The following is a 133,029-nucleotide window of genomic DNA, read 5'->3' as shown; positions in this document are numbered from 1 at the left end:
GTCGACCCGAAAACACATTTTACCTGCTAAGGCCTACTTGACAAACATATTTGGTTTTGTTAGTCTAAAGTGGCACCTTAACATTTGATCTGTTTGGTGTCGAACACGTGCCTTCCTGTCGAGTACACTAGATATATAAGTTGGGAGTATATCGGTTAGTTTGTCTTCGGTTGATACAACATGGCGGCCATTACTCAATTGTGTCTTCTTGTCGCAGTTTTACCAACAGGTACTAGTTTTATGCTTTAGTGTTCTAATTTGTATATTTTCTTTCTTACTTACTTATTTATCTGACTACCTACCTTCTTTCTACCTAACTATATACCTATTTACGTACGTACTTGCCTACCTACCTAACTACATACCTACTTACGTATGTACCTATCTACCTACCTGCTTACTTGTTTACTTCAATTTCTCGCTCTGGCCATTGCACCACGACTGGTGTTTCAAAAGCCTTAGTATGTGCTGTCCTGTCTGTCGGATGGTGCATATAAAAGATCTAATGGATAGATGTAGCGGGATACACTCTAAGACTATATGTCAAAATTACAACAACTTTGACATCCATAGCCGATGATTAATAAATCAATGTGCTCTAGTGGTGTCGTTGAACAAAAACAAACTTTACGTTTTAACTGTCCGGTGTTGGGGTGCATTTAGCTCAGTCAGTGGAGCACTGGTCTGATGTGCGTGCGATGGGCACTTTGATCAGGGCTTATGGGAGACTTTTACGATATATAGTTTCAGGTAATGCGGCAGCGCTGTGCTGACGCCATATAACCGTAACTGAAATGTCTTGAGTGTTTTTACTTCCTTACTTATCTTCTTGCGTGTTTATTTATCTCTTTATAGTTCTGCTTAAAAGAACAGTCCTGAGTTTTCTGCTATTGTAACATGTTTATGACTAACAGAGATTTTTTAATAATTTAATTACACATTAAAGATATTTTTTTGAATATCAGTGTCTGTATAAACAAGGTATTTTTGTCGTCCTAATGTTTGTAGTAGCTACTAATGTTTGTAGTAGCTACTAATGTTTGTAGTAGCTCAAATTAGATTTTTCTTTCCAACAAACATTCAGCCAGTGCACCACGACTGGTATATCAAAGGCCGTGGTATGTGCTATCCTGTCTATGGGATGGTGCATATAAAAGATTTCTTGCTACTAATGGAAAAATGTAGCGGGTTTCCTTTCTAAGACTGTATGTCAGAAGTTTGACATGCACTTGCCGATGATTAATAAATTTATCAATGTGCTCTAGTGGTGTCGTTAAAACAAACTTTAACTTTATCCAAAATTTGAATGATCTCCCATACGTACTTTTCCCGCTGTTCAGCTTCAAAAAGTGGTATGGGATAGTTGGCGGGTTTTTTGTTTGTTTTTTGTTGTTGTTGTTGTTTGGGGTGTGTGTTTTTGGGTGTGTTTTTTTTTTTTTGGGGGGGGGGGTATTTGGGGGGAGGGGTACGGGAGTGTGCGTTTTTTTCTAATCACCCGATATATAAAAAATAAAAATCAGAAACATTGTATTTACCTCCCAGTAATTTCGAACATACGAAAATAATATGAGCGCTAGAAAATAAAACATTGTTGCGCTACTACAAACATTATACCAGAAACACTTTTAACATACAGATATTAATCTATTTTCAGTCGTTAAAGATGTTCTGGTAAAGCCACTCTGTACTGTCAGAGTTACATTCTTTCTTTTTCTTCTTCTTCCTTTTTATTTTTTTATTTTTTTTCGTATGAAATGTATTTTCAGCTACTACAAACACCAGTGGCGTGTTCAGGAGGCCGAAAGCTCGCAAACACTTTGACTGGTAACATCGTACATCACATTTTTCTATCGTTGGGCGCAAAAATAGTCTAGCAAGCGACTACGATTTGCCAAAATCGATAATTTTATGAAAAAGATATGTGTAGCTACGGTAAATAATAATAAATAAATAAATAAATAAAGGCTCATATAGACTGGATGCGGCGCGTGCGTGCTGTCCGGCTAAAAGTTGAGGGTTTTAAAAATACATAATTAGTTTCAATGAGAGCATCTGGACTGGATGCAGGCGATGCGTGCGTCTGCAAAACGTATACGGACAGCCGCAGTGAAATAATCGTATATTTATATGGTGTATAATTATGTCCAAAACGCAGCGGCATACGCATCAGACACAACAGTCTATATATATATATATATATATATATATATATATATATATATATATATATATATATATATATATATATATATATATATATATATATATATATATATATACATATACATATATATACATGTATATATATATGAGCCTTTAGCAGTTTAGCCAAAACTATGTTATACTGTCTAAATCCAAGTACTGCGGTGGTATGTTCTGTCCTCTTTGTTGAAAAAGTGCGTACAATGATGTTGTTAACTTAAACAAACCAAACGTTCATGGTGTAAGCATAATTTTATTTTGAATGCATTTTTATTTCTGATTAATAACAATTATTTAAAAAATTCACCAAAACGTGGTAACTGTATAAATGTTTCGTTTTAACACGTTCAAGCCGTGTTCCTGTTGACTTGGTCTGTTTAGGATTTTTATACCTCTTGCGATGTCATTGAATCTGAAATGGAAAAAAAAAAAAATGTTGTTATTGTTGTAAGTATCATCACACTATATAGGGTCTTTTCCTTGTGCGAGGTGGAGGTTTGTTGGGGTTTTTTGCGAGGTTTTATAAGAAACCACACCCTCTATTTGGAAACACCATTGTCACAAGGATCTCGTGATATCCCCCCACCCCCCGACCGTTTAAGTGCCCCTTTTTAATGACGTTTTCTTAAAAGTTCATAACTCGCAATTAAAGTGTGTTTTGTTTAACGACACCACTAGAGTACATTCATTAAGTAGCCCACAATTAATATACAGCACTAAATACCCTGAAAACATGTCTTTGGGCATCTTTCTTACAAAATTCTCCGAAGCGCATGCCCTGAACCCATTTACAGATCTAACTCGCGTTTGAGAGGTCTTCTCTTTTGCCTTTGCAGAGTTAGGCTCTGACCTTAAAACACATAACGTGTCTAAATCAGGTAACAACATAAACTGATAAAGTTTTCACAACATAACTCGGCATGTTAGAACACATTAAAACAATGTAAAGGTTTCACAACATAACTGAGCATGTTGGAACACATCAGAACAACGTAAAGGTTTCACAACATAACTCTGCATGTTGGAAAAAAAAAATGTTTTATTTAACGACGCACTCAACACATTTTATTTACGGTTATATGGCGTCAGACATATGGTTAAGGACCACACAGATTTTGAGAGGAAACCCGCTGTCGCCACTACATGGGCTACTCTTCCGATTAGCAGCAAGGGATCTTTTATTTGCGCTTCCCACAGGCAGGATAGCACAAACCATGGCCTTTGTTGAGCCAGTTATGGATTACTGGTCGGTGCAAGTGGTTTACACCTACCCATTGAGCCTTGCGGAGCACTCACTCAGGGTTTGAGTCAGTATCTGGATTAAAAATCCCATGCCTCGCCTGGGATCCGAACCCAGTACCTACCAGCCTGTAGACCGATGGCCTACCACGACGCCACCGAGGCCGGTCAGCATGTTGGAACACATTTGAACAATGTAAACGTTTCACAACATAACTGAACATGTTGGAACACATTAAAACAACGTAAAGGTTTTACAACATAACTGAGCATGTTGGAACAAAGTAAAACGAAGATCCTTTAACAACGGGCAGTTTATAAAAAACATGAATTCCATCATTAACAGACTGATCATTACATCTAGGACAGAATCGTTGATCCGCCATCAGATTCTCATATCGGCCTGTCTCTACCCGAATAGGAGCAACATCACATCGAAATTTCGCTAAGGCACTCCTATATCTTGTTCTGTATGCTATCTTGTTATGAACAAAAAAAGAAACTTCCGATTTGTATATATAGTATATGTTGTGTTAAAGAATTCATTGTGTAATGAAATTATATAGGTAGTATTAGCCTTGAGCTGTATTATCAGGATTCATGAATTTTATCGTTTATTTTTGCACTGTTAATCGTCGACAACGTGAAATTCAATTTGCACGTGCATGCATGGTTCGACATGTCCCGTGTAGTATTCGGTCAATTTGTTTTCCTGTCTTACTGACATTGTTGTCAAGTGAACGAAAACGCTTAAAAATGTGCAAAAACAATTAACGTTTTTTTACATTGTAGCATTTTTAGTATGCCAATAATTTACGCGAACGGGCGATTGGCATGCTTGATGCTGGCATGTCGACAGAAGACGTTGCAAGGCATTTTGGGAGTTCTAGTCGAGCGATACGAAATCTTCGCGTAAGATTTCGAACGACAGGAAGCACCAACGACTTGCCACGTCGTGGACGTCCGTGTGTTACAACACGTGGTCAAGACCGCTATATCATGAACACGCATTTGCGCAATCGATTCTAAACTGCCACTGCTACTGCTGCTAACACACCTGGGCTTCATAATAACCGAATCAGTGGGCAAACTGTTCGTAATCGTCTGCGGGAGAACGGTTTACATGCACGACGTCCTTATGTCGGATGCGTTTTAACGGAACGTCATCGTCTAAATCGTCTTAATTGGGCACGTGTACACACTCGTTGGATACGGCGACGCTGGAATACCGTTCTTTTTTCGGATGAATCCAGATTTTCTTTACAACGTGGTGATAGCAGGGTGCGCGTCTACCGTAGGAGAAATGAACGCTATGCTGACTGTTGTGTTCTTGAACGAGATCGTTTCGGGGGTGGGGGTTGTGTCATGGTCTGGGCAGCCATTGCCCATGGTTATCGTTCACCACTAGTCGTCATTGATGGCAATTTAAATGCTCAACGTTACCGCGATGACATTCTCGCTCATCACGTCATTCCTCTGTTCCATAACAACGCCAACATCTCGATTTTTCAGCATGATAACGCCACCTCTCATACAGCTAGAGACACTGTAAATTTTCTTAGGACAAATAACATTGATTTCATTGATGACTGGCCCGCTAAAAGTCCTGATCTCAACCCCATCGAGCATGTCTGGGATAGTCTGGACAGACGATTGAGGCGTCGTCCCAACCCACCCGCTAACGTCAACGAACTTCGTCAAGCGCTCATTCAGGAATGGGACAATATTCCACAGGCAGAAATCAGCACTTTAGTCAATTCTATGCGCCTGCGATGCACTGCAGTGGTCAATTCAAGAGGTGGTCATACCCGTTATTAAGTGGGTGGGTTTTTTTTTAACCCCTACCACACTTGGTCAAAATTTCTCCCAGTTTCTGTTAACCTATGGCCATGATTTTTACACCAAACGATGCATCATGGAACACTCTTTAAACGCATATATAACAATTATTCCCCCGGTTTGTTTTCATCAAGTTATGTTCAAGCAAAGTTAGCGGAAGTTTCTTATTTTGTTCAGTATATGTATTTAAATTGTCCTATTGTAAACACATTGTATTGTGTCTGAATGGTGTTTAATAAATCTATATCGGCCTGTCAACACAAAAACTATTCTTTAACAAATTATATGTTCTTAGTTTTCCTGTATTCTCTAAAATCGCTTCTGCCCGATGCATTGCAAGCTGATCGCCATATTGTTCTAAAACTCTATTAATAATACATTTGGGTAAAATTACATTAACATAAAAAACGTTCTGAATATTCTGTGCAAAAAACAACAACCCTGGAACACATTAAAATTCCAATTATTGATGTGAATCGGTAGATGTTTCTACAATAACTTGCCTTTGGGGCTGGTAACACTTTGTAAAATGTACAATGTAAAATGTCGTTACATATTGAAGATGGTGAATTAAATATACTTTTTTAAAATCCAATTCTTAAATCGTACGTTTTTAAAACGTTCTGACCAGATAAAAATACGTTGATTGTTCATATTGACAAGTCTGCTCCATCGTCCAGGTACAGCCTTCCAGGAAGACACTTTCATTGGAATCCATCCCATATCACCATTTACAGCTGTATTGGGGTTTTGCATTCCAACACCAAGAAAACCTACTTCTTGGTACCCCATATACCAGCTCCGTATATAATAATGGGTAATAAGAAGGTTCTGTAGTAAATGTTCCCATAGACAAGACATCACAAACCATGTTTTTATAACTAGTTAGACCGCACCGGAGGTTGGACGGTAGGTAGTATTGGGATTTGGGTGCTTACGAAACATTTGAGATCGAATCAAAGTCTGCACGTACCCAGTGGCGGATCCAGAAAATCCATGGGGGGGGGGGGGGGGGGGCAATGACATGAGGCGGAATGCCAAGGGAACTTTGAGGGAGGTCTGGAGTATAATGGAAATTATTTTTTTAAATTAATCTATAATAACATTATAACTCACAAAATTTAGGTTTTTATTTCAGGCACAAATTTTAATGAATTGTATGAAACAAGCCAGAAAAAAACCCATCAACAAACAACCAAACACGGTTGGAAATTGTCATTTTAGATATATATGAACTTACTGTTATATTTATTTTGATTCGTAGTTCTGACCATAACGTGCACAAACAAGCCAAATGGGATATATGAGCACGGATGTCGTGCATGGACCACGTGTATAAACGGGATTGCCAACACCACAGAGTGTAAGGAGGAGCACGTGTTCGATTCACAGACACAGGAGTGCCGAGAGTAAGTTCTTAGCAATCATATAAAATATTCATTGCTACAAATGGAAAAATTTAGAAGGTCTTCTCCATGTTTTATATAAAAATTACCAAGTGTTTTACTTTGTTACTGTCCGGTGTTGGGGCGGCATTTAACTGGAGTACTGGTCTGTTATGCGATGGGGCACAGGATGGATTGCCCACAGTGGACTCGGGTTTGTCTGTTCCGTCTTAACCACTGATCCACGAATGAATGAATGAATGAATGTTTAACGACACCTCAACATAAAAAACATCGGCTAATGGGTGCCATACTATCGTATATTCAAATATGAAGTGATTATCCACGACGGATGCATCAAATGCCGTGGTATGTACTGTCCTGTCTATAGGGAATAGCATATAAATGATCCCGTACTGCTTTATCAGAATGATTGGCCAGGGGATTTCTGTCTTTCTCTCAAACTATCAATTAAATGTTTTGTTTTGTTGTTTTGTTTTTGTTTTGTTTTTTGTTTGCTTTTTTTTTTGCTTTCCTTTCTTTTTTCTTTTCTTTTTCTTTCTTTTTTTTCTTTGGTCTAAATTTGCCAACGTGTTTGATTTCAGTCCAAGTCAGGTTCCACCTCCCTGTGGGATGCTGAAGGATTGCACTAACCTCAAGGATGGGAAGTACGCCGATACTGGTCAGAAATGCCAAACCTACTACACATGTTCCGGGGGAACCTTCTTTGGACACAATTTTTGTCCTAAAGGTAACTAATGTTTCAGGGTGGTTTTCTTTTCTTTTCATTTTATTGTATCGTTTTGTTTAGGGCTATAGCTACAAGTTAGACAAACTTTTCTCAACCACAAACATGCCCGCTAGAGAAGTCTGAACTGGTGGATTCATAAATGAATGGACCATGGGTTACTCTTTTAGTTTAGCAGCAATTGATCTTTTATACACAACACACAGATAGGATTATGGATAGTACATCCACAGCCTTTGTTATACTAGTTGTGGAGCATTGGCTGAAACGAGAAATAGGAAGCCAACCGAATGGGCTCCGACAGCCACGTAACCCTGATAACCAATAACCTGATGCAAAAAATGAATGAATGAATGAATGTTTAACGACACCCCAGCACGAAAAATACATTGGCTGTTGGGTGTCAAACTATGGTAAATGCCGACCTAAAATGATGAACAACATCAATATAAAAAGTCAAGAGTTAACCTGATGCGTGGTCATGGGGCCGAGCTCTTACAAATAATTCAACTGGTACTATTGTCTTCTATCATGACACATTCATTTAGTGGTAGACATAACAAAAACACCCTTCCGGTAAAAATCCCATTAGTTAAAACCTTTGTAGGTCAAAACTCATTTCTAGAGGATTACCACTCAGTGTGTCACTCTATGTGCAATATATCAATTTAGAAAGAGAAAAAAAACCGCTTAAATTTGCATTGTGTAGGTAATTTATTCTCGGTTTAGCCTTCTTTAGTTTTGTTTCCTTATCTTTTTTTTTTCTTTTTTTTTTTTTCTTTTCCTTTTTCTTTTATTCTTTCGAGGGTGTTTAAAGTGAGACAGTTTTAACAAAGAAAGTTTTGACTACGGGAATGACCGGAGGGAAGTTTGACCTGGATTATATTGTATTTCATCGCTGGAAATGTTTTTCCTTGCTTCCTTATGTGTTACTCCTTGACCATCCCCAACGTACACGTTAGCTACCTCAGGCATTAAATTTACACCATTCCACCAATGCAACGGATATCCATATTATCCGGGGGCGAAATTTTACATCATTTTACATGAATGAGGATGTCATGAGTATCCGAAGGCAAAACCTATCACCATTAGGAAGAAGGATGTCACTAGTAGCTGGGGGAAATTAAATAAACGTAGTAAAATAAAAAAACATAAAAAAAACACTAGTGTATATTCCCAAGCTCGAAATACATTTTTGTGAAATGGGAAGCAATTAATCTCTGTTTTAAATGTGTTTATTTTAGTATGTCTCATTAAGTGTTTTTACACTGTGGTTATATTACACATAATTATATACATTTTATTCGTAATATATTTCCATATATTTACCTTTTCTGACACCCAATAGTCAATGTGTATTTTTTGTGCTGGGGTGTCGTTAAACATTAATTCATTCATTAAGTATTTGTTTTATTTTGCAGGTACCGTCTTTAATGAAGTTCTCCAATCATGTGACTGGCCCCAGGACACGCCCCCGCCATGTGGAACTCTCCATATAACAACGCCTTGAGCGATCGTTCATAAATAAACATGTTAAAAAAATTACTTTAATAAGTTGTTCGCTGCATTTAGTGCAATATGCTGGTACATACATCATCTATATGTAAAGTACTGACAGTTGGGGAAACGAAAAGGAACGAAATGCTTGTTGACGCCTCAGGCACTCATCTGAAGCACATTTCCGTGTGGGGTTTTTTAATATATTTTCCGGGGGAGCATTACTGGACCCCTCCCATCAAGTTCGCTTGCCAGTCTAGACTCCTCTCCACCCCACGTATAAATTCCTGCACAGACACCTGTACACTGATAATGGTTCTTCAGGTGTACAGCTTAGTAAAGTTAAAGTTTGTTTTGTTTAAGAACACCACTAGAGCACATAGATTTATTAATCGTCGGCTATTGGATGTCGAACATTTGTTAATTTGAACATATGTCTTAGAGAGAAGAGCAGCTACATTTTTTCATTAGTAGCAAAGAATATTTTTATGCACCATCCCATAAACAGGATAGCACATACCACGGCCTTTGATATACCAGTCGTGGTGGCTGGAACGAGAAATAGCCTAATGGGTCACCGACGGAGATCGATCCCAGATCGACCGCGCATCAGGTAGTTTAAGGGGTTTGTTTTGTTTAACGCCACCACTAGAGCACAAGCATATGGTAAATCTGAAATATAGTTTTGGAGAGGAAACCCGCTATTTTTTGTTCAGTAGTAGCAAGGGATCTTTTATATGATTCGTCCCAAAGACTGGATAGCACATTGATATAGCCACGGCCATTGATATACCACTGACTGGAACGAGAAAGAGCCCAGTGGGTCCACCTAGCGCTTTATCACTGGGCTCGGGGTCGGGATTTAGCTCAGTCGGCTGAGTACTCGCTTGAGGTGCTTGCGTCGCAGGATCGAACCACCTCTGTTCAGCCGTTCAACTGATTGGTTTTTCTCGTTCCAACCAGTGCACCACAACTGGTAAAATGCCATAGTATGTGCTTTCCTGTCTGTGGGAAAGGGCATATAAAAGATCCCATGCTGTATTACGAAACATCTAGCGCCAGTATATTAATTAACTTCATCGTTAATATTATTTCGTTTTAAATTCAAGTCCAGTTTTTGCATGTTTTCGTTTTTCATTACAATCCTGGTTTTTGAGTATCCTCTAGCTCTCTGATATAAAAATTCGTTTGAAAAACATTGATGTCCTTATTGGCGTGGTGGCAGCGTTTGTAATTTACGCCTTTGAAGATTCCAACACAAAGAAATCGATGTCATCAGCATCTTTGACCTTTTCACATTACACGAAGAATTCAACAGAACATTGTCTAAATTTTAAGCACATGTATTAACAGTAGCATTCAAGGGCCGGTACTTATAAAGATTCTTAGCATTTAAGAATCTTTATAAATACCGACCTCTTTTTTTAGGTAGGTACCGGTCTCGGTGGCGTCGTGGTAGGCCATCGGTCTACAGGCTGGTAGGTACTGGGTTCGGATCCCAGTCGAGGCATGGGATTTTTAATCCAGATACCGACTCCAAACCCTGAGTGAGTGCTCCGCAAGGCTCAATGGGTAGGTGTAAACCACTTGCACCGACCAGTGATCCATAACTGGTTCAACAAAGGCCATGGTTTGTGCTATCTTGCCTGTGGGAAGCGCAAATAAAAGATCCCTTGCTGCTAATCGGAAGAGTAGACCATGTAGTGGCGACAGCAGGTTTCCTCTCAAAATCTGTGTGGGGTCTTAACCATATGTCTGACGCTATATAACCGTAAATAAAATGTGTTGAGTGCGTCGTTAAATAAAACATTTCTTTCTCTTCTTGTTTTTTGAGGTAAACACGACATCGTAACATCCGCTACGGTTATTTGTGACAAACTGTTAAATCTAACCAACTTACTGACATTTCATATTAATCATGGCTAATAGTAGAGCCCCAAAACAATGGCAGCTCACTAAAAATGACACCATTAATTCATTTGAAAACTGGAAACAAAACGTAATGTATATTTTGTCGCTCGACAATAACTTCGCACCGTTCATAACACACGGGACCACATGGCAAAAAAGGAAGGATATGTTTTATTTAACGACGCACTTAACACATTTTATTTACGGTTATATGGCGTCAGACATATGGTTAAGGACCACAAAAATAAATAGAGAGAGGAAACCCGCTGTCGCCACTTCATGGGCTACTCTTTTCGATTAGCAGCAAGGGATCTTTTATATGCACTATCCCACAGACAGGATAGTACATACCACGGCCTTTGTTACACCAGTCCTGGTGCACTGGCTGGAACGAGAAATAGCCAAGTGGGGCCACCGACGAGGATCGATCCTAAACCGACCGCGCGTGAAGCGAGCACTTTACCACTGAGCTACGTCCCGCCCCACATGGCAAAAAAAAACCCAGACCGCTGCTAATCCTGAAAGGGGATTTCGGAACGATGACGTATCTGTACCCGGGGCTCAACGAAAAACAGCTGCTCAAAAACAATGCTCAACTCGACCTCATGCTAATTATTGTTCAGTGGTATCACGCAACTCGATAATAAAAAGTTCCACATCTCTTGATATCTGGCAAAAGATTCGTCAGCACTATGGGTTCCAGTCTACGGGGGCACATTTCCTTGACCTTTGTGACATTAAACAGTAACCTGATGAGCGACCTGAAGACTTATATTAGCGTTTAATGGCGTTTATTGAGGATAATTTGTTGACTGTGGATGGTCGAATTACACACCATGGACAAACCATGGATAGACGTTTGATGTATGGTCGTTCTCGTTTTATTGTCACTGATGATGATGAGTGCCTACCAGATGAGGATGAGTTTCAGTGTAAAAATTACAACGATCTCCTCATTGATCAGCCAACTGTTCGTCGGGTGGATGTCGTACAATTTCCATTCTTGAACACGGTTTATACACATCATCCCGTGCGTTTGTCTTTGGACACCGGTGCTACTACTAATATGGTACGCGCTTCTTTTGCTCAAAGCAAAAAACTGCCAATATGCCTTAGTAGTCGGACAACTTGATGTAGATGTCAAAATGTTATTGCTGGTAATCCCTTTCATGTAACTAATGATATCGCCACTCGTCCTGCCAAAAGACCTATTGTTATTAAGGGTTCGATGGTCGTATTCTATGGACGCCAGACACAGAATCAGGCTTCAGTACGACGTACACAGGCATTCCTACTTCGTGGACCACCACGACAAATGGCCATTTTACCAGGAGAATTCATTGAACTTACCACACCTTTGACTTCGGACACTGATTCCAAGTGGGATTTAGAGCCCCGGTTTGACAGTCTCAGTAATGTTAACAGCAAGTTAGAGAGAGCATGGCCACCAGTTCAAGATGTACATTCTGTTGGGTATTCCACAAGAGTGCTCAACACCAAAAATGCATTAAAATGTAACAACCTCAGACTAACAGCATCCAAAACTGTTATCTGCCCTAAGACTACTAACATTCTCGGATGGATTTGGTCCAAAGGCACCTTGAATGCAAGCCTACACACGATTGCTGCATTGTCAGCAGTATCACCTCCGCCAACAGTACAGGGACTACGCTCCTTCATCGTTGCATACACAGCCCTCAGCTGTGTTCTCCCAGGCTACGCAGACGTACTGCATCCATTAGACAAAGCAACAGCTGGTAAACAATCTAAAGATAAAATACTTTGAACAGATGACTCAACAGAATCATTCTTAAAGGTCCAGTCTAGCCTGTCTGACAACAAGACCATAACAATTCTGAGACCAAATGATTGTTTATGGATAGTCACAGATGCATCTGTGAAAACCAGTGGATTGGCAGCCACATTGTATGCCTACAGAGACGGAAAACCCTTACTGGCTGACTTCTTCAATGCAAAACTCAAGAAGCACCAGGTAACTGCTATGCGAGGTTGAAGCCTTTGCTATAGCAGCTGCAGTGAAACATTTCTTTCCATTTATCACAGCCTCATCCAACCAAACTCGGACCCTGACCGACAGCCGTCCTTGTGTTCAAGCATATAACAAACTGCCGTGGTGTATTTTCTGCGAATTTTCGGGTTACTACATTCCTGTCTATTGTCAGCCGTTACCATGTTGCTGTGACACACATCTGGTGCAGCCAATATCCCATCTGATACCACAATTGTCAGGTGTGTAAGTTCATTCAAGAAACAGTCGACTCTGGTATTCTCAGCCTGTCTGGGTTTTTTTGTTTTTGTTTTTTCTCTTTCACAATTTAGACCAATAGTCCAGTCTGTAAGATAAAATGAGCTGTTTTTTCCAGTTCGCCTCTCTTTCCATAGAGTTTGGTGTGTATGGCAGTTTCGATTGGCCACTCAGCTTGTCTCAGGTCTTGATGAATTGGACACGCCTGTAAGATGTGTTCTGCTGTTTGGTCTTCCAGGCCACAACTGCAGGTTGGTGTTGCTGCAAGTTTAAACTTTCTGAACATGTGAGCATTCAGTCGGTTGTGGCCTGTCCGGAGTCTCAACAGAGTTACTTGTTCCAAGCGACTGAGAAGGTGGTAATCATCTTGTTCTGTCCTGGGTCTGTTGGCTGCCTTTATCAAGGTTTTCTTCTCTGAGAAGCTAATGTTGTTGCTGGGCTGTACATGGTTAGCTCCTAGCTTGGCTAGCCTGTCTGCTTCCTCATTTCCTGGAATCCCACAATGTGCTGGGATCCACTGTAGAGCTACTCGTCTTTCCTTTGCTACCTCTTGCATGGCTTCATTCAGGTGAGGAAGTTTTTCCCCTTGCAAGGCTTGTAGGACTGAGAGAGCATCTGTGAGGAAGACAACTGTCTGTCAGTGATGACATTAAAGGGTGTATACTACCAAATCAAATCCCATAGACGACAATAGTAACATATGCGGCTAAAACTCCTACCTGCAACGTATCAACCGACATAAACGCCACGGATATAAATACTACCACCCCTTACACTTAAAGTGAATCAGAAAAAAATGGGTGTCAAGCTGCTCGTTTCTGAGATAACGGGTAGCGTCTATGACTACCCTAGTTTCGCACAAAATTTGAGTACTTTTTTTTACAGGTACCCCATACATGTTTCAAGCACAAGGCTACTTGACACATTGGTACTAGATGAAATAAAATTGCGCATTTATTTTACCCAGATGAAACTATTATTTTTTACAACCAACACACTCACATTTATAACCAATCACAGGACTTGTGGTGTTCACTTCTCTATCAAAAGTTCGGTGCACCTCGAACTTTGACCCAGCCGGAAGTTATTTGGTATAGTACTACCTAAAGGTGCTACAAGAATGCCTTTCACTAGCCGTTCTGCATGGCAAGCCACTCAACAAGAATGTCCAAAGTTACTAATATACCAGATGTAAAGAGATACCTGAAGGATGTAAACATGGTTTTATGGAATGATGGTTTACTTGTAGTTTTTGCAGAACAACCCTTCCAGCCAACCCGGGGGCGTATCGTGGTTCCACGATCTGTGTTGGATGGATTGTTAACTTCAATGCATATTCGATTTGACCATCCCTCACTGTATCAAATGAAGCAAGTCTTGACACGGTATTTCTTTGCCTTAGACTTGGACAAAGCTCTTCATTCATTCTCATCATGTCACCACTGTGCTTCGCTGAAATATATACCATCCCAGTTTTACCCACAGTCAACAACAGCTCCACCAGCAACTATTGGTGTCTCTTTTTCCACAGACGTAATGAAGACAGCTGTGCTTCGAGAGACTGTGTCATCATTCACCCTCACATGCTTCATTGAGAGTGAGAAGCATGACCACCTCCGAGAAGCCATCCTCACATTATGTGTAGACTTTCGCCACTAGTCTTAGTTGATGGTGGTAAAACTATCAGAGTTGACCCACTTCCAGGCTCTGTCTCCCTTGCCAAGGACCCAGTTTTAAGCCAGTATGGTATAACCTTGGAATTTGGATCACCAAAGAATCCAACAAGAACCCTGTAGCATAACGAGCCATAGAAGAACTTGGCTTAGAGTGTTTACATTTATCCCCTGATGGCGGACAGCTGTCCACAGTTACACTGGCTCTAGTAACAGCCAACATGAACTCCAGGATTCGGAAATGTGGACTTTCAGCACGGGAGGTATTTACCCAGCGTGATCAATTAACAGGTGAACAATTATTAATTTCAGACAGACGGGTCATTCTGCAACAACACCTGTTAAGACTAACAAATCATCCATACAGTAGCAAATCGAAAGCACATGGAAACCCTAAAATAACCCACAGTCCGCTCCAGATAGGCGACTTGGTCTTTCTTAAAGGAGACCGGGACAAGACTCGAGCTAAAGACAAATATATTATCACAGCTGTCTCAGATGACCACTGCCAGGTTCACCAAGTCACAATTCCGTTCTAAGACTTATGACGTACACCGGTCCAATTGCTACCCAGTTGTACCAACTACCCTAGCTACCTCACCCATAGGACCAATCAGGGGTATTAGTAGGCGAGACAACGTCATCTTGGCTTCATGGAATGTCCTGATCTACTTGGTGAGTTTGCGGATGAACCATACCTTTACAACAATCATTAGATATACATTTATCTTTTTAGGAGAAAGAAGAAAGAACAATTACGCTAGTTCGCTAATATATTTCGTTTTAAATTCAAGTCAAGTTTTGCACGTTTTCGTTTTGCATTACAATCCTGGTTCTCTCTGATATAAAACTTCGTTTGAAAAACATTGATGTTGTCCTTATTGGCGTAGCGGGTTTCCACTGATGACTACGTATCAGAATTACCAAAGGTTTCACATCCAATAGCTTATGTTTAATTAATCAATGTTCTCCAGTGGTCTCGTTAAACAAAACAAACTCTGTCACTGGGTTACGTCCTATCCTTTACATAGTAAATATGCTATTGTGTTGCAAACCAGTTTAAGCAGTTTGTTTTGAAGAAAGGAAGGAATGTTTCTATTTAACGACGAAACACATTTTAGTTACGGTTATATGGCGTCGGACATATAGTTAAGCAGCCAAAGATAATGAGATAGAAAACCCGCACCCATCTCACAATGGACTACTCCTTCCAATTACGGATAGGACGTAGCTCAGTGGTATTTTAGCGCTCGTCTTATACGCGGTCGGTCTGGGATCCACGACTGGAATATCAACGACCGTGGTATGTGCTATCCTGTCTGTAGGATGATGCATATAAAACATACTTGGCTACTAACGAAAAAAATTATGGATTTCCTCTCTAAGATTATTATGTCAAAATTACCCGAATTTAATGTTTGACATCCAATAGTTAATGTGCTATGGGCTATTATGTCTGTTGGATGGTGAATATAAAAGATCCTTTGCTACTAATAGAAAAATGTAGCGGGTTTCCTCTCTAAGACTATATGTCAAAGTTACCAAATGTTTGACATCCAATGTACTCTTGTGGTGTCGTTAAAAAAACCTAACCTTTTTCATCTGAATGCAAAATAAAATATCCGCTTAGTACGGTTCAGTTTTGCTCCATTATCTGAGAAATGACGAATTCCACAACTGATCGCGCTTGTAGCGAGTGATCTTCATTAAGCCATACATATCACATCCACAGGACAGACACGTTTGTTTTGTTTAACGACATAACTAGAGCATATTGATTTTTATTAATTATCTGCTATTGGATATCAAAAATTGTTTTTAATTTTGATATGGTATTAGAGAGGATACCCGCTGTACATTTGTCCATCAGTAGCTTTCATATGTACCATCCCACAGACAGTACAGCACATACCACGGCCTTTGATTTACCAGTTGTGGTGCACTGGCTGGAACGAGAAATAGTCCAATGAGCCCAACGAAGGGGATCGATCCTAAACGCACTGCGCATCAGACAACGCTTTACCACTGTGCTACGTTCCGCCCCTGCCCCAACACGACAAAGGTCAATGGTTAGTAAATGTTTTGCGTCATATTTGCTTGCTTGTAAAGGTAATACGTTTGTTTTGTTTAACGACACCATTAGAGCACATCGATTAATTAATGATCGGCTATTGGATGTCAAACATCTGGTAATTACGACTCACAGTTATCAGAGGAAACTCGCTACATTTGTCCATTATCAGTAAAGGATCTTTTACATGCAATTTCCTACAGACAGAAAAGCTTTTGACTATTTGTTGTACACTGGTAGGAAGGAGACAAAAACAGCAGTTGAATGGATTAAAAGCTTATAAAGCCATGACCCCTGTTGGTTGGGTCCACTGGCCTTTCCAGCCAGTACTTCACATCTGGTGTAACAAAGGCCGTCTATGTCAGGTCAGGTTAGGTCAGAGGGTTTTACGTGCACATTCAGAGCAAGCTGTTGTAGCGCACGCCTGTCCAGGACAGAAAAGGGTTGGGGTGGGTAGGAGAGGGGACCGCCCGCACTGGCAGGTGCAAGAGAGCACCGGCAGCCCGACCGGGGTCGGTAGCGGGCGGGGAGTCATGTATGTACAATCAGGTCTGCATATGAATATTCCTTGCTGTTAATCGGAAAGTTAAAAGTAAATAGCCCAGTGGGTCCACCGACGGGGCTCGATCCTACACCGTCCGCGCATCAAGCGAGCGCTTTACCACTGGGCTACGACCCCACACCCCACCCCCACCCCACCACCACCCCGCATTTGGATGAATACTGAAACTTGAATCATTATTAAGATAGATAAAGTCGCATGCATTATTGTACTTATGTTTAACAATTACCAAAGACAAAACATGATTTTGTCGGGAATATGGATTCTGACTCCAACCAAAAGCAATAGAATTCGTTTTTAAAAACAAAAAAGAACAGAACAGACCCCAAACGTATTAAGCATTGTTGTATTATGATGCGAAGGAATCGAATGCTCTTTCTAGTCCTGATCCGATCCAAAGAGCAAAACAAATCCAGATCTCCCCACCCCCCACCCCACCCCACCCACCATTATACCTTATGCCAACATTTAGGAAAACCCCTGCAAACGGACATAGTGTTAGACTTTGTGTTAAATGGTATGAACAAACTCATTGTTATGTATTGCACATTAGTTTAATTTCAAGTATATGAACATTGGATGACAATGGATATATAACCATACAAAAATAATCAATATACATACCAAAACACTCACGCATATATATACAAAGATGAACGTATTAAAAAAATAAACTGGACTCGAACACATGGACAGGCAAATTGAGATTGAGAATATGTAAGTATGCATGTATGTATAGATGTATCAATATCTATATATTGTATGTATGTTAGGTTTGATAGGCACATACATATATATTAACGTAGTGGCACAGGGAATAAAATCCTTTTTGACTTCACAAATTGTCTCTGATGTCAGGGACTCGGACCTATGACACCGAATTTCCAGCATTTCCCAGACCACTACAATAACCTCTCAGCCACCGAAACATTTTTTTTTTTGAAGTGTGTTCAGTTAATTACGCCATCACCCCTTAACGTACATGGTATGTAAGGACGAATGCATGCATGTATGCGTCTGCAGTTTATTAGACATCGAGGTAAAGAATTGTTGGATGTATTGTGCATTAATGTCAACGAAATCGTCCAGATAAACCTGGAACACGAACAAGGTGTGGATTTCTCAATCTTCGTTCACTTTTCTCTTGAATCTATCACTTGCTTCCTGCCTGCACCGCCCCACGCAGGGGTCCACTGACCTTGTTCCCGCCCCAGAACCACGTGTCTGATTGTCGCGTGAACACCAGGGGATCGGATGGATTGTTCGTGGCAGGACCCACAGCTGGTCCCTGGCTCAAACCCAGGGCAACGGGTTCTGAGCCATCCTGCGGTTTACCAAATCCTGGATTAATTAATGGTCCACCGTTGATGGGAATAACTGGTCCTGTTGGCTGAATGATAGGGTTGCTGGGACCCACAGGGGTGTTTATGAAGCCAGGATTGACTGGTATTATTGGTCTGTTTATCGGTGGGTCAATGGGACCATTATTTATCGGCTTGGGTCCGTTAGTAATAGGGTTGAGTCCATTTAATCGTGGGTCTATCGGACCGCCATTTATAGGGTTGAGTCCATTAATTCGTGGGTCCCTGGGCCCGTTGAACTGTGGGTTGATACCGTTTATTCTAGGGTCCATGGGGCCGTTGATGATTATCCTGGGTCCGTTGATACCTGGATTTACTCGATTGATGAAACGTGGGTCCGGAATCGGAAAACCAGTGTTTGGGTTGAACACTGGACGCATGCCACCAGTTCCTGTAAACGTCGGGTTTCCTGCTGCCATATTTTGGTTGTACTTGGTGTTGATTCCTCCTGTTCCAGTTACGCGATGATTATGGACCACTGGTCGGTTACTGTACACGTAACTGAAGGCGTACGAGTTCCCATTTCGAACTACATTCCACTTCACATTGCCGGGGCCTGACCCTGAAGTTTGTTGGTAAGGCTTTGAAGAGATTTGTTGGTTTTTGACTGAAACAAATAATATAATCATGCAGTGGGTACGATAGGAAGAACAAAGGTTTAAAAAGAAACATCATCTGCAGTGGAACCTGCTGTAAAGGACACTTCAGATCCACGTCAGTTGACCTATAAAAGGCAGAGATGCCCGGATTACGTGATTTGTAATATGATTATGGGGCCACTTGATATTGAGAATAGAAACCCACAGATGTCACAATGGCTATATCTACCTAATAACAGCAAAGTTAAAGTGTATCTTGTTAACGACACCACTAGAGCACATTAAGTAATCATCAACTATTGGATGTCAAACATCTGGTAATTTGGGGAAAAAACACGCTATATTTTTTTATTAACAGTAAGGTATCTTGTATATGCACTTTCTCACAGACAGGATAAAACACAATCACGCTACGGTCATTGATATACCAGTCGTGGAGCACTGGTTGGGACGGGGGAAACCCAGTTAGAGAATGGGTCCACCTAGAGGATTCGATCTTCCGACCCAAGCACATTTAGGCTAGCATTCTACTGAGCTAAATCTCGACCATTAACGGATATGTTATACACCTTTCCACAGACAAGACAGCATATACCACAGCCTTTGATACACTAGTTGGCGTGAAAAACCAACGAGTCCTCTTTTTGTCTCTCTCTCTCTCTCTCTCTCTCTCTCTCTCTCTCTCTCTCTCTCTCTCTCTCTCTCTCTGTGTGTGTGTGTGTGTGTGTGTGTGTGTGTGTGTGTGTGTGTGTGTGTGTGTGTGTGTGTGTGTGTGTGTGTGTGTGTGTGTGTGTGTGTGTGTGTGTGTGTGTAAAACGAGCTCTCCACCAGTAAGGCAGACAGGTCATGTGCTGACGTCTCGCTTTACGTACATGGTGGCATAAACATATACTAGAAATAAGTACTAAAAGAGAAAAGGTTATAGGCTTTTGCTCGGGGCTAAATTTGCTCGTTTGTTAATGATGAATGGCTGTGTTTGGACAAATGGACAACTTCTCAAACATGGCATGTATGACACATGGTCTACATAATGGGTCGACAGCCCCCCCCCCCCCCCCCCCCCCCCAGCAACGAAGCTGGCCTGGGCTATTCGTTTTCAATAATGAATAGAGTAATGGGTTTTTTAAAATGATGAAGAAAAAAATGTTTTTAAAAAACTAAATATTTAAGAAATTTAGTATATCCTCCTTCAGTGTCGGCTTTCACCGGATGTAAGTGACTCATCTATCGAACTACTACCATTCCTTCCTCTATCGTTTACATGATATTAAATCCAGTACCTTATTAACTTTTATAAATTATTTAATTTTAAATATACTTAATAATTAATGTCTTTATATAGGAGGAAAATAATGATTTGAACTTGAAATGTACCTGGTTTATATGTTTATTATCCTGAGACAGTGACAGATTTTTCGTCGCATTCAAATTCTAACCAGTTTGCGTGTGTACTTGCCCATTTCTCGACAGTAGCTTTTTTGGCCACCGCGGCCATGATTGTAATAAGTTCTAAAGTAGCTTGGTCGATGGTAGTCTCTAAAATTGTAGTCGTTTTTGAAAGTCGCGACACTCGGAACTTCTCGGCTGATTCCATCGATAAATAACCGTATGTTCAACCAGTAGTTGTTTCCTAACGTTGGCTAGACTAGTTTTTACGCTACATGTTAAACCGAATGACCAGTCCGAGAGCCAGTCCAAATAGCTCAGGACGTTTGCATTGCTCGCTGTCGCTGAACTCGGATTTGAAAAACCGTAATCGGCCGATGTGATGGCCTCAGACCACAATTAATTTCGCTATATGTTTCTATATAGCCTTAGTGGCTATAACATTTTTATTAATATCAGCAGGCCCGTGAAGTTTTGTATGTACCTTTGCCTGCATGGGGGACACATACCCTGAAAAGGACAACCCCTGTTGTCCAGCTCTTTCTCCCAGCATATTGGTTTAAACAGACACACCCTCTAAAACAGGCCGGAGTACACCCATTTTACACAAAAAGCACTACTTTTGCATGGGCCGGAATTACCACAAACAAGTCTTCAATGTCAACAAGTTACACATGTTTACAAACTACATGCTATCCCCTGTCACTTCAGTCAAACAGTTGCCACTTCATAGCTGTCTGCCATGAAATAATCACAGTCAAACAGCAGACTACTTGCGCGGTGAAACTTCCGGATGGGAAGATAACTGTAATCTGAGGCCTGGTCCGAATGAGTTTCGAGAATGTTGTTGGTAGATAATTCTGCCATTATTGGTGTGCGCACCAATGTAACTTGGCCGCGTCTACGATGTCGATACAAATATAGCAATGTTTTAAATATTTTAAATTCTTCATTTGAAATGCGGAAAACGCGCGACAAACGCGAATTCTGGGATATACCGGAAACAAATTTTAGAAACCAGATGGAAAGCAAAACCTGCTTGTGAAACGGTTTTTTGGAAAGCATTTTGTGCGCTTTGAGCGGCAATTGCCGCCTTGCCGCCTGCCAAATTCGAGCCTTGAAAATTATATTAAATAGTTAATAAAGGTACAGTTAGCCATTTGCATGGTGAACACGACAATAGATACATGGTCCTTATAATGCAAATCTTCTTATGGTCATGGAATTCTAACCGATTGTGTAGTCGAAAGTTGATCGGATGGTGCCAACCGATTATAAGCAATGATCGATGATGAAATCTCAACCGATTCCCATCACTATCGGCTCCCACTCACAGCGAGTTTTAACGACTTACTGGGTAGGTGTAAGGCCACTACACTCTCTTCTCTTCCACTAACCACTAGCAAGTAGCCCACTGTCCTGGACAGACAGCACAGATAGCTGAGGTATGTGTGCCCAGGACAGTCTGCTTGAACCTTAATTGGATATAAGCACGAAAATAACTTGAAATAAAAATTACTACGTCATACCTTGATTGATAAACTGGTTCTGGGGAACTTGGTTTTCATACTGATCGGCCCTCTGTTCGTAGAACGATCCGTACGTCAGAGGTTCGTTGCTCTCTGAGATGCCAGGAACTGGCGCTTGAAATTTCCTAGAGTCATAGATGGTCTGTCCTTGTCTTAGAGCGTTATTATACATCGTCCTCATGTTGAAAGATCGTTTGTTTCCTGTCAACAACAAAACACGTCATACAGAGACAGAAGGCAACAAATGTTTGTGGAATTTCAATTGAGATATATGAATAATGAATAAAAAGCTTTGGCGTCTTAAATGTTCGTCTTTGTTTTCAAAATAATAGTTTATAGGTCGCCATGAATAATGGTAATTTGAATCATATTTATAGACATGACTCGTTAAGTTATTTTGAGATATTATGGTAATGTAATTGTTCACAAAATCTAATTTTTAATGATAAAATATTGTTTTAAAATATTTCTTTGGCTGCTATTAGGTTTCAGAATGTATTTTATAATTCTAATAATTAAGCTTGCATTTTGGAATACGTATTTGTACAATAGTAACAAGTAAAATATATGTATAAGCCCCTATCCTTCTCCACATACATATGCATACAAATGTTTTGAATTACTATTTAAAATACTGTTATTAATTCGTGTACTATAATATAGCAGCCTTGTACTGGAATAACATATATATTTTTCTGTACAAAATTTTACTTTTTAAATCATTTTAATTGTTTATAATAATCCACATAACTTTTACAACCATGTTCCAATTTCCTGAAAGTGACATTACTTCCAGATACACACATGTAGTCAAATAAATATCAGACAATTCAGTCACACTTTAAACATGTATAGCCATTTAAACTGAACAAACAGCGTCTTAATTCAAATGTATTTTAAAAGGTAAAATTGTACAGTAATAATATTGAATTATATCTATTTACGTAAAGAAAAGCATATTGTATTACATGTACTAGTATATCAATAAAACCATACTCACTTGATTTGAGAGAAGAAAGAAAATCCAATCCCATGGCAACGGAAACGAATGCTAGAATCCATAATAAGCTTAAGTGTCGCATCTTTCCGGTTTTTGTTTTTTTAAACTTGATATTTCAGTAACTCTGTTGCTATCCTCTGTGTGTGTTTACTCTCAGGAAGAGCAGCCTTTCATTTTATACACTATCAACTCTTTTTTCCCTGTCAGGTATTTGATTAATGGCCTCAAGATATGCGTGCTTCGTTGTGCCTGTGACGTAAAATAACCTACCTCCTTTCTTTTGGTTTTTCTCTCATCTCTGTTGATATAAAACAAAGACTCCGGAAACAGATCCGTACTAAAATGATTGATTAGTCGTCGTGTAATCGTTGACTGGCAGCTGGGACCTCCCCCTACGTCACACTTCACGGAATAGAAGCGTATTTTGTGGTCTCCATAACCAAAGTAACTGCCCGTACCAATACACTTTACTAAGGGGAATTATATTACCGGTAATGAAGATACATAATGACCAAAATCGTAATGGTAACTGCACCTGTATTTCACTGGTACGGCGGCGTAGTTCTAAAGAGTAATATAATAAGAAAACAATACTTAATTGCCTAAAAGTTGCATGTGTTTTTTTGTTTTTTATTAACTGCGTAAGACATAAGACTTACATTGCTGATAGCAATATACTAATATTTTTCTCAAATTTTGTAGACCTTTTTGTGATCGTAAATGTAATATTTGGCGTATAATATTTAAATAATTATTTGTTTTTCTTCTGTTTTATAATCTATAGACTACTGTGAAATATTTGGTTTTGCCAGTGCACCACGATTGGTATATTGAAGGCCGTGGTATGCAGGCACGGTGGAAGGAAATAGACATTGCAGAGGTGGGGGGGGGGGGGGGGGGGGGCTGACTGAGATCGAGGGCGCAAAGCAAAGTTTTTAGGGAGGTTTGGAGATATGCTCCCCCATAAAATTTTAAAACTAGATGTCCTCAAATTAAATTTCCTGCAATCTATAAGTAAAATTCATCTCTGCCTTTACTACCATTAATATATTTTATTCAGAATTATTAGCTTCGCCGTGCTTGGTATGTGCTGTCCTGTCTGTGGGATGGTGCATATAAAAGACCTCTTGCTAATAATCGACAAATGTAGCGGGTTATTTCTTCTCTAAGACTACATGTCAAAATTTCCAAATGTTTGACATCCAATAGTCGATAATTAATAAATGTGCTCTAGTGGAGTCGTCAAACAAAACAACCTTTAACTTTTGCCACAGGAAGGGAATCACATTTATTTAGTATGGCCTTGATATACCTGACGGGAAGCAATGCACTAGCTTCGCCGAAGGGTATTGAACCTACGACACATTATACGCAGGTATACGTCTTTGACAAAGCGTGCATATCATAATGTTTTCATCAAAACGTACCTGGAATTGAGGTCCAGCTAGCCTTGGGTGAGTGGCAGTCATCTTCTCCTCCAAGAGGTAGGGATTTACCAATGTCTGCCATCACCACTTAATTTTAAAATTATTTCTTGAACTTCGTCTAGTTATAGTTAAATCACCGGTACGAATTTGATTAATAACACTGGATAAACAAAAATCGCCTGCTCCTAAGGGTAATGCAAATGTTCTTGACTAAATTTGGGCCGCTGATTTAACGTACGCTAATGATATTGTCATTGATATATATTTTATTTTATAAGAAAATTATTTCTAAACTATATAAGGCTACTTATCTATTTCTTCTTCCTTTTCTTCTTATTTTTGGGGTGGGTGGGGGTGAGGGGTGGGGGTTGCAAAGGGGTCTATTTTTTTCAGTGACCATTGCATACTGAACATAAAATTCATGTTCACATGGTAAAGTGTCGTAATATAGTTAGTGGTTGATAGTTCACATATTAACTACTAATACACACACTATTCAGGAAGAAACCTGACAGCACCCCCTTTCAACAGTGTTAATTCCGGTTAAGTACGTAGGTGCTGACGAGTTCTTCGTGTAGTGTGTATATTAATTATTAAAATGTCTAATTCATATAAAAACAGCTTTATTCCTAATACTTTGGAGTTATGGAATGATCTAACAGTTCAACTCAAAATTAACCATGTCTGCATACCTATAAAAAAAACAATTAATAAAAAAGGGAAATCCCAATCCTTCTTCTGCTCTCTATCTTTATGGAAATCATAAATGTAACATTATCCATTGTCCGCTTCGTAACTTTGCTAGCAACCTAAACTATCGTTTATTTTTAAGCCATCTTTCTGATAATCCAAGCTGTACATCCAAGCTGTACATGTAAAAATAACTGTGAAGATAATTTTCATTATTTTTTTTATGTCTGCCCTCTGTTCATCAGACAAAGATATGATTTAGTTGCATTCTTAAGGAATTACCTTGATATCTTAGACATTGATCTATTATTATCCGGCTCAATAAACCTACCAATTGAAGAAAACTATTTCATTTTTAAAGCAGTACATAAATATAAAGCTGAAAGAAAGAAATTCGAGTTGAACCAACTTATTATTCTGATTTTTACTGCCCCGTATAAGGTTTAGCTCCAACAATAGGATCATCACTATCGTAATTTTTCTCGACTATCCCATTTCTATTCTATCTACTCTCTACCTTTTATTACTATATATTAATAAATATTAATTATGTTAAATACTTTATGCCATTGGACATTATGTTATTATGTTTTATATATGATTATGAATATTGATTATTGTCAATCTGATTAACATCAGCTCCACTGGCCTATACTATATTGAAGACCCAGTGGAGCTGATTTTAATCAGATTGGATTATTGTCTGATGTCCATCTTGTTTAGGAGAGCACTTATATAGGCTCTGCCTGTTGTGCAATCCTTTTGACTTTTTTCTGATCAATGAAATATCTCAAAAACAAGATTAAAATATCTTCTTTTTTTATCAGCGAACTCCATAATGATCAATGTAATGGTATTTGCCATTAAACATAGTGTTATTTTTGTATTAGAGTGGGAATTTTCGTGTTTTCGCTATAGAGTTATCTCTGACTGAGAGAGCGATAATACTTGTCCAAATGTCCATCTGGCTCTCAAAAGGCGGAGTACTCGGGATAACCTTATGTTAGATACGTCCCCATGCGAAGCACGGGTTGCATCTAATGATAATTATAATGATAATAGCTACAAACGATAGGAGTGGAAATAATATATGATGTCGATTAGAAATATATTGTATGCTATGAGACCATTGTAATTCCAAGAAAGGATAACTCTAAATAATTATTTCGAAACAAAAATGGCTGCGAACATCCTGAAACGGTTTTTAACGCAAACGTCGATTAATTACAGACCTTTTTTGAATACCTGTGTTAGACACAATTCTACAAGGTTTGCACTCTTTAGCTCAAAATATATTTGCAATTTTTTCTTTTTTATTATTTCCTCAGTTTAAGGTTTTATTTTAAAAGTTTTTATTGTCATTAATCAGTTAAACTTAATCGTTAATGATTATGAATATGAAAATATTATGATTAAATTAACATTTATTAATAAATAGTATGATTATGGTTGACGACAGGCAATTCTGGCACCATCATTTTGTCTTCAGACAATGAATTTAACTAAACTAATGGTGTTTATAATATGTCATAAAGTGATGTCATTAAGAATAGAAGTAACATCATAAACATGTAAATTAATTATTATTATTGCATCATCAATTATTGTGGGCATATGTTCGACCCGTACCCCCTTTCAATCATGGTTAGGGGTAGTTTTTAGGTTAGGCTTAGGGTTAGTCTTAGAGACTGATATAGAGGGGTACGGGTCGAACTCTTTCCTTATTGTGGGGTATGCAGGCATCGAAATAAGCATTGTGTCTGGTAACCCATTTACAGGTTACCACAAAATATAGTCTGGTAACCTATAGGTTTCCACAACTATATGAAAGTTAGAATTGAATTCCTGTTACTACTACGCAGTCGTTCTGAAATTGTAACGGTGCGCGCGAACATCGGTACGAGAAACGAAATCTGGAAGTAAATTTATCTAGCGGGCGCTGCTTAAACGCGGATTGCCAAAATTGCTTTGCAATTTCACAAGTGCGCACAAACATCGGTGCAATTTTGTACGAGAAAACAAAACGCGGACATAAATTCATCTAGTGGACGCTGCTTAAACGCGGAGTGACTTGCGCACGAACATCGATGCAATTCCTGACGAGATAATGAAACGCAGAAGTCCTGAATGCATTGCCTGGTTTACGTTCGGAAACAAAACTACCGTTCGTTGAAATTTTTGTCGAGAACGAAAAAACATTCTCGACTTTTCTAACATGTGGTAACCTCCCGGTAACCTGAACGACCGTTCTCGACTTATTTCGATGCCTGGGTATGCTCGCACTCTGTTGAGTTGTAGTCTCTATTAAATTGGACAAGACTTTCGACCATTCCAGCATTCAGTTCATTCAGGTGGTATAATTAATATTTGTTAGAATTAATGTAAGTTTAGGGTTAGTTATATACAATACCTTTTTAAACATTGAATGTTTATATATATATATATATATATATATACATTGAAAAATTACTATTCTGTGTAAACTTTTCTCCACAAAGGTGCTTCTTTTTTGGGGTGCTTTTGGTAGAAGTATAGCACAGAAGACACAATGAGGCATTATGGGACTAAAGGTTCATTTTATTCTGTAGATGCTCGGTTCATTCCGTTAAAATACACCCTATGAGATTTATAAGTATTAAAATACAGTCTCACTTGTTGATCCACTGCGTGGCCGAGTGGATACAGTGTTTGGCTACAGTCCCGATGGTCTGAAGTTCAAATCCCAGACCCTAGCACTACGTCATTTGTAGTGTTTGATGCAATGTCCACTCATTGTGCCATATGGAATTACCCCATTTTTAAATGAAATATTCCACCTACCGTTTGTTTTTGTTTCCATTCTCACAGTTAGAAATGCAGACAGTCAAGCAGCAAAGATATTTTAAGTTTTATCTTAAAAAAAAAAAAAAAAAGTTTTTACTACCAAAATTAAAGTTTCTACACATTAATCAAAATAGGGCAAGAACACATGACCCTTCTTAGTTTTAAAACAGGATTTCATATTTCATGGGAAACACTTTTTTGATTTCATGCCTTAATTGTGATCATGGGAACACATCAGAAACCGTTTTTAAAAAATAATTATATATATATATTATTTTTGTTGAATAGTTGTACCCTATATAATAATGATGGCAAAGCAAATTTTGGTTCAGTGATTTTACTGACACAGTACTGGAAACGATTGTCTCTGTGAAATCTGAAGGTCTCTACCTGTAGTTTTTTTAATGGTGTTCAAGCCTAAAATATATGGCAGAGCAGGGCTAGCTCTGCCACTCGCCAAATTCACCAATTGCAAATTTTAGGAACAATTCGCAAATTTTATTTTAATCTGGCGAAAAAAAAATCATGCAGTAATTGATATTTGCTTGAAAATAAATGAGTTGCATTCTTGGACATAATTTGGCGAAATGTTTTGGACACCCAGCGCTAGCTCTGCAGAGTCACTGTTTAAAGTGTCGTCGGCATGTACACACATGTTTATATTTACATACTAGTGAGTGAGTGTCTGTGACATCATTAAAAGTATCAGGTCACACATCAATAGTTTAAAGTGTCGTCGGCATGTACACACATGTTTATATTTACATACTAGTGAGTGAGTGTCTGTGACATCATTAAAAGTATCAGGTCACACATCAATAGTTTAAAGTGTCGTCGGCATGTACACACATGTTTATATTTACATACTAGTGAGTGAGTGTCTGTGACATCATTAAAAGTATCAGGTCACACATCAATAGTTTAAAGTGTCGTCGGCATGTACACACATGTTTATATTTACATACTAGTGAGTGAGTGTCTGTGACATCATTAAAAGTATCAGGTCACACATCAATAGTTTAAAGTGTCGTCGGCATGTACACACATGTTTATATTTACATACTAGTGAGTGAGTGTCTGTGACATCATTAAAAGTATCAGGTCACACATCAATAGTTTAAAGTGTCGTCGGCATGTACACACATGTTTATATTTACATACTAGTGAGTGAGTGTCTGTGACATCATTAAAAGTATCAGGTCACACATCAATAGTTTAAAGTGTCGTCGGCATGTACATACATGTTTATATTTACATACTAGTGAGTGAGTGTCTGTGACATCATTAAAAGTATCAGGTCACACATCAATAGTTTAAAGTGTCGTCGGCATGTACATACATGTTTATATTTACATACTAGTGAGTGAGTGTCTGTGACATCATTAAAAGTATCAGGTCACACATCAATAGTTTAAAGTGTCGTCGGCATGTACATACATGTTTATATTTACATACTAGTGAGTGAGTGTCTGTGACATCATTAAAAGTATCAAGTCACACATCAATAGTTTAAAGTGTCGTCGGCATGTACATACATGTTTATATTTACATACTAGTGAGTGAGTGTCTGTGACATCATTAAAAGTATCAGGTCACACATCAATAGTTTAAAGTGTCGTCGGCATGTACATACATGTTTATATTTACATACTAGTGAGTGAGTGTCTGTGACATCATTAAAAGTATCAGGTCACACATCAATAGTTTAAAGTGTCGTCGGCATGTACATACATGTTTATATTTACATACTAGTGAGTGAGTGTCTGTGACATCATTAAAAGTATCAGGTCACACATCAATAGTTTCTCTGTGGAAGCAAATAAGGATTCTAAAAATTAAAAACGTAAAAATACAAATTTATGTAGGATCTTAATCAGTATTGAGTTTTACATTAAAAAATACAACTATTACTACAATATTTGTAGTCAGTATAAATATAAAACTTCCATTTGAAAAAAAAATACAACTTTACAAGTATTAAATGAATATTTAAATAAAAAATTGTAATCAAAATCATCAAAGCTATTTTAAAAAAAAAACAATACTAAATAATGTGACTCAACAGAATTACTAGCTGGTGTAGGCCGATGTAAGCCCATAACTGCACTTTTGATTACATATACAGTAGAATCTCGGGATGGTAGAATACACCGCAATGTTCGAACCAAAAACAAAGTCCCGAGTTATACTTACACGTTGTTGACCGAATGGTTAGGTCAAACTACCCGATGGGTTGAACACTTCCTCGAGCACCGACAGGGTTTGAGCCAACAGGATTCAACTGTGTGTACATTGTGTAAGTGCTACAGTTCTATGGGAGTGCCACAAAATACTTGTCTTTCCTGGCAAAGACTGCACCAGTAGTAGTCTTCACCCCACTTAATTTGTATTAATACTGTTCAAACAATTTAAGTTTGTTTTTGTTTTTCAATGTTTTCGTATAGGTTGGCAGAAGTTGGTGTTCTGGAAACTCCAAAAGATCATGGAAACTCTTATGAAACTGGACAGGTCTGCTTTTTTAATATTTTTTTTTAATATTTTTTAAGCATACAGGGGGATATAGATCAGTGATAAATCAGTCATCTGAGATAAGATGAGTCATTGATCATTCTCCCTTTTGCGGGAACCCATTGTCTTACAGTATCAGGCCTCAAACTTAAGAGTTTGTCACCTACAGTAGAGTTTTGTTTAATTGTCATGGGTGAAACAGCCCATTGACAGCAATTTTGAGCAATTTTTTTAAACGGTCACTTTTGCAGTAACTAAATATGACTGAAAGGTTATTTTGTTGCATGTAGACATATTTTAAATGTACAAATGTTAAATACTGGCAGATAATGTACACCAGATATTATAATTTTGCTGTCATTGAGGAGTTTTACTGATGGCAGCAACTTTTTATCCAGCAGCACAAAATTTCCACCAGTGACGCTCCCAACCCACGGCAAATTATATCTTAATGACAGTAATGGCTGTCGGCACCATTGTTAAGTTCGAGTCATGCAGTACCTCATGGGTGATTAGGTGCATGTACTTGTATTTATCATCCATTAAAGGCTTTTGTAGGAGATATCGCTTTGCACTATAATTTGCGATATCTCCTGGGATATTCTCCAAGGAGATATTGCTTCTTATAATCTTTATTGGTAAATTTTTAATCACACAACATTATTTTGTTAGGCCAAACAAAAAAATAGGTGTGTTTTCGGTCGACCGATCGTCCCTAGTTTTACCCCCCCCCCCCCCGACCCTAAATATTTTTCTCTTGAACTGAAAAAAAAAAAGAAAGAAAGAAAAAGAAATAAAAAAAAGAAGTAAAAATAAAAGAGGACAACATCACCAAACAAGAGTATTTCCTTCCTTGCACATTGTTTACGTACTATTATACGATACATTTTGCACATGTAATTCCCTTCCGAAAAACATCGAGAAATTATGGAAAAGCTTTTGTAATAGAGTTCCTTCCCCTGATTAGCTACCACCAAACAGCTTAGTCGGTCATGGAAGTAACCGAATGTACGAACATAGCCTTGGTACAGGTTATTTCGATTAAATATAATCGTATCAATTCAACTTAATTCTCGTCTTCACTTAAATCAACAGTTCTTATTATTAATGCATCTCAAATGTTTGCATAAAGTATTTAAATTAAGAACAACGAAATTAATACAAATGTCCCATTAATTTAAGGAAATACACAAACAGTGCATACCAATACTACTACTACTACTACAACAACAATAATGATAATGATGATAAATAATAATTATTATTATTATTATTATGATAGTATTCAATTAAAAAAAAAAAAAAATAAATAATATAAAAAAAAACCCTACCTACCTACCCTAATTTTTGGTGGGATGCAATCGGAAACACACCTATTTTTTTGTTTGGCCTTATTTCACTGTGTGTATTTCAGCCTATTATTAGTGATGTCACGTCACTGTCATTTTGCTAGTTAACAAGTCTACCGCTGCCAAATATAGTGACATTCAACCCACATTACTGACATATTGTTTACAATTGTTGCAAATGAAAACAATGATAATGGATGATAAAAAGAATACCCCTCTCGTGTCTTGTGATATCATAATTTATCAGCACTCATTGATAAAAGTATAAAAATTCTTGGCAAGCCTCGGATTTTATACTTTTATCAACTCGTGCTTGGTGAGTATCCTCTATGTATTTGTATATCAGAAGCTGTATTATGTCCCATTCAGTTTGTCGAAGAGTGTATAATATATATTAAAGTTCTTTTGATCAGAGAAGTCTGTATGATATCATCAGATTTCTTCTTTCACCCTTAAGACCATGTGCTAGACATCTACTTGTAACATGTATACATTATTACTGCAGTCTTGTTAAATTACTGACAAAAAAAACATAAATATTGACTGGTAGTACAGGGTGTAATAACCGTGGTTTAAAATATGCTGGCCATGTATCAGTATGATGAAAAACAAATGTCAGACCGCATCGTAGCTTTGCTCTATATTTATTTTAGTTACATATACAGGTATGTACTATGTTTGAAGTCCACAAATCAAGATTAAGTAGATCAGTTACAGCTATGTCTATACCAATTAAAATCCCATAAGCGACCATGTTAACATCTGTGTTTAAAAACACTATATGCAATATATCAACCAAACTATGACCCATAAATATCAGTACTACAACCCCTACCTTAAAGTATTAACTGAAAAAAATGGTACCTTTCATGGCTTATTTTCAGGTATAACCAGATGTTTTTACAACACTCCTAGTTTCACACAAAATTTGAGTACTTTTTTTTACAGGTACACCATAAATGTTCCATGCACACGGCTACTTGACACAGTGGTACTAGATGAAATAAAATTGCATACATTTTTAGCCCAGATGAAACTAATATTTTTTACAACCAACACACTCACATTTATAACCAATCACAGGACTTGTGGTGTTAACTTCTCTATCAAAAGTTCGGACTTTGACCCAGCCGGAAAGTATTTGGTTTAGTGCTACCTATACTACATTTACATGCACATGTACATGTATGTTATGTTTGAAAGATCCTAAAATGGTGCTAGGTGAGCAGTCATATAAAATTTTAAGTTAAATTTTGTATTGCAAGGGGATCAGTTTGCTTCTCTATTAAAACTTTCCAGTGCAAATGTAGAGAGAAGAGTGTGTGATCATGCATGAGCCTTTTCTGGTAAAGATTGAGTGCGTACACTGTTGTGACGACATCAGAGTAATATATGTATGATTGTTGTAATAAACTACATGTATATTGTATTACATAGCTTGAAATAGGAAGTAACATATGGCCTGCTGTTAGTTTGTTTTAAATATCATGCCAAACGAATTGTAGCATGCTAACAAAAAATATGGTCTAAGACAGCACAGGGTGAGTGAAGGTTTCGAATAACCCTGAGTTATTTTATTTGTATAATTCTGAGGTACTGTTTGTACCACAGTATTTACAAATATGGTTAGTTATAGTTAGCCAACTAATTCTTCAGCAAATTAATTTTATGGTGTACATTTTCATCATCTTAGTGAGGTTTGTTTTCAGCTGTTCTTGCACAAGATATTTGGTTACCGAGGAATAGCACTGTTTCCGTGGCTGGCTCGAGTGTATGATCGTGATACGGCAACCAAGACCGAGGACAGGTGAGATGCACTTACATGTAGGACGTGCTTATTTGCATGTATGTAGTATAAGACTTTATAGTGTCATGTGGATTTTTAGCTACAATGTTGCATTTTGTTTTATGAAATTAATTTAAGATATACATGCAGGGCTCGTGCTGTCGGTAGCCAAATTAGCCATTGGCTAATTTTAAAAAAAAATGGCTAATAAAATTTGCAAGTGGCTAAAATTTTGGCTAAGCCATTTTCTGTCTTCTAATGTGAACAAACTGTTACATAATCAATCCGACACTCAAACATAATAATACCAAATATTCAATTAGCGTAATAGCGATCTCGCGACCAGTAACGAGAAACGATGTCATCCAGAATACAGCGTGGGCCTAATGAAGTTTGCTTATTTTAATAATCACGGTTATTAATTTTAATGGCATGCATTCAACATGTATAAAATCAAAGTCTGTAACTTGTTATTTTAACTTTGTAAAGTCTTTGAAACAAAGTAATAAAAACAGACCGACAATGCGTGTCAATTTGAATACACATGCCAGTTCAGGGCCGAAAGACATGTAGGCTATCCAAAGGGCTGAGTTCAGCCAGACCGAGCGAAAAGAAAACGTTCGCTAGACTGGTTTGTGCGCTTCACGTTAAACCAAAGGACACGACGGACACCAATCAAATAGTTCACGAACGTTAGGAAGAACGTTCGTTGGCTGAACAGAGGACAGCTCTCGGCACAAATACGTCACGCTTCAGAGTCAGCTGACACCCACGTGTCAAGAGACATTGTTGCGGACATTAAACAATACGATTACACAGGAGTAAATATTGATGTTAATTTGTAGAAAAACAATAGTTGTTCGCATCAATGAATACCTAACTGCAGTTTTGGTTATTTCTTTGTCTTTGTTAATTTTGTACCCATGGTCAAGAGCATGCATTCAGATAGTGATCGCGGGAAATGAACATGCAGTATTTATACAAATTGCAGTTAAACGTACAGTGAATAAAATTAGTTTACAATAATCATATTTGTTAGATATAGATTTGTAAGACTGTGAGGTGAAATTTAATAAGTTAGCTGGATTTTAAAAAGACCGTAAATTATAATAAAAAAAATAAATATTATTATTATTATTTTTAATAAATGGAATATACTGTGAAGTTGGCATTCTTAGCCTAGGTATTTTACAAACAGAAATCACAAGCATTTAACACGACGCTGACATCAACAGCAACAACATGGCTCAAATTATGAAATTGTTGGGGGTGGGGAATTGATGGGTCACTTAAAAAAAAAAAAAAAGCAATTTAAACATAAAGATAACTATTTCAAGAAATAATGAGCTCTATATTTAAAAAAAACCCACTCAAGTTTTTTTTGTGGGGGGGAAAAAAAGAAGAAAGAAAAAACACCCTCCATAAACATTAACCCCCCCCCATATTTCTGTATGTTTGTTAATTTATTGTCGTAGGCCTTAGAAGTGGGGGCAGGTGTACGGGGGTACTGGCTTCCAACTCTGAAGATAATGCATCACCCCATCCTCCCACCGCTGAAAAATCAAAGTAATATATTAACTGCCCCTACCCCCATTGCTGTCTTTGATTTTGATCAGGTAATACGGTTTTGTTATTCAGATTTATTCCAGTTTGTACACAATTAGCCGAAAAAGATGCATTTTCATATTCATATATAAATACTCTATACAGTAAAACAATTTTGGCTAAAGCATTTTCAATATGGCTAATAAAAATTCCATTTGGCTAATATTTTGGCTACAGGTATTTTTTATCCAGGGTGAGCCCTGTACATGTAGTGTGTGGTTGCAGCAGAATTCTCATCTCTTTCTTGACCAAGTGTTAAAATAAAGTTTGTTTTGTTTAACGACATCACTAGAGCACATTGATTTATTAATGATCGGTTATTGGATGTCAAACATTTGGTAATTGTTACATATAGTCTTAGAAAGGACACCTGCTAAATTGTTTCATTAGTAGCAAGGGATCTTTTTTTTAACCATCCCACAGACAGGATAGCACATACCACAGCCTTTGATATACCAGTTGTGGTGCACTAGCTGGAACAAAAACTAGCCCAATGGGCCCACCGATGGGGATCGACCCCAACTGACTGAGCATGAAGTGAGCTCTTTACCACTGAGCTACATCCCACTCCAAGTGTCGAAATAGCCAAAGATCATAGTTTTAATTCTGCTGAAACATGTCATTAAATAAATATTCCTTTGCTTTCCTTAAAATGAATATATCATTCATTATTTTGATACTCAGTAGCTGATGTGTTTTGTTTGTGGCCGTTAATGATAATGTTTACTCATTCATTTATTGTTTTTGTGTTAATATTACAGAAATCTTGATGACAGTTCGGCACAAGTTGGGAAGGAAGTGAAGGGAAAGAATCACCTTTATTACCAAGTTCTAATTGATGCCAGAGACTGTCCACATATTGTTAGTCTGTGTATTCCTTTCTCACTAGATTATGACATGTATTATAAAGTTCTAATTGATGCCAGAGACTGTCCACACATTGTTAGTCTGTGTATTCATTTCTCACTAGATAATCACATGTATTATAAAGTTCTAATTGATGCCAGAGACTGTCCACATATTGTTAGTCTGTGTATTCCTTTCTCACTAGATAATCACATGTATTATAAAGTTCTAATTGATGACAGAGACTGTCCACATATTGTTAGTCTGTGTATTCATTTCTCACGAGATAATCACATGTATTATAAAGTTCTAATTGATGCCAGAGACTGTCCACATATTGTTAGTCTGTGTATTCATTTCTCACTAGATAATCACATGTATTATAAAGTTCTAATTGATGCCAGAGACTGTCCACACATTGTTAGTCTGTGTATTCATTTCTCACGAGATAATCACATGTATTATAAAGTTCTAATTGATGCCAGAGACTGTCCACACATTGTTAGTCTGTGTATTCATTTCTCACGAGATAATCACATGTATTATAAAGTTCTAATTGATGCCAGAGACTGTCCACACATTGTTAGTCTGTGTATTCATTTCTCACGAGATAATCACATGTATTATAAAGTTCTAATTGATGCCAGAGACTGTCCACACATTGTTAGTCTGTGTATTCATTTCTCACGAGATAATCACATGTATTATAAAGTTCTAATTGATGCCAGAGACTGTCCACACATTGTTAGTCTGTGTATTCATTTCTCACTAGATTAATGACATGTATTACTAGCACATATGCATTTACATGATCATATTGCCTTCTATTTGCTCTTGTTAACAAAGTGCAGATTGTGACATGTACTTGTTGTTTCATGGGTGAACACCAGTTTTTAGTTTTAAATATTTTGAAATGCAAACATTTGAGTGATATTTCTAACATTCACACCACAATATGGCCATCTGAGACTTACATGTATGTCACTGAGTTTTTTATTTCGATCTTTACTTTAATTATTACACTTAAAGCAGAATTTAAACTTTTTAGTTGCATGGAATTAAAAACTACTGAGCTATGTAATTTATTAAGACACTTAACTTAAGTATTTCTACTTCTGTTTGGTTTCAGAGAGCCCAGACCGAAGCAGTCACATTTCTAGGTAACCAAGAGAACAGTCGAGCTCTCTATGCTATTCCTGGTAAGTCGGTCTTTCTTCTTTGTTCTTCACAGCAGTGAGAAAAATAGATCTGTCATCATAGCCTAAATTTTCTCAGTTAGCCATTTGTTTAAACAAATCTGTCAACTATAAGCAGTTCCTAAAAAGAACAGATTCAATGCTAGCTCTGAATGATCAGAAAAGTTCACCAAATTATCTATAAAATACAAAACCTACGTGTTATATACATGTAGGTATTTTTCAACAAAATATCAATTATTACACAATTTGTTTTGTTCACCAAATTAAAAAAAGATTCATCGATTGTTCTTAAAATTCACAATTGGCGAATTTGGCGAGTGTCAGAGCTAGCCCTGTACTTTAATCCTAGCTCCTTTTGGCTTTACATTGTCTGTTCACTTCCTAGTTCTTGTATGTCGGATAATTTCATATTATTACAGGCTTGACAAAATAAGCGGGTCACCAGTAAGTTTCATTGTCTGTTGTAACTTCTGTGTGTATATATATACACACATACATACATACAGTGGACTCTTGTCTAAACCACTCACTTCGTACCATCGAAACAGTCCGGTTTACATAGAGGACCAGTTTAGACAGAGTTCATCCAGAGTTATGGTTCTTGAATAATCGACAACTCGTGATCAACAATGACATTTGAACCCACGGATGGTTGGGAAACATAGTCATACAAGCTAGACTTGCAATCGATTATTTCACAGACATAAAAAAATATACTTAAAGGGACATTCCTGAGTTTGCTGCAATTTTTAAGATGTTATCCACTAACGGAGACTTTTTAACGATTGTAATTAGGCTACATATCAAATATATTTTTCTGCATAAAATATTAGTGGCTGCATATTAAACATGTTTCTGGTCGTTCTAATATCTAACATTATTTATTCGTACGTACGAAATTATTTGAATACAAAATCCAGATCTAACGTCCTACCGCAATAAGAGTAAACTTCACACGAGTGTCATTACATTTTGTATTTGATCTTGCAACGGCATCTTGATTACTCGGCAAGTGACGATCATTGTTCAACTAATTAAGCAGCCTGTCGTTCAGTCAAATCTCAATCCGGTATAGACAGAGGTAATTAATGCATGAACGGTTCTTTCGTTCTTTATTTTTGGTCCGGAGTAGACAGAGTACGGATTAGGCAGAGATTTATACTTAAGAGATAAACGGTAGCTGGACGGGGCTTTAGAAATGGACCGGTTTATGCAGAGTCCACTGTATATATATATATATATATATATATATATATATATATATATATATATATATATATATATATATAGACACACACACACACACACACACACACACACACACACAGACATGTATATACAAACATAGGGAGGTACAATTCAGTTTTGGCTACTGTGAACATTAAGATGACCTGAAACACTGTGTACAGACAGACACTGATATTCTAAATAAGAAAATGTATTTAATCTCTAAGTTTAGTAATTAGTAAAGCTCTGTTAGTGACTTACATGTTACAATATGTGTATTGTTAGCATGGAACTGTGTCAGTATATTATGAACATGGTATTTTTTTATCCACTGTCTGTTGCAGGTCTTGACTACGTTGCCCATGAAGATATTCTTCCGTACACCAGCGAAGAAGCTACTCCCCTCCAACACGAACTCTTCGACAAATTCCTCATACACGATCCTGAAAACAGTGAGTCTGCGTTAGCCACCTAAAAGTTCTGTGCACTATATTTTATCAGCTTCACTGTGTGATCCAAATTGTCGGTTTCTGATTCTGTGTGGTGGCAGTGCGTTTCATTGTGTGGACCCAGTGTCGAAATCAGCATTTACTTAACACCTTTTATAAGTAATTATAAAATGTGCTGAGGTGTCATTAAATAAATATTCCTTTTTTTCGTTGATTCCTAATTTAGTATTTTTATAATTGCAGATCCTCCTTTCTTGGCTCGTGAGACATTAAGGGCATGGCAGGAGAAGAATCACCCCTGGTTACAGCTGTCTGATGTGCATCGAGAAACAACAGAGAACATTCGAGTGACAGTTATTCCATTTTACATGGGGTGCAGGGTAAAATCTCAGTTTACTTGTTAGACCTTTTATTATATCTTATGCTCTCCAACTGTAAGGTGTGTTTGAACTTGTATGTATCTGTTGATCTTAATATCAGTGTCCGACATTTTCATGTATTATTCCTTGCAAACACCACCAAGGTAGGAAACGTAATGGGAACTCTATTAGTGAAATGAAGACCTGTTGGCTACAACTGTTATACAGTTGATTTTATTTTCTAGTTAAATACTTAAGTATTTACTTGTGTCACATACTAAATAAATGTAGATTTGATTAATAACATGTGAATGTTTTTACCGTAAAAGTGAACAAGGTCTGTGAAAATAGGTATGTCCAACTTCATACCACATGGTCTGCTTTATAAGCAAATGTGTCTTAAGTCACAATCAAATTTTGAAATAGTTCTATTTAGATTCATTTTTTTCTGGTAATAAAGTGTTTATTTAATACATAATACACAAAATGAAGAATATCAGTTACTGTGTCGTAATCATTTAATGCATCAAAGTTAATAAACAGACATTAATTGTGATCTAAAATATCAAGGCTGTACGACTTGTAAATAGTTTATCCTATAGTGTGTGGAAATTTAGTATTTTAAGGATAATTTGCCTGAAGATAACTGCTTGTAACTTGTCTTTGTAAACTAATAACCCTTGATGAATATGCAAACTGTACTGTTGTCAACTTCCTTATTGTTTTTGGGTTGTTGTTTTTTTCAGGAATCACAGCAAACTCATGTATACTGGGTCAGTATAATAGTTTAGGTTACATTACCTCATTTTTATATTTATTTCCTGTGTTCTGTTCATGGTTGTATGAAACTCAATTAGCTGGATACTATATTGTATGATGCTTACAATGAAACACTCCAAATGTCATATTGTTCGACCACTATGATTTGTTTTTTTGGGGTTTTTTTTTTAAATCAATATTAATGAAACAACTTTGAAGCAAGTCTTGCATAAAATACATTATTGAAGTTTATAAAATTATAATTACACCACAGTGATTAATTTTTACTGAATATATGTGAATATATGCTGTTCTTTATACTGTCTTTTGTCTAGAATAAACATGTATGTGTGTGATGCACGCTATATATATATATATATATGCTATATATGTGTTGACAGTGGCGGTACTGCGTGCGGCTGGAGAACCTGGGAGATGACACTGTACAGCTACGAGAACGACACTGGAGAATATTCAGTCTGTCAGGAACGCTGGAGACCGTCCGTGGTCGAGGGGTGGTTGGACAGGTACATCATATCATACTCTATCATATCCCATTGGGCTATTTCTCGTTTCAGCCAGTGCACCACAACTGGTATATCAAAGGCCGTGGTATGCGCTATCCTGTCTGTGGGATGGTGCATATAAAATATCCCTTGCTACTAATGTTTGACATCCAATAGCCGATGATTAATAAATCAATGTACTTTAGTGATGTCGTTATACAAAACAAACAAACAAATAAACATATCAGTTTTCACATAACTGAGTTAATAAAAATGATATAATTTTGGGAAGCGACGTCATAAGATAACATTGCTTCCTCAGTCCTGGTTCAGACTGCATTTTCAGACGGCCCTTGTTATACATAAAAAAATTCCCAATAATAATAAAGAAACTATTACACTCATGTGTGTGTCGTAATGATTTCACGAAACTCATGTTATGTTTTATGTATTGCACTAGCTCTCGCTCGGGCAATGCAAAAACCTTACACACATTTTGTAAAATCAGTAGAACACACAAATTTGTATAATAATTTGTATGCATGTGGTTTGTCAATATGTCGATAACTACAATTTGGTGAGATACATAACAGGACTTTTCATAAGGCAGTTTATCTGGCCAGTAAAGTCATGTGATTTGATTGAATTAGTGCCAGTGTACCAGGTGCTATTTGGCTTGAATCGTGTGCCAGTGTGTCACTAAAATTAGTATACCAAGTCAGGGTATGCACTTGGGATTTTTTTTGAATGGCCCGCGACCAAATTTTGTAAAAAAAATAACTTACTTAAATTGCACTTTAAAAACATGTTATCATATTATACAAACAATAATAACAACACAAAAGAAGGAAACAGAACTTGTTTTAGTTTTATTACAAACTGTTGTAATTAACTTATTTATAAGTATTATGTTGTCACGGGACCCACACAATCAAACATCTGGGATGTTTTACCAAGGCTCGGTCTTGGTATGAATAAGGTGCTTTTGTAGCTGTATATCGAGGAATTACAAAAATACTAAGCTGACAGCAATCTATGATGAAATCATTCGCAGTGATGAATGGGTGTTTGGTATAGTAGTCTCAGTATATTCCGTAAGAAATGAAAATGTTCCAACACAATGTAACTTCCGAAAACTTCAGGCTTGTAAACAAAATCTTTCTGCGGAATGTGACAAATTGTTCCGATTATAACTAAATGGAAAGTAAAGACGGACATGGCCGAGGTGTTCCGAATGAACCTACGAGTACATTTACGTGGTCAAGTTTTTTGAATACATAATCAAATCCGGCCAAGGCATTCCGAATAGTTTTAGACTGTTTGATAGACTGGGGAAGTGGTCATTATGTCCTATGTGGGTTTGGTTGCACAGATACTAACAGGAAACCAGTTGAAAATAATAAATAAAAAATAACTTTTAAACATAATACAATATGCGAAAATTTTCGGTCGTCAGGCGGGCAACACATGATACGGTTTTGACTTGCCCGACACTAATTTGACTTGCCATTGGCGATCAAGTGACTGTAAAGTGCACACCCTGCCAAGTGTTATGAGAAACTCATAGTCAATAATGCCTCCTATCATATCAGAAATGATAAACTACATCTCCAGTTTTCTTTGATGACTTGTTAAAGCGAGATGTTGTAGAATTTTTGTCTATGTTGATTGAAAAGTTGCATGAAGATCTGCAGCTATAGCCACATTTTTTACCATTGTCATCTGTTGGTTTTAATTCGGTGGTATACGCCCTAAAGATTAATTTTAACAAGGTTCAACGTTTGTTTTGTTTGACAACCCTAGAACACATTGATTTACGAATCATCAGCTACTGGATATCAAAGAGGAAGTGTGGTACATTTTTCTTTTTTAATTGCAAGGGATTTTTTATAGGCATTTCCTACTGACAGGACAGCACATACCATAGTCTTTAATATGTTATCCATGGGGCACTGGTTGGGATAGGTGAAACTTTAGTTTTAATAAGGAAAGTAATAAGAAATACATAAGATGTATTGCAAAACATTTGATTTGCTCCAATGTCAGAACATTTAAAGATTATGGAAAAAACACAAGCCAATACTGTTAGTAAACATTTGAAAAGTGATGTCTGAGCAGAGTTTATTTGTTAGTGTATATGATTACATAAATATCTGTTTCATTTCAGGAACCTGTTTTGTCAAAAGACCAGCCAGCATTTCAGTATAGCAGCCATGTATCTCTACAAGCCCCCAGTGGACATATGTGGCAAGTCACACACTTTTCTTCATTTTATATACTATTAATGTGCCATTGCTGCGATACCTTCCTTTCATTGCTGGTTATTCTGCTGCAGCTCCCAGTTGGCCACCAGCAGGAAACCAGTATTACCCAAACCCAATGTTTTAAGCTGTACAAAAGATTTAATTATCATTTTGATGAATTATGTTTTAATATATGTAGTCAAATTCAGTCCTTCTTAACGAAATTAACTGCTGAAAAATAAAAACTCATTAAACATCTTAGTTGACAATCACCTTTCTGATTAATTATGAACTGTGTTAGCTAAATTCCTATTTATTGTAAACTTGAGTAATTTTGCGACCTGGTTTTTTTTTTAGCATGTGTTCATGATATGCAAATCTCACAAACACCTGTTGATATTTGCAATGCACATCAAGCTATCTGCAAGAGTAATAATGTGTGCATATAAATTCACAATTTGAGGTTGGAAGCAAATGACATACAACTTATATACACTCATGTGTTTTCCAGGTTTGCAGTAATTCCATTTGTTGATTTGATGATCAACAGTTAAAACTATATTAACTGTAGGTTTTATTTTTATTTTTGTTAACTGAATTCATGGTTTAAGATAGACCCAAAAGATATTAGCAGTTTGGTAAATTTTGTCAGAATATTGGTGATCAGATTGAAGTTTTCGTTTACCAAACCAAAATATAACAAAATCAGTCTATTTTAAGAAATTTATTTATTTTATTTTTTAATTTAATGATTTGATGATTTAATGAAATGTATTTACCATATTCAACTTTAATTTGCATTTTGCTGAAACCCTGTCATGGTACTAATTGTAAAAATTTAAAATTGTTTTCATTTATTTTAATTTTTGTCTAGGGGCACTTACAAAATGGAGAGAAGAGATGGAACATCGTTTGACTGTAAAATACCACCATTCTCGTTAGAAAGTAAATCCGAAGACGACTCCAGTCCACACACCTTTCTGAGCAGTTAACATTTAGTAACTTACTAGCCTCTAACGAATGAGGAATTCATTCTTTTTAAATTGTGTCTGTACAATTGTAAATATAGAGGTGTATGTACAGTGTACTGACGGTGTGTAATTTATCAAAGACGTTTATGCTGTGCACGTGTGGTTGAGTGTGTGTACACGTGAGTGGATGGATGTGTATCTGTCAGTCTTGTTTGAAATTGAATCTTAATGCCACTCTCCATCAGTCTCTATTAGAAGATTTGAAATGGGACACATGCTTATAAAACTTTGCAGGCTAAACTCAGATCTAAAATGATGTTACACATACGCTGTTTGTAGACACTGCTATGATGTTAAAAGTATTGATATGTTATTAAAGACTTTAGTCTAGTAGGCATGTTTTTTCAGGAATTTAATACGGTGGAGTCTAGACTGGCTAGAAAAAGGTTGGGGGGGGGGGGGGTCAAGTCATGCTCCCCAAAAAATATTGGGGAGAAAATTTGCTTCAGCTGGGATTGGGGGGGTGTGTGTGTGTGTGTGACCCATGAAAGCAACCCCTTTACACATGCCTGTCTAGACATAAAAGTTTTATAAACAGTGCACATGGTGCTAGTGTCATATGTTGTCCAGCTGACCTTTCTTCATGAGCAGTCATTCCTTTTTGTTCCATTTTTTGTTTTGTTAATCTACACTGGCACAGTTATGTCAGCAGTGGTTCTGATTGGTCAAATGGAAGGTCATTTGGACACACAATATAAGTCTGGGTTTAGTTAGATATGCTAATAGAGACTAGACTGGTTTATCTGCATTTGCAGGTGTCTGTGGGTGATGTAATCGCTTTATTCAGTACTTATACAAATTTAGTCAGGACTGGGTGCTCAAGCTTAGGGTCAAGATCTCACAAGGGTGAATGTAGGATTTTCAAAGGATTGGGGTAGATGTGAATTCTAGGAACCTCTTTACTCAATGAGATCATTCAGGTCAGCAGAACACTATTTTACCCTCATAGATTAGAGCATCTTTACATGAGATACAAAAACTGGTATGTTTAAATGCAATATTGTAAATGAATTTAATCTTTCTATGTAAGTTCAGAATGTGTAATCTGAAAGAAAAAAAAGAATTTGTTATCTCAGGTGGTGGACAGACACCATACCTATCTTAGAACTGCTCCGTAACTTGTGTTTTTCAGCCAGATTTACAGGTCATAAGTGGACTCCAGAGCAACCCCTCTTCCCAGTCTCTTCCCAGTCTCTTTCCAGGAAATTACAACCAGTCATAGGAGAAACTGATTTCTAAGTTTGAACTTTCAGTCCAGGGGCCTAATTCACTAAACTCTCGAACTTTACAATCTTGCAGTGCAATGCTAAAATACTTGCAATGAGCATGCTTTGTTGTCTAACAGAGCCTAAAAGACTTTTGATTCTTAGTGGTTTATATGCAACAATCATAGAAATTGTTATCCCATGGAGACAAACATTTGTAATGTTACATATGATAAAAAATAAATGTCATTTGTCAGGATTCAAGGGATGTTAACAAAGTTCTGTTTAATCTATCACAACTTTCGTAAATTTCCCAAAATTAATAATAATTAAAATATGCTGACTCTGAATTCCAGTGTGATCTTGCTGCTGTCTACTCCAGCTTTTGCCAGTGAATTCAAGGACTGTTGAGTATGGTACATATATATATAATATTTGGCACTGTCTATACTGGTACACATTGCAGTAATGCAAATATTTATTAGTTCTGCTATATAATAATGTTTGGGCTTGGAGAATCTTTTAAGAGTTGATTTTGTATGTCAATAACCAGGTGAAATCTGTAATCCAGGTATATCGACACATGAATCCTTTTGAGTCTTCTGTAGAAGTAAAGTACAGTCATTCACAAGTTAGAGCATTTTAACTGCCTATGTGTTTTAAAAGTTATATGTTGTGTACATGGGCTAATACTTTGATCAATCCTATTGGCCAATATTTACGGGTTTCTGAACTTATTTTGAACTGTACAACGAAAATAATATACAGCATTTTTTTTTCTGTTTTAACGGAGAAAATAATAATTATCTCAGATTTGTTCACTTTGTTCATGTTTTGTGAGATGTTTTACTTACTAACTTGAATTAAGGAATAGTGCTTGTGTGTGATATAGCTCAGTTTGTAGTGCATGTGTTATTTTTGTTTTATTTCAGAATTTTGAGCTCTTTTCGTTGGAGTTATCTCCCTTCGTAGCCAGTTCAATGTACAGTATAGCTGGTTGTCCTGGACAACCCAGATAGCTGAGGTGTGTGCCCAGGATAGCATGCTTGAACCTTAATTGGATTATAAGCACGAAAATAAGTTGAAATGACAAAATGGTTATTAAACTTGTGTTTTGAATGACACCTAGCCGCAGGCCCGGAGGAGCAACATTTGACACAATTTATAATGTAGGGAGAGCAAAGTCTAGTCGGAGGGTGGGCATAAGCCAGATTTTTTTCTTTATATAGAGTAGAACAAAAAATGTACATTTTCGTCACGTGGGGGACACAGGCTCTCCTGCCCTTCGTTCCTATGGGTTAGAGCAGACCCTTGTCCATTTGGTGTCTTTTGTTGTGATTTTGAGAATTTCCACTGGATTTTGAAATCAGTGGTTTATCATAAATCGATAGATCAGTGCTCCGAGATGGGGACATCATCCCTGTCAATGTGTAGATTTATTCCAGTGTTTAAGAATATGGCTTAAATATTTGTTTATTCATATGACAGCGTGTTACAGCTATTGGACTAACAGATATGAAAGTCATTTCATTTAACCTGTCTCATGTGTGCAAGGAAAGGAATGTTTGTTTAAGAATATGTGCATACACGTTATTCCCAGGACTGTAGTTTGAGTGGTTGGGAGGAGGGGTAATCAGAAGTATCAAGTCATTGTAAGATGGGAGCACTTCTCTAGCACCTATGCATATATATACATATATACTGAATAACATTTAAAAAAAACCACATTAATATTAATTTAGTTTTCTTTAATTGATTTAACTTTATTCAGTTTGAAGCCCATTAGTTTTTGTATCTTTTAAAATGATCAATTTCCTAAGAATGTTTGTCAGTCTTTTTACCTGATAAATTTTTATAATGAAAGAAAAATATGTTCAAACTTAATCACGTTTCTTTTACTCAGTATACTTGCTGTAGGGGAAAAATGCCTCCCACGAGTAACGGAGTTATGCCTCTTTTAATCCTCATATATTTGGTGTTATTAGTGTTATACATTTGGTAATTGTAATATTATCTAGAGAATGAGAAACTACCTGCTACCACATATGTTACACTTTTAATCCTCGGATATTGGGTGTTAAACGTGTGGTAATTGTAACAGATTATCTAGAGCATGAGAAACTAACTGCTACCACAGGTTACACTTTTAATCCTAGGATATTGGGTGTTAAACGTGTGGTAATTGTAACACATGATCTAGAGAATGAGAAACTACCTGCTACCACATATGTTACATTTTTAATCCTCGGATATTGGGTGTTAAACATGTGGTAATTGTAACACATGATCTAGAGAATGAGAAACTACCTGCTACCACATATGTTACACTTTTAATCCTCGGATATTGGGTGTTAAACGTGTGGTAATTGTAACAGATTATCTCGAGAATGAGAAACTTAACTGTTAACTGCTAACATGTTACACTTTTTAATTAGTTTCAAATGAATTGTGAATGCACTTGAATATAGTACATGCTATGGTTTTTTTAATTAATCAGTTGTGGAGTGATTGTAATTTCTTACATCTACTGTTGTTGGTTAGAGGAATAAACAATTTTATATCTCGCCTCATGTTTGTTTGCTATGTCACTAACAAATGTAGGCTTCTGAAAGCTGCAGTCCTGCATCATCGCATGACATCATTTACTAATGCAAGATACAGTGAAACCCTCAAAACCAGACCCTCGGAATACAGGGGTGGGACATAGCCCAGTGGTAAAGTGTTCGCCTGATGTGCAGCTGGTTTAGGATCCATCTCTGTTGGGTCGGTGGACCCATTGGGTTATTTCTCGTCCCAGCCAGTGCACCACGACTCGTATATCAAAGGTCATTGTATGTGTTATCCTATCTGTGGGATGGTGCATATAAAAGATCCCTTGCTACTAATGGAAAAATGTAGCGAGTTTCCTTTCTAAGACTATGTCAGAATTACCAATTATTTGACATCCAATATCCGATGATTAACCAATCAATATGCTCTAGTGGTATCATTAACCAAAACAAAACTTCTCTGAAAACCAGAATCCATTTAAAACTGCGTTTTTCAGTCTTATTATTAAATATCGGTATAGAACATGCTCTTACGGCTTTCTCAACCAGATACAGGTACATGTACCTCTTAAAACCAGATGTTTTACATGGTCCCATGGGTGTTCCGTTTTAGAGTGGTTTCACTGTACAAACTTGGCTTGATAAACGTGTGTTATCGCTATCAACAGTTATCATGAGCTGCCCTCATGTAGCCTGTTGCCATGCTTTCTTAATATTTCTAACGTAAATGTTATAATGGAGAATACATTGGTGAGTATATCTATACAGTATCGAAGAAGAGCATGCTGCAGTTAAACAATTAATGGTGACAATCTGTTGTATATAGATATGAAATAAAGCTTTACAGAAATAATAAATTATGAATGGGGTTTTTTAAACACTGGTTTCAAAGTAAAGTTTAATGACCACATATATGTTGGTTTCTGTTATTCTCATCAGGTTTGCCTTCTTTTGATAATGACAATTATTTATGTTTCCATTGATGTCTATTTTTTTTGCACCCATGGGTGGTGCTGTGCCATCTATCATTTTATTCCAATTACTATGTTTTGTATTTTCTGTGTCGACAGAAATAGCAATTAAGAACTTTGCTTTAATAAGAGATGAGACTTGCACTTCCTGTGGATAATGAAAACTGATTGATTTACAACATGGTGGTTTTTTCATCCTGAATACAATTTCTACAAGTGCCTTTAATTATAAATGTTGGTACAATAGGTTGGTTTTTTGTTAGTTTTTCCTTTCATATATGTGCACCCAAAGTTTTTCTTTTCTTTCTGTTTTTTTCTTTCAAAGCTGACTGGGTTTTTATTGTTTGCCAGAAGACATTTTTTGGCTTTTTTATGTAAGTTAAACTCTATCAGTGTGGGTTTCATTGATTTTCCATGCATAAAGTATTATCAGAGAGAGATAGATAGCTAGGTAGGTAGCTAGCTAGGTACATAGGTACCGGTAGGTAGATATATAGATTGATGGATCGATAGATGGATCGATCGATCGATCGATGGATGGATAGATAGAGATCGATCAATACCTGCCTATATAGACAAATACATTAGATAGGTAGGTAGGTATTCTCCCTACCCTATTTAACAGAACACACCACTCAACTTTGTTCTTTAAAATGGCAATTTTGATACTTGGCCTAGTATAAGACAGTGAGAGATTAAATCACTCCTCCACACACTGAAAGCTTCTGATGAGCAGAATGGGTATTCTTTATAACTTACTCACACACATGGTAGCATAGATTCATCAGTCATGGAATGGAAAATAACTCAATAAAAACCCTGAAATGGTTTGATCCAGTGACCCTTTGCAGCTTAATGTGAAGTTGTATCACTGAGTTATATCCATCTTAACCATGTTAAGAAACCAGTACTGCCATACATATTTTAACTTGACCATGATATTATGAACAACTTGCTGCTTATAATTTTACTGTACTGTTATAAAATAAGTCGACTAAGTGGATGTATGTTTTTAACCAATAACATCTTTATCATTCAAATGTGACTAACCACATTACATTTACCATAGTATATTATGTATTTGTAATTTGTTGAACTAATTCATCGATATAACATCTTAAAAAATTGTACATTGTCAAAGTTCAAAACATGTTAATCATTTCAGAATTTGTTTGACATGTTATATTCTTTTATTAGTTCCATGCTGGTCCAACCGGAGGGGACTGTAGGTTTTGTCTCCGACCTTCTATGTCTGTCTGTCTTACAGTGTGTCTGTCTGTCTATCTGTGCAACTGTCTGTCCATCTGTCCCACATACAGTTTTCAGGACTTATTTATTTGCAATGCATGCGTCAAGATATTGACCTGGACTTTTGTGTATAGTTTTATCATACTGTTACAGATCAAGTCTGACTTTGATGGCGATTTACCCACTTTTTACAGAGTTATGGCCCTTGACCTTGTGCGATATGAAAATGTGTTGGGCCCATTAGGGGGACATGTATTGCTTCAGCAGTACTCTCAGAATACTTGTTTTATAAATAACAGATATTCTATTTGTGTTAAAGTATTGTCTGGACCATATGTTTCTTTTAGCATGGGTGTTATAATTTAGTGTTATAGTGAAGGGATCTAGTGAAATAATAATAAACAAAATAATATTTCATTCTTCCATTATAACCCCAGTTACCTCAGATGTGTTGAAACGATGTGCCTGTATGTGTAGTTCCATGTTTATTGGTTGGTTGGTTTTTGCTTTTTAGTGTGGCGACGTTTGTGTGTGAGAAAGAATTGACGCCTATCCACCACGTTAATACGTTTCTCAATTGGTTGTTACAGTGTATGTGTGTGTGTGCGCGCGCGCGCGTGTGTGTGTGTGTGCCGTTTTTACATAGTCAGCTTTTTCACACCTGAAGAAGGTAAATGTTTTAATTTCTGGAAAGTTTCTATTTATATTTGTACTGTAGTGTCTCATTGTATGTGCATGAACATATATGCAAACACACCAAAGAAATTGATGTTATAATTTATATTTAACAAATGACGTAATTGTAACTTCAATAAGCATATGTGTTGACATGTCTGCATCGAATATTTACAGTGCTCTGTCACGTTTGAAATAAATATAAAATTTAATGTAGTTTCTTTTGTTGAGTGAATGTTAATTCATTATGACATCATGAACAAGTTGTAAAGAACATAAACCACATTGTAGTCATGGAGTATTTTTTAATCTTAATAATATTAGTAAACAATACTAAATTGCCACCAAGACAATGTTATTGTACATACTTATGTCATTAATTTTTAAAAATCACATTTGGTTTTCTGCGCTGAACCCAATGTTATAATATCTTGACGACTACTTTTCTTATCTTGGGGCATCAAATATCCCCAATGTAGAGTTTAATGAGCCATAAGATTTTAATGTGTAATAATTACACGGCAGATCTTATAAACGTACGCGACGGGGGGTGGGTGGGGGGCAAACAATTGCCCCCCCCCCCCCCCCCCCCCCCCCCTCTGTGCTGGAACAAAAATTATACAAATATTCGGGCAAAAAGTGCTAACCTAACATGTATTTCCTTCATTCTACCATCAAAATTAGTTTTATTACATGTAAAGATGCGCACTGATTTGTTTTCAACCCTATATAGCTGTTTGGCAGTAATGGCAATATGAATAAATGTTGATTCTGGCATTTTCGCTTAATTGGGAAAAAACCAGCCTACCCAATCCCCATACCCCACCCCCACCCTACAAAAATGGGAGCCCGTAGTCCTATGGCAGAATTAGTTAACCGTGTGTTTGTCAACTACTACGTAGTGTAACTGTATTAGCCATTGGCAAATCTACGATGTGTCATTAAAACGTATTTGCTAGATTTGTCTGATATCTGAGAAGCATCTGTTATTAATGTTTATTTGTTAACATCGAGTTTCGCTTCTATTTGGAGCTTTTCTTATAATGTTGGCCTCGAATGATACCTGGGCCCAATTTCACAAAACGACGTATGCCTAGTTTTGCACGTAAACGTTAATTTACCAATAAACGCAATTCGCATTACTATTAACGGTAAAACCAGCATAGGCGTACGGCCACCCATTTTTGTAGGGGTAGGCTGGTTTTTGCCCGAATTAAACAAAAATGCCTGAATCTGGATAACAACGTTTATTTATATAATCATTACTATCAAACAGCTATATAGGGTTACAAACGAATCATTATGCATTTTCCCATGGATTATAACTAATTTTGAGGGTAGAATGACGGAAATACATGGTAAAAAGGTCTCCGTTTAGCACACTTTGCCGAATATCTCTACCGTTTTTGCCCGAATTTCAGGGTTTTCTCCAGCACTAGGGGGAGTATCCCCCTCCCCCCCCCCCCCCCCCCCCCCCCCCCCCCCCCCCCCCCCCCCCCCCCCCCCCCCCCCCCCCCCCCCCCCCCGTTCTAAGAACACATATTTCATTTTATTTTGGACTTGCAATGCTCTATCTTTTGTACTTGTGTAATTTTTGGAGTGAAATAGATGCCAAACACACGTGAACGTACGGCCGGTAAAACTGCTTTAGTCGCATACGAAAACTTAGTGTTTTGTGAAACAGGCTCTAGTGGTTTAAATGTACGTGAGGGTTCATTTGAGAAATAATTTATTTTATTTATTATATTTGTTTTCCTCGTTTCAACAAGTGCACCACAACTGGACAAAGGCTGTGGTATGTGCTTTCCTGTCTGTGGGAAAGTGCATATAAAAGATCCTTTGCTCCACTAGGAAAAATGTAGCGGGTTTCCTCTGATGACTACGAGTCTGAATTACCACATTAATTAATCAATGTGCTCCAGTGGTGTCGTTAAACAAAACATACTTTATCGTATTTGTCACAGCGACTGATTACGGTCATGTTTGTCAGCACCTAGTCATTTATGTAGTATAAGACTGACGAACTAGATACGGTTATACGCTATAGTATAACACCAGCCCCAAGTTCAGCCAGTAAACGTTTCGCTAACGGGGGTGGATGCATTCAGCATTTCCTATGTACAGTGGGGCGGGTCGTAGCCCAGTGGTAAAGCGCTCGCTCGATGCGCGGCCGGTCTGAGATCGATCCCCGTCCGTGGGCCCATTGGGCCATTTCTTGTCCCAGACTGCACCACGATTGGTATATCAAAGACCGTGGTATGTGCTATCCCATCTATGGGATGGTGCATATAAAAAAATTCCCTTGCTGCTAATCGAAAAGAGTAGCCCGTGAAGTGGCGACAGCGGGTTTCCTCTCTTAATATCTGTGTGGCCCTTAACCATATGTCTGACGCCACATAACCGTAAATCAAAAGTGTTGAGTGCGTCGTTAAATAAAATATTTCCTTCCTTAGTGTTTTGTGGAACTGGCTTTAGTGGTTTAAATGTGCGTGTCGGTTCATTGAGAAATAATTTATTTTATTTATCCTATTTGTCACAGCGACTGATTACGGTCATGTTTGTCAGCACCTAGTCATTTATGTAGTATAATACTGAGGTACTAGATACGGTTATACGCTATAGTATAACACCAGCCCCAAGTTCAGCCAGTAAACGTTTCGCTAACGGGGGTGGATGCATTCAGCATTTCCAAACAGCCTTTATTGACTATAGTAAAGCATTTGATACTGTTGAACATAAGGCATTATGGCTAAAAATTTATAAATTAGGATTAAATAGCAAGCTTGTAAATGTTGTAAAATCAATGTATGGTCAGATCAAATCATGTGTTAAATATCAGGGGAAAATATCTGAATCGTTCTGGTACAAATCTGGTCTAATTCAGGGAGAAACCCTCTCGCCATTTTTATTTTCTTTATTTGTCAATGATTTAGAAATGGAACTGTTAAATACCACGGACTGTCTATACCAGTTAAATATGCTTCACCTCTGTCTTCTAATGTACGCCGATGATACAGTATTGTTCTCTGAAAGTGTACATGAATTGCAGAATATGTTAGACACTTTGTATATATACACAATTGAGTGGAATTTAAAAGTAAATATTAATAAAAGTAAAATTATAGTATTCAGAAAAGGTGGAAATGTGAAACCTGAAGAAAAGTGGACCTATCACGAACAAACTTTAGAAATTGTCGATAGTTTTAACTACCTGGGGGTCTGTCTTCATTATAATGGAAAATTTAACACCTCTCAGAAGGTAATATACAACCAAGGTAGAAAAGCTATGGCTGCTTTATTTGCTAAAACTAGTAACTATTTTTTAAATGCAGAAACCTTACTATCATTGTTTGATACATATATTAGTAGTATTTTAACTTATGGGTGTGAAGTGTGGGGTTTTAACAAAGCAAACAGCCACGAGATTCTACATTTGCAATTTTGTAAACGTATTTTAGGCGTGAAACGGAGCACTACTAATATGATGGTGTATTATGAATTAGGCCGATCACCTCTGTATATAAGTAGGAATATACGAATTGTAAAATATTGGATAAAGTTGTTGAATACAGATAACTGTATTTTAAAAGAGTGTTATACCGCCCTCTATGACGAGTGCATAAGAAAACCACGTACCATCAACTGGGTTAGTCAAGTACGAGACCTCCATCTCACTAATGGTTTTGGCCATATATGGTACAATCAAAATGTAGAAAATAGCAGAACATTTTTATCATTATTCAAGCAGAGAATGACAGATCAATTTATTCAGGCTATGTTTGCTGTATTTAATAATTCTCCAAAGTGTCTCCTATACAAATTCATTGTTAATAATTTTTGTCTACAACCTTACCTTCAGAAACCTATCGCCCTAAAATATAAACGTATTTTGAGTAAATTGAGACTTTCTGCACATATTCTCTCCATAGAAACGGGCAGATACCATCATATCGATAGAAGCAATAGGATATGTAATCTGTGCAACATGAATGTACTAGAAGACGAATATCACTTTGTTCTAGTTTGTCCGTTCTACTATACTATAAGAGATAAATATATTAAAACTTATTATTATAATAAACCATCAACTCTGAAATTAACACAACTACTGTCCACCGATAACTCAAGAGAGTTAATTAAACTGTAAATACTTGATAACTGCTACAACACATAGAACAGACAACCTTGATTTATGAGTATGTTTTTATTTATGTATTTATTTCATTACTGTATTTTACTATCGACTGTGATAACTTTTAATAGGTCTATCCTGTAGACTTCACCATTCCCCGCAATGTGTACAATGTATTATTTTATAGTAAATATGTTTGTATGCCTATAAAATGTATATTTTTTGGCAAATAATAAACTACTTAAACTACAATACTAACATGCATTGCGTAGGCCTATAGACGGTGAAGATAATACATCTCCCTTACTAAAAACAAATGGATGCATTAGATGTGTATTCATTACATTGAATTATGTGGAACTTCGAGTTTTGGAGAGAGGATGGATGCACACTTCCAGTACGCCCTTGTTCTTGGATGGTACCGAGTCGTTTCGCCCCGGGTCGCTTCGTTCTAAACGTTGAGTCGTTTTGCCCCTGAATTCGTTTTGGCCTTGTTCGTGTTTACCCTACTACACTCGAGGTGTGAACGGGTTTTAGGGCGTAACGACCCGGCTAGACCTTGGAGCAGTGCCTGCTGGGTGGCTTTGACCGTCTGGCAGAAGTACTCGGTACCAGTGATTCATGTCTTTTCAAACGGTGCTTCACCTTTTCGGTAGAAGTAACGCGTGCGGTAGAGGTGTTCATACACGCAGGCGTATTGGCTCTCATTTGTGTAAAGGGGGTGGGAGTGGAAGCTGGGTTTTGCCCGAATAAAACAAAAATGCCCGAATCTAGATAGCTTTCTTTTGACATTAGTATTTCTGCCAAACAGATATAATTATAGGGTTGCAAACGAATAACTATTTTTTTTTTTTTTTTTTTTTTTCTCTCTTCATAAATGGCAACTAATTTTGCGGGCAGAATGATGGAAATACATGGTAAAAAGGCCTTAGGTAAACACATTTTACCCGAATATCTATGCTAGAATTTGAGGATTTGCTCCAGCCCTGAGGGGCAGTTGCTTGGCTCCCCCCCCCCCCCCCAATCTCGTACGCTTATGGGTTCACATCTCTCTCTCTCTCTCTCTCTCTCTCTCTCTCTCTCTCTCTCTCTCTCTCTCTCTCTCTCTCTCTCTTGTCTACAAAACAATATGATAGACACCAAAATATTCCTAAGTGTGATTAAACAAACATTCCTTTCTTTTTCAAACGGTGCTCCACAACTAGTATATCAACGGCTGTGCATGGTGTGTAGTTTACTATTTGTGGAAAGTATATAAGATATCATTTGTTGTTAACGATAGTAATGCAGTGGAAACCGGTTTCCATTCTCGCTCGCTAACCCTATAACCCCCGAGTACGAAAACACAATATATCATCGTCGTTGATTATGCATTATCGTCGTTCACCATATATGACCTGTCGTCAAATGGCTGGTTCTTTGTAGTGTACTCTTGTACTGTCAATCGTCTGCCCTTTCATTACTGTCATAATACAGAAATACATATTAAATATCTCAGAGCAAATTTCCATAACTTTTCTTGTGAAAGTTCTAAAACGCGATAATCCATTCAAAATTGTATTCCTAATCTTAACGGTGATCTGTCGATTTCTATCTCTGCCTGCATGTGCCGGCCGTGCCTTTTTTGGTTTGACCTCCAAGTACTGAAGGCCTTTTGTGTGCCCGTCCCCGTGTGCGGCAGTTCGCTCACTGACCTTCGTCTGAGTTGCACCTGGTGGTCTCGGTGTTTGATATCTGGATAAATATCTTTAGACCACTGTGGTTATTAGTCGGGCATGCATGAGGTTTGACTTTTAAGTATAATATGCATTATTCACAGTCGTTTGTTCCTATCATCTGCAAGAGGTCCGTTGGCCCGTTAAAAACAGTTTGTTAAAGTACTAGTATCTTCTAGGACAGTTTATACGGGGTTTTTTTTCAGAATAGATATGTTGGTCTAATATATATCTGGTGTAGCTTGGTTAATATTTTTATAGTTTGGGTTGCGGGTTTTATATATATATATATATATATATAGTAATATCGATAAGTTCTTCAGAATGTTAGATGTCATTACTACAAAATAAGCTACATGCATTTGCATTTCCTGGTCTGAATTTAATATTACAAAAATCTGGTAAAAGGTTACGTCTAAGGTCAGTTAACACTATGTAAATAAAGATAAAATGCATTTGTTCTCTGATGGTGTGCGGATGATTTGGCTCATTCAAGAAGCATAGGCCTTAAGAGCGGTATCTCGTAGAATTCTCCTCAAAGTCCCAAAACCCCTAACTCCATCCCTTGCTGGCATCAAACAAAAGTTATTTCTAAATTAAGTTTGATGCGACGTGTCCCGTTTTGAACGCAGTTCATTTCAATTCAGTTCAAATATTAAACAAAATGGTGCACTACAACCCGCGAGACCAACTAACAATATAATAGGACATAACACTAAATATCAATTATTAAACAGCTAGGGTTAATGGGTGAATCGAGCAAGTCTAATGATCAGTGTTTTGCTGTAAGGTGTATACCACTAAATCAAATCCCAGACAACAATAGTAACATGTCGCTAAAAAGCCTACCTGCAACGTACAATCGACATATACACGACGGATATAAATACTACTACCCCTCACCTTTAAAGTGAATCAGAAAAAATTCCAAAGATGACTACCCTACTTCCGCACAAAATTTGAGTACTTTTTAACAGGTACCCATACATGTTTCAATCACACGGCTACTTGACAAAGTGGTACTAGATGAAATAAAATTGCATTGAATTTTTTGCCCAGATGAAACCTTTTTCTTTTTTCACAACCAACACACATTTATCACCAATCACAGAACTTGTGGTATTAACTGCTCTATCAAACGTTAGGGGTGCACCTCGAACTTTGACCCAGCCGGAAGTTATTTGGTTTAGTACTACCTGTAGCAACATGAGACATTTACCCGTAGCTGACAATGAAAGACATTATTTAACATGCATGAGGTATCTTTTTATGGAACAGTAAATTCACTACCGATATCTAGCTCGTAGACTGAGTGAGTCTGTAACTCTCAAATGTGTTCAAGTACGTGCTACGGTTTAGTATCAAGTTTATACCCCACGTGAACTATTTACTTTTGTTACTCTTGAATCCACAACAGTAGCAACCTGATATTAGTGGCTTACAATTTACACTTGTATATAGGGTTTTGTTTTTCTGACGTCCTGTGAATAGAAAAAAAGAAGAAGAATACTTTGGCTTCAACTGTAGCTCGGCAACAACTGAATTTGAGTTAATTAAAGAGCACGTCACGCCAGATTGCATGTTGCTGTAGCATGCTGGCTGAGATTATCTCGGCAACTACAAAAACTCCTAAAACTAGTAACGTTAGAGGGACATTCCTGAGTTTACTGTAGTGTAAGAGGTTTCCTACTAATACAATATTTCTACGATTAAACTTACATATTAAATATATTTTCTTATTTAGAAATATCAGTGTTTGTACATTCGATGTGTTTCTGGTCGTCATAATATTTGTAACTAGCCCAAACTGGATTTATATTAGGTAATAAAATTATGTTTGACCTAGTACAACTGCTAGGACGATCAGAAACACGTTTAATATATAGTCACTAATATTTTATTTAGAAAAATATATTTAACATGTGATTACAGTTATTTAAAGGTCTTTGTTGATTGACGTCATCTTAACAATCACTTAAAACTCAGGAATATTCCTTTAAAGTTTGTTTTGTTTGACGAACCCACTATAACACGTTGATTTATTAATCATCGGCTATTGTGTGTCAAATATTTCACAATTCTGAGACATGGTCTTCAGTGGAAACCTGCTGCATTTTTCCATTAGCAGAAAGGGACCTTTTATATGTAATTTCCTCACAGACTGGACAGTATATATATTTATATATATATATATATATATATATATATATATATATATATATATATATATATCGCGGTCCTTGATATATATGTCGAGGGGCACTGGTCATCACGGGAAGAATCCAAAGCATGAGTCCACCGAGGGGGTTTGACCCTATGACCATAGCACTCCAGGAAGGTGCTAAACTGACTGAGCTAACCCCACGTTCAGCTAGCATACGTTTCGCTGACGTTCGCTAACTATTCGATTGGTTCCCGACCTGGGCATTTGGTTTAACGTGAAGCGCATAAACTAGTCTAACGGACGTTTTTTTTCTGTTCGGTCTGGTTGAACGTAGCCCTGATCTCGCCCCTACTTAAAATTAGTATAACTAAGAAACATAAGTAGGCCTACAGTCAGTCCTATAACTAACGGGATATGAATAATTCAGATCATCAGTAGGCCTGTCATAATATTATTTGACGATATTCATGACAAACTTATAAGATACTGTGTTGGACAGAACTATCTGATGAAGTCAGTGGTTGTCTCCACGACAGGTATGCTTGAACAGTTCTATGAAAGAAACATGCAATTTTTTTTTACATACAATAATAAGATACAAATACAAATGTCCATTTGGGCAGAGTTGACTGAGCAAGCACACACTATGTATGTTGTTAAATCCATAGGCCGTATGGGCTCCCATTTGTGTAGGAGGGGGGTGTGGGGGCAGGCTGGTTTTTGCTCTTTGAAATGAAAATGCCCGAATCCGAATAACAACATTTATTCATATTAGCATTACTGCCGGACAGCTATATAGGGCTGTTAACGAATCACTACGCATTTTTACATGGATTACAACTAATTTTGAGGGTAGAATGCTGGAAATACATGGTAAAAAGGTCTCAGGTTAGCACATTTTGGCCGAATATCTGTATAATTTTTGCCCGAAATCGAGATTTTGCTCCAGCACTAGAGGGGCAGTTGCCCCCTATCCCTTACCCCTTCTCCTTGTCTCGTACGCTTATGGTTAAACCTGAATAAAACCAGCTATCTAAAAGATTATAGGGACGCGTCTTCTTTAGACAGGTGGCTGTTTAATTGAGGTTTGTTTGCATCTTCATATACTTTGGATCTCTTTAGGAGTATTAAATACCACAAACAAATAACCAGACCGTTGGTAAATAAACAGCTTCAACCCATTATGTCCAAAATAGAGGGATCGTATTAATGTTTCCTTATATATCAAATTGCAATTATATATTAAAACTAATATAGTTTATCCCTTAAGTGGTCTCTCTTCATTGAGGTATATTTATATTAGATTTCATATATTGGTATCGGCTATTTTCTACTCGCCCCAGCAGGCAATCTGACAATCATTTCTGAATACGGATCTGTACACACAATGAAATATTTAACTCATTATGCGCTTATTGTCAACTAAATCACTTTGAACTGGAAAGTCATTCCTTTAAAAAAGAATTGTATTAGATTCTGGCACCAGGCTTGACTTGGACAAGAGACATTGTGTTAGAATGAAGTTTTAAATATCTCTTTCTGGTCCCGATTGATCAGATGTCAACCAACACACAATTCCGGGAGTAAGACGAAAGCACGGTAGCCCCCGTCTTTCTTTCTGCATTTGTTCCGCAGATAATAGGCTTTTGTTAACGGACCTATATCCTTGTTGAATTAAGCTGGGGTATTTGTGTGTTGATATAAGAGTGATAAATCCATTAGTAAGCGCGCAGTGTTTTGGTGACCGCTACAAGGCCCTGGTTTAACTAATACGCCGGCACGCTATATGGTCACGCAATTTTAGAATATTTGTGGCTGTTCGCTATACCGAAGGCTGGTGCGGTGCGGTCATGGTACCCTATCAACACACAGCAGAGAAATCAGCACCTTGCGGTGGTCGGCTGTTTAGATGACTGGTAAATGAGGTAAGTTACTCTACTTCGTTAATGTGCCTTTCATTTGCACGTAGTACTACGTATTGGTGTTCAAGATCCATATAAATAAATGAAGTTAATTTAAAGTTAAAGTATGTTTTGTTTAACGACACCAGTGGAGCAGATTTATTAATTAATCATCGGCTATTGGACGTCAAACATTTGGTAATTTTGACACGTAGTCTTAGAGAGGAAACCCGCAACATTTTTTTTCCATTAGTAGCAAGGGATCTTTTATATGCAACATCCCAAAGACAGGACAGCACATAACACGACCTTTGATATACCAGTTGTGGTGCACTGGCGAACGCTTTGCCACAGGATTACATCCCGCCTCTTAAATGTAGTTGTGCCATTTGTAATAAAACTGTAGATATGCCATTTGTAATAAAACTAGATCTATAGATTATAAGGCATTTGAATCAAATGGATCTGTTCGCAAGTCAGTCATATAATGAAACAAAAGTTATGAATTAAAATAATTTAATATCTTGTTTATTAGGTACATGAAATTTAAAAGGTATTGTAATTTCTTTTGACAAGTACAACCATTATTCAGTGTAGGGGTTGTGTTCTTGTTTTGTGTGTGGGGGGTTGTGTTATTGTTTGGTGTGGGGGGTTGTGTTATTGTTTGGTGTGTGTGTGTGTGTGTGTGTGTGTGTGTGTGTGTGTGTGTGTGGTTTTTAAAAGTAATTTGGTATGTCGACCCCGATGTCGCACACTGTAATATTACATTGTTATCAAACCTGGTGATAAACCTGAACCCAGAAGTGTTTACCGAGCTAAGGATTGAAGTTTTGCAGTAGATATTAACACTTATCTGATCTTTTCAAGTCGCAATCTATTTCTTCTGCATTGCTGGCCATGTGTGGTATGGGGTGGGGTGAGGGTCAACCAGAGACCCTACATGCTCACCAAGACATATATCAAAGGCTGCGGTGTAGCGTCATGTCGGGCAAAGTGCAGTATAACATCTACTGAATGAATGAAAACAAAGAAGAAAAAGGTTTGTTTTGTTTGACGATACCATGGGCGGATCCAAGGGGGGGGGGGGGGACCAGGGGGACGCGTCCCCCCCAAAAATTGTTCAAGTGCCCTCAAAATGTCCAAGTGCCCTTTTTGTTGGAAGAATTTTTTTTTTTTTAAGTAAACAATAATTATATTGTAGATAAATGAAATCAAGATTTTCGTGTACATGCGCAAGCTTGCAGATATGTGTCTGTGTTATTGAGTCTCAATGGGGCCCCATTGAGGTTCTAACGCGAGTGACGCCAATTTACTTCATTATTGCTAGTATATTATGACGTAGAACTGTAGGAATTCATATTAATTGTAAATATCAAAACTTGTAGTAAGGTGCCCTTTTGACGAGTCAATGTGCCCTTCTTTTTTGGTCCCCCCCTAAAAATATTTCCTGGATCCGCCCATGGATACCACTAGAGCACATTGATTTGTTAATCATCGGCTATTGGATGTCAAACAAATGGTATTTCTGACAGTCATAGACGAAACCCGCTACATTTTCCCATTAGTAGCAAGGGATATTTTATATGCACCATCCCACAGACAGGATAGCGCATACCACGGCCTTTGATATAACAGCCGTGGTGCACTGGCTGTGACGAGAAATAGCCCACCGACGGAGATCGATCCCAACCCGACCGCGCATCAACTGAATGAATGAATGAATGTATGTTTAACGACACCCCAGCACAAAAATACACATCGTTCACTGGATGTCAGAAAAGGTCAAACATCTACTGCTAAATAAAATACATTATGCACAGTTCTATATAGTATATTAATCCTGGCACATAAGCGTACGAGACAGGGGGTGGGGAGGGGGGGGTGGGCCAGGAAGTAAACTGTATCCTAGTGCTGGAGCAAATCATCAAATTCTGGCAAAAACGGTAGATATATTCGGGGAAAGTCTGCTAACACGAGACCTTATTAAAATGTATTTCTATCATTCTACCCGCAAAACTGGTTGTAATCCATGGGAAAATGCGTAGTGATTAATTTGTAACTCTATATAGCTGTTTAGTAGTCATACAAATAAACGTTGTTATCAGGGGCGTAGCGTGATCTGGACCTGGGGGGGGGGGTTCGAATATGAACCAAGTGGACCTTTTTCTATTTTGTTTTTGCACCACCAAAAACTTCATATGTATAAACCTGTATGTTTTAGTTCTGAAAGCGGATCATTTGCTTCAGCGGGGGGAGGGGGGAGGGTTCGTCCGAACCCCCTAGCCTACGCCCCTGGTTATTCAGATTCGGGCATTTTTGTTTCATTCGGGCAAAAAAAAACATCAGCTTGCCCGTACAAAAATGCCATGGTATACATAAAATATATATACTAAATAAAAACAAATAACTACAAAAAAGCACTGATATCGGCTATATGCCATCCATTTATATTAAATTTTACTTTTTAGAACACAATTGTGGTTCAGTCTTGAATGTTTTTATTAAATAACTCAGAATGTATGACATAGATTTAATGTATTCAGGGCCGTAGCTAGCGGGGGAGGGGACAAATCCGAAATTTTATTATAGAACAAAAAAAAAAAATCAAAAAAAAAAAAAATCCTAGCAACAACCCGCGTATTTCGAATCTAGCAGGTACAGGCTGCCGAGACCGTGAGAATATTTTGTTTTTAAAACTATATCCCAGTACATCATTTAATCATCATTCATTAACTGTTAAAACATAGGCAATGTGACTCCTGTGTATAAGAACATCATATTTTATCCTCACTTTGAAGCCATTTTAAACGATTTTCGGCAAAGAAAATATTTTTACATAATTAATATTCAATTTACTTACATTTTCTTAATTACTCAATGAATATCTCCATAACCAATGTATTCCTGGACCTCGTGATCTTTTATAGTATCTCAATATCGATTTTGTCTAAAACAATTTTGTGCGTACGAATTTATTATTTCGACCAACGGTCAAACGTAATTTGAAATATTTTGGCAAAAGGTCATTCAAAATATATTTATCCGTATAATGCTTTATATTTAAATCATGTTACAGTAAGATAGTGGGGTTTTTGGGTGGTTTTAGGGTTTTGTTTTTGATTGTTTTTTTGTAAACAGAAAAAAGCAGTATGTGTGTATGTGTGTGTGTTTATTTTGTTGGGGGAAGAAACAGAAGACTTGCTATGGCTGAAAACTCGTAAATTAAAAGCTGGGGGAGAGTCTAATCTCAATAGCCTACATGTATTTAATAGACGTTGAAACCAAGCACAAACTGAAGATAAGTGGCTGTGTTAGTATCTTAACTGAAAGTTAATTAGTGATTGTTGGAATATCTTAATTAAACGGTAATTAATAGTGAAATGTATATATTAGTATTGATTTCCAAAGATGTGTTAGCAGTTAAGAACGTAACTATTAGCTAAATATACTCAAAAGACACTCTGCCTACTCCTAATCAATGATATCAGTTGTAGGTGTGAGTGCGGGGGTGGGGTGGTGGTCGAACACCCCTGCTCCATGCAAATTTCTTCTTCTCTTTTCAGTGTATTTTCGGGGGGAGCATGTCCCGATCCCCTAAAATCTTCGCTTGCCACCGTCTGAACACCAATCCCTGCAGAATGTCCTGCACACGCGCCTTCTTTTGTGGCGACACCACTAGAGCACAATGTTTTATTGGTCATCGGCTACTGGATGTCAAACATTTGGTTATCCGCTACATGTTTCTATTAGTAGCAAGGGATCATTTGTATGCACCATCCCACAAACAAGAGAGCACATACCACGGCCTTTGATATACCGGTCGTGGTGCTGTGGCTAGAGCCAGATATAGCCCAATGGGCCCACCGATGCGAATCGATCCTAGACCGAATGCGCACTAGGCGAGCGCTTTACCACTGGGCTAAATCCGTTAGATGTAAAATAGCCTTAGTTTAAAATGCCCGGAGTTGTTAAACAAATATTACTTTCCGCTTCCTTAATCTGACCCGCGTGAATTTACCTGTTTTTATATGTAATTTTATATAATTAAAAATAATCTCCATACAGCTCATGGCTTAATTAAGCCTGTTGTGCATGTACTACATTCACTCTCTGCTTTGTTATGTTTTGTAGAAATATCTAATTTTCAATTCAAGCACGCAAATAAATAGATCTAGTTCTAGCGTATATACAAACATGAATAGTTCTACAATACTACACGCCGTATCTGTATATTTACATAACAGTAACACTACGAGGTTTGTTCTTGTATTTCTAAAATATTTCTAATAAAAGAAAGTTCTTGTTCCGAAATACCTGTGGGTGTTCTTTCATAAAATAAATATAGAGAGACACCTTGATCCCCTGTAAAACCTTCTGATCCTCTTTGAATGTTTATTATATTTCACGACCGCGTTATTTAATACGTATTGAATACGACTCTTCGTTATCGTCTTCTTATAACGAACTGCGTTGTTAAAGTTCTTCAATAAAAAAGACGTCTTTTTTCAGTGATATAATAAGAAGTTGTTTATTAGCAATAAATATTCAAATGGATTAGTGAATATTGATCCTGGATCAGTGTAGATATACGTATAGTGTGTATATCTCGCGCACTGACAAATCCTCATACAAGACTATATAGATGAGAATCTGTGTGGCCTACATGTGCTGAACATACTAAGATATGTTTGTGGGTTGGTTGGTATTAAAGGGACAGACCCTAGTTTTTCTAAACACTATAGATAGACAATAATACATGAGTGGCCGTTAGATACCACTTATCTCATAACGAGTTGTTTTAAAATGTATCTAACGAGCGAAAGCGAGTTTGATACGTTTTTAAACAACGAGTTGTGAGACAAATGGTATATAACGGACAGGAATGTAATTATTTTATTTCTTACATATCCTCAAAAACCATGTTTTAAGCACATTAAAAAAAAAATTCGTTCTAAAAGATATTCACAACCCTTTGAACTTGTAGCTGACTTATGCATCACAGACACATGATAGTCAGGTTAACTATACGTCACAATGTAATCGATTTCCATCGTGTTGTTTTTCATTGGATATATGGCATTGGTAACCTGACATCATCTAGGAGCAGCCAGTCGTATGTCTTGAAATTGTTAGCACACGTACGTGTTTAAACAGGATATGTGTTATCATAAATAACGCATGGTGTTCTCACCAACGGGTGTGTAAGAAACATATTTTTTACTATTAGAGCCGTTTATGATCACTGAAATCAAACTTTTCTTATATTTTATTGTTTAATTTATTCATTTCCGTACAACCGAAGTCTTTCTGGTCATCCTGGTTTTTCTAATAACACAAAATGCATTTTTGATATTTTTAAAAACGCATGTGCGTCTGAGAACTAACAGTTATGGAGTCGAGTTATAGTCTATTTTAAACAATATTTCACCGTTTCAACTTCACAGACTCTTGTTCCACTCTTTTGTAACGTTATCCAAATGTGTTACAGGTATGTAACTTAACCAAACTTCGTGTCCATGTTTACGGGTTGAGACTAGGATCTGCGCCTTTAATAATGGCGGTGCTGTGGCTGTCTCGGTATATTTGTTCTCGTTGTCATTATAAAGTAGTTGTTCTTATAGGTCTTTTTCTGGTGGTATCGTCAGTGATGATGATGATGATTGTGGTGGTGGTGAAGACGATGACGATGACGATAATCGTTTTCATGATCAAAATAATCGATTTTTTTGTTATTAATATACCTGATATTTGTTATTGTATTTGTAACGAATTATTTTATTCATTGTAAGTAATTACTTCATGTGGAATTTGTCGAACCATCTCGGTGAATCCATTCAGCTGATTGGTGGGGTTTTTTTTCATCGTTCCAACCAGTGCACCACAACTGGATTAATCCCGTGGTGTGTGCTTTCCTGTTTGTTGGAAAATGCATATAAAAGATCCCTTGCTGCATTAGAAAAAAATATAGCGGGTTTCCTCTGATGACTACGAGTCAGAATTACCAAATGTTTGACATCCAATAGCCGAAGATTAATTAATCAATGTGCTCCATTGGAGTCGTTAAACAAAACAAACTTGTTTATGTGGAGTTTATATACATATATATTCAGCGTATATACTTGTGTACAAAACTTAAATATCGTGGAAAATGCATTTAAAATGTATTGTATATACCATCATTTGCCATGATGAATTTTACTTGCAGAATGCGGTAAATTGCATTTCAGGACATAAGGTTTTTCAGAATGTTTTGGGGGAATATTCCCCTGAACTCCTTACAAAATCCGGCGCTTTGCGTTTTAGATATCAGTCCATCACAGTCCCCCAATCTACCCCACCTCCACCCCCCGCATCATTTCCTGAAGACTACACGAAAACAGGAAGTAACGCATCCTGAATTTAAAAATTCTCCAACAAGTGTGCTTGTAAATTATCAGTAACCATAGTAACAATGTCCGCGACTCTGAAACCCATAGATGGATAGGGGATAAAACACAAGCGTACAATTATTTTAGCATATAATTTCACTTACGACAGACACGGATCGCATTTTTAGTCCTGTACTTGACGCAACGAATCGATATTTTGATATAAAAAAATCTTAATGTCACCAAATTACTATGGACCGCCATTACAGGAAACTAGATGGTCCACATGGGGGGATAGCTAATACTTTTTCAACGTACTTTTCCCTCTACACAGATTAAGATAATATGCTTGCCAGGTGAAACATATCTATGACGAATATCGAAAACGTCAAGGTTAATCGACCAACCAGATATACATGTATACGTATGCAATGTTAGTGCACAGATACACATCAAATTATCGGTTATGCCGTTTTAAGATATGGTGAATGCTATATGAGTGGCCGTTGAATTTACCATTTATCTTACAACCATTTAAAAAAAAAAAAAAACATATTTAACGAATAAAAGCATTTTTAAACAACGATTTGTAAGATAAATGGTCTCTAATGGTCACGAATGTAGTATTCTTTTTCTTATACAGCATCAAAAACCATATTTAAAATAAATTTAAATGTCTTTTCCAATTAAAGCTATTTCACGGCATTCGCGCGGCAGTTAACTTATACGTCACAAAGTAATGAGTTACAGGTTAACTCGCACGTCACAGAATAATCCATTTCGGTCGTTCTAATTTGATTGGATGATATGGCTGTAGTAATCACTAATCACGTGTCTCAGATGTGATCTACAAAGGGTCAGCTCTTATACGGGTATGTGAGAAAATATGATTAAACATGGCATATCTACGGGCTAACAGACAAAACATAGGTTCACGAAAAGTAAACGCACAATTGTTGAGGAAGCTACATGAATAAATAAGAGTTAGTTTTCCCCGCTTTATTTATTAGTTAATTTCCTGGAGGAAATCTAAATTAATAAATAATGCACACTAATGTAACAGCAATTTTGATTTAGTTTCGTTAAAGCCGCACGCCCTAGTTCCATCCAGCGAAAATAAATTATAATTTGGTTAATCTACAAACCTGTAACACACTTAGATCACGTTTTTATCAAATGGAGTGAAAAAGCAGGTTTTATATCGATAAATACCATGGGAATCCCCATGTCCCAATTGCTTGAAATAATTTTGAAAGTTTGTATTTTGATGTCACCGGTAGATGTCGCTCGAAGCACAACAATGCCTACGTCACGACAAATTTCACAGACTTGGGGTGCGTTCTTTTCACCTCTCCTGGACATGTTCCAACTGTTCTGTCCTGGTTGTATCCCCTCTCCAGATATCGTAGGACTTAGCAAAATTATTGGTTTTAAGGGTTTGTAACGTTTTGTATTGAGATACTTACTTGTTTGAACTTTATTGTTACTGAAAATGTTCACGAACTGTGAAGAAAAATCTCACAAATGAACAACAACAAATCGGATGTTGATTGCGCGAACCGTGCACGAGAAAACAAATCGAACCAAAATGATAACGGCCACGTGGTATACCAACGTCTGTGACATTGATGGAAATATCCCGTCTAAAAATAGATTAGACCTTGTCTGCTCAACGGTTTTTTCTCAAACGTGCGTCCGTTTTTCAGAAATACGAAAAATGCATTTTGTGGTATTACAAACACCAGGATTACCAGGATTACCAAAAAACACTTCAGGTGAATGGAAATGTATGTTCTAAATAATAAACGGTAAGTAAAGTGCAATTGTATTTGTGAAAAAATGGGTTTAATAGCGAAAAACAACGCCGTAATGGTTAACAACTAGCCGTAACTAGGGTGTGTCCCTTTAATTAAAAGACGAGCTTTATTTGATCCAGATTTTTGTTGAACATATTTGAATTTCCGAACATTCGATTTTTCTTTCTTTCTTTTCTGGTGGGGGCGTGGGGGGGGGGGGGGGGTGCAGGGGATGTTGTTTTGTTAGAATTGTTCTTTCTTTCTTCTGTTTATATAGACGGACCACGGGGTGGGAATTATGTAACTTGTGTTACCGTTTTTCCATCAGATACAATAATTTCCATGAGACTGCCTGATTCAGCATCAATCTTTAGTGCGGACGTTTGAGCAGTCCTTAAAGACTTGGAAAAACTGTTTCATTCATATTTACTAATTTCAAAGATTAATTTTTGTGTCGTCAAGTTTTACGTAATATGAAGCTGGAACATCTCTTAATTTGGATGATAATACGAAAGTGTGTCTTTTGAACCATTGCCAATAAAGACATTGTATTTTGCTGGGTGCCCGCAATGTTGGCATCAGGGGTAATGAAAAGGCAGATTCTGTCTGCTTTGGGTTTGCCTCACGCTAGGGTTGGAGTACCTTATACTGATTTTAAACATAGTATTAACCAATTAATCCTTTCAACTTAGCAACATTATTGAAACGGTGCGGTTGCGAACAAGCTTCATTCTGTTAAGCCAGTCCTAGGAGAGTGGCAGTCCTCCTGTAGGCGGTACAGAAAGGATGAAATAGTCTTGGATCGTGCTCGCATCGGTCACACATGCTTGACCCATGAATTTATTCTGAAGAAGGATCCTCCACCTCAGTGTGGACACTGTCAGTGTGCTCTGACGGAACCCCACATTTTAGTGGAGTGCAATCATCTGAAGGAAACTAGAAAATATATATTTGGTAGAAGAAATGTAATGGAATCATTCCACCCAGAACTTTTCTTGCAATTTCTTCGTGATACTGAATTTTATTCTAAATTTTAATTTTACCTATGTGTGATATTTTTATTTTTTGCACAGTTCTTTACACTGTTTTAATTTAACTGTTGCGTTTATACAATTATGAAAAATGCATTTTTGGGTATTACCCAAACTTGGATAGTGTTTAAAAACTAGGGTCTGTCATAACTTATTCATATCCAAATGTGGGATATTTGTTCTTCAAATACACTTCTTACATAAAATTATCAGTGATAGAAATGGGAGGAGTTTAGAAGAGCGGTTCGTCAAATTTAAAATAAATCCTTCTGTGGTGGAATACGATTTAAACAACGTCAAGTGCTACTCAAAATGTGTAATGTGTTCTTGTGGGGGGGGGGGGGGGGGGGGGGGGGGGGGTATGTGGTGTCATCAAAATCTTGATCGTATTTCAGTTAGTATACATACCAAAATCCCTCGTCTACTTCAAATTTAATTTTATCAAATTTCTTGAGACTATTTTATATTTTTGTACAAAGCCAACGTCGATGTATAAAGTAGGGGATGAAATAAATTGTCCAAAGTACATAAGCAGTAAAACCAAATGTTGAATAGTATAAGCTTATACAATGGTATTTGGTACCAGCTGCCATGGTTTATACCAGTGAGGGATTAAGCCTTATCACTGTGACAAGTGTTTATTGGTGCATAAATATGTCACAATAAGTCCTGTTTAATGTATTAACTTTCTAAATAGCTGTTTCAGATTTGCTGTCTAGACAAAGAAAAACTATTTGGGTTGCTATGAAATTACTGCCAATACAATACTGGTTTCACTCAAGTTAAACATGCTATAAAGTAACACAATATCGGGAAGTTCCATTTTAATCTTATATTTATCTATATGTCGTTTATAATACAGTATAGCATAACATGACATGGCATAGCATAGCATAGTGGTAATACAATCTTTAATATAATACACAAAGCCTTTTTAACAGTTTCCCCATCGTTCTGACCTCTTCTTCTCTTTTGATTTGTACTGCCGACCGCCTTCTTTGTATTTACCCGTTACCGCACTTCGCAAGAATCTATTTAAACTCAAGTCCAGTCGACTACCGAACGCATATCGTGTTAAATATTGCGTACAAAAATGAATTCCATAAATACAACGGCTTTGGAAGCCGCCATCTTTGTCATGTAACATAGAAATGGCTATATTCATGGCGACCGTGCATATAATATCGGCTAATGAAGGCTAGCTGTCTCGACGGGAGTTGTTGGTTTTTTGGGAGGTTTTTGGGGGACGACCCAGTGTAAGGCTACCAGAGCCCCATCTAAACGATCCCGTGCTAAATACGGTTGCATACTAATAATATGTGTTATATACCTATTATATATCATGTCATTGTATGTCTTGTTTTGACTGCGGGTAAGTTTATATATTTAAGAAAAAACAACCTTGCTGCTAATCGTGACAATAGGACCTATTAACAATCTACATGATGGCAGCAGCTGCAGGTTTCTGTTTTCATTCCTTAGATCACATTTCGTAATTCTGACACGTAACCCTGTAGGTGTTGATTAAACAATGAGCTGGGATGTCAGTTTAATCAGTACCGTGGTGTATTAATACTGACGTGGTGAAGCCAACAACAAAAGCTCACAATAGGTGCAAATGACATAAGAAATGAATCAGCGACTGACGGAACAATGACAGCGGGGTTCCCGTTAAATACCCTTGTGTAAAGCAAACCGCCCGTTCAAGTGATATTTGATATTTGCTTTCGTTTTATGTTCAAGTTTTCGTATCATTTTCAATCTGAGATTGTCTTCAAGAAACGTGAATAATACAGGCACATAGAGAACACTTTACTTACCCACGATACCCAAATTTACTGTTATACGTCTGTCAGGTAAGAACGATAACCTAATGTAGACCATTTCAGAACAAAAGCAGCGTGTGTATATATATATATGAAGTGTGTTTAAATTGAACAGAAGTGGTTGTTTAGACAATACTGACATGTCGGGACATTAGGCTCTTCACGGAGGTAGATAAGCTTCACTGGCTGTGGTGTTGTGTCACCAAACCGGACTGTAATACGTAGACTCACAGTATAGAAGGTTCCGTGCAGTATAGATATAACATAGTGTGCTTTAGTTCGCAAAGGAAAGGAATGTTTAACAGCTCAGCACATTATTCAATTACCGTAAGTATATATAGTGTGAAAGACTGTTCTTTTTGACATATATTGTGAGTAAAACATTTTTCATGTAAATTGTTGTGCAATATTAAACTCAAAATTAGACAAATTAAATCATGATTTTTTTAAAATTATTTTCATTATGTTTTTGTTTTTTTTATAATTATTTTTTAAAATGTAAAATCCCACCTCTGGGCGGTGGAACACCTACGTTTATAAGGTTAATTATTACTGGGGTGGGGTCTAGACTGTTACAACCGAAATTTACAGGGGATGTCGATTCATGCTTCCCCGAAAAATATTTTGGAAAAAAGAACAGTTGCTCGATATCGACCCTCGAACCCACCACCCACACCTCATCCTGTATAGTATGCAGGCAAATAATGGACATATACATGTATTTTCTGATGTGCACTTTATAGATAATAAAACTGCTTGTGACCAGATATGGGGAAACCAGGCAAAAGTTGCTAATAGGAATTAATTAATGCATAATGTCATTTTATTTTTAATTTAAGTAAATGATACAAAACAATACCTTTACTTTCTGATGTATTTAGATAACTAATGGTTCTGTAAACGTTATCATATATTCTATTACATACTATATGCGTCGATGATGTTAAGTAGATATCACGTCTGGGGGGCTTTAAGAAGGGTTGCGAATAAAACATCATATAACAATTATCATACACAAAGAACTTTTTATTTACTTTAAAAATACCCTGAAAACATAATAAAGGCATTTGGCCTTCAATAGGTATGTTTTCTGTTTTGAGAAAATTGATCACAATATGTGTTAATCTATTCACCAGTGATGTACCAAAACGTTTTTATTTTTTTAAATGTTTGTGTAATGGATGCCGTAGTGACGATTGTGAATCTGCATAGCATTCAGTGCCGTATATTTGTACAAGACTGATTCCACAAGAAGGGTATGCAGTCATGACTAACTGTCAGGGCTATGTGCTTTGTCCATAAAGAGCTGGCCTGGTGTTTATTAACTTTATAGAGTCTGGATTTGAGACTCTAACAGAGTCTGAGACACTAATAATGTCATGACAACGCCATACAAATTGTATGCGTGTGACGTCATTGGAGATTGAGTCTGGACTCTAAAAGTTTTATAAGCACGAGCCAATTTCACAAAACATCGCAAGTTTACGTCTGCGACTAACAGTAATACCAGTGGTTCGGTTACAGGTGTTTGGCATCGATTTCTCGGCGAAAATTACATGATTACGGAAGATAGAGCATTTTAAGGACAAAACAAAATGAAACGTGTACTTCAAACAATGTGTGTTGTCATGATAGTAATAGTTGAGTCGTAGACTTACGTCTACGTGCAAAACTAGACTTACGATGCTTTGTAAACTTGGGCCCTGGTTTTGACCACGATATATGGTTCCATCTCCGTCGGCACGTTCAAAAATTGCGTCACACTAAATTTATAAATGTTTTTTTAACAAAACATTTTTTTAAACTTTTGGATTGATATTTTTAAATCAATTATTCCAATCCCATTATAAGTAACTTCTAAACTATCCCCTTAATTACCCCCCCCCCCCCCCCCCCCCACCATGTTCTGGGATCGACTACTAGTGATTCCAGAGACTGGACCCAGGGTAGGCATGTCTGAACCTTGAATGGATACGGACATGTAAAACATGTTTGTCCTGTCCTAAACCTTCCGTAAACATTGGTGACGTCTAAGTGCGCATATGGATGTGCGTAGAATAATATCTAAAACAAGGAATTGTAAGTGGTAGAAAGTGTGTTTGTTTTGTTTAACGACACCACTAGAGCACATTGATATATTAATCATCGGTTATTGGGTGTCAAACATTTGGTAATTCTGACTCGTAGTCAATAGTGGAAACCCGCAACATTTTCTTAATGCAGCAAGGGATTGTTCATATGCATTTTCCCAGCGCCAGGAAAGCATATACCGCAGCCTTTGAACAGTTGTGGTGCACTGGTTGGAACGAGAAAAAGTAAGTGGTAGAAGACCACAGTTATTTGTGAATCTTCAGCTGAGATTTATACATGCCAGCCCCTGGCATCCTAAATACTCACCTATGTTTAAAAATAAAAAGATAGAGGTAATTTTAGTCGCAAAGAAATTACAAATAGAAAGAAAAAGAAAGAAATGTTTTATTTAACGACGCACTCAACACATTATTTTACGGTTATATGGCGTCAGACATATGGTTAAGGACCACACAGATTTTGAGAGGAAACCCGCTGACGCCACTACATGGGCTACTCTTCCGATTAGCAGCAAGGGATATTTTATTTGCGCTTCCCACAGGCAGGATAGCACAAACCATGGCCTTTGTTGAACCAGTTATGGATCACTGGTCGGTGCAAGTGGTTTACACCTACCTATTGAGCCTTACGGAGCACTCACTCAGGGTTTGGAGTCGGTATCTGGATTTAAAATCCCATGCCTCGACTGGGATTCGAACCCAGTACCTACCAGCCTGTAGACCGATGTCCTACCACGACGCCGCCGAGGCTGGTCAAATTACAAATAGAGTCATAATTATAAAAGAGGACTCATTTTAAATATTTTGAGTTAATTTTTGAGTTACCTTTTGTGTTAAAATGTGTCTCCAAATTGCATAATTTTGGGTCCATTTTTGACAATGTTCACACCCATACAAACCACATCCAAACGGGAGTTGGCGGATATGAAAGAAGGAAGGAAGAAATGGTTTATTTAACGACGCACTCAACACATTTTATTTACGGTTATTTGGCGTCGGATGACGCATATATTTATTGAAACCTTGCTCATTAAACCTTACAAAAATCCTCATTTGAATAAAGATTTAGCTATTAATTTTTTCGTAAAATCAGCTTGTTTGAAAATTACCCAGATTGCCCGCGTTCCATTTTTGTCACAAGTGAAACCCGGTGTATGAATACCGAGCCTCATTACAGCCAAACAGTTTGCAGTCCTGGTAAAAAAACAACAATCAAATGTAATATTTAAAAATAACTCCTTGGCTATCTCTAAGCTTAAGAATTTACTGCATATTCCAAATAATTACTCTTCAAACATGGATCTATGCAAAAACAAGTGAACTATATACTGCTATCAAATATTCTATAGAAATATTGCTCAAATTAGGACGGAGTACCTTTAAATCTACGAAGGAATAAGGAATAAAAATAGTACAGCAAAAAAATAAAACACCAATTAAATATACTTCATTAGCTTTAGAAATACCAGTGTATCAGTGTAATGAATATATTGACAGTGTATGACAAACAACGTATATGCGGAATACTTATTCACTTTAGAAATACCCACCCAAGGAATACACTAAATGTACCAGAAACTTGACAAATAAAAATCTATAATTACAATCATTCTGATGAGTAGTTCATTGCCTTCAGAAATACCTTGAAATATATATTAAATGTGTTAGAAACATGAGAAATTCGTGGCGCCAAATGTTATATATATTAACAAAACCAAATGTTGATTCCCGTGGACATACACTATTTACAGATATTCTTCAGTAATGACGTATTGGTGCCGCAAAGCTGTAAATTTACAACTGACTGTCAGCAACAATTAATCAGTTGGCTTACATTCCTCTGTGCCAGTAAATTGTTTTATTTATCCAGCAGTATCGAATGCCACCAAAACAAAATAGAACAAATCGTTTTATAATTATTGTCCCGAGTTCTCTTGCGGGAGCTATAGTCAACAAAAGGTCCACACGCGCTATATTGTTCCTGGTAGAATTTCAGGACTGACACTAAACTTTATTGTTTGATGTGTCATTCATGTCGTGCCAGTGGTAAAGCGCTCGCCGGTCTGGGATCGATCCTCGTCGGTCGTCCATTGGGCTATTTCTCGTTATAGCCAGTGCACCACGACTGGTATATCAAAGGCCGTGGTATGTGCTATCCTGCCTGTGGGATGGTGCGTATAAATGACCTCTTGCTATTAATGGAAAAAATGTAGTTGATGTCCTCTCTAAGACTATATGTAAAAATTACTAAATGTTTGACATCCAGTAGCCGATGATTAATAAATCAATATGCTCTAGTGGTGTCGTTTAAACAAAACAAACTTTAACTTTTTTATGTCGTCCGTTGTCTGGTGTGCAATGAGTCTCAAGATCTCGAAAATGGGATTTACACAAGAAAATAGAACCAGAAAATGTGATCGTGTGGGATAAACTCAGACGCTTAGTATCTTTCGCATCTCAGAAATGGGATTTACACAAGAAAACTGAACCAGAAAAAGAAGTTCCGGTGTTGTATTCAATACATTCTGTTGAATACAAAATTAGGGGGTTTTTTTATTCCTCGGGTGAAAAAGGTGTGTATTACTCTAATGAGATTACCTGCTTGTGTAATACGAGGCGTGTTTCACGCGTGAAGACCTCTGTGAACGTAAAGTCTCGTGGGTAAGGCTGATTATCTCCGACTTACAATCTCCCGATCAAATGTTTCGATTATCCAGGACTAAATCTCGTATGCTGCTTGCACGTGCACGTTGCTGTAATCCCGTTACTTCAGGTAGGGCATTAGTGACTTTAATACATGGTTGACATTTAAAGCCATCTTAAGACATATGCTTACTGCGCAATTTGTTGTAACGATCTATATCACATAATTTATTTTTAAAACGTTTTGGTTTTGCCACATACAGCTATCTGCCTCGGTTGTGTCTTCTGGCAGAACGCTCGACTGATGTACGATAGGTTGCAAGTTCGATCGTCATCAATGGACTTGTTTCTTTTCCCCAGTGTCCCATGGCCGATACATCAAAGCCCGTGGTATGTATTGTCCTGTCTATGGGAAAGTGCAGATATAGGATATATTGCTGTTTATCGTTAGTAGTAGTCTATGTGCCGGTCTAGTGTTTCCTCTCTTTCTATCGTCCAAATGTCGAAATAACATTATGTTAGACACTAATAGCGCCACTTTCTTTTCTTTTCCTTTCCCGTTACCGGTTATTACTCAGAGTGAGTTTGAAGATAATATTACGGTAATTCTCTCTCACTAACAACTAATCATTAAATATAACCCGTTGTCCTCCGCAAACAACCTATATAGCTGCGTTTTGTGCCCAGGACAGCGTGATTGAACATTAATTGAATATTAGAAGAATGAAGTTCAAGTTTTTAAAATAAATAAGGAAATAAATAAATAAATAAATAAATAAATAAACGCAGGTGAAGTAATTGGTGAAGAGATCGCTATACATATTGAGTCAAAAAATAAGTATTGAACGGACGTGGGGTGGGGGTCGAGGTGGGAGTGGTAGTGGTGGTGGCATGGCTTTGATCGACGATCTCTTTCTTTGCAGGTATAGCACATTTTCAAATGTACTTAGGGGAGCGAAAAGTCCCTTTGGTGGATAGATGTCTGAAGAAAGCAGTGGTTCGGGGTGGGGTTGGGGACCATATGTATAAGAACTATTATGTTCCTTGTTTTTACTAACAAAGCGGGATCTAGTTCAGTCGGAAAAGCGCTCGGCTGAGGTTCTTGGGTCGAAGGATCGAATCCTTTCGGTGAATCTATTCTTTGATAGGTTTGTTTTTCCTGTTGCAACCAGTGCCACACGATCTGTATATCAAATGCTGTGGTATGTCCTGTTCTGTTTATGGGACATGCACATAAAATATTCCTGCGAAAGAAAAACAGTAGCGGGCTTCCTCTGACTACGTGTCACAATGACGATAGCCGATGACTCATAAATTAATGGCCTCTAATTGTGTCGTTAAGCAAAACAAATTGTAAACTTTACAATACAACTAGATTGTGTACTGACGTACTGAGTATGGCACCATTTTGTATGTAGTTTACTAGCTTTATTTATTCGTCGTATACAGCACAGCATTTACCCGTTAATACAATTTTCAAAATGACTGCTTTTAACTTCTCAAATTACACCACTAAAAACGAATGGAAACGTATTATGTGAATGTCCATTATAGAAATGATTAATATGCACATTCCGACAAATATCATGAGCAAATCAATACGTCTACCCATATCAAAAGGGCCACAGCATTTAATAGCAGCACTCAAGTATTTTTGTAATTATTGTTTTGTGTGTAGGACTGCACTGCTGCAACCCCTCATTGCGTACAGGGGCGAATGTGGCTCAGTATTAAATATTTCGTCTGATAGGTCTTAGGATCGATCCCCCTTGAGGAACTCGGGGGATTTTGCCGTCTAGCCTATGAAGAATGTGCACATAAAATATTCATTCTTTCGGTTGGGTAAGATTATGTGGCGGTAACGGATTCCATTTCTCTCTCTCTCTCTCTCTCTCTCTCTCTCTCTCTCTCTCTCTCTCTCTCTCTCTCTCTCTCTCGCTCTCTCTTGCCCCCCCCCCCCCAAGTATCACATACATAGGCGTACCTGAATTAAACGAAAATCCCCGAATCTGTAACGTTTATTCATACTACCAAACATATATAGTGTTCCCGACGCATTTCTACATGTATTACAACTAATAGTGTGAGTATAATGATGGAAATACATGGTAAAACTTTTCAGGCCCGGGGGGGGGGGTCGGGGGGGGGGGGGGGGGGGGGGGGGGGGGGGGGGGGGAGGTTGTAGCCCAGATGTAAAGGATCCATCCCCCGTTGTTGGTCCTATTGGGTTATTTCTCGTTTCAGCCAGTGGTTTAGAACTGATGTACCAAAGGCCATGGTATGTGCTATCCTGTCCGTGGAATGGTGCATATAAAAGATCCCTTGCTACTAATGGAAAAATGTAGCGGTTTTCCTCTCTAAGACTATATGTCAGAATGACCAAGTGTTTGACATCCAATAGCCGATAATAAATAAAAATTAATGTGCTCTAGTAGTCTCGTTAAACAAAGCAAACTTTTAAACCTTAGTCCAAATATTAGACCAACCGCAGTGATGAGGCGTAACGATTGTAGGTCGAATGGCTTGTAAATTAGGCGTGACCATTTCTTCAGAAAAATCAATAGCTTTGTAGCTTGATATTACATACCAGTTTAATGCGTGTTAGTGTGCGTTGTTTATCGCCGTAACACACGCTCGAGTGTCACTTTTCACGGTTATATGGTAGGTGTATGTCGTATATTTCACGGTTTTGTGACGCCGGGGATCCTTGCGTTATGGTAACGACCAAACACATTTTATAGCCCTGTCGAGTGGAATAACTCCTATGAATAACTTTTATAGTATGCCTAATAAACAAAGTCTTAAAAGTTGAACTGAAAAGTCAACGGTAATGGGACGGACTATTAAAGGTTTACAAAGTGTGTTAGTTTTAAATATATATTTTAGCTGATCTCTACCAGCTAGGTGAACTATGTACTGAGTATTTGCCGATTCGTTCGTTCTTTCTTTCGTTCGTTCGTTCGTTCTTTCGTTCATTTGTTCGTTCGTTCGTTCGTTCATTCATTCATTCATTCATTCATTCATTCATTCATTCATTCATTCATTCATTCATTCATTCATTCATTTATAAACTGAGTGAGTGACTGACTGACTGATCGACTGATTCTTTGATATGTTTTTCCGTGCCCATGTTCCAAGTTGCATGCTGGCGGGTGTGCGGGGTTTCGGGGATCGAAACTCATCCTCTGCTCAAGCAGATGTTCTTTTTTAAATGCATTTTCCGATATACCAATCGTGGTTCACTGGCTGGAACGAGAAATAGCCCAGCGCATCACGTGAGCGCTTTAACAGTGGGCTGCGTCCCGCATCTTGTGGTGTTGGCGTCATCCTTATTAAATTATGCAGATATATAAATTATATACTCTTCAAAAAAAGTAGGGGAACCTAAATATTAATATCAACTATTAGTCCACAGACATCCTAGTAAAGAACGTTCAGGTCTGTTTATGAACACGCCAAAACACATTTCATAGTTTGTACGTGCATCACGCAGTTGCCCCGTACACGTGCGTAGGGTGTTATTCTCAATTTTGACCATTTCCAGGAAGATCCATTAATCACTGTGGAACATTATTTCTGTCAATCTTTTTTCATTCTGTTGATCATACAGTTGTTATTGTTTTGTTTTTAGTCATTTTTATTGTTTGAATTTGCGATTTACTGATAAAAAAACCCCGTCAACTTTCAAATTTCACTTCAAGATCTTTGATGGTCATAAAACCTACTGTAATACTGAACTATCGGTTGTAATGTTTGCCCAGTTAATTCACTATTATCATATAACCATTCCTCACAGCTAATATAGGCCTACCTTACAATTTTGGCAATTATAAATTCTTATTAGAGTTCCCCTACCTTTTTTGAAGAGTATATGTATATGATTTTGTGTGGGTATGTAATTCAAGGTATAATATTTATATTTCACAAGACAAATTAATAAATATTTTAGTACAACTTTGAAACTGTGCATTTCTCGTTCCAGACAGTGCACCACGACTGGTATATCAAAGGTCGTGGTATGTGCCATCCTGTCTGTGGGATGGTGCATATAAAAGATCCCGTGCTACTAATGGGAAAAAAAATGTTGCGGGTTTCCTCTTTGACTGTCAAAATTACTAAATGTTTGACATCTAATAGTCGATGATTAATAAATCAATGTGCTCTAGTGGTGTCATTAAAAAAAAAACTGTTTTGAAACTGCGCCTTTAATTGGATATAAGCTCGAAAAGTAAACGAGTGTAAAACGTTGCAGGCACAATCTGATTTGGGGGAGGGGGGGGGGGGGTTCTGCTAAGAAGTTAATTCTGGTTTTTGTATATGTCTGTGAATGAATCCTGTTTGACAGTCCTGTGATTGGTTATATCAGTGTTGACGTCATACCTTACGTACGGAGGTCGGTTTTGTTTCGCTTCATTTGACGTTCATTTGGCTGTAGGCTGATCAACTCGAGATAACGTCTGTATACGTATGGTACGTGTGCTTTAAAACAGTCTGTTAAACAAAGATAAAACCCGGGATGAAGGTATTAATTGTATCATATAATAGAACACCTGTTGGTTGAACCCCATACCCCGAATTATGAAAATCTATATGTCACTAATCGGTCCCGTAAATCGGTGAGAAATATTAAAAGGTACGGAAATATATAACACTAAAACATAGGTTCTTGTGTCAAGGTTAAGTCACATTGAACTCGATTTGTACTTGGATACGTGCCTGTCTGGAAACGTAGAGTTCTGTAGACATTAATTATTAGAGTTCCACGTCTTGTATATCAGTGGTGTGTAATATCCTGTCTGTAGAAAAGTCTATCAGAAATCTTTAGGCTGGTAGGTACTGGGTTCGCATCCTAGTACGGACTCCAACTCTTGAGTTTCTGTCAATGGTTTCATTTCTGAGTTAGTTTCAACGGCTCCATCCCTGAGTTAGTTTCGCCGGCTCCATTCTTGACTTAGTCTCAACGGCTGCATCCCTGAGTTAGAAAATGGTCCATCCCTGAGTTACTTTCAACGGTTCCATCATCCCTGAGTTACTTTCAACGGCTCCATCCCCGAGTTACTTTCAACGGCTCCAACTTTGAGTTAATTCCAACGGCTTCAACTCTGGGTTAGTTTCAACGGCTCCAACTCTGAGTTAGTTTCAACGGCTCCAACTTTGAGTTACTTTCAACGGCTCCAACTTTGAGTTAGTTTCAACGACTTCAACTCTGAGTTAGTTTCAACGGCTTCAACTCCAGGGGCGTAGCGTGACCTGGTCATGGGGGGGTTCGGATATGAACCAAGTGGACCCTTGTTCACACACACACACACATACACACACACACACACACACACACACACACACACACACACATACACACACACAACGTATACATATATATATATATATTACAATTATATATTTTAAAAAACCCAAAGAAACAATACAAACGAACAACAAACCACAGAAATTCCACTTACTAGATCGTAACTGGTTTATGGTTTAATTATCGATGAGAGTTCAAGACGCCTTGGATGACATTGTACAAACACGTTCACGACACGGTCAAGATCAATCTCCTTATCGTAATGAATGTGCAAGAGTGCCAATGCAGACAGGCGTTCTTGCCCCATCGTTGCCCTCGCATATGAATGTAAACGCCTTAATGAACTTGCACTTCGTTCGCACTCACAGGAGGTTGCTGGAATAGTACATGCGATCCTGAGAAGAGTTTTTATGTTAGGAAAATGGGGTTCCATCACAATCCTTCAACGCAGCAGCTGGAGTAGAAGGTCTCCTCTCAGGTGACACATTTTCATATCGCATTTTCCAACGTTTCAATTCTAGGTCGGTCACCTCGGGTGATGGGAGATCCTCGTTGTACATACGTAGGATTTCGTCAATCGACATGTTGTTTTCACAAAGTATAGATGGTACTAGTCCTAGCAGTGAAATTGCAGTTTTAGCCAGTCCAGAAAACTTAGAGTTTAAATTTTCACACACATGATCCAAGAAAGGAATTGCCAAGTTCAGTTTGTAGTGTTCCAGTACAGTACTACTTGCAGCATTATTGGCACGGTATATCTGTCTCCCACTGACCCTTGGCTTATTGGGCTCAACACCCACTTTTGCTGCCATTCTCTCTGCCTGTTTGAAAATTACAGATTCGAAATTACTGTCAACGTCATGGCGCTCTTTCTTGTAGATATCTTTAATATCGTTCACGGCATTATATGCATGAATAATATCCAGAGAGGAGCTTTGGAGCTGAACAGTAAGTCCAGAAAGATGTGAGAGATATTGGTAGACTGTGAGGAAAACTATAATAAAGCCAAAACTTGTTATACCAGTGAGCAACTGCTGCGCATCACTGCGGGTCTGTGTTTTCCAATCCCAATACAATTCTGCAAAACCTTCATGTAGACCATTGTATTCTTCAAGATGCATCTTGTAGCCGATCACCTGTAGGGCATCAACAATAAAGAAATAGCACTGGTAAAAGTGTTGGTAGGCATTTTGGCGCTCCGCCCATCGGGTCCGACAGAGATCAATTAAAGTTTTTCTCCTTGTTTGGTTCTCGACTTTAATCGCTGTAATCAACTCAAGAAGTTCATTTCTCTTTGGGCTATTTCGGAAAAAAAAAAGGCAACAGTTCTTTAAGTTTGTCGATCATGTTACGCACTTCTGGTATGTTTACAGGCGTGACTTATAACCAGATTTAAGCAATGGCCACTACAGTGCACATATGTTGCTAATGGAGCATGCTCTCGGATTTTAGCCTGGACGCCAACTCGACCAGATGACATGTTACTCGCCCCATCATATCCTTGACCACGCATATCTTTCAATGGTATACCAAGGTTTTCCAGTATGTGAATGATCTCATTGGCCAGATATTCACCCGTGGTGCGAATCACTTTTGAAAATTGTATGAACTCCTCCCTAATATTTTCATCTGAATCCACGAAGCGGACGCACAGAGCCAGCTGTTCAGTGTTATGAGATGTCACCTCATCCGCCATGATACTATAGAACTGTGCTGTCTTTATCTCTTGGACAAGGTCACCGAGAATTATGTGATTGCCTATAACATCGAGTAACTCATTTTGTGTTTGTGGTGACAAGTAAGTGACACATTTCATTTGTGGCTCCATTAAATGTTCATGTAAGGTTGAGCAATACCTAGCCAGTACCTTGATCAAGGAGAGAAAATTTCCCGGTTTTGTTTTCTCATCCTCCAAGTGTTCGTTCTTCCCACGTAATGCTATACCTTGCTTGCCACAATACACAATTGCTTCTGCAATGCATCGAAGTATTTCTCGGTTTTTGTCAATGTTCTTTGACCTATTGTTTTTCCATCAAAATTGGAATAGTGGCATTAGGATTTTCAATACTTTTGATGAACGTGTCTGCAATTTGCATTGCCTCTTGGTGGTACTCGTTGCTTTCGTGGCTTTTGCACTTTTCGGACTTCTTTTGCCAATTTATAAATGGCCGATTGACAAATTGCCCTTTCCCTTCTCGATTCATACAGAAAAAAGTGAACACATGATGCAAAAGGCACCATCGAGTTTTTGGCTATAAACTAACCATTGATATTCCTTCAACCAGCTGAGTTTAAAACTGCGGTTACAGCCACCAACATATATTATAGGAAATGTATATGTTTCGGACGGCTGGCTATGGTGTTTGATTAGTGTATATTTTTCTCCATCAGAGAGTCCTTCAATTGCTTTTTTAATATCTAGTACTGACATTGTTGCAGTAATGATATGTCCAATATCGTTAATTGTTGCAGTAGGTGTCTTGGTTTGGGATTCTTCTTTGTATCCTTCGCTAGCAGACCCTGATGGCGATTCTGATGGATTACTTTTTTTCGTCAGGAGTCGGGCGTTCTTCTCGTGGTGCCTGTTGGGTTTGCCCTTCTCTTGGTCGTGGTCGTTTATTGTTAAAGAATTTATCCAGGGATTGACATCTCTTGGATGCAATTTTCAGTTCCTGTTTTCTTTTCTCTGGCCTGCCCATCTCGAATGTTTGCTGCAAACAATTTAAAACCACACTAAGTTATACTTTCATTTATTCCATTGTATTGGATTGGAATAGAAAGTTGCATACGTAATTCAAAACGGAGTACAACGATCAAAGGTTCGAGTTGAACTACAGTATATATTATCAATAATGCGAGGCCTAACTAGGCAACAACACTAGCTCTACTGTTTTATTTAAAGTTACATTGTTAGCATGTTTCCTACAGTAAAATATGACCACAAAAATTATTTTAAAAAGCTCTTGTTTGTTCGCTAATAAAACCTATCGTGTAGGCCTACTCTAAAATGACAGTCACCATGAGTACTGGACATTTTAAGCTTAAGGTAAGTTGTCAATGTCAAGTGTGTATGTGTGTGTGTGTGTGTGTGGACACGTATGCATGAGATAGAGGGAGATGGGGGAAAAGAGAGTGAGCAAGAGAGTACTAAACAGGTTTTTCCCTAGATATCATTTTTACGAAACGAATGAAGTTCCCAAAGGTATCTAACCGAACGAAAGTGAGGTCAGATACTTTGGGAAGTTCATGAGTTTTCTAAAATTAATGATATCTAGTGAAACGAGTGCGGTATTTTATTTATTACCAACATGTTTATGAAGTAAAATGCACTGTGCTATCAGAGAAGCTGGCGTCGCTTACTAAAATTACATCAAATTATCGATACGAACCAATGAAAAAACGTATATCCGGTACGACACTGCCGATGTTTTATTTAATGACACACTAAACACATTTTATTTACGGTTATATGGCGTCGGACATATGGTCAAGGACCATAATTATGTTTACACATAGGCTACTCTTTCCGATTAGCAGCAAGGGCTCTTTTGTATGCACATCCCACAGACAGGATAACACATACCATGACCTTCGTTAACTAGTTGTGGAGCACTGTCTTTGGATAACATGGTTAGGCGATATGCGACTTTAATTTTGGCTTGCGTGTCACATATTCAAAATAGAGTGCTACATGTATGTTCCTTATCCTTTGAACAAACAATTTATTAGGCCGGAAAACAACTGAAATAAGTATACTATATCTACTAGTCTAAGTGCATATTGATAGTTGGGGGAATATCTGTTGCAAGTAGGGCCTACTTACGTTTGGAAATCACCTTCCTACACCACTGAGCAGATAAGATGTCTTTGGATAGTATGGTTGGGCGATAATGCGGCTTTAATTTTTGGCTTGCGCATCAAATATTGAAAACGAGTGTGTATGTTCCTTATCCTTTGAACAAAACAAAATTAGGCTGGAAAACAACTGAAATAAGTATACTGCCGCTACTAGTGCATATAGGTACATGTAGTTTGGGCTGTGTCATTTGCAAGTACTTACGTTTGGAATTCGAAATCACCAGGCTTCTATGTCTTTGGATCATATTTTCGTCAACGTCTGACGTCATATCCTTGTTGATGACCATACATTTCGAAAGCTTAACATGAGCTCGGTGTACTACATTATTTTATAACAAAATAAAACTATGTAATAACAAGCGACGGGCACGCATGGACGCCTATATGAATATAGAGCCATATACAGCACTGTGTTAAACAAAATTTAATAATAATAAAAAAAAAAAAAAAAAAATAGTAATATTTTACTTCTGAAAGCGGACCATTTGCTTCAGCGGGGGGGTTCGTCCGAACCCCCCGAACCCCCCCAGCCTACGCCCATGAACTCTGAGTTAGTTTCAACGGCTCCAACTCTTGAGTTAGTTTAAACGGCTCACTGAGGAGGTGTGATGCCATTATACAGACTTCTCTCCCCCCTCTCTCTCTCTCTCTCTCTCTCTCTCTCTCTCTCTCTCTCTCTCTCTCTCTCTCTCTCTCTGTATGGGTATGGGAACTTTTTACGTGCCCCATCCAAAAGTAGGTTCAGACACGCCCATCCCAGATCCGACCTCTGACATCGTCAGGGGCCGGTTCCGGGGCGGGAATCTCTCTGTGTATAGCAAATAACCAATAACCCCTGTTTCTAACAACATGATTGAACCTTTATTGGATAGAAGCACACAATTCCAGTTAAAATGAAATGAAGTGTCTTGGAAACTAAGAAAGACTAAATTCCATGGTAACAGTGACATATGTGATAGAGTTGAGGGTTTTTTGTTGAGATGGGAGAGGAGGGCGTGGGAGGATGGTTAAAAAGGCATTCTAACATACCATCTAACAAATGCAATCCATTTAGAAGCGGCATTTTGGTAATATATGAATAAATAAAAATTACATCATTGTCGCCAGATTATTAAAAGCATGTTGGCGTCAGAAACTTAATACGGCTTTTGTATAATCCGGCAATCAGTTGTATTGTATTTATCCGATAATGGTGTGAAGAAAGCGTCCATTTTGGTTACGCAAGTCCTTCAGCAATACCGCTTGGATAGCTTTGTGATGCGATTGTTGTTTGAATTGAATAACGAGAGGCATTATGAAATAGTTGAGTTTGACTGACTGGCAAATAACAACCAGTTCTTATTTCTGTCTTTGCAGAGAACACAAGGCTGTACCAGTCTGGACCAACACGCGGTGTTACGAACAGCCCGGATATCTCGAAGTGCCAGGAAATCACCAAAAGACTTTCACGGAGTAGCGGCTGGTTCTAAAACGTAATACATGGGTGTGACACAGATCTCATTTCAAAACGCTTTCGTAATTAGTATTACGTGTTCTAAATAAAGTGGAAAGCACAACAGCTTTTTGTTGGATAGAGGTTAATCCCGTTTGACATGTTTGTGGGAGTAGATTCCATGATTCTGTGGATGAATTCTGTTTGACATATTTCTGTGGATGACATTTCTTTGACACAGATCTCTAAACGAATTCTGTCGGTGACGGTGCTTTGGACGATTGTAAACCACATGTGAGTTACTGTGTCAACACTAATGAAATACGGGTAACATATTACATCCAGTGTGTGTGTATATATATACACACTGTAGTAACAACAGTTGGTGTTAATAGATTATTGCTGCAACAAGCAGGACTGTGTTAGTGTTTGAGTAACAACAGTTAGTTGAAATACATTGCTTATAATACCCCAGGATTATGTTAGTGTTTGAGTAACAACAGTTGAAATACATTACTTATAATACACGCAGGACTATGTTAGTGTTTGGCCTGTTCGAGGGGGAGAGGGTGACGGTGGACGTTCCCCCGGGCGCCACTGTGAAGGACGTGAAGATCATGATTCAGGTGCGACTCAACATCCCCATGGACGTCTGCAGACACGACCAGAAGATCCTCGTGCTCACGTACGGCGGCGCAGACCTCGGAGACGACTGGATATTCAGCGATCTCGGCATCGTCCCTGGAACCACGGTGCGCATCCAGTTGAAGGAGGAAATCAAACCTGTCCTCTACATCCGCTGTTCCCATAACAAGGAGGTGGTGAGCATAGTGGGGAACATTAACGTCAGCCGCATGCCCGTGAAAGACTTACGAACCATTGCTCAGAACAAGACCGGGCTTCCCATGGCAATATTTCGTCTTACGACTTTAGAAGGCCGGGAGATGTACGACGGACACTGTTTGGACGAATACGGCCTAGACGTGGGCCAAACGTTGAAGCTGGAGAATTGGGATGGATATAACGAATTCATCAACTTATGTATAATGGGTTTCACGCCTCAGGTGTTGTCGCAACTGTCCTCGGACGAGGTTGTTTGTAGATTCCAAACCAAAGTCGCTCTCTTCATAGCTTCCCACTTCGGAAACGTTGACCTTGCTCGTTGTATGTTGAGGCAGGGCGCAAGTTCCTCCGAGTCAATAGGTGAGCACCCACAGAGGATGTGGTGTAAGGCGGAGTCCCACATCGAGACTTACAAAGCCCCCATGCACCAGGCCACAGAGATGGGTCAGCTGGGGATACTGCGACTGTTCGTCAACCACGACGTCACGTGTCTGCTGGCTAAGGACGGAAATGGACTGGCTGCAATTAACCTAGCTCTCAGAAAGAAGATCAAGCCGTGCGCTTCATTCCTGCTTACCAAACAGATGAATCGCGTAAACTTTTCCAAAAACCAGTCGTTTAGCTTGGTCACTTACCATCGTATCAAATGCTGGTGTGAAACTGCAAAAGAGAAAGCTTATCTGAAATACGGCTTTGCTAAATCGTCTCTAAAGCGTCGTAGCTTCAATGGCCCGCTTGTCGGGTACGGCATTATTGTGGATGGGTTCTCTACCAGTCCCATGAATGGAAAGCCGAAGATGCAGATCATAAGAGAAGACAAGGAGAAACAGAAACCTTCCAGGTCCGTGCGTCAGTTGTCGAATCTGACGCAGTCTCAGGACCCTGACCACTACTTCAGACAGGCTGGGGCAGTGCTCAAACTGAAGGCCTTACAAATGGACAAAACCCCGGACCAGAAATTGAAAAAGATGTTTGACAAATCTAAACCAAATCCTGCTGTTCCAACAAAACTCACTCAAATCAAGGACTTGGTCAACAGCGAGACGGATGAAAAATTATCAAAATCACCGTCGACGAAGACGCACGATGGGACTCTTTACACAGCATCGTCCTCTAACTCCGAACAGCTCAAATTTCCGTCTATAAGCGAACAATCGCGGCGACTGAAAATCGCTAGTCTATCCACTGCTAACGTCAGCATGTCACAACGAGAGGAGCTGGCGAGCGAGAGCAGTCGAACAGACGATAAATCGTACCCGAAGTCGAAACGTGCCTACTTCCATCCGACTCAAAGCAAGCTGTTCAAGTCGATGCCAAACGTGAACCTCACGATTACCGACAGAAGCGAAAAGTCCCAGAACCCAGACACGGTGACCTCTGTCACTTCTACTTCCAGCGTCGCAGACGAAGGGTCCAAATCCGATGACGTCACGCCGGACAGCAGCGTGAAGAAGCGTAAGGTCAGACGGAAAAGGTTGACGTCTGCGGTTATGCTTTCGAAAGCCAAAGGCACGGAGAACGCCATTCCACTTCCACTGATCAGCAACGAGACGGACAGCCGACCTTTCTTTTATCTTAACGGGCAGCGAGAGGATGAGTATTTCGGCCCGCTCATGGATCTCATTTCCCGCTCAAAGGGAGCTAATTCTCGCGAGCGAGCTATCAAATCCATGTCCATTGCCAACTCATTCAAGGAAAAACCGTGGCTCTGTCAGATCAGAATGGCTCTGTCCATGAACTCCAAGTCTGTGAGACGAAACGCTAGCAGTGCACAAGCTAGAAAACATATAAAAGCTTCGTAACATCCGTTTAAATATGTTGAAATTAAAATTAAACGAAACAGTATTATGGATATTACGAATTCTAGGACTGTGGTAATCGTGAGTCAAAGATCATGACGACTGTCATTGTAACTCTAGAATAATCAGTTGACAAAACGGTTCGCTAGACTGAACACGATAGTCTGCGAAAGCGGACCGTATAATGGATGTGTGACGGACAACGTGAAGGTTACACACCACCATTAATTACTCCATGCAGTATTTAAAAAAAACATATTAGAATTTTTTAGGTGTTTTTTTTATAAGTAACTATTTCCTAAACCGGACTATATTAAGCTGCTACAGCAAGTAACGACACGACAAATGGTGGTGTGTTACATGAACATTCGTTTATTTCGGCGGAATGGTATCTTTAAGAAATCGTTGACTACATTTATTTATAAGATGATATTACACGTACCTGTTTTTGTTTTGTTTATAATATAATACAGTTGATATTGTTGGCGTTGCTTGTTTATATTTGACATATATTTGATATATATTTTCGATATCGCCTACTCATAAAATCTGCTTATGGGAGTCTGTATTTACAATTGGTGTTTGCAGCCAGGGCTCAATTTCACAAAACATCGTAAGCCTAATTTTGCACGTAGACGTAAATCTACGACTAAACAACGTTTCTTATTACTACTAACAGTGAAACTAATGTAGTTTAAAATTATCACATTTCATTTTCTTTTGTTTTTAGAGTGCTCCATTTTCCATAATTATATACTTTTCTGCGTTTAATAGATGCCAAACACATGTAAACGTATGACCGGTTCAACTGCTAGTTGCAGACGTAAACTTACGATGTTTTGTGAAATGAATGGGCCCCAGTATTGTGATATTTAAATAGTAATCGTTGGCTCTGTAGTCAGTCGAAATGCAAGTATTTGATTCGAAGCAATTAATACAATTTTAATTTTTTTTCTTCTGAAAATCAAGAGTTCATCTGCATTTTATAAAACTACAAAAAAAATCAACAACAACAAAATACTAAGGCCGGGACGTAGCCCAGTGGTAAAGCGCTCGCCTGATACGCGGTCGGTAAAGGATCTATCCCTGTCGGTGGCTCTTGGGCTTTTTCTCGTTCCAACTAGTGTACCACGACTGGTATATCAAAGGCTGTGGCATGTGCTATCCTGTCTGTGGGATGGTGCATATAAGATACCCCTTGCTACTAATGGAACAAAATAGAGTATGTCAGAATTAAGACATTTTGACATCCAATAGACGATGATTAACAAATCAATGTGTTCTAGTGGTATCGTTAACCAAACCAAACTTTTTTCTTCTTTTTTTCATTTATTCAGTAGATGTTATAGTGCACATTAACTTTCAATCACTAGATAACATAAGAAAATGTTTTGTGTGGGACATTTTTTATATTATGAATCACCCAATAAAAGGGCACAGTAATTATCTGACCTTAAAATAAGGGGAGCTGGCTTCTTAGACCCTTGCCTAAATCTGCGTCAGAAGACTCGTGGGTAGGAATTTATGCAGGTGGGGGGATGGTATAGACTGTGGCGAGCGAAGTTTCTACGGGGATAAGCCATACTTCCCCGGAAAATATAAGAAAAAAAAAAAATCGCTTCAGCAGGGAGGAGTTCGACCCCCGAACCCCCCCCCCCCCCCCCCCCTCGCCTCCATTGCACATGCGCCTGGTTTGGTTATGATACACGATTAGTTTTAAGATTGTCCAACATAGGAAGTCCACACTCCCTATAATCCATTGTATACCTGTAAAACATGCTGACGTATGTGACAGGTAGCCGAACTATTAATTACCGTACGTACGTGTGAGTGATGTATGGGCGGAGAACCCGGAAGACTGGGATATTAATGGGATTTTGAAATGATAACATATATACTTGTTTGACGAAACCGCAAGAAATCTTAGCCCAGTTTTAAATGAGGGCTATTAGTAATCCAGTGTTCTGAAGGCCACCTTGAACTGCGGCTGTTGGGTGTCTAATACAGTAGGCCTAGATGCGACATTTCGTCTAAAGCGCCAACGGGAAGGAAAGTAATATTCATTTAGCGACACCTCAGCACATTTTTAACTACGTCTGTTTGATATCTAGCATAGGTTATATTACATCGACATTTCACCTACAGAAGAAGTTTGTTTTGTTTAACGACACCACTGGAGCACATTGATTAAGTAATCATTGGATGTCAAACATTTGGTTTCTGACTCGTAGTCATCAGAGGAAATCCGCTACATTTTTCCTAATGCAGCAAGGGATCTTTTATGTGCACTTTCCCCAGACAGGAAATCACATACCACGGCCTTTGTCCAGGTGTGGTGCGCTGATTGGAACGAGAAAAATCCCAATCAGTTGAATGGATCCACCGAGGTTGTTCGATCCTGCGACGCAAGCACATCAAACGATCACTCAACCGACTGAGTTAAATCCCGCCCCTTCACCTACAGAAAGAGAGGAAACAACCTGCTGCCACATAGGCTACTCACAGCGATATAGTAAAAAGGGATCTGTTATATGCACATATGCACTTTCTCATATACAGTACATACCGTATTACGGCTTTTGATGTAAACGCGGGGAAACCCCCCCCCCCCCCCCCCGAGTCCACTGACGGCGATCGATCCTGCGATCCACAACACCTCAGGGGTGCGCTCTACCACTGGTCTACGTCCCGCCCCGATTATTGGATTTCTCTTACTGACTAGTAGCAAGTAGTCTTTTATATGCACTTTCAACAGACAGGATAGTACATACCGTGTCTTTTAATATACCAGCCACGCAGCACCGACTGGTGTGTGGAAAACTAAATGTGCCTATCCAGCCGGGCGGTGGGGACTGATTCTACGACAAGCAACATAAAATAACCGTGATCTTGATGACAGAGCTATCGCATAAAATGAGATAGAAGGTTTATGTAGTTGTGACATACTGTTTAATGTTTGAAAGAAGAAACCCGCTGTCGTTGTGGCTACAGTGTCAGTTTGCGGCTAGATGTCGTTTACGTTTCCCATAGACAGGATACCACATACCAATGCATTTTATATATACCAGGGCAGGATATATACCCAGTGCAATCTAATTAAAATTAGCTCCACTATTACATGTGGATCTAACAGCAGCCAGTTGGAGCTCATGTCCACCAATCAAATCCTTACTTGCAGAATCATGCCAGTGATTTGAAAATAATTTGAAAATATTCCGAATACGGACATTTGGACGTAAATACGCTGTAATGAGAGCGTACTTATGTCCAAATGTCGGTCTAGCTCTCTTACAGTCAGAGTACTCGGGCTATGGTTGGATTGAGATATAACTCAATGATAAATACCATCCGTGTAGCCGAGACCAGGACATACATTAACGCAATGATTTCAGCTTATGACGGTCGATCCTACTAGTTATTAGTTACAGAACACCAGGTGAGCGTTTCACCACGGAGCGTGATTGCTTTCACCGACAGTACTTCCCAGTTGTAGACAGGTAAGTACAACACACACATAATATAATACAATCGTGTACTTGAACCTGGACAGAAAAGCAGAAGAGTTGATAGGTAAGTCAATACGAATTACTTCCCTTCGTCATACCATTGGCCAAGCCAGGATGTTATAGTCGGGGCGCATACTCTGTCGTGTGTCGTGAGTCATGTTATGGGACGGCAGACAAATATAAAACGTAGTGGGCGGGGGGGAGGGGGGGGGGGTATACTAGTATGTGATATGTACCACTACCACCACAAAAAATAATACATGTAGTTTGTCTTGATCCAATACATCTATTTACATGTATGACACTGGTCCGAGATTGAGAACATACCCTTGTCGCCCCCCTCCCCCCCCCCCCAGTTAATAAACGTTAGTATGTCAGAGATGTATATGTCCCATACAATTTGCATCATTTTCACATCCTACATAGACAATGAAACTTAGCAATGGTGGTAATTGGCAGACAGTATACTATGGCAACAGACTGTCATTCCAATACTGGCAGCCCTCCTAGATCCGGCGCAGGATCTAGCTGAGTCGATTGTTTTTGTTTAACGACACCACTAGAGCACATTGATTGATCGGCTACTGGCAGTCAAACATTTGGTAACACTGACAGTGTCTAAGAGAGGAAACCCGCTACACGTTTCCATTACTTGCACGGTATCTTTTATATGCACTTTCTCACAGACAGGAAAGCACATACCACGGCCTTTGACCAGTTGTGGTGCACTGATTGGAACGAGAAAAAACCAATCAGTTGAATGGATCCACCGAGGTGGTTCGATTCTGCAACGCAAGCACCTCAGGAGAGCACTCAATCGACTGAGCTAAATCTCCCCCCCCCCCCCCCCCCCCCCGAGTCGATAAAGCGCTTGCATGAGGTGCTTGCATCCAAGGATCGAATCACCTCAGTAGACACATGCTCTCTTATTGGGTTTCCCCTGTTCCAACCAGTGCACCACGACTGGCATATTAAAGGCCGTGGAATATGCTCTCATGTCTATCGAAAAGTGCATATAAAAGATCCCTTGCATAAATGGAAAAATGTAGATGATCTCCTCTAAGACTGTGCCAGAATTGCCAAATGTTTGACATCCGATGATGAATAAATCAGTGTGCTCTTGTGGTGGCGTTAAACAAAATAACGTGAAAGGGATCTCCGTAGAGTGGCAGCCTTTTTTTCTGACACCCAATAGCCGATGTGTATTTTTGTACTGGGGTGTCGTTAAACATTCATTCATTCATTCCATGGAGTGGCAATCCTCTTTTCTGATACCCAATAGCCGATGTGTATTTTTGTACTGGGGTGTCGTTAAACATTCATTCATTCATTCATTCATTCATTCATTCATTCATTCATTCATTCATTCATTCCATGGAGTGGCAGTCCTCTTTTCTAATATTCAATAGCCGATGTGTATTTTTGTACTGGGGTGTCGTTAACATTCATTCATTCATTCATTCATTCATTCATTCATCCATTCCATGGACTGACAGCCCTCTTTTCTGACACCCAATAGCCGATGTGTATTTTTGTACTGGGGTGTCGTTAAACATTCATTCATTCATTCATTCATTCATTCATTCATTCATCCATTCATTCAGTGACAGCCCTCTTTTCATAGCCACTGGGGTTCCATGGATTCCGTGAGTGGCAGCCCTCTTTTCTGACACCCAATAGCCGATGTGTAATTTTGTACTGGGGTGTCGTTAAACATTCATTCATTCATTTATTCCGTGGAGTGGCAGCCCTCTTTTCCGACACCCAATAGCCGATGTGTATTTTTGTACTGGGGTGTCGTTAAACATTCATTCATTCATTTATTCCGTGGAGTGGCAGCCCTCTTTTCCGACACCCAATAGCCGATGTGTATTTTTGTACTGGGGTGTCGTTAAACATTCATTCATTCATTCAGCCCTCTTTTTTATTCCGTGGAGTGGCAGCCCTCTTTTCTGACACCCAATAGCCGATGTGTATTTTTGTACTGGGGTGTCGTTAAACATTCATTCATTCATTTATTCCGTGGAGTGGCAGCCCTCTTTTCTGACACCTAATAGCCGATGTGTATTTTTGTACTGGGGTGTCGTTAAACATTCATTCATTCATTTATTCCGTGGAGTGGCAGCCCTCTTTTTTGACACCCAATAGCCGATTTGTTATTCATGTCCACTAAATTGAGTCTTCTTAGACCCTACTGCTATTGAAAATGTAGGTTTTACCACCAAACACAGCTTCATACGTTGTTCAAAACTGAAATTATGGCTGAAAAAGTAACATAAATGTCAGTCATTTTAAAATTCAATATGGCTACCTCTTTAAATTTGCCACCACGACTTTTCTTGTTCTTTGGGTCTGTAGATGGTATCCAAATAGGTGTTATCTTCTAATAATGTTTGACCCACATGACACAAACCCCTTGACTACCACTATGCCCACTAATTTCGAGTAAACTAAAGGGACGTAATTCTTCCTGACATGTTTGGTACATAAACTCGGTTATAACTCCTTGCCTATTTAATGGTACTTACGTTGTCATCTAACCAAATTATAATTATGTCTTTGGGGTTTTTTTGGGAAAAATTAATTTTAGTCGTGTCAGTTTTATAATCACCTGTAACTTCGTGAGGACTTTCACATCCTACTATCTCAAATCTTACCAGGAGAAGAGTATTCATTATATTCATGAAAAGTCTGAAATCAATAATAGAAGGGCGGATAGATAAAAAAAAAATGTGCACATCTGGCAGAAAGTATGAAATTTGGTATGCAAGGGTTTTAAGGTATGTTGAATCCAAATATAAAAATGAGTTATATATGCCCTACCAAATGACACCCATAGACGATTATATACTGACATCAATGTGTGCGGTCTGACGCCATATAACCGTAAATAAAATGTGTTGAGTGCTTCGGTAAATAAAACATTTCCTTCCTTCAATGTGTGCGAGGACTCAATCAACATATACAGCATGGGTATAAATAAAAGTTTGTTTTGTTTGACGACACCACTAGAGCACATTAATTTATTAAATCATCCGCTATTGGGTGTCAAACATTTGGTCATTTTGACATAAGAGTCTTAGATAGAAAACCCTCTACATTTTTCCATTAGTAGAAAGGGATCTTTTATACGCACAATCCCACAGACAGGGTAGCACATACCACGACTCACAACACCCCAATGTTAATTTTTAGCCATGTGGAAAAATTAATGTTGCCCTTCCGTGACCACCTATTCAAAAACTAAGCCTCTTTTGTGGCCTTGTTTGCAGGACTATATTGATTGATTGATTAATTAATTAATCATCGACTATTTGTCCACAGCAGCTAGGGATCTATTATTCAGACTGTTTCACAGACATAATATCACAAGGGGCAGGATTTAGCTCAGTCAGTTGAGTGCTCGCTTGAGGTGCTTTTGTCGCAGGATCGATCCAATTCAGTGGATCCATTCAGCTGATTGGGTTTTTTCTTGTTCCACAACTGGTCAAAGGCCGTGGTATGTTCTTTCCTGTCTGTGGGAAAGTGCATATAAAAGATCCCTTGCTGCATTAAGAAAATGTAACGGGTTTCCTCTATTGACTACGAAACAGAATTACCAAATGTTTGACATCCAATAGCCGATGATTAATATATCAATGTTCTCTAGTGGTGTCGTTAAACAAAACAAACTTTACTGTTTCACAGACATGATATCACAACGTCCTTTGATATACTAGTCATGGAGCACTGGTTCCGACACGTAATCCTAGTTTAAATCAAATTATAAAAATGTATAGTCCAGCAACTTTCATTTCATTTAGTTATGTCCGTGCTTATACCCAATTAAGATTCAAGCACGCTGGCCTGAGCTATCTGTGCTGTCTGTCCATGACAGTGGGTTAGTGGTTAGTTGTTAGTGAGACCGGCCTCGGTGGCGCAGTGGTTAAGACATCGGAATACAGGCTGGTAGGTACAGGGTTCGCAGCCCGGTACCGGCTCCATCCCAAAGCGAGTTCTTAAGGGCTCAATGGGTAGGAGTAATCCCACTACACCCTCTTCTCTCTCACTAACCACTAACCAACTAACAACTAACCCACTATCCTGGACAGACAGCCCAGATAGCTGAGGTGTGTACCTAGGACATCGTGATTGAACCTTAATTGGATATAAGCATGAAAATAAGTTGAAATGAAATGAATGTTAGTGAGAGGGAAGTTGGTGAAGTGACTATACACCTACCTATTGCTCAAGGAGTGAAACTCGCTCTGGGTGGGTTCCGCTACCGGAAAACGATTCAGACCCTAGTTTCAGCCCGTGAAAATGGACGCCAAGTTTAGTTACTCTACAAACCTATAACACACATTTGGATAAGGTTATGACAAAGATAAGTTATACTCTGTGATATTTATACGGGAAAATATTGTTCGAAAAATAACTAGAGCTTTTCTCAATAACTATTAATTCTCAGACGAAAGTGTTTTTAGAATTAATAAAAATGCATTTTGGAGTATTATAAAAATTCGGATGCCCAGAACTACTTCAGGTGTTCGAAAATGAACATTCTAAACAATAAAAGTACTTCTACTACGTTGTAGTGTTTAAAAACTAGGGTCTGTCATTCCAAGTAGGATGGTTTAACCACTACACCACCTATGCCAATGTCTAGCAACTCCTATTGCATATCTCACATATGACAAGCGTGGTAGTACTTTGGCGTCGGAAGATACCAGTAACTGGAGGGGACAGAAATGCATTAATAAAGGTAATGTTTTATTTAACGACGCACTTAGCACATTTTATTTATGGCTATATGGCGTCGGACATATGGTTAAGGACTACGCAGATATAGATAAAGATAGCCCAATGTCGCCACTTCATGGGCTACTCTTTTTGATTAGCGGCAAGGGATCTTTTATATGCACCATCCCACAGACAGGATAGCACATACCACGGCCTTTGATATACCAGTTGTGGTGCACTGGCTGGAACGAGAAATAGTTCAATGAGCCCACCGACGGGGATCGATCCCACACCGACCGCGCATCATGCGAGCGCTTTACCACTGGGCTACGTCCCGTCTCACTCCTAGAAATGCATAAATTCGCCGTTCAACTCGGGAAGGAGGCATAATCTTCAGAGTTGAAGGGGGGATGGCCCCGATCTTTTCGACATCGTTCGACGCCGGTGAAGAGACAAAGACAATGACAAGGGCAAGGAAATAATTCAACGTACATGTTCAGAGCCACATATGGCACGCCTGTCGTGGGCGTATGTTTTGGCGTGGGCCACTTCTTCATTCCAAGACGAGAGACGTCTGTGATATTAGGGCCTATGTATAGATACGGTGACGTTCAAACTTTAACTGGTGAGTTAAAAGTAAAAATTTCTGGGGGTTTTTGACACAATTAGAGTACAATGAATAGTTAATCATCTGCTACTGGATTTCAAACATTTGTTAATTCAAAGGAAACATTTTTCCATAAGCAACAGAGAAAGGACCTTTTATATGCATTTTCCAACAGACAGAACATCACATACCACGGCTTTTGATATACCAGTCGTAGTGCACTAGTTATTAACCGGTCAGATGTTATAATTAGGAATACTGATTTCTACTAGAGAGATTGTGCCTTTAATAAAACACGCTTCAGAATTGTTTGACTTTGCTATATTTATAGCCGGCGATATGTTTGATGTATGGGACAAGAAGTGGCCATATTCCCTGTGTAAATACACGTCATACCTATAAACATCGATGAATATGATTAACATGTCTTCTCAATCAACCTGTCACTAGTTTACGTCCACCTGTGACCTGTAATAAAATCCGTATCCAAGTAAATATACGGGAACAGATTTTAATCACACAATTAACTGCACGAAGATTAATATTTTTAGAGCTACGTGACGCACGGAAATATATCTATATCACGATGATCACAGGAGCGATGAACTGACTCATTTTAATTTTTTTAAAGATCTCTCTCTGTGTGTGTGTGTGTGTGTGTGTGTGTGTGTCTCTCTCTCTCTCTCTCTCTCTCTCTCTCTCTCTCTCTCTCTCTCTCTCTCTCTCTCTCTCTCTCTCTCTCTCTGTATATACATCAACCTCCCTTACTTTTCTCCCTCTCTCTTTTTAACTTTCTCTCTTCATCTGCAATTATTTTGTATTTCATCAATTTTTAAAACTTTTATTATTTGTTACTTATATAATATTATATAGAGAATAATACATAAGTGGTCGTTAAATACCATTTATCTTACAACGAGTCGTTTTAAAATGTAGCTAACGGATACGAATGTATTATTCTATTTCTTATATATCCCCAAAACCCAGGTTGTAAGCAAATTTAAACATATTTTTCGACTAAATGTTATTTACAGCCCTTTGACTTGTAGCTAACTTACAAATGATTGTCAGGTTAACTATACGTCATAGTGTAATCGATTTCGATCGCGCTGTTTTTTTCCTTGGATGTATAGCACTTGTGACCTGGTCATCACCTAGGAGCAGCCAGTCGTATGTCTTGAAATTGCTAGCATACGTACATGTGTAAACAAGTGTGTGTTATGAAACATAACGAATGTTGTTCTCACAAACGGGTGTGTACATGGGCGTACATGGGGGGGGGGGGGGGGGGGGGTCGATGGGTTTGACCGACACCCCCCCCCCCCGAAATCGCTTTTTTTTATAATTTAATATATCTGACATTGATATCTGACATTATTATATTTACTAAACATAGAAATATATGCCCAATATCTCTCATTCCCAGTCTGGAGCTCCACGAGGTAAGACGTGTTTGTTTCGCGTGTGCACACTGCACGTGCTTTCGTGAGCTCGACTTGGGGGTCCTTCATTTCGTTGTTTTTGTCGGCGAATTTAAGTTTTGTACTGGGATGTATGCGGTCATTGGAACTGATTGAACGCTGGAACGCTTCTCGTTTCGACAGCCTGCACCACCAGGATGGATTCTTTTTTAGCGAGATTCCTTGCCTCCACGTCATTTCTCCGTCTGACTGTCGACTTGGTTTTTTTCGTGACTCGTATGACGGCCATTCTGCAGAACGCCACGGTTGTTCGCGTTTAGTCTCTACATGTCCGAGCCTGTCCTAGCAGCACTGGAAGATTGACCGCCCCACTCTAAGAAGAAATAGGAAGCGGGGTCGGCCCCTACTACTCTTTTTCTAGACTTTACCTTGCTTTATAGTGATACCATCTCGTATCCTCCGGAGTCGGGCCCGTCCGCACCACTATACCAAACCATGACGACTGGACTATACCCTAGTCTGATACTCTCTCTCGTTCAGACGGATCCGGCTTCTCAAGATCTGTATTTCAGCACAGCACTACACCTTCAACGTCTATCGACTGTCAATCTAGGGGTTTTCTTCACGGGATGCAACCCATCTCGTCACTTTAAGCTGTGCACCCAAACGGCCTTAACGAGGCCACTCGCGTGGACATATCGATCGGACTTTAAACTTTTAGATCTGCGTTCAAAATTTTATGTTGAAATTACTTCTTTATTTTTAAATATGATTAAATAGTCCGATCCTCTCTTCTTTCTCTTCTTTAATTTTGGACTGTCCTTCTAAAATGCTCCAAATTATATAAATATTCGGCCGAGCAGTCAATTCTTTTTATTTTTGGCTTGTAACCTTTTTTTTTTTTTTTTTTATTCTATTAACTTTTTTTACTAATTGCTATTTTCAAATTTCTGCTCATTTTCAACCCCCCCCCCCCCCCCCCCCCCCCCCCCCCCCCCCCCCCCCCCATCCCGAGTCAGGCCACCGATCTTATCGGAGGTCGGACTCGGGATTGGCGTGTTTGAAACCCTAGTGGTATATGGGCACGTTAAACTAGTTATCATCATCACCAATATCTCTGCAATCTATTTTGGAACCCTCCTTTTCACAACTCAACATAAAATATATGCCCAATATCTCTGCAATCTATTTTGGAACCCCCCTTTTCAAAATCCTATGTACGCCCATGATGTAAGAAACGTATTATAAATTGTCCAATTCTTGTTCCATCTAAAGCGATTTTAATATTTAAAAATCTCATTGTTACTGGTGGCAATTTTAATAAGCGCTATTACAATTATATTAAATAGTACAAAGCTGGGGCCCGTTTCACACAAACATCGTAAGTTTACGCCTGTGACTAGCAGGTCATACGTTTACACCGGTCATACGTTTACACGTATTTAGCATCTATTTCACGCAGAAAACTACTTCATTGAAGAAGATGGTGCATTTTAAGGCAAAAGAAAATGAAATATATGTATATTTCAAACTATATAGTTGTACTATTAGCAGGAACTAGAATTGTAGTTTAGTCCTAGATTTACATTTACGTGCGAAACTAGGCTTACGATGGCATTTACATAATGTTCGTAATCGCCAAATATTTAGTTTTGGGATGTAGGCGTGATTTTGGTCTGCGGATTAGCCATAAGAGCTGGGTCTTGTTATCAGAAAGGGCGGTGCGTAGCCCAGTGGTAAAGCACTCGCTTGATACGCGGTCGGACTAGGATCCATCCCCGTCGATGGGCCCATTAGCTCTAGCTAGTGCACCACGACTGGTATAACAAAGGCCGCGGTATGTGCTATCATGCCTGTGGGATGGTGCATATAAAAGATAACTTGCTACTAATGGAAAAATGTACAGGATTTCCTCTCTAAGACTATAATTATATCAAAATTACCAAATGTTTGACATCCAATAGCCAATGATCAATAAAATTAATGTTGTCTAATGGTGTCGTTAAACAAAATAAACTTTTTAAAAAAACCTCTTTTGTTTACAGAAACAGTGGTCGCAATTTGAAAAATATTTTGTTTGAACATTTAAGGACATACTTGACAGTGTATTGTGTGTGGACTTAGTCACTTTATTTAGTCAGTACTCAGATATGTTCAATTACTGTCACTTAAGCATGTTTGTTGCTTTTAAAGCCCCGTTCGCTCGGTACGATTCATAGTAACGACTTTTAAACAGTTTATCCATAATTGAATTTTAGTGTGGATAACGCTTAAATTATCAAAGATTTTAGTTCCATTTTAAAAGAGAAACATAAACAGTAATTAGAAACCATCCCATTTTTACAACTAACAGCAAATTTAAGCCTGTGAGACATTAAAACATAGAATAAACTTGTTAATAAACATACATTTTGACACCCATTAGAAAGAATACCATGTGATATTTATGGTAGCACACGACAATATCCACTATATGTTGGAGATCCATTTAAACACAGTTGATCCATTCACGTAATGAACCTGGGCGGGGCGTAGTCCAGTGGGAAAGCGTCCGCCTGTTGCGCGGTGCGTCTAGGATTGATCCCCGTCTGTGGGCCCATTGGGCTATTTCACATTCCTGTCAGTGCACCACGACTAGTATATCAAAGGCCGTGGTATGTGCTATCCTATATATGGGATAGTGCATATAACAGAGCCCTTGCGGGTTTCCTCGAATAGTCAATATGGCAAAATTAGATGGAGCAACACCATTAGAAGATGACAGCTTATTAGAGGAAGATTTTGTTGTGCTTGTGGTTTGACATCCAATAGCTGATGATTAATAAATCAATGAGATCTAATGGTGTAAACAAAACAAAGTTTAATTTTTTATAGTGATGAACCATAATATGTCAAATCCAAATTATACTGATTACAAGCGAAAGCACCGTAACTAATTAATATTAAACTTCATAACACCATTAGAGTACGGTATATTGATTAAAATAATAAACGGGGGGGGGGGGTATTGTTGTTTGGGTTTTTTTTTTGGGGTTGGGTTGTTGGGGTTTTTTTGGGGGGGGTGGGGTGGGGGGGTCGATATTTCTTAATTCTGACAGTCATTAGAGGAAACCCTCTACATATTCCTCACAAACGTTAATGAATCTTTTGTCGACCACCAAAAACAAAAAAAAAAACACCAAAACCAAAAAAAAAAAACAAAACAACACAAAAAACAAAAAAAAAAAACACAACAACAGAAAAAAAAGAAAAAAAAAAAACAAAAAAAAAAAAAAAAAACAAAAAATACATTTTCCCACAGATTCGGGACCACATTTACCAGTGATATACCAGTCGTAGAGAATTAGTTTGGATAGGAAAACGTCAAATCCCGCCTCTCGTAAAATTTAATAACTTCAGATAGCGTAGAAATTTCATTTTTTGATAAGCATGTTTTTTAATACAACAGTCGAGTCCGTTAGATATGAGTTATACCACAAATCGCGTTGTTTACAAACACATTCCACTTGCTACATCACACAGTCCTCGTTTTGCCCCAATCTAATTGAAATCAGCCCTACTGGTCTAATCAGCGGAGCTAATTGTAATCAGATTGCTTTTCCCCCACCACGTTTTATATTTGTCTGTTGGTGTCGCCCCATAACACGTGTATAATAAGGGGAAAGTAACATTCATAGACAGTGGATGGTGCCCCCCCCCCCCCCCCCCTCCCCGCCACTAGAGCCGGTTCAAGAATCCGCAGGGGCCTGTAGCACAAATAACAGCGGGGCCCTCTTCCCAGTATATATATTTTGCAACCCCCTGGGGGAGAGGGGGGAAATTACCTGGGGAAAATAAATGTACACGTCACCGCGGGGTCCCCATGAAGCGCGGGGTCCGTAGCACGTGCTGCATGTGCTACTAGGATAAACCGGCTCTGCCACCCCTCCCCCCCCCCCCCTCCCCCACCCCAACCTCTCACCCGATGTGGGCGACCACCCAATATAAAATCCTGACTACGCCAGGTATTTAAATATATTTTGTAACAACTCATTGCAAGATAAACAATATCTAACGGTAACTTGTGTCGTATAAAATGTTGTATCGTTAAAGCGCACCTTAAGGAAGAATCTGTAATCAATTTCTATTTACATGACATGCCCCACAGAGAGCGCAACGTGACATATTCAACAGAAGCGACTATCTTTCAATTATTTATTCGTCATGCAATGAATCCACTCGCGTATATCGTGACAAACATTGTCTATATCAATATCGACCCGCTAAATTGCGCTCATATTATTATTAATCAGTCTGTTGTGGTCGGCGTTTTTGTGTTTGGTGTTTACCGTAACTAATGTAAACTTTAAACAGATTAACTAATATAGCACTTATTTACACTCTAAGCACAATAAAGCCCGAACGTGACTCCGGGTAAGGTTCCAGTGAATTGATGACGTAGGTGTATGAAAAACAAAACAAGAAACAAAACAACAACAATAACAAAAACTATAACCTGATTAGAGTTGAACTTTCTAGAAAGTTTAACAAGTGAAGGTTGTTTTAAAAAAAGAAAGAAAAAAGAATCAAAGGAATGAAAGAAGAATTTGCAAATTTGTGTCAAGATCAAAGGAATGAAAGAAGAATTTGCAAATTTGTGTCAAGATATAAATATGGCAGGGTTAGAAGTAGACCGAATATTTCTGTAAATATAAAATAGACAAATCATTAAAAAATTAATATAAAATTTGAAATAGCTTAACAGAGACAGAGAAATTCGGTCTACGGGACACACGAGCTGAAGTATCATTTTGTCAAATTTCGGCATGTATCTGAATGTGTAAAATCAAGAACAAAACACGTATAACTTTTCTTTCTTTTTTAAACTATTTTGCGAATGCTTTTCAAAAACAAAATTATTGTCATCCCCGGCGGGATTCGAACCCGCGACCTCTGGATTAGAAGTCCAGCGCGCTATCCACTGCGCTACGGGGACATACAATTATTTTTCTTTTTGTGGAGTTTCATTGTCAGATGTTACAGGGCTGACTCTTTTATAATAGGGCTGGGACTCTGTTTGTTGTTTAGGGTTGTTGGTTGTTGGTTTTTTTGGGGGTTTTTTTTTGGGGGGGGGGGGGTAACGACACCACTAGGGCACATTGATTTATTAATGTCAAACATTTGGTAATTTTAACATATAGTTTTAGAGAGAAAACCCGCTACATTTGTCCATTAGCAGCAAGGGATGTACTGGCTGGAACGAGAAATAACCACTGCCCACACCTACCGCGCGTCAACTTGGTCAAGCGAGAGCTTTACCACTGGCCTACGTCCCGTCCCTTGATATTAGTTAATATATCCACGTAGAATAGAGGAGGGTTAGGGGAACTATAATAATATATAGCGTACTAGCAATTGTTGTTGTTGCTGTTGTTTTTATTATTTAAAAAAAAGAGAAGGTACAATAACCATATAATATGATAATGATACAATATACATAGTTTTGTCTCTTTCTTTTAAAAACAGCACTCAATGTAAATACAACAGTATTATATGAATATATAATATAAACGACCATAACAAGATGCACATAATACAGTAACAGTGGCTTAATAAGAACTAAACAAAATTATAATTAATACAATTATATATATATATAAAAAATAGATATATGATATATATATATATATATATATAGATGATACAAGATGTACAAGTATATATGTAAGAGTATTATTCAATACATCATATATATAGATATATACTATTAATATATATATTATATAATTTCTCTCTCATATCTCTATCTATCTCTCTCTCTCTCTCACATCTCTTCTCTCTCTCTCTCTCTCTCAAACCCTCTCTCTCTCTCCCCACTCTCTCCTCTCTCTCTTCTGCTCTATCTATCTCTTACTCTCTCCATTTCTCTCTCTTTCTCTCTCCTCATCTCTCTCTCTCTCTCTCTCTCTCTCTCTCTCTCTCTCTCTCTCTCTCTCTCGGCTTCTCGCCTCTCTCTCTATATATATTCTTATAATATATATATTTCTCCTCTCCTCTCCCCTCTTCCTCTCTCTCTCTCTCTCGCTCCTTTTCTTCTCTTTCTCTCTCTCCCCTCTTTCTCTCCTCTCTCTCCTTTTTCTCTCTTTCCCGGATGTTCTTTCCCCCACTCCTATATATCCTATTTCTATCTCCTTTTCCCACTCCAATTCACACTCCTTTTCATCCGACTTTTCCTTCTATGAACCACGTTACTCTAAATATCCCCTGTTCTGTTTTCCTTATTTGTCCTTCCGCTTTTTCTCTTTTACTCTCTTCCATTCTTTTTAGACCTTCGTTTGTCGTAGATCCAATCCCTTTTATGTTTTTAAATGTTCCATGTCCTTTGTTCTTATTCATTTTTCTTTTGTATTGAGGTAATAGGAACCTGATAAGGAATTTATTCACACAATCCAAATACTTCCAATCCTTTTTCCTTTTAACTTGCAATTCCTCTTAAAGTTTGTCTTGCATAAGTTCTCCTTTCTTACCTTGTGCGTGATTGTCACATGCGTTTTCTTTCTTCCCTTTTCAACATTTTCCCTTCCCCCCTTGTTCCTTTGATTAGATCCAAAACACAATGAAGAACTGTAATTAATTATCCCTTTTTCCCTCTTTGCTTTTACCTCTTCTCCTTTACTTGTTAGTAGCCACACTGTTTTTTCCGAACAATGCATCTGATACTTCTTTCTCATATTAGGTCTTTCTGTTTCTTTTTTCCTTGTTTTATCCACATTCCCCCTTTATTCCTTTCTGCCCTTCCCTTCCCCCTGTTTCCTTCCTCCTCCGACCTTTTCCTTTTCTTTCCAAGCGCGCTATCCCCCCCCGCTACGGCCCCCTTGATAATCTCAATGCTTTTGCCTCTTCCCTCCTTCTCTCCCTCAACGTCTTTTTCTCCTTCTTACTTCTCTACCTCTTCCCCCCCGATTGGTGAGAACACCCTTTGCGTTGTTTTGTTACTTTCCCCTGGTTTCTCAACACAACTCCATAATATCTAATTCTCGCTTTAATCCTCTTTTCTTCCCGTAGCTAGGATTTTTTGTTTGGGGGGGGGGGGGGTTCTGGGGGCAACTGATTATTTCTTTTTCTAAAACTCCTTTTTCTTTAACTTTCTTTTAATGGGTTTTCGAATCCTTTTCCCCCCCCCCTGCTTTCTACGGCCCTTTAATGGTGTTTCCTTTTTTTCGGTGGCTTCCGTCTTTTCCCATCGGTCTACAGGCCTGTAGGTTTACTTTTCTTTCCCCCGTCGAGGCCTGGATTCTTTTCCTCGAGATACCGAACCTCTTTTTTCCTTGAGTTTTTCTTTTCCGTAAACAAGGCTCATTGTTAGGTTTCTTCTTTTTGCACCGTACCAGTGATTCCATACTGGTTCACTTTTTCCTGTTTTGTGCTATCCTGCCTGTCCTTTCGCAAATAAAAGATCCCTTGAATGCCTGCGTCTCTCTCCCCTAGCCTCTTGTTTATGACAGCTTTTTCTCTCCTCTCAAAACAGTGTCTTTCCCCCATATTGTTTGACGCCAATCCTTTCTTTAAGATAAAAAATCTTCTGTGCTTCTAGCGGCGTCTTTTCCTTTTTAAAACCTTCCTTTCTTTCCTTTAATGTCCTCATCCTTTTCTTTCTGTTTCTCTCCCCTAGCCTTTGTCTTTCTGTATCATTCTTTCTCTCCTCCTCTCTCTCTCTCTCTCTCCTCTCTCTCTCTCTCTCCCTTCTTCCTCTCTTCTCTCTCTCCTCCCTTTCTTTATTTTTTATATATATACTATAATTTCACTTCTCCTCACCTTCCCTCTCTCTCTCATCTCTCTCTCTTTCTCTCTTTCTCTCTCCTCTCTGCTCTCTCTCTCTCTCTCTCTCGCTCAGCCTCCTCCCTCTTTCTCCGTAGTCCCTGCCATTCTTTCCTTATATCCTATATATATCTAACATCTCAGACCATTCAAAATTCACTTTTCATGTTCATCCGACTTTTCCTTTCTATGAACGACGTACATAAATTTTTGCATCTAAAGGAATATTTGTCTCGCTTTTAGTTATATTTCAATTAATTGACCTTCGTTTGTCCCGTATCATCTTGTTACTTACTGTTTTTTAAAATGTGACTTGTCCTTTGTATTATGCATTTTACAGATTGTCCTCACTATCCCCTATCCATATCGGCCTTATTCCACTTTATTCTCCTCCTTTTACATCCAATGTATCTCCAGTTAACTCTCCCTCTTTTAAAGTTTGTTTGCTGAGTGTTGAAAATTACCTCATGCGTGATTTTTCTCAAAGCGTTGAACAATTTCTCATTAATTTCCCCTTGTCCTTTGATTATTTCCTCACTGTCAATTGAAGACTTCTCATTAATTATCCTTTTTACCCTTCTCCTTGCTTTCCTCCTGATATTACTTTCGTAGCCAACACCTCTTTAATAGAACGATGCTTTTATGATCTTTTGAAATATCTTACTGAATTGAATGTTTGTTTCCCTTTTCCTTTAAAAGTTTCAGCCTCTCATCTCCCCGGCGGATTTATCGAACCCGCGACCTTCTGGATTAGAAGTTCCCCCCCAGCGCGCTTTCCACTGCGCTACGGGGACTTTATAATCCCCTGCTTTTTTGCGAGATTCATTGTTATAACCACGCTTTTTCCTTCTCCCTTTCTTACACACCCGTTGGTGAGAACCCCTTGGTTGTTTTGGTTTCCACCATTACCCCTTTCTCTTTCCTTCTCCCTTTCTAATACACTTCCGTAGCTCCTTTCTTTTGTTTGTTGGGGGGGGGGTCGGGGGGGCATCCCCTTAGTTATAGTCTAAAACTCCTTTTTCTTTAAACTTTTCCTCCCATTGTCCCCTTCCCCCTTTTCTCCTCCCTACCCCCTGTTAATTGTTCTCCTCTCACTTCCCTGTCCTTTCTGCCTGCTTTCACCCTCCATGTTTGGTGAGGGGGACCACCTGGGCCATCATAAAAATCAGGGTGGACATTCTGATCCTGGCAATAAGTGAGAAATTTGACCTCATGTACAAAATTAACATGGTGAAAAAGTGACCAAAAATTAGGGGTAGGGGGACTTAAATTTGACATATCTTGGTGAGATATCAATATATAATAGCATTTTACACACCAAAATGAAGCTTGCAGTTTCCCCATAAAATGAAAGAAATGTTTTAGACTGGATCATTTTCAAGGTCAACAGACGTTATGAGGGTGTCGCCTTTAAATTACGACACCCCCCCCCCCCCAAAAAAAAAAAAAAAAAAAAAAAAAAAAAAAAAAAAAAAAAAAAAATAATAATAATAATAATAATAATAATAATACTTTTTTTGTAATAGTCCTTAAAAAGGTCAGAATAAAGATAGGCATTGTTTATTTAGCTTTTCTACAAGAAGACATAGGGGCCTACTAGGTAAGTTTTTAAAATCATAAACTTTGATAAAGGTAACATACTAACTACTTAGATGACATATGAACTTTTGACAAAATTAGATTACACGATTTTTTGTAAGAAGTCAAAAACTTCACAGAACTTGCAACAATAATGTTCCATTTGGTTTGATATATTTGCAAAATAATAACAACCAAAGAGATACATAACAATACAATTTTTTAAATATATATTCTATATTTTCTATATTCAATAATAAAAGTATAGATCCACATAATTGGCAGACTTGTTCTACTTCCTTTTTAGGCATATAGGCCTACTTGATGGTATGTATAGTAAAACAGACTAAATATATTCATCAATGTAAATAAAGTTATTATACCTAGTACAGCAATTAACAGCATTACCACACACATATACATAAAATAGCATTAGTCCCAAGTATGTTTGACACTTTATTACTATTCTGTAGGTGTGAGTCAAACTGTACTACAATATTTGCTAATAAGGTGGGGGTTGATGATTGTTGGTGTGTGTGTGTGTGTGTGTGTGTGTGTGTGTGTGTGTGTGTGTGTGTGGAAAGGAAGGAAGGAAATGTTTTATTTACCGACACACTCAACACATTATATTTTACGGTTATATGTCGTCGGACATATGGTTATGGACCACACAGATACTGAGAGAGGAAACCCGATGTCGCCACTTCATGTCATGTGCTACTCTTTTCGATTAGCAGCAAGGGATATTTTATATGCTCTAACCCACAGACAGGATAACACATACCACGGCCTTTGATATACCAGTCGTGGTGCACTGGCTGGAGTGTGTGGAGATGTCGTACTTGACAACATTTTATATTCTTCTTCTTTACTTTCCTTAATCAATGTTGATTTAAACAAAACTAAAAACACAATATATTTGTGTTTAATTAGACCAGGTAATGTGTAGGCCTAGCCCATGTATCAGGTGCGTGTTCAGGATAAGTTGTTGGAGGTTCCATAATCACCACCACCCCCACTCCCGAAGCTGAGCTTGAGGTGTTTAGAAAAACCCAGTATTTAACAGTATAATGTCTGTTAAAGTACTTTTTATATAATGTGGGTGTCCTTTTCAAACATTCCCTCTTCCTGATTTCTGAAACATTGCACCCCTCTCTAGAAAAACCCTGCCCCGCCCACGGCCAATATTAATATAATCATGGTCTTGTTTTTGTTTGGCACAATTAAAAGCATATGTCATTGTGGTTTACTAATTCTTTAAGCAACTGATCCATATTTCCACACTGATTCAGTGACTGAATAAACAAGACCGTCATAAGCGTGTTTGTTTATTGTTGTTCTTGGATACAGTGATCAAGTGCAAAGGAAAGGGTGTGGAATTGGGGCAAATCAGAAATGGGAGAAATTATTATTGAATTAATAGAGATGTAGTTACTATTTCGTATCATGGAATATCCTGACTCGGGAAATGCATGCCTTCAATTACTTGTATTAACAATGACAAGACAACTAACGTCATAAATAGCGTGTATACGTTTACATATATTGATAAAATAAAACAAATAGGTCACGTTCAAAGATATACTACTTTCTAAACAACTATTGTTATACTTTAAAATCAGACTTGCACGAGTGGTAGCTTTTATATGTGCGATGTATGTTGTTAAAGGGAGAATAAACTAAAACATGAGCCTTATGTGTTGGAAAGATGCATACCCGGACCACCAACACATACTGACACTTTAACAAATAAAAAACGCGTAATTGTAGTGTTAATTTTAAAAAAACGTGATTATTCCTGCTATCTGGGGGAAGCCATTTTCGTTTCTTTTCGAAGCGTCCGGTACTCTAGCTTGGGGCGAAGTGACGTCAGCTCCTGACCACCTCCTGTATGCACAGTAATTTACGACAAGGCGCTTCTCTTTGATCAATGTACACTATTAGGCCTATTGGTATGCTACGTTGGAGCAAAAACCACAACCCACGATACCCAAGTGAGAATTTTCTTTTCTTTGGGACTACGTAATTGGTCAGTTCTGTGATTTTAGATGGGAAAGTCTACTTAATCAATAGTTTTACAGAAATGTGTACAGTAATAAACCATGTGCATTACCATTTTAAGGGCGACAGGTAATATTACACAACACCAGTATGTATTTTTGTATCTAGACTGCATCAATTAATTGGCTCGTTTGGTTACCAATCAAAGACACACTTGCCAATCAGAAATCACAGGTAGAGGCAACTAACAGAATAGACATATTAACTAAGAAATCACACCGTGTATTATTTCGGTACGTAGGTTCATGCATGGACAAAACATGGTATAATTATTTCGACTTGTTGTGTAACCACTTTGACATTAATGGTTTATTTTGTATTGAAAAATAATATATATTTATTGCTGGCTTACTGAGATGTATATTATTACAGAACACTGCAATGCATGACTATTTTATAATCCCTCAAAAAACAGGTAGATTTGTTTCTCTAGTTCTAAGACTCATTCCTGACGTTACACGTTAGTTTTACGTAATCACCGACTTGCCAGAGGGCGTATTGACTGGTATGGAACAAAATGGCTACTCCCGTTATATATAATAGCCGTCACATATAACCATTTTATTAATTATATATAATAATACACTTGCTGATATTAAGCAATAATGTGCATTATATATCGTTGAATATGCATACCAGTCCAAAAGCCTTGCTTAAGGATTCCTTTAATATGTGCGCGCCCGCATGTTTAGTTTTATTGTTGTTTGTGTTGTTGTTGTTGTTTTCAGTGGGGTTTTTTGTTTGTTTGTTGTTGTTGTTGTTGTTTTAACAATGGATATTATAATACACGTGTAGATAACATACTGCACATACATGGACGGGAGGGATGTAGCCCAGCGGTAAAGCGCTTGCTTGGTGCACGGTCAGTCTAGGATATATCCCCTTGGGGGGGGGGGGGGGGGGTCCATTGGCCTATTTCTCGTTCTAGCCAGTGCACCATGACTAGTATATCAAAGGTCGTGGTATGTATTATCCTGTCTGTGGGATGATGCATATAAAATATCCCTTACTAATGGAAAAATGTAGCGGGTTTCCTCCGTCTAGTATAATTATGTCAAAATTACCAAATGTTTGACATCAAATAGCGAATGATTAATTAATCAATGTGTTCTAGTGGTGTCATTTCATTTCCACTTATTTTCGTGCTTATATCCAATTAAGGTTCAAGCACGCTGTCCTGGGCACACAGCTCAGCTATCCGGGCTGTCTGTCCAGGACAGTGGGTTAGTTGGTTAGTGGTTAGTGAGAGAGAAGAGGGTGTAGTGGCCATACACCTACCCATTGAGCCCTTAAGAACTCGCTCTGGGTTGGAGCCGGTATCGGGCTGCGAACCCTGTACCTACCAGCCTGTAGTTCGATGGCTTAACCACTACGCCACCGAGGCCGGTCTAGTGGTGTCGTTAAATAAAAACACACACATGCTGGCGTGACTTCATTATTGATTTAAACATTATTTTATTATACTATGTACATTACAGTGTGATTGATCAATGGTCAACATGTCTCGTCATTTTGCAGTAAACTTGTATAAAAGACCTGCATATAGATGCTAAAACAAAAAAGGAAGACGAGAGAAATAGAGAGAAGGGATTAACAATATATGAATAAATATATATATATATATATATATATATATATATTAAAAAACATAGGAGGGGGGAGTAGCTTCAGCCCATTAAAATGCACACTAAATTTAGTTAATCTACAAACTGTAACACATTTGGGTAAAGTTACAATTGAGTGAAACATGAGTCTGTGACTTTGAAATGGTAAAATACCCTCTAAAAATAGACTAAAACTCGACTCCATAATTGTTACTTATCAGACACACGTGCGTTTTTAAAAATATGAGAAATGCCTTTTGTGATATTAAAATCACCAGCATGACCAAAAACACTCTGAATGTGCGTAAATGGATAATCTAAACAATAAAATCTAAGTAAAGTATAATTTCAGTTGTCAAAAACGGCTTTAATAGTTAAAACTATGCCTTAGTGTTTAAAAACTAGAGTATATCCCTTTAATTTGAAACGTTTGAGTAACAGACGTTTACAAGTTGAATCATGTTTGGCGTAGGGATAGCAGTAGCAAAATGTTGTCACGTGTGCGCATGTCAGGTCTCGCATGCCAGTGGGTTTAGTCCTTCTGCATCATTCATAACCAAATCATCATGTCGATATGTCTGTAGGCCACATCGTGGTAATATGTATTGCTATCGTAATCTTAATAGGATGGCTCTTCGAATGGTGTGTTCACTTTATGGCCCTCATATATGGGTAAGTTTGGACATTTTAAAAATAAAATAACATTTTCCGTACATGATCATGATGATGAAGATATGAGGGGGTGTGGCATTCTGATCTGTCAGTGTCAAACGGGAGCTACATTGTTACAGACAATAATGAGACATTATAAAACGATTCATGTGAAATATGGCAGTGTACGGTTCTTGTCTGTACATGGTTTACTAAACAGGGCGGCAATATAGTTATTAACTTATCTGGCGATTTTGTTTATTTATTTGATAGAACAGTAATTATTTGGCTTTGGCGTTATCGATACTCCCTTGATTTTGTAAACAATTCGAATCAAAAAAATATCGGATTCGGAATCAGTATCAGAATTTGTTCATTTGACAGTGTAGTACCCTTAAATTATGTGTCAACGGAAATGTTATAGACAAAAACAAGATATCAAATTATTTTCACTGATAACTTTACTTACATTACCTGGGTAAACATAATTGGAAACTGAATAAAAAAATAAAAAAAACTTTTTTTAAATTTTTTTCAGGGGGGAGGGGCGTTCAGAGACATCATTAAAATTTTCATACAGAATATTCAAATATCATTTATTTAGTTACATTTTATTATATGGTGGATCAGAAATATTCTTAGTGACTTACTGAATTCAGTATGTCTTAGCCAAATAAAATGCAACAAAAGCTTTTATTACTGTAGGGTAAATTAACCAGTTCCCTAATTATTATTCTGGCAAGCTTGTCAAAGTTATGAATGGTTTTTCAAAATTCAATTTCAAATCATACTTGTCATCTGACAACCTACCTGTAGACCCTGTATGCTTGTATGTCATGTCAGTGTTTCTGCCAGAAAGAAATCTTTGGGTATGGAGCTATGGAATTGAATGCAACCACAGTCAAAAGGGGGTATGGGAGGCCTTCCCCAGAAGGAAAATGGGTTAGATTTAGGGTTAGGGTTAAGAAAAGCATACAATAATAATAAAGAGTCATTAATTTTGTCAAAAGGGTAACTTAAAAAAAAAAAATCTGCAAAACATCTGGGTATGGCACCATACCTATTTTACCCTCTGTCAGAAACCCTGTATGTTCATACATGTATATACATGTAGTATATAAACACACGTGCATGTACATTGTGTATAATGTCGATATAAATAATACATGTATGTACATGTATTCAAATGTTTCCCCAGGATTAGGTTTACAAGGATAACAAGAATTTAAAGGCTACAAAGTGAGCATAACACACCATCACACATCCACAGACACAAAATTAATTTTCAGACAATATTTGATGATTAACAACTTAAACATTTCAATGTGTACATACATACGTGTACATGTATGCATTAATGGATCTATCGTTGCTAGTAGTCAGATGAGTATTTGTGTGATGGCATCAGATTCTCTCTCTAACATTCCAGATTACAAACATGCATTAGAATAAGACAAGAATGGTCATTCCGATTAGCAAGAGCAGGGCTAGATCTGGGTGAGCAAAACATTTTGCCTAATTGTCTAATAAACTTCAAAAATTGCAGAAATAAACTTTTATTTTCAAAAAAATGTCAATTATCACATGAATTTTTTTTGCAAAATTAAAATAAAATTCGCCAACTGCTTTCAAAATTCACAACTGGCGAATTTGGCGAGTGCCAGAGCTAGCCCTGCAAGAGTCACTGGCGTAGGAAGCAGGGGAGGGGGCAGGTGTCCCCCCCCCCCCCACGTTTCAGCTAGTTTGCTTCATATTTGATTTATAATAGTGTAAAAGTGTGTAAATATAAAAGGGTGCTCCCCCCTCCCACACTTTTTGGCACCTTCCTACGCCACTGAGAGTTTACCACATGTTAAGTATGGTACAGTTAGAACAGTGATATGAAAGAAGAACAATGTATCAGTGGGTCTATGAAGGGTTATAAAATTTAATACTTATTTTGATGCCTTATAAATCACAATTATCTTACTTGTCACATTTAAAGCCGCAGACTAGGTTTTTTCCCAGCTATTTCAACTCTCTTTTTTTTTTTTTTACCATTAACTTGCAAATGTCTTAAAATAATAGCTAAATTATCCATTTTGACAAATCCAGTGTGTTTTTGGTTGTCCAGGTTTTTGTAGTTGTTGAAAATACATTTTACATAAAATAAAAGGGTATGTAGGCCTACCGGGTACATGTACTTCTGGAACTAAGGTCAACAACTTGACAATGTGCAGAAGTGTTATAAACTAAATTCCTTTCTGTTGCAGAAAATGGAACCTTCACCACATGAACGAGCCCTTGTCACCTGAAGACATTGTAGGGGTCAGCATCATTAAACCACTGACGGGTGTTGATCCAAACCTGAAAATCAATCTCGAAACTTTCTTTACAATGAAATATCCTTTGGTAAGTTTGACATATCATTAAATTAAATATATACCATTATTATATATTAAACAGAAATGTTCTTTGCAACTTGTCAAGACAAGGTAGTTTTCAACATTGTTTAGGTATTCTAATTTAGTAATTATCTAAATTTGATATAATAGATACGTGTGTACATACATACATGTACATACATACATGATGAAGATACCCTAGGACTCAACCTGAACAGGTATTTTGTTTTGCTCAGTTTTCAGAAAGGTTTATTTTCAAACATTTTATTTTATTTAGTAGTTAGTAGTTTAAATTGTCATTCCCCCTGCATATCAAAGTTGAATTTTATGAATTTTGTTCAATATTAATTTGCCGAAAGGGCTAACTGAAAAATCGCATGCCATCATTTTTGCTAGGCCTGCATTATACCTCAGAGAATAAATGTGTCAATCTGTCAAGCTGTTCAGATTATATAACTATATAAGTAATTGAGACACCTTGACCTTTGACACACCATTAAAAGATAGATCAAATAATATGTCAAATATATAGATTTATTGAAAGAGGTTTAATTATGTTACTATTGTAATTGAAACTTGAATTTGACAAAAGATTTTTCATCCTAATTTTCCAAACTGCTAATAATTGTTGGGGTCCAACTTAAACCCTAATTATTTATGTATACTACTCAAAAGAATTTAAGGGTCAAACGATATTTTCGACATTATTTTCTGAATGTCAATTATATTAGCTAGACCATAATGTCACGCATGGTATTGTTCCATTTTGACGAAAGTGGGTCTAAGCAACCCATAAATTAATTAAAATCCACTGTCATTGACACTGTCGACTAGTTCTAATGGCGAAAACATGCTTACATTTGTACGTAAATTAGGGCGAAAGCGAAAGGTCTGCTAAGTGCCCATAACTTGCTTTTTCACAAAGCGCTTCATTTGCACGCTTTGCACGTGTATTCCATGTTCCCAATGCTGAATTTCCGTATAATTGGAGCTTGCGTTCGTGTACGGTGCACACTCCAAATTCGACAATGGTACGACTTCAACTGACTATCGAAGATCGAGGAACGGCTATTGCTTGGCTTCAGGATGGCAGTACGCAAAGAAATGTTGCTCTGAGACTTGGTGTCAGTCAGAGTGTCGTTGGCGACTGTGGCAACGGTACCAAGCAACGAATTCTGTTCGAAATCGTCCACGTTCGGGAAGACCCCGAAGCACTACAAATAGAGAGGACCGCTACATCACCAATATGGCTCTACGCCAACGCACAACCACTGCACGCCGATTACGTGACAATCTGCGGACTGCGACTGGAACTCGAGTGTCTGATCAAACCATACTCAATCGTCTGAGAGCCTATAATCTACGCTGCCGTCGCCAGGCTGTTCGACCACCACTCCTACCACGTCACAGAACGGCCAGACGTCACTGGTGCACGCTTCATCTGCGGTGGCAACGTGTTCAGTGGGGTCGAGTGATGTTCACTGATGAGTCCAGGTTTAGTCTCCAGTTCAACGACGGTCGGGTTCGTGTCTACAGACGTCCTGGGGAGCGCTTCGCTGACGTTAACGTTAGACAAGTCACCGGTTCGGTGGTGACAGCGTCATGGTGTGGGGCGGCATCTCTATCCACCACAGGACCCCCCTCTATGTGGTGGATGGCAATCTGAATGGAATCCGCTATCTGAATGAGATTATCCGGCCGTTGGTTCTCCCAGGCCTTCAGCAGATTGGCGGCGGGGTAGTTCTGCAGGATGACAATGCCAGACCCCACCGCGCCAGGGTGGTAACGGACTTTCTCAGACAACAAGGTATCGCCAGGATGGATTGGCCAGCATATTCGCGTGACTTGGCCCCAATAGAGCACGCCTGGGACGAATTAGGCAGGAGTGTTCGGGATAACCATGCCCCTCCGGCCAACCTTCATGATCTGGGTCAACTTCTTATGGCAGAGTGGCAGGCCATTCCCCAAGAGTTCTTCAGACGTCTGATCAACAGCATGAGGCACGATGTGTCGAGTGTATTCGCGCCAGGGGTGGATTCACACACTATTAAACGAATGTTCTAATGTGTAAAATCCATGTTTGACAACCTTCAACTTTGACAGCATGTCATGTGACGTTTATTTGTGTTTTTTTGTAAATATGGAACAATAAATAAAAAATTTGGTGTAGTTTACATCATCAATCTAATACACTCTGAAACTTATTTGGTTATAAATTTTTGACCCTTAAATTCTTTTGAGTAGTATATTTATTTTTAAAAAATTAAAAAATATTTTTTTTTTTTTTTTTTTAATTATTATTATTATTGTTATTATAATTGACTAGTTAATACAATGTACTGAATTATCTATGCTGGTTGTATTTTGGAAATAAAATACATTGTTATAAAACTGAGTCACATGTTTGGTTCAAGAGGAAAATACACATTCATTTTTTGGGGGGATTTTATTGGAGGTTTATTGTGCATAAATATATTTGGTTGGGGGAGGGAAGAAAAAAAAGGAAGTTAAGGTTTTAGACCTCAGATAAAAATGTGTTGTTTTTTAATTTAATAATATAATTTAGTTTTAACTAACACTTGTCTGTACATGTGTAATACTTGTTCAATGCTATATGTGTACATCACTGGTGAATGTTTTTTTTAATTTATTTTTCAGTATGAACTACTATTTTCAGTAGAAAATGATAACGATCCAGCCATTTTAGTTGTCAAAAGTCTAATTGAAAGCTATCCAAACGTAGATGCCAAACTATTTATAGGTAAGTACATGTGTATACTGTTAATGAGTATATTGCTTTTGATCTGAATAAACTATAGGGTTTTAATTATTTTACTTCAAATAATTTAAGTATCTAAAGTTGAATACAATATTAATGTTTTTATTTTTCCAACAAATGTATTTTGGTTTTAATTTTTAAAGTTAACATAAATTAAATGTCCATTTTCATGTGAATTAGTTATTACTTATACTTTCCCAAACTCTGTCTGCCATAATATATACAATATATGTGGGTATCCAGGCGTAACTTTGATATTAGACATATGGGTCTACCAGAGGATAGATAGATAGATAATATTTAGCATTCTCATATGCCACTAAGGCTTCAAGCATGTCTATCCCGGGGCCGAGCTCTGGAAAGCCAGGGCTCCGCTCCAGGACACTCTACCAGAGGGAATCAATTATTATATGTTCTGTCACACGTCCAGCGAGCATTGAAGCGTTCGCTTGAGTTGAAGGATTGAAGCACCTCGGTAGACTTATTCTATAAATGATTTTTTTTTTTTTTTACTCCATCCCAGTCAGTGCCCCATAACTGGTATTTCAGCTTGCTCTGAATGTGCATGTTTAAACTCTATGACCTGACCTGACCTGACCTGACCTGCTACTGAAAAAATGTAGCAGGTTTTCTCTGAAGAGTACATACATGTATGTACATGTCACAATTAACAAACGTCTGCCATCCAGTAGCCAAGGATTAATTAATCAGTGTGCTGTAGAGATGTGGTTAAACTTTAAACTTTAAACTTGTACGTGTAAGCTTACCATAAAAAATATATACACAAAATGTGTACATGTAGGAAAGAAAGAAATGTTTTATTTAATGATGCACTCAACACATTTTATTTACGGTTATATGGTGTCAGACATATGATTAAGGACCACACAGATATTGAGAGAGGAAACCCGCTGTCGCCACTTCATGGGCTACTCTTTTCGATTGGCAGCAAGGGATCTTTTATATGCACCATCCCACAGACAGGATAGTACATACCACAGCCTTTGTTACACCAGTTGTGGAGCACTGGCTGGAACGAGAAATAGCCCAATGGGTCCACCGACGGGGATTGATCCTGGACCAACCGTGCATTAAGCGAACACTGTACCACTGGGCTACGTCCCACCCCTGTACATGTAGGAATACAATGACTAACAGAGCAATCAAATAAATATTTTCTTTTTAAGATTTAAATCTGATTCTCATAAAAGAAAACTACAAAGTCCAATCACATGCATAAAAACAAGCATCAAATCTGACATCCCAATATTCTGGCAACGTTTATCAAAAAAATAAATTTCCATATGATCCCTTTCTTTTAAAACTGCTCTTGCCATTTTACTGGTTAAAATTATGAAAAGTCTGCTCTTAGAAAAAACTTATTGACTAATTTTCAGTTTGTCTTTTTATATTTTAGGCAGTCGTTATGTGGGACCAAATGGAAAGATTAACAACATGATTAAGCCTTATGAAGCGTCCAAGCATGACATAGTTCTCGTATCTGACAGTTCTATCAAGAGTAAGTGTTGAATCGTGTTTATTAACAGGGTTTGGAAATTATTCGGTCATTTCGAAACACAATTTGAGATAATGATACACTATGTAAGCTGAATTTTAGCTGCCATATATGAAATAATGAATTAAAGTTGAATATTTGTTGAATATATTTCATAATAAATGCACCAAAAAGGCTAAATCAAGAATTAGTACATGTATTTTGAGCCTTATCTTGTATTTTATTTGGTTATAACAGACTCTGACAACTTGTAAATTTTATGCATGTGAATATACATTGTATATCATTGATTTTATTTCTATTTACAAAGGTTTTAAGTCACTAACATATCTCCATTCCCAGTATATGCATGTATACAGATTTGTAGACTAAAGTTTGTTTAATTGGATAAATGTGATGTAGAACTTATTACCGTTATTAAAAATTTAATTGAATGATCAATTGATATCTGAATGTGTGTCTGATTGTTTGATTTATTTATTTCAGTGAAGGAAAACACACTGATGCAGATGATGACATGTTTGAAACCTGACGTGGGAATGGTACTACAGATGCCCTTTTGTGAAAACAGAAAAGGATTTGCTTCTATTTATGAAAAGGTAGCTTTATTGAAAATAACATAACATAGTCCAACTTCAAAAGAATATTATTAGTTGTCATTTAACTTATTCAACAGGGGTAAAAATGCTTGGGTTTGGCCATAATTTCTTTTTCTTTTTTTTTCATAATTTTTTTTTCTCAAGATAATAATGAAGTACCGTAAATAAAATTCCTTCTGATTCTGATTGTATAGCTGAAACAGTGTATTTCATTATTGCAAAATTTAAAACATGTTTTTATTCAGCATCACATTAGGAATTGCCATACTTACAAAATGTAGCAGTGATGTAGAACTAAATGATGTAAATGTTTTCCACTAATTTGGTAGATTTGCCCTTGTAGATAATTCACTTTGGCCATCTCAATTAACAGCCCACTGTATAAATGACACATCTTCCATTCAAGTGGGGTAGAACGTGGCACTGTGGTAAAGCCCATACAGGTCTGCTGCACTGTTATTCTAGGATTCATCCTGTTGGTTGGCGTATTGGGCTATTTCACGTTCCAGCCAGTGCTTCACAGCTGGCCATAGTATATACTATCTTGTCTGTAGGATGGTGCATATAAAAGATCTCTTGCTTCTAATAAAAAAGAGTAGCCTATGTAGTAGCAGCAGCAGGTTTCCTCTCTAATTATGTCTGTGGTTCTTAGCTATATAACTAGTTAAAATGTGTTGAGTTAGTTGTTAAATAAAAATAAAAAATAAAAAATCTTTATTCTTTTCATTGATTTTATCTCTATTTGTTATGTAAATTTGTTGGGTGATTTTAATGGACATGTTTGACTCTACTTGCATCCTTTGTTACAGGTTTACTTTGGAACAATGCAAGCACGGAATTGTCTATCTGCCAACCTTGTGGGAATTAACTGTTCTACAGGAATGTCATGTCTCATGAGAAAGGATATTTTAGACCAAGCTGGTGGAATGGCAACTTTTGGAAAATATCTGGCAGAGGATTACTTTTTTGCAGAAGTTTTTAGAAAAAAGTAAGCATGTTATGTGTCAGCATTATAGACTTTAATGGGTTCTTTGATTGTGTTGTTTACCTTCCCAACCAATGACTGGTATATCACAGGTCAGGGTATGTACTGTCCTGTCTGTGGAAAGTACATATAAAAGATCCCTTGCTGCTAATGGAAAAACATAACAGGTTTCCTCTAAGACAATGTGTCAAAAATTACCCAATGTTTGACATCCAATAACCAATAATTCATAAATCAATGTGCTCTAGTGGTGTTGTACATTGAATTTGTTTATAGTCTTTGCTTACAGAGCTAGAGATGAGATAACTACGTAGGCGTAAACTTAAATGTGTCTATGATGTCCAATTTTATTAAAGTTGAATAACATTACTATGGCGTTAGAGTTTTGACATTGGAGTTCGAGCCAGGAATTCATCTACAAAATAGCTTTTCCTACAATTCATGCATAAAATTGAAATACCATTTGGATATTTGTAACATTTTGTTTCTTGCTGGTGTTTTTCAGTAATTACAGAGTAGTGCTATGTGCACTTCCAGCCTTGCAGAATTCTGGATCAGCTAATATAAAAGATTTCAACCAGAGACTTGTAAGGTTAGTTTAGTACTGCAGCGTCATTTTATATTTATTACATTTTTTTTTTGTTGGGGATTTTATTTCTTTAAAAAAAAAAAATTCTTTTAAAAAAAATTTTTTTTTAATTACTTTTTTTCTGTTATTTTTAAAATTATTTATTTAATTACTCACATATTTAAAATGTTTCTAACTTATATTCTCAATAATTATTTGTGTAGGTGGTGTAAGCTGCGGTTTGCGATGCTGCCTCACTTGATGTTTCTGGAGCCGATATCCGAGTGTATAATCATGGGCGTATGTGCGGCATTGGCGTTCCAGTATCTCTTCGACTTCAGCCCCCTCGCCTTCTTCCTCCTTCACGTGCTCGTCTGGTTTCTGCTCGACTATTTACTCATCTCGATGTGTGAGGTACGTTCCCTTAGGTCGCCAAAACTTTGTTTATTTTCTGCAGTCTGGCTAAATTGCTCAAATCACCTTCAAACTTTGGATGAGCACTCACATTTTTTTTTGGCCTTTAATTTTGACCAGACATGTCATTCTCAACTTGAATGAATATATGTTTTCCAAATTCCACCCACCTCAAACTTACACCCTGCCCCCTTCCCCTCCTATCCTGGAATTAGTCACTGGCGATGTCCGAGATTAAGTCCGGGATGGGCATGCCTGAACCTCTTTTGGATATGGGCACGTAAAAAGAGTTCCCATACCTTAGGTCATGTAGGTGGAGAATGTATCATTGAAAAGCACAAGTCTGTTTGTTGACAGTATTATTGAACTCGATACAACATACAACTGGACAAAAGATGATTTCAGCTTATACACAAGGCCGATGATTTTGTACTAGATATTTAGGATCAAACTAAGACGTCAGCTAATACACGGCAATATACGGTAGGCAATATCTACTAAAAAGCATCAATGGATCTTTTATATGTAGGACATTTTACCACTGCCTTGATGTACCATATGCATAGCACTGGTTGGGATGGGGAAACCTAAAATCCATTGAGGCGACCAGTCTTATTTGTTATAAAAAAAGGCCAAAATTGTTTGTGTGTTCGTCTCTTAACACTTGGCCATAGAAATTAGAATATTTCATATGAGCCAAAGTAATTTTTAATCATATGGGTAATAAGTTGAATTATCAGATGATTTAGTAATACACCTATAGTAGATGGTCTGTTCTTTACCATAATTAAGTCTCTGTGACATTAAGAGCAGTGTCTATGAAATTCATTTCCCTTAGTGGAACCTTCAAGTTATTTGTTTTTCTAACTGGTGCTCTAAATGCTATGTCATATCCTGGGGATTTTCTGTGTGAAAGTATTTGTAAGATACCCTGTTCTGAAATAAAGAGTAGAATATGTAGGCTTTTGTCTCACAGCTGATCATGATTTTGACATTTAATAACTGCTGATCAAATAATGTTCTAGGGTGTCTTTGAGTATTTATAAATTTAGTATTTAAAGAAGACTTTATGAATTCACTGTTCTATGTCCATACTAAATAAAAGTATTAAATAGTTTATATGCTATTTTTCTTTTCTTTTTTCTCTTTCTTAAAAAAAAAAATGTATTCTTGATTTGTTTCTCTTTTTTACAGGGAGGACCATTCCATATTACTAAATTTGAATTTTTGGCAGCATGGCTTCTACGAGAGTTTCTTGTTTTCTATGTGTTTTTTCAAAGTCAAAAATCTTCGCTGATAACTTGGCGGAATAAACACTACAGATTGCAATGGGGAGGGTTAGTGGAGGAGGTGTACAGGGAGCATTCAGCAGTTTGAGTGTCCGGGCATAATCACAATATCAACAAGTTCCATTCAGCAGTTTGAGTGTCAGGGCATAATTACACAATATCAACAAGTTCCATTCAGCAGTTTGAGTGTTAGGGCGTAATCACAATATCAACAAGTTCCATTCAGCAGTTTGAATGTCAGGGCATAATCACAATATCAACAAGTTCCATTTTACAGTTTGACTTTACATTATTAACTGAGGAGTTAAAATTAGGATGTTGACAAGATCCTTTCATCAGACATACGGTAAACAGAATATGAACAAGCTCCATTCAGCAGTTTGACTTTATGTTATTACCCGAGGAGTTAAAATTAAGATGTCAACCAGATCCTTCATCAGACATAATTAGAATATCAACAAGCTCTATTTGTCAGATAGTATTATATCAACAAACTCCTTTTAGCCGATGCAATTAGCTCCATTTAAGAGATATAATAGAGATGTCAGCAAACTCCATTCCAGACATAATTAGGATGTCAGCAAACTAGATCAGAAGACATAATTAGGATATTGGCAAGCTGCATTCAGAAGTGCATCTCTTGTTATGACTCCACAGTTATTTTAATTAGGATATTGAGGCTTTATGAGTTTGGAATGACTTTTTGATGCTAGTCTGAATATCTATAATGACAATCACTTGTTTTATATTGTATTGGGATTATTAGTTACTGTTTAATAAGCCCAGTCTTATTTATTTTACACTATTTATATTATGAAAGAAGTCATAATGACTCGTCTAATTCCTATGACCTTCTTACTTCAGTTGTTTAAAACTTATTGAATATAAGGCCATTCATTTAAATTAAATCGGTTGACTTTAAACTAAAACAAATATGATTGAATAGGCTTTTTCCTCCTTCACTATGTATCTGACCTACATTTAAACATTCCATGGATAACAGTGGGTGTTTAGCCATATCTGTGAAGTTGTGATATATATTGCTCGGCATCTTGGATGTTATTGAAAATGTTTGCCCATATTTTTAAAAAACTGTCTTAGGGCTAAGATATTGTAAAACTGTCATAGACTATCGCTATCAGTCATACATTAACTAAATAGTTATATATTTATTATTATTATTATTATTATACAACTTCGATCATTCCATTAATATTTAACAGGTTTACTGATCTCTGGTGTGTATTTGTTAATGTTTTAATACATCTGGGCTGACATGTTTTTTTTTTTTAGCAGTGAGGTGTTACAAAATACACTTGATAAAAATCTGAATTATTGTAAAAACAATTTGAGATCTACTGAATCATTAGCTCCAAATGAACTATTGTGACGTGCTGTCCATCAATCTAAACATATGTACATTTGTCCAGTTACATAAAATTACTTTGAGCTGTAACATTTGACTGTGGATGGAAATGGGTGGGACAGTTGCTAATCTCCAACTCTCGGAGCCTAAATTCAAACACAAAAAGTGGTAAAGTGTTTCTGAATTGAATGTATGAAGCTTTGTGTCCAATATAGCACTAAGCTTTAAACAAACCACAGAAGTATTAAGACAGTTAAACCTGATTTGGGGTTCCTGTGTAGCTTTCTACACTCTTCAAAATCCTTTGGGTGTTTCAGTAGATGTCTATACTTTATAAAACTTAATTGAATCAAAACTTGCAATTTGGTACATACATGTATATCTGGAATATGGTTCTTGGACAAAAATGAAATGGTCCTACAGAATCCAGTTTGGTATCTCACTGGTCTATAGAGTTATACTGAATCTCACATTCATATTGCAATTTATTTTGAAAAGTTGTGTTGATTTCATTCCAGTCAGGAAATGGTTGTTGAAAGGATATTGTCTTCTCTTCACTGAATGGTTGTAAATGGTTGTTTCCGTCTCGTTAATGAATGGTTGAAGAAGTTATAACACATCATAGCTCTTTTCATAGAATGGTTAGAGAAATTGTCTTTTATCCCTCCATAACAGTTTAATCATTTATACTGTCCGACCATTTTTCATTAAATAATTTGTACTGTTTGCTCTCTAATGCTGAATGGTTGAAGAAATTGTACTGTGCCCCTTTTATTCAGCGAATGGTTGTGAAAAATTATACCGTCTCTCCCCTTGTTACTGAATGGTTACAATAGGGCAAGCTTTACATGTATGCATTGACAGTTTACTGGTTATCATTGTTGATGTTTGTTTTTGTATTTGTGTTGAATGTTCCCCCACACACAGTATCTGAATCCTATAAAGCAACTTGTTTACAAGAGCTTCCCACTGACAGAGAAATGACGATTCTGTGTGTGGCTATTTACATGTATATCAAGCCAGTATACTTTCTAAGTGACCCGGGTCTGTCGGCATTCTTTGCAGCAAAACGTGCACAGTCACCCTGACTGGAATAATGATGCGATTCTGAATACCATTTGCTGTGTATACATTCAGAAACATGATCGAGGCATGGTCAACATAAACCCCTCATGTCTGATTGTTGTACATGCAAGATTTCAGCTTTGTGGAAAGTTTGGGAATAATGGCAGATCATGGGAACTAAAGGTGTTGCTGAGCTTGACATGTTATGCATAACATGCTGATATTGACATTTTTTGTGTGAAACCTGTTTTCACATTACTTATGTTGTTTTTTCTGTCTTAAGTGACAATGCTAACAGGGAACATTTTGTTTGTGTCACAATTCTCTATATTTCAGAGATCACTACACAATTTTAAAACATTAAACAGTAGTTGCTAATCAATTTTCACTTGACTAAAAATATCGCTAATCAAGATTTTTAAAACAAAATGTTCCCTGGCTAATGAACTAAAAGTCAAATGTTGTTGTCAAATTGATTTATTTGTATCGCGTCAGCTTTTGCAGTATCACAATATACCTCTTAGTACCCAATATTAGATGGGGAATGGAATTATAAAGCAAGATTGGCTATTTTTATTTTGGTGTCATATATTGAAATATGCAGATGTATGTGTATTTTATATATATATATATATATATATATATATATGCATATATGCATATATATGCATATATATTTATTTCTAAGAAATAATTTTCAAATGGAATAAAAATATTACCATATCGTAAATATAACTTCTGTTTGTAATTTTCTTTACTTGAATCAGAAGTATCTATATTATTATTGATAAACGTTTCATATATTTTTTGTTGATCTACCTCATCAGTACACGTACGTAATATGTTGAGGCTGTGAAAATGTTTCAGATTATTCTTTTCTACATCTGATCCTTATAATTTATTTACATAATTAATTTCTTAAAACTTCTTTCTATAACTACCTAATTTTCTTCTTTCACGAATATCATTTACATCTTTCTTGTATATGGATGTTAAATGATTTAGGCTTGATAATTAATATACTCAATAAAACTGTCCTTTTCCTATCTTGTGTTTTTGTTTTATTATTATTATTTACGTACATGTAGGTATTAGGCCTACTAAGCAAACTATTATAAAGTTCAAATTGTGAATAAATTTGTAGAAGCTGGAAGTGGTTCGATGATAGTTCGTGACTAAGCATGTTTATGCTATTTCAAACGAGAATAGGTGAACATGTACGCACACAAACACGGGCATAGGCACAGTATTTGCAATCACAACAACAAAATGATATAACATTTGACATGGATGAGCTTCTGCAGTGGGTGGTGGTTCTAGACTGGCTGCCGAAGTTTATAGGAGGGTCGACTCTGGCTCCCCGGAAAATGTATTGGGGAATGGATGGGAGGGGGTGCCATCTCCGAAACTCTGGCGCCTGACGAGTCGATGGAACTGAAATATTTCGAGAAGTATTTCCAAGACTGAACCTAATTAGGAGAGGGCCTCGTAAGTTGGATAACTTGTACCCAATCGTGTGTGTGTGTGTATTATATACATTTATATATATATATACGTATACTCTGTCAAAAAAGAAACGCATAGGCGAAATATTCGTGGAATTATCTCTTTAATACAAAGTGGCATAATTTCGTTATTTATGATCGTATCACAGTCAAATGTGACATGAGTATGTGATAATGTTCTTGCTATGGAATGACGGCAGTGGAGGCGTTTTAGTCACCAGTGTCGCACGAGGGCGCTGAAATCGGTACCTTGTGTGGCCACCAGCAGCAGCAATCACTAGGAAATCCATTGTTACACGTGCCGTATGCGGCCTGGCATTGTCCTGCTGAAAGAATTCTCTCTGTCGATCCAAAATGGGAAGCATGTGACGGCGAAGAATTTCATCCCGGTAGCGTACAGCTATCAGGTCGCCTTGTACGAACACAAGTTCACTTCTGTCGGTGTATGAGATGGCTCTCCACACCATGACACTCCCTCCACCGAATCTGTCAACTTGGGCGACGCAGTTGATGGTAAAATGTTCATTGCGCCGTCTGCAAACACGTCCATCACGTCGCTGTAGAAGAAAATGTGACTCTTCGCTCAATCCGATTAAAATTAGCTCTACTGGTCTACCAGTAGATCTAGCAGCATTGCGTGGACTCCCATATCCAGGTGACATTTCATCTATAAATAATTTAAATATCGACCAATTACACTTCGCCTTTTATAGCGTTATTCGGGAGCATACAAATTCTAAAAATATCGGGCGTGACTATTCATGCAATAGGCGAACTTGGTGGTCTATTTCAACATTGAAAAAATAGGGGGAAAAGTGCAGCAATAAATTCTGGATTGTATAATAGTATAAACAGATTTAATGGCTATACCATCACGCATTTTTTTCTCGTTTTGAAACTAATTTTTCGTAATTCACCCGAATCATTTCGTATACCCTCGACATAATCCCGAATGTTTTCAAATTCTTTTCAAATCACTGAGATAGGCCCCGGGACGGACATGCTCGAAACTCTAGTGGTATATGAGCATGTAAAAATTATTCGCACTCGCACTCAAATCACTTGCATGATTTTTCAAGTAAGGTTTTGATTGGTCGAATGAAAGGTCAACTGGACAGAAGCTCCAACGGGCTGCTGTTAGATCCACATGTAATAGTGGAGCCAACTTTAATTAGATTGCTCGTTGCTGAACCATACTCGCTGCCAGTTTCCCCAAGTTCCACCCCTGTACATTCGTGCACCAGTGAACACGTAAATGTCGATGTTGACGTTGCAGGACGGAGCCAACATACGGTCTCCTAGCCCGTAAACCAGCTTCTCGAAGTCGGTTCCGAATGGTTTGTGCAGACACCTTCTCAAACCAGGTATGCGTCCAGCAGTGTTCGTTGCTGTGGCAGTTCGGTGACGCAAGTGCAGAACCCTGGTGTAGCGATTTTGTGCTGCAGAGGTCTTCCACTTCTGGGCCGGTCTTCAGCTGATTGAAACTGCTGGTACTTGTCGCAGAGACGTGAAGTGGTGCTCTGATGGACGTTCACGTGGCGTGCGACTGCTGACTGCGATTCACCTAACTGGAGGCAGCCTATTGCAATGTTTCGATTCGACAGGCTTAGTCTTGGCATCCTGTAACTCGTGTACGTCGAAATGGAAATGAGGCATCATTGCGAGAATTGCAGCTTTAAATACCCATCACTACCCCAATCTTTTCCTCGAGTTTCACGTGCACTCGCTAAAATCTGACCATTTCACGCTGATTTCCTGCAATTGTCGCACAACGTGCCACAACGCGCGTTAAATTTGTTTTAGGGTGCATTTGGGCATGCTGTCCCATTTCAGGAACATTAACGAACATGGCCATTCTGCAACATTGTAAAAAAAAACTATATTTTGTAACATCAAACACTTTTCTTCTTTCCCTATTACCTATATATATTATATGCAATAAAATATGCTATCAATCAAGATTGAACCGGTTCTGTAAAATGTCAAACATTTATGTGAAGGTTCGATTCAGTGACCACCTCAGTGTTCCTGCTTAATGTTTCAGCAATGCCATTCAATCTGACTCGATGCAATGTATCGATCTGGAAGTAAGTAGATCAAAAGTTTGTTTTATTAATCATCGGCTATTGAATGTCAAACATTTTACCAAATAGAAAGTCACATAAAGTGATCGGTGTTCTCAAAATTGTTAATCCACCACTTTATAGGCCTAAAAATGTGTTTGGGGGAACTTGACCCTAGCTAGAAAAAACGGGTCGACCCAAAGTTATTTGTTGTTGGAGGGGGTGGGGTAGGGTAGCAAAAGAGTACATGCTAGTATATAATATTTTATTTGGTAACTTTTAATTATATTTATTTTGTGGGGTGTTGTGTTGTATGCATGTGCGCGCCAAGTTATGGGGTTTTTTTTTTTTGATCGATGTTTTTGTTTTGTTTTTTGTTTTTGTTTTTTAACCAATGGATATTATGATACACATATATATGTTCACATACACTTACGTAACCCAGCGATAAAGCGCTCGCTTGAAATTGGTGCGCGGTGTCGATTTAGGATAGATCCCCGTCGATGGGCCCATTGGGCTATTTTTGGTCTCAGTCAGTGCACCATGACTGGCACATAGCAAAAGCCGTGATATGTATTATCCTGTCTGTGTGATGGTGCATATAAAATATCCTTTGCTACTGATGAAAAAATGTAGCGGGTTTCCTTTTTAAAACTATATGTTAAAATTACCAAATGTTTGACATCCAATAGCCGATGATGAATAAATCGATGTCCTCTAGTGGTGTTGTAAAACAAAAAACAAACTTTAAACTTTAATTAGGAAGTTAAATCATTCTCTGATTTATATCAATTGTCAATTAAAAAAAGAAAATAAAAGAAAATATAATACTCAAGGCCTTTTAACAGTTTCTGATCGCATTTCGCAACAACCGTTTTGTGTTCTGTTCCAGTCGATTACATACACACTATTGCTTACAAAAATGAATTCCGTAAATAAAACGCAATGGAGGCCGCCATCTTGTTACTTAACACAGATGTGGCTATATGCACATACGAGAGTGGGGCAGGAGGTGGGGAAACTGGAGCAAATCCTCAAATTCGGGCAAAAATGGTATAGATATTCGGGCAAATTGTGCTAACATGAGACCTTTTTACCATGATATGAATAAATGTTGTTTTCGATATTCTGGTATTTTCATTTAATTCTAGTAAAAATTAGCCTGTCCCCCTAAAACAAATGGGAGCCCGTACGCCTATGCGTATGGGCCAGCCATCTTCTTTTTGTTCTTCCTCTTCCTTCTTACAATATTCTATACTACATGTAGCAGTGGCAGATCCAGAAAATCCATTTAGGGGGGCCCTAATGACTTGAGGCGGAATGCTAAAGGAACTTTGGGGGAGGCTTGGAGGGGGATTGTGAAAAAATATATATATATATAATAAAATTATAACTGTCGCAAAATTTAGGGGGGGGGCAGGCCCCTGCCCCCACTCCACCCACCCCCCCCCCCCCCCCCCCCGATCCGCCTCTGTGTAGACTCTTCTTCCTCTTTTTCTTCTTCCTATTTTTCTTATTTTTCTTTCGTACTTATAGCGTACGTAGATCCAGGATTTCATATACTATGATAAACCATTTAATACCCCTCCATGTAGACTATTATTGACAGTACCAACAGTACCAACTAGTATAAGAAAAACGTTGTTTATTCGAATCTCGTCAGCTCAGTTTTATCCCAAAGGGAGTGCCGATAATTTAATTAAACAGTTCAGGTAGGCCTACACACAGGTCACCACGCATGACTACACGTTTTGAATCCACTTCTCTCCAGTAATTTAATATAAAATGCCAGCGGGTTATCTCTGGTTTATTGCAGTTACTGTTTACAGTAGCCTACACCTGGGTATTGTTGAACTTATATATATATATATATATATACTACTCAAAAGAATTTAAGGGTCAAAAATTTATAACCAAATAAGTTTCAGAGTGTATTAGATTGATGATGTAAACTACACCAAATTTTTTATTTATTGTTCCATATTTACAAAAAAACACAAATAAACGTCAATGTATACAAGAAAGTCACATGACATGCTGTCAAAGTTGAAGGTTGTCAAACATGGATTTTACACATTAGAACATTCGTTTAATAGTGTGTGAATCCACCCCTGGCGCGAATACACTCGACACATCGTTGCCTCATGCTGTTGATCAGACGTCTGAAGAACACTTGGGGAATGGCCTGCCACTCTGCCATAAGAAGTTGACCCAGATCATGAAGGTTGACCGGAGGGGCATGGTTATCCCGAACTCTCCTGCCTAATTCGTCCCAGGCGTTCTCTATTGGGGCCAAGTCAGGCGAATATGCTGGCCAATTCATCCTGGCGATACCTTGTTGTCTGAGAAAGTCCGTTACCACCCTGGCGCGGTGGGGTCTGGCATTGTCATCCTGCAGAACTGCCCCGCCGCCAATCTGCTGAAGGCCTGGGAGAACCAACGGCCGGATAATCTCATTCAGATAGCGGATTCCATTCAGATTGCCATCCACTACATAGAGGGGGGGGGGGTCCTGTGGTGGATAGAGATGCCGCACCACACCATGACGCTGCCACCACCGAACCGGTGACGTTGTCTAACGTTAACGTCAGCGAAGCGCTCCCCAGGACGTCTGTAGACACGAACCCGACCGTCGTTGAACTGGAGACTAAACCTGGACTCATCAGTGAACATCACTCGACCCCACTGAACACGTTGCCACCGCAGATGAAGTGTGCACCAGTGACGTCTGGCCGTTCTGTGACGTGGTAGGAGTGGTGGTCGAACAGCCTGGCGACGGCAGCGTAGATTATTGGCTTTCAGACGATTGCGTATGGTTTGATCAGACACTCGAGTTCCAGTCGCAGTCCGCAGATTGTCACGTAATCGGCGTGCAGTGGTTGTGCGTTAACGTAGAGCCATATTGGTGATGTAGCGGTCC

General features: G+C 38.0%; 5 protein-coding genes and 1 non-coding gene across 11 annotated transcripts in view; 4 read left to right on the top strand and 2 right to left on the bottom strand.

Moving 5' to 3' along the window:
- LOC121367882 (U-scoloptoxin(01)-Cw1a-like) overlaps positions 1-8,961 on the top strand; it is a 9,023-nt gene extending 62 nt beyond the window's left edge. Inside the window, exons 1-4 of the mRNA XM_041492326.1 lie at positions 1-229; positions 6,545-6,689; positions 7,271-7,416; positions 8,838-8,961. The exon at positions 1-229 is cut by the window's left edge and continues 62 nt beyond it. Coding sequence (XP_041348260.1) covers positions 181-229; positions 6,545-6,689; positions 7,271-7,416; positions 8,838-8,926 — 429 coding nt within the window. The 5' untranslated portion in view covers positions 1-180 and the 3' untranslated portion in view covers positions 8,927-8,961. The remainder of the gene's footprint in view (positions 230-6,544; positions 6,690-7,270; positions 7,417-8,837) is intronic.
- Positions 8,962-17,931: 8,970 nt separating this feature from the next.
- LOC121367881 lies at positions 17,932-23,615 on the bottom strand. The gene is made up of 3 exons (XM_041492325.1): positions 23,272-23,615; positions 22,272-22,472; positions 17,932-19,364 (listed from the first exon to the last, which is right to left on the bottom strand). Exons 1-3 carry the CDS (start codon positions 23,351-23,353, stop codon positions 18,550-18,552), a joined length of 1,098 nt encoding a protein of 365 aa, XP_041348259.1. The 5' UTR covers positions 23,354-23,615; the 3' UTR covers positions 17,932-18,549.
- Positions 23,616-26,560: 2,945 nt separating this feature from the next.
- On the top strand, positions 26,561-50,938 carry LOC121367880 (polymerase delta-interacting protein 2-like). Of its 4 annotated transcripts, XR_005957443.1 has the most exons (13): positions 26,561-26,657; positions 30,656-30,719; positions 33,778-33,875; positions 36,221-36,320; positions 37,435-37,504; positions 39,076-39,183; positions 39,424-39,560; positions 40,286-40,312; positions 40,700-40,825; positions 42,972-43,051; positions 43,922-44,045; positions 45,640-45,699; positions 46,216-50,938. XR_005957443.1 is itself a non-coding variant. In XM_041492324.1 (12 exons), exons 1-11 carry the CDS (start codon positions 26,566-26,568, stop codon positions 44,037-44,039), a joined length of 1,020 nt encoding a protein of 339 aa, XP_041348258.1. In that variant the 5' UTR covers positions 26,561-26,565; the 3' UTR covers positions 44,040-44,045; positions 45,640-50,938. The 4 variants fall into 4 exon arrangements, 2 of the variants coding, with proteins under 2 accessions (XP_041348258.1, XP_041348257.1); XR_005957442.1 differs by having other exon boundaries at positions 43,922-45,699; XM_041492324.1 differs by having other exon boundaries at positions 45,640-50,938.
- Positions 50,939-60,537: 9,599 nt separating this feature from the next.
- Positions 60,538-90,109, top strand: LOC121367879 (protein ANKUB1-like). Of its 2 annotated transcripts, none has more exons than XM_041492322.1 (2): positions 60,538-60,662; positions 86,912-90,109. In XM_041492322.1, the coding sequence occupies exon 2, from the start codon at positions 87,524-87,526 to the stop codon at positions 89,630-89,632; it is 2,109 nt and encodes a 702-aa protein (XP_041348256.1). In that variant the 5' UTR covers positions 60,538-60,662; positions 86,912-87,523; the 3' UTR covers positions 89,633-90,109. The 2 variants fall into 2 exon arrangements, with proteins under 2 accessions (XP_041348256.1, XP_041348254.1); XM_041492320.1 differs by lacking the exon at positions 60,538-60,662 and adding an exon at positions 71,797-71,986.
- A 14,678-nt stretch (positions 90,110-104,787) lies between these two features.
- On the bottom strand, positions 104,788-104,860 carry Trnar-ucu. Its single transcript has one exon. It is a non-coding gene; the product is annotated as a tRNA-Arg (tRNA).
- Positions 104,861-113,439: 8,579 nt separating this feature from the next.
- On the top strand, positions 113,440-127,587 carry LOC121367878 (ceramide glucosyltransferase-like). Of its 2 annotated transcripts, none has more exons than XM_041492318.1 (9): positions 113,440-113,597; positions 115,829-115,967; positions 118,619-118,721; positions 120,157-120,258; positions 120,742-120,854; positions 121,664-121,842; positions 122,345-122,431; positions 122,632-122,821; positions 124,016-127,587. In XM_041492318.1, the coding sequence occupies exons 1-9, from the start codon at positions 113,500-113,502 to the stop codon at positions 124,196-124,198; spliced, it is 1,194 nt and encodes a 397-aa protein (XP_041348252.1). In that variant the 5' UTR covers positions 113,440-113,499; the 3' UTR covers positions 124,199-127,587. The 2 variants fall into 2 exon arrangements, with proteins under 2 accessions (XP_041348252.1, XP_041348253.1); XM_041492319.1 differs by lacking the exon at positions 113,440-113,597 and adding an exon at positions 115,005-115,073.
- Positions 127,588-133,029: the final 5,442 nt, after the last annotated feature.

This window comes from Gigantopelta aegis, chromosome 3 (assembly GCF_016097555.1).
Source record: "Gigantopelta aegis isolate Gae_Host chromosome 3, Gae_host_genome, whole genome shotgun sequence".
Lineage (NCBI taxonomy): Eukaryota > Metazoa > Mollusca > Gastropoda > Neomphalida > Peltospiridae > Gigantopelta > Gigantopelta aegis.
This window is presented reverse-complemented; position numbering and strand designations above follow the sequence as displayed.

Bases quoted from the DNA above. Each gene is read 5' to 3' on its own strand.
- LOC121367881 (XM_041492325.1), bottom strand. From the start codon at position 23,353: ATGCGACACTTAAGCTTATTATGGATTCTAGCATTCGTTTCCGTTGCC. The intron at 22,473-23,271 runs GTGAGTATGGTT...TGTTGTTGACAG, and splicing joins TCTTTCTTCTCTCAAATCAA to GAAACAAACGATCTTTCAAC. The intron at 19,365-22,271 runs GTATGACGTAGT...TATTTGTTTCAG, and splicing joins GAACCAGTTTATCAATCAAG to TCAAAAACCAACAAATCTCT.
- LOC121367880 (XM_041492324.1), top strand. From the start codon at position 26,566: ATGGCTGCGAACATCCTGAAACGGTTTTTAACGCAAACGTCGATTAAT. The intron at 36,321-37,434 runs GTTAGTCTGTGT...GTTTGGTTTCAG, and splicing joins CCAGAGACTGTCCACATATT to AGAGCCCAGACCGAAGCAGT. The intron at 39,561-40,285 runs GTAAAATCTCAG...TGTTTTTTTCAG, and splicing joins CATTTTACATGGGGTGCAGG to GAATCACAGCAAACTCATGT.
- LOC121367879 (XM_041492322.1), top strand. From the start codon at position 87,524: ATGTTAGTGTTTGGCCTGTTCGAGGGGGAGAGGGTGACGGTGGACGTT.
- LOC121367878 (XM_041492318.1), top strand. From the start codon at position 113,500: ATGTCTGTAGGCCACATCGTGGTAATATGTATTGCTATCGTAATCTTA. The intron at 115,968-118,618 runs GTAAGTTTGACA...TTTATTTTTCAG, and splicing joins TTACAATGAAATATCCTTTG to TATGAACTACTATTTTCAGT. The intron at 122,432-122,631 runs GTTAGTTTAGTA...TTATTTGTGTAG, and splicing joins TTCAACCAGAGACTTGTAAG to GTGGTGTAAGCTGCGGTTTG.